At 36.7% G+C, this 103060-nt stretch overlaps 6 protein-coding genes and 1 long non-coding RNA gene across 8 annotated transcripts in view; 2 read left to right on the top strand and 5 right to left on the bottom strand.

Annotated features, from left to right (window-relative positions):
• Positions 1-5208: 5208 nt before the first annotated feature.
• LOC135155080 (uncharacterized) lies at positions 5209-10323 on the bottom strand. The gene has a single exon (XM_064103679.1). The coding sequence runs from the start codon at positions 9884-9886 to the stop codon at positions 8540-8542; it is 1347 nt and encodes a 448-aa protein (XP_063959749.1). The 5' UTR covers positions 9887-10323; the 3' UTR covers positions 5209-8539.
• A 17828-nt stretch (positions 10324-28151) lies between these two features.
• Positions 28152-50834, bottom strand: LOC129267094 (probable RING finger protein 207 homolog). Its single transcript, XM_064103678.1, has 3 exons — positions 50523-50834; positions 45529-47149; positions 28152-36666 (listed from the first exon to the last, which is right to left on the bottom strand). Exon 3 carries the CDS (start codon positions 33661-33663, stop codon positions 31762-31764), a length of 1902 nt encoding a protein of 633 aa, XP_063959748.1. The 5' UTR covers positions 33664-36666; positions 45529-47149; positions 50523-50834; the 3' UTR covers positions 28152-31761.
• LOC135155233 (uncharacterized) lies at positions 38339-42727 on the top strand. The gene has a single exon (XM_064104139.1). The coding sequence runs from the start codon at positions 38339-38341 to the stop codon at positions 42725-42727; it is 4389 nt and encodes a 1462-aa protein (XP_063960209.1).
• LOC135155079 (uncharacterized) lies at positions 43293-45224 on the top strand. The gene is made up of 2 exons (XR_010294431.1): positions 43293-43468; positions 45179-45224. It is a non-coding gene; the product is annotated as an uncharacterized LOC135155079 (long non-coding RNA).
• Positions 50835-63445: 12611 nt separating the features above from the next.
• LOC135154880 (RING finger protein 207-like) lies at positions 63446-77618 on the bottom strand. Of its 2 annotated transcripts, none has more exons than XM_064103103.1 (4): positions 77274-77618; positions 67286-67413; positions 66729-66800; positions 63446-65772 (listed from the first exon to the last, which is right to left on the bottom strand). In XM_064103103.1, the coding sequence occupies exon 4, from the start codon at positions 65528-65530 to the stop codon at positions 63659-63661; it is 1872 nt and encodes a 623-aa protein (XP_063959173.1). In that variant the 5' UTR covers positions 65531-65772; positions 66729-66800; positions 67286-67413; positions 77274-77618; the 3' UTR covers positions 63446-63658. The 2 variants fall into 2 exon arrangements, with proteins under 2 accessions (XP_063959173.1, XP_063959172.1); XM_064103102.1 differs by having other exon boundaries at positions 66729-67081; positions 77274-77590.
• Positions 77619-87321: 9703 nt separating this feature from the next.
• LOC135154879 (uncharacterized) lies at positions 87322-91540 on the bottom strand. The gene has a single exon (XM_064103101.1). It carries the CDS (start codon positions 90574-90576, stop codon positions 89014-89016), a length of 1563 nt encoding a protein of 520 aa, XP_063959171.1. The 5' UTR covers positions 90577-91540; the 3' UTR covers positions 87322-89013.
• Positions 91541-92277: 737 nt separating this feature from the next.
• The window catches only part of LOC135155232 (protein wech-like), a 16868-nt gene continuing 6085 nt past the window's right edge, over positions 92278-103060 (bottom strand). The window contains exon 2 of the mRNA XM_064104138.1: positions 92278-94242. Within this exon, the coding sequence (XP_063960208.1) occupies positions 92541-94242 (1702 nt within the window). The 3' untranslated portion in view covers positions 92278-92540. The remainder of the gene's footprint in view (positions 94243-103060) is intronic.

Below are 103060 nucleotides of genomic sequence, written 5' to 3'. Positions count from 1 at the left end.
ACTGTGAACTGTACAACTACTTTATTTTTGGTGAAATTCCTTCTCTCTATATATTTTTTCCTTAGCGTTTAGATAAACGTTTTGTGCTAACTTATACAAATAATGTAAATTATTATTAATTAATGGCGTGCGTTTCCCGATCTCCGTATCGAAATCAATATTAATGAGAGAGCGCAATTTCATTGTTCTCGCTCTAATGGGGGAGGGGGGGGGGGGGTCAGTGTTCTATCAAGCAGAAGACGTAGGCCTATATGTGCATAAGTTCATGTCATTGGTGTAATGATAAAGAATCTAATGAATTCTGTTTGTCGACGTTATAATAAAATTAATACAATCAATATAATTCAGGCGTACACCGCTTTAATTGCATGGTATCATGCATCCAGAAATCGAAATAGCCGATGTATTCAAAACGTACGTAGCCGGGATGGCATGCAGTTCGGATGTTACAGTACTCTAACATTATAATAATCTCGTATTACAAATGCCAATTTTGCGAAAATGCACACAAATTCATAACTTGATAGACTCTGGGGAATGATGTCGATATAAAAATCGCATCGACCTCGATATGCAATCATGTTTGATACTGCGTTGGACTTGAGAACCCGCAAAATCTTTTCCAAAATTAGATGAAGGCCATCCATTCTCTCTATTTTTAATTTAAATATAATCTATGTATTTCAGGATCATGATGTGAAAACTCTTTTAAAACAAACATGATAAAGAAAAAACGCGTCTCAAGGTATACATGGTTCATTGCCGCAAAATATACCAATCATCTTTATTTGTTATCATTTAATCATCAACATTATCATATCACTGATATTATTATTCGTATTATCATGACTGTTAATATCACTTCAAAGTTATAATTATCATTATCATCATCACTGTTATCATCATCACCATCATCATTCATTCATTATCTATTTACAATCGTTCTCCAATATCAATTTTATATTTTATATAATTAAGAATATATGAAAGATAATAGTAATGATTATGGTGATGCTGGTAATCATGAACATTAGATCCGTTTTGTGAGATAATTTATGCGATTTTACGTGCTAATCGCTACTCGATGATGGTGAAAGAAAGAAGTCGGGACGGTCGTTACTGACGCGCTTTAATACACTATAGTACAAAAGATTCCCCATCGGACGGGCCAACGGTCTTTTGAAGTAGGTTCGTCTATTGAAATTATGACCATAATCTCGACAGCGGATATGGGGAACTATTCTCTGAGCGCCTCTCCCATTCATTGTGGTCTTATAGCGAACCCGCTGAGCATGCCATTGTCAATTAATGATTCTCTACACGGGTGAGTGATCTTGCTCTTTCATGACCATAGGCCTGGGCAAAGACTAAGAACAGTTCGATGAGTATTAATGCCAGCTAATCCTGAAAGGTCAATAATGTTCAATTCTCTTGCTGGAGAAGACTATACAGTGCGTCCCAGAAAAAACGAAACCGAGATTTAGCGATGATTTATCATTACTTAATCATAAATACAATAGACAAATGACCTACCAATGTAAAGCTTAGAATCTCTTCTTTCATCTGATATTACTTAGATTATTCCTCATTCACGCATGAGTGAGCAAAAACAATTTGAAGAGAGGATACCAAAAACTCATTTGGCGGGGGGGGGGGGGAGTATCTGAATTTTAAAAAGAAAATCACATGCCTAAAAAGTTCAATATCTGCTCTTTAATTTGATACCTTAATCACAAAAAATGGTCAAGAAGTAAAAAAGTTACGTTCTCTCGAAACAATGCTTGTATTTCCATAATTTCATTAAATAAACGTGTTTTCACCGGTTTCCCACAGAAGCTATCGCATGGTTAACAAAAGACCTCATGCATGGCTGAGCGTCAACAAAACGGAGTGTCGAGTGAGTTTGAACGCTAGCCTGTAAAACCTCTTCATTTTATGAAATTATTGAAATTCAAGCCTTATTTCAAATAACCAGAACTTTCTTATTTCTTGACCATTTTCTGTAATTGATGTATCAAATTAAAGAACAGATATTGAACTTTTTAGAAATGTGGTTTTCTTTTTGAAACTCAGAAACAGCCCGCCAAATGACTTTTTGGTATCCCCTCTTCAAATTGTTTTTGCCCACTCATGCGTGAATGAGAAATAATCTAAGTAATTTCAAATGAAAGAGGAGATTCTAAGCTTTACAATGGTAGGTCATTTGTCTATTGTATTTGTGATTAAGTTATGATAAATCATCGATAAATCTCGGTTTCGTTTTTTGTGGGACGCACTGTATCATGGCCCCATTTGCTTTTGCTGTAGGCCAGTTGTGTACAACCTGATATAGATGATAAATAATTATCTTTCATCTATTTTAGAGTAATGATCTAATGTTAATATCATTCTACATAATTACCCTGAAGCTTACGGCCCCATATCTTCACCCGTGAAGTATTGAAATTTGAAGTTTAAATTATTGACCATCATGGCATCCTAGTATTGTACTGATTTTTACCATCACTGCAATATAGATAAAAACATAGAGTTAATTCTACTCACATTGATTTTACTTTAGAACAAATTCATCCCCTTCCCTTCCCGCTACAACCTTTTTTTTCAGTCCCTTTCATTATTTCCTTACCAAAATGATCCTAATTTCAATAACTATGATAATGACATAGATGATTTGCTGCTGACGATAATGATGCTGCTGATGATAGTGATGATAATCAACACTGATGATGATGATGGTGGTGGTGGCGGTGATGGTGAATGTGGTAGTGGTAGCCTTGGTGATTATGACAAATGAAAAATACTGAACGTTACGAAAGTCACACATTCAATGAATAATACCAAGAAACATACTTTTTGATGAAATAAAAATCACACACAATTTATGCAACTTGTAAGCCTCCCATTTAGTTTATTCTTATTTTTTTAACTGAATTTTGTCCGCTTACATTCCTTCTTGATGATGATTTAAAGCTTTTAAGTTTATAATTATATTGGTAAATCCCGGTCAGAAAAGTTCATGTCACCATTCCATTCTTGAGTACTATATTATATCAAGGAGATGATATCTCCTTGGTTATATGAGCATGGCCCTAAAATGATTGTGATGTGATAGGTATGAAATCAAATTTTATTGGAAAATTTAGCCCTTTTCACACATCCAGCCTCCGCCACTGCAAGTCTTCCCCTCTGTTCCCCTTTCCCCCTTTTTTTTCTCTCCCCCCCCCCCATCGTCCACCAGCTCTCTCTCCTTCTTTCCCCTTATTTTCTGTCTCTATCCATTTCCATATTCCAATTTGTCCCCCCCCTCTCCCGTTGATTGTCGATCCTAAATTTCTTCCCCTCTCAAATTTCCTAGTTTTTTTTCTCGTTCAACTGTTTTTCCTCCATATTTTTTTCACCCTTCCTCTTCCTCCACCCCAATATTATTTTCTTATTATCTCTCTGTTTCCCCTTCCTTTTCTCTCCCTATCCTTCTTAGTTTTCTTCTTCCTCTTTGCATCTTCTCTTTTGGTCCCGCTTCTTTAAAACAAGGAGATAAGGAAATTTAAGACTGAGACAATATGTTATCCTGGGGAAATGGTTGCCCGTCCAAAAATTGAACAAACTATTTCTTACAGTTTCTAATAAATCGTTGATCTATCTATGCCTAATAGTGCCAAGCTGTTCCGGTCATAGTCATTTCATCTTTCCATTTCTACGAATGGCTTGGGCCTACGAAACGAAAATGTGTGGAATCTTATTTTCCCACCTAAAACATCCTGAATTGACTCTCTTCCAATTGCAAAAAAAAGAGGTTTTCATGGTTATTGCAGCAAATTCGAAAGATCAGTAACGATTTATGACACGTGCGTGATTTTTTATTGAGCTACCGTGGCTTTATGAATGCACCCGAACTTCCATTATAGATGCGAACCACAGTGACCCGAACTCTCCGATCCGACAGTAAATATGAAGGCACGCCTTTGTTTTGGTCGTAGAGGGAGCTATTTAGAATAGATTCTTCGGTCTTTCGACAGAAATTAAGACTTGCAGGAAAGACGAACAAAAGAACGGTGGCATCGATGGGCCTTTCATGGCGGCCGTTCCTTTGAAGACAAGGGAACGTTGGGCGGGAAAGCCGAAGCGAAAACCCGGATGCGGTAAAGACGATCAAGAACGGTGCATGGACTTTTGACAAGCTCCCTTAAAGGTCGGTCACAGACGTAAATAATCATATCTGATTGATACACGTCTGACAAAACTCAAATACACACACACACACACACACGGAGATAACATATGTTTTTTTTTTTTTTCATATGAAAACGTCTCTACACAATTTGTACCGTGTTTACACTTAATCGGCAATTGGTTCTGAACCAAATGCCGATGCAGAATCGGCATTTGGATTGCGTTTACACGTTGTTACAGCTCGCGGTTCAGAACCGCGAGCCGATGCAAAAACCTGAAATGATACGCATACCTACAATATACGTCATAATAAAGACAACGCTGGATCAGTGCGCTTACGATTACGTCACAATGGTAAAGTAGTTGAAATGCGCACAAATAAGATAAGATAAGATAAGATTTATTTTATTTATACACGGTTAAAAAGCCCAAACAGTTCACAGACTGATTTCCATTGGGGCCGTGTGGAACATACAATTGACAAAGTAAACATTTTAAAATCAGTGTATAACGAACAATATATATGGAAAAGGAGCATCAATGAAATATAACAAGACAATCATTGAAACGTGAAGAGGAGGGGAGGAGAAGAAAAAAAAAAGGAAGAAGAAGAAGGGAAAAGTGAGAGGGAGACGAAAAAGAGAAAAGACAACAGAGAAGATAACAGAAGAAGAAAAGAAGAAGAAGAAAAAGAATAATAATGATAGTAAGAAAAAGACGAAGAAATTATATACCGTTTTCAAAAACATCAATAATTTACAACATGAAATATCTATCGGTAAATTTGAACAAAGCGGTGCATACATGGTAATATTAAATGTGTACATGGTAAAGTAAAATGTCAAAGTAAATACATGTTTCTATAATGGACAAACAAGTACAAGAAAATGAATACAAGTCATGATTTATCAATGATAAAAACTAAACATACAAAAATGTCTGGAAAATTTATAACTAAACATAACTAAACATGCACTGAAATTAATTATAAAACTTATATAGTTAATACTCATGCCATATAAAAGCAAAACATATGAAATGGTTGGAAAATAATACATGTACTGGGGACAGAAAATTAAACAGAAAAATAGTCATTGTGATCCATATCACACAGATAATCTCTTTAGACCTGTTTTGAAATTGTGTTTCGTTTGTGCCGCTTGAATATTGAGTAATGAGTTCCACATACTGGCGCCTCTGTACATAAACATGCGCTTTGCAGATTCAGACTTTATTTGCATTATTTCCAAATTGAGATTCCCACTTCTTGTGTTATGTGATCTTTCTTTAAGGGAAAATCTATTGATTAGATATGAAGGGGCTAAGTTATTGAGTATGTTAAACATCATTATTGCAACACTTTCATTCCTTTTCTTTTCAAGTGTATCCCAATTTAGTTCATTTAGATTTTCGTTTCCGGATGAATCCCAGGCGGTATTATTGATAACGCGAGCTGCCCGATTTTGAATCTTTTGGAGGTTATCTTTTAAACATTTGCCGCAATTTCCCCATACTATATCACAATATGACAAATGAGATGAAATCAGGGCGTTATAGACTAGAATCATTGTATCCTTGTCAACCATACTTCGTATCGATTTTAGCATAAACAAACCGCTACTACATTTCTTCTGCACATTTTGAATGTGTTTTCCCCATGACAGATTTTCATCTAAAATTACTCCTAAATGTTTACACTGGGTAACTCTTGTTAGGGGGGTTCCATCAATGTGAATATTTAGCGATTCATCTTTGAATAGTTTCAGTCGATTTCTAGTTCCTAGGACAATATATTCAGTTTTTTTGATATTCAAACTAAGCTTATTGTGATCAAGCCATCGTTTCACATTTTGCAAATCTTCATTGATTTTGTTTTCTAGATCAGAGTAGTTGTTACTTGCATAATATAAAATAGTGTCATCTGCATACATACTTATTTTGCAATTTCTAAGAACTAAAGGTAGATCATTAATATGTAAAATGAAAAGAAGCGGCCCTAAAATGGACCCTTGAGGGATTCCAGATTTAATGGGTAATAAATCAGATGATATACCATGCACTGTCGTTTTCTGGCATCTTCCATATAAGTAACTTGTAAACCATTCAATTGAGTGATCCCCAATTCCATATTGCTTTAATTTTTGGATAAGCAATTCGAAATCAACCGTGTCGAATGCTTTTTTTAAGTCTAGCATGACAGAGCATACTAATTTGCCTTCATCAAAGCTTTTTAGCCATTCATCTGTTGTATTGAGTAATGCCGTTGCTGTAGAATGTAATGGCCGAAAGCCAGATTGGTAGTCATTAATCAAATTGTTCCTGTTCAAGTATTCATACAATTGATCAAACACTATACGTTCTAGTAGCTTAGATAAAATAGGTAATATCGAAATTGGCCTGAAATTAGAAGGTTCATTTGCACCGCCTTTATGTAAGGCACTAACTCTTGCCTTTTTCCACTCCGTAGGTACACATGCAGTAGTAATAGACACATTTATAATATGTGCCAAGGGTTCAGTAATACATGGTATCGCTATCTTTATAAGTTTCATTGGTATCATATCACATCCCATCGCTTTGCCACTAGACATTTTCAATAATTGTTTCTTTATTTCGCTTACAGTTACTGGGACAAGTTGAAAGATATGAACGAGTGCGGGTGAAATTGCATTGCATTATTATTTTCATTTGCAGACCCTGTACTGTCGATTGTATTGGCAAGTCTAGGGCCTACCTTTACGAAAAAATCATTCAATGTCTGTGAAATTTTTTTAGTCTCATGAATTTCTTTCTCATCATCTATCAAGCATTGAATTTTTGTATTTTTATTCTTACGTGGTATCAATATGTTAAGGTTTTTCCACGTGTTCTTCACATTTCCTTTTAAATCTTTAATTTTCTTTTGGAATGTTTTACGTTTGTTTTGCTTTATTTTGTAAGTGACATAATTTTTACTCTTTCTATAAGCTTTCCAATTTGCGCGCGTACGCTTTCGAGTCGCTTTATCTTTCAATTTGTCTCGTTTACGAATTAGATCAATAATTTCAGTATTTATCCAAGGTTTTCGGTGTTTCTTAATACGGCTTTTCCTAATAGGGGCATGAAAATTACACAATGAAGAAAATATTGTTTGGAATTGAAGAAGAGAATGATTAACATCACTACATGTATATACACTTTGCCAATCGATGGCTTGTAGATCAGAAAAGAAAAGATTTTCATCGAAATTCTTATAAGTTCTATAAGTTCTATACACATGCTTTGAAGATGGTTTCCGGATTTTACCCCATTCAATATAAGCAAGGGAGTGGTCGCTCATCCCTATGTGAAGGACGCCACTTTCGACAACTTTCATACAGTTAGAGGTATAAATTAAATCAATGAGCGTGGATGAATGAAGAGTTACCCTTGTTGGTTCGTCTATCACTTGAGTAAGAGAATAATTCTGGCAAATATCAAGTAATCGTTTTGTATAACAAGACAATGGGTTTCCATTGATATCACAATTGAAATCTCCTAAAAATACGACATCCTTTTGTTCTTCATCAGTTTTTGATAGAACGTTCTCAATAACATTAAACAATTCAATGCTTGATCCAGGTGGTCTATACCATGCCAAAACAATTATAGACGATGAAGTTTGTTGTTTTACTTCTATAGCTATAAGTTCAATATCCTTGTTCATAAGATCGGGTCTTAATTTGTGGCTAAGCTTAATTTCATTGACGTATACTGCCCCTCCTCCACCTTTGTTATTCCGATCTTTCCTATAAATACAAAAGTCTTGAATGCGTAACTGCTCATCATTTATATCACTGCTTAATCTAGTTTCATTCAATGCAATCAGGTCTAATTTAAGATCTTCAACCATAAGTTGTAGATTGTCGATGTTTGATAATAAAGTTCTTATATTTAATTGTGCTATTCTAAAGCCATGTTTCGTTTCCTTTATATGACATGATCTCATTTCTGTCTGACATTTGTTCAGAGAGATTCCACCTTCAGGTTCGTAGGGTGGAAATTATTCATTATCCATATGTTCCACCGGATCATTTTCAACGGAATTAATTTTCTGAGTGGGTTGTTGATCTAAGATTGAAGTGGATTCATTTGTTGGGTTATCTATTGGTGTCTGGAGTTCAAGAGCTTCCTTGCCGTGGACAGACAATCTACCCAGTCTCTCGGAAATTCTCTGTTTGCTGCTTTGCGTCGAGACCTCGGATAATACTCATTCCACGGAAAAGGGGGAGGCTGGTTCATCTGATTTCCTCGTTCAGGATCGATTGAAAAGTAACTTCTGGGATAGGGAGCGAATTCTGGATCAGCTTTTGAGTGTGGTAATTCGCTATGATTTAAAGGTGGGAATGCATCAAGGTGGGAATGCATCATCATAGTTTTGTGACAAGTTACGCAGGAATCGAATGATGTTTTTCGCGAATGCAATTATTCCCCACCGATTGAGGTGTACGCCATCTGCGTTCAGATGGAGGACATGGTCGATATTACTGTTGTCGATTACCGACCAACTACGCTGATTGGCTGAACGTTTAATTGCGTCATTCACCTCCTCAACTTTAGCATGTTGACGATTCGTCTCATTTAACCTATGTATGATTGTTGATACAGCGATTGATTTTACACCAGGGACTTGATGGACTTGATCAAGAAGTGAGAATGTCTTTGCAATTATTTCATCAGACTCGTCACTTTTCAAGTTGTTCGTCCCGAGATGTACGATTACTTCGCTGACTTCGCATTGATGTGCAAGATTACATGCATCACTGCAGGCGTCTTCTATTTTGGCTCCATTCAGAGTTTTACAGATTACCTTTTTCCTTCGTGAGAGTTTAGATGGTCTGATCTGTTTTGTCATTGAATCTCCGATGATTAGCACGTCTGCTTTCATTGGAGTCTTTGTTAGGGTAGACTTATCATGGTGTTCATTTATGGTCATTGGGCTTTCAATGTTAGACGTTTCGTAATTCTTCATCACGGTGTCTATTCCAGTGTCAATGTTAGTATTAGGAGAAGCATTGTCATCTGCTTCGATTCGACTGTTTTTCGTCAGAGCGTGAAGTTTCTTTTGTTTGATTTTATACTCATCGAGTTGATCTTGTAGGGGAACGTTGACAGTTTGGGGTACTTTGAAGACTAGGTCTTCATCATATTCACGATCGTTACGTTCTTTATCCCTTTTGTTTGTATTCTCGTCTTTGGCGGGAGTATCGATTGACTTCGAGTTCACATCTATTGATTCATGATAATGCTGGTCGTCCAATCTAGATGTAATGTCAATGATTGCGGATTCCAGTGATTGCATTTTATTTGGCAGATTCATGCAATTTTCACAAACTACATTGTTACTGATTGTCACCTCCTTTTTACATATCAAGCAACTTCCAAAGTCAATGCTTTTCATAGAATTTACGTCCCATTTCGTGGCATAGTTGATTTCATGTGTTACCTCTTCATGCTCACTATGAACCAAACTAAAATGGCGGCAGATTGTACGATTCAAGTTAGGGTAAACTTTCACCAGGTTATTTTCAACAATTTCATTGTCTATGTCTGAATCACTGCCGGGCAATCCTGAGTCATAAATAAGCTTTATAGCAAAACCAATGCTCGAAATTGTTATTCCTTTAGGAAGTTTGAATGAGAATGAGTTTGTACCTGGGTTGCCTTTGCATTTGTTTGTGGTAACACTAGGTGCCATAATCCTTCCGGAACATAAGGCTGTATAATATCACACAATATTGATTATTCCAAGGAACTAAACAAATTCCAGGTTGATGATTCCAACAAACATACGGAGTAAAATACCATCCACATAAAATAAACAGGATACAAACGAGTTTATCCTGTGTTATGATTGAAGAAGTTTATTGCGACGATCAAAGAAGACCAGCACCGTATTGTACAAACGGGACTATGGAGCAGTATAGTTCCCACAGAGTACACACAAAATAATTAGGTCTCACTCAAACAAATTCCATAACTTCGTCATATTCACAAGTTTGCTAATCCTGATTGCACAAGAAGTAGAAATATGATATATTCTACACAGATTTAATCGTATGTGTGGCACAGTCTATCAATTTTAGTCATTCGATGTAGTTTGCTCTGGTGCACCTTGCCCTTGTGACGGGCTAATCGGCTGCTGAATCGGCTTTCTGTTTACACGTAGTAAAAAAGCCGATTCTGCATCGGCTCACGGTTCAGAACCTACTACTTTGGTGGTGCAAATTGCCGGTTCTGAACCGCGAGCCGATTCAAGTTGCTCGCGTTTACACGCTATGAAAAAGCCGATGCTGAATCGGCTCGCGGTTCAGAACCGCGAGCCGATTCAAATGCCGATTAAGTGTAAACACGGTATTGTAGACACACCTGTCTGCAGAGCCTCTTCGAATGCTACTGACGCGACTCGGGACACGACGCGCGGTCTGACACGTCACAGAAAAAAAAAGGCTCGGACTGATCCATTCGGATATGAGGGGTATAAAAGTACGCAGTCCGGAGAGAAAATTACTGCGCGCCTCAATTACGTTCGCTGCACGGAAATGCATGTTATTTTACATTGTAAATAATGTACAGTGTATGTATATAGATAGTAACAATGCTCTGAACCGCCATCTCGTTTATTTATTATGACTGGAGAAGTGTGTTTATGTAAACATGTGTTGGGATGCATATCCATACCCACCGCTCTGCTTCGGTACCCGGCCCGGGGCCCCAGCCCGGCTGGACGTGAACGTGCATACACACCCAGTCATATAGGGCCTACGCCGGTTTATAAGACAACTTACTATCTACCGTAGACAAAATGGAACGATCCTAGTACTAACACACAACGTCTTCGTGTAGAATTTGACACAGGGAGCGATTAGGCATGCCTTCAAAATTTTCAATAAAACTTAATTTCTTTTTGGAATTATTCAAAAGGATTCCCTGTGTGATTCGTAAAGTATACTACTGTTAAGATGGTAAAATATTTGATTTAGTTCCTCTGAAAAAAAAAACAATGCAACTCACCAATAAAATTCGACAAAGCTCCCCAAAGCTCGGGCTGCAGCATAAGGTTCGATCACCGAGCTGCAACACGCATATTATGCATGGGTTGTCCTTGGCAACCACGGGTTTACTCTGACCGCGCAAAATGTCAACATTTTGAAACGAACAAAGAGATTGGATTAAAAAATGACGGTACTTTTTTTTTAACTAATCAAAATGGATGTTATATCATTGTAATCATAGTGATCTGAACTTTCAGATGATGTTTCACTTTCTTACTTGGCTTGATTTGGCGCGAAGTTATCAGAGCAAAAGATATGTGAAGTCCTTGATTTGTAGCCCTCTCTCACACAAAATTGGGGGAAACTTGAAAAATGTAAGTCTAAAATGACGGTATCTTAAATTCTACATATTTGATATGATTAAAATGATAATAAAGCTGAAAATCTAAATTTTCTAGATCTGCTTCACTTTTTGATATTGACTCAATATTAAAAAAACGACAACGAGTTGAAGTGCGAAAACAACGGATCTTTGCGCGTTTTTTTGTTGCAAAATCTGAGTAGAAATCAGAGTGATGGCTTAAGTGTACATCACGTTTTCACATGGTGCACACCTAGTTACCAATAATGCATATAGCATTTCCATTTATTTGAAAGCAGGATCAAAGAGCATTGTAGATTAAATGCCTTGCTCACGGCCATAGGTGCCGCGGCCGGGGATCGAACCCCGGACTTTCCGTGTATAGCCAGGCGCCTTATACCACTCGGCCACGGCACCTCCACCTCCATATGTGGGACTAAAGTAGCGATCGTTTGCAATCGATCAACACTCGATATCAATGTTGCAATAAATTTTCGGGGCGAGTATAGTACAGAGTAATTTAAAATTGTTGTAGTGCAGTGCATGAGTCCGGTCCAGGTCCAGGTCCAGTCCCAGTTTAATTCAACAATACTTCAAAAGGGAGCCTAGATCTGTGCTGTGGATACGGATTACTCGGAGCAAGAGTTATGCGAGTGCATTCGGTCATTCTACGCAGAGGAGTGGCGGGGAACTGGTCAATGGTACGCAAAGAGTTCCATGGTCACAATACGCCATGGTCTCTAGAGGCACTTTCTTTAAAAAAAAAAGGCAATGGACATTATGAACAGTGTTGAATTTAGACGTGCAAACGACATGTTTGCTGCAGTCCTCCATAAACTGAAAGCTGAAGGAAAGGGTTCAATTACACACAAGGATCCTATTAGTAAGGAAGACCTTAAAAAAATAATGACCTCGTGAGACTTGGACCGTTCTACTCCGAGAGGTCTCAATAATGCTGTGTTTGTGAATCATGTTACACCTGTGTAACAGAGGCAGGGGGAATCTCAAGGATCTAAGGACAGACGACTTTGCTATTGCTACAGATTTTAGCCATAGGAGATATGTTTATCTTGCGAAGGATAAACTGACTAAAAATCACAGAGGAGACAAACATGATGACTCAAGGAGCCAATGTGGTCGGATGTATGAGACGAAGGATGACCATTGTCCCGTCAAGTCGTTCTGTGAATATGTTTTGCATCTGAATCGTGACTTTCCGTTTTTTTTGGCAACGCCCCAAATCAAGTGCGTCTCAAAAAAATGTCAAACATGAAAGCGGTCCAGTCCCAGGGACAGTAGAACAATATATTGTTCTACTGTCCCTGGGACTGGACCGCTGTCATGTTTGACATTTTTATCACACCATGGCACATTTTGTTGGTATACCAACAAAATGTGCCATGGTGTGATCATCAGGTTGTTGGTAAGAATGTATTGGGGAACACAAGGAAAAGCATAAGCAGTAAAGCTAAAACGTCAAGTCTTAAACATTAATCTCGAGTTGACGAAGGACATAAACCACCAATGAGCTTATGCTCGTCATAGAATTGTCAGTTGAAGGTTACGCTTTCTAGTCCTAGTAGTACAAGGTCTAAAGCTAGTGCCAGATTTGGTCCTGGTCCTGGATCTGGTTAAGCAAAAGAAAGATCAGGACCACCAAGTACAGTCACCAGGCCACCACCTAGTCCTGTTTCATCTCATCCACCACCAGATTCTGCACCTGACGTTATTAGTCAGCCTCAGGATCTACAGAGATCCACATTGGGTCCTGGACCAAGTCCTGGTTCGACAACAGAGAGATCAGCCTCAGGAAAACCTTGATCAATCAGTAGGCTGCCATCTGGTCCTGTTATATCTCATTCCCAAATTTGTGCATCTGATGTCACAGCTCATAATCAACATGGATCTCATTTAGCCCTGTGTCCTGGACCTGGACCGGACTCACAGTCCTCATCTCAAATGAACTTTGTATCAAACAATTAGGATGTGGACCAGAAAAGGGTAGTACAGTAACACTTTCATCAGTGTACTGTAAACATAATAAACAAGTAGACAATACTGCATCGTACCCTATGTAATTATGTTGCGTTCGTGTTTGTTGTTATTACGTTGAACAGTCGGAACGGTTGGAATTTCATTGGGATGTAGACTACCGCTATGACTGTTTTCCTTATCGATGCTTTTGGCTTTATCTCTGTTGGAATTGGAATTTTTGCAGGGAATGGATCTGGTAAGTACATTCTATATTTTGTTAGTTGATCTAGATCTAGTGGATCTAGATCTAGTTTCATCTAGGCCTAGGTCTAGTTTCTCTACAAATTAGAGTCTATATACAGAATCTCCATCACTTCAGGCTATCTAATATAAAAGATATTGAATGGTTGGGTATGTAAAATAGACATTCTTTGGACCGCCTAAAGGATTTATATTTTCCCTCGTGTTCATATTTTCTCTCAGCGCTGCGCACTTCAGGGAAAAAATAACCCCTCGGGAAAATATGAATCCGGCGGTCCAAAGAATGTTTATATTACACACCCCATCAGTCAATATCTGAATAACCTTGATACATTGTCCCGCCTTTGAAATTATAAAATACATACTAAGGAATTTTCAAATTAGGTTGATTATGACTACAAATAGACAAATGATTTTTTTTCCACAGTTGAAAATACAATTATTTAGAAAATAGGGCCTATGCCAGGGTGTAATTACCCGAAATTAAAAAAATCTTTGATTAAAAACATATAGTACAACAAATATTGCTTTTGTGAGAGAATTAAACCTGCAAGATGAGTATTCGTTTAACTGCACTTTTGAAGGAATAAACTAATAATAAATTCCTACTACACGTGGATAGGGAATTCCAAACATCGGGACCATATAGCTTTGTGAGCCAACAACGTGCGAGGGTTGTAAAAGTCCATATTAAATGCTTCACTTATATGTTGGATATGGATAGCATTCTTGTGGAAACATAGTGAAAATGCGGGCAGGTAACATTTCGGCACTGAATCGATAGATTAAAAGGGAAGTTTGAAGGAAATGGATATCATCAACAGCCAGACATTGACAATGTGGTAAGGGTAACCAAACAAACTAGCATAGAATAGAAAATTGCTTTGTCTACAACAGAAGAACTTCATATGTGACTTTCCTTCATATTGTCCAAAGAGAACTGCAACATGACACAGCAGGTAGAATAAGACTATTGTGAAAAATGCATATTATTTTGTCAGGTTCAATGTATTCAATATAGTGTAGTTTATATTTCGAGAAAATGATTTACTGATGTGTTTCAAGTGATAATTCCATCAAAGTTGACCTTTAACGAACATCCCTATGATCCTAGTAGACACCTTTGTTTAAAAAAAGTATTGTCAAGTTTTATTCTTAAATCACAGTTACCATTAGCCTTCCTCCCTTTGAAATGTTTATCATATGTTTCCATTAGAAGATATAGTAGTCTGTTTGGACAACTTCGGGTAGAGGGGATTAACATAGTTAATTATTAATGAATTATTAATAATTAGTTAATTATTAATTGATTATTAGTTAATTATTAATTAATTATCAATTAGGTGTTTGTTGATATCGGTGAGGTCAAAAGCGAAGAGTCGTTATGGGGATGAACATAATTAATTTTAAAATTTATGTTAGACAAAGCGGTCAAGTTGGACATGGATATTTTTTGGTAATGTGTGGAGAGTATGGATTGATGATGGGACAATAGAATTAGGGGTGTGTGTTGGTCAAGTTCACTCTTGGTGGTTTTGGATGCAGGTAGATGTTTGCCAAGCAGCTCATCTGTGCGTGTGGAGGGTATGGATTGATGATGGGACAATAGAATTAGGGATGTGTTGGTCAAGTTCACTCTTGGTGGTTTTGGATGCAGGTAGATGTTTGCCAAGCAGCTCATCTTTGGATAAAGCTAAAGCCAAGTAGTCTTCAAGACATCTGCAGGAAGCCATATTGTAGTTGCATAATTATGAAATAACGGTGACCTCGTGAAACACTTGGTTAAGGTGACCATAGGGATACATCATTGATTAGTGGCCCTCGATATGGTCATGAAGTTAGAGTGGTATAGGATTATTGGTTACACAGTGAATATAATTTCAGGGAGGGGGGTCGCTTACAATTTAACATTACTTTTTCCATGGTTTCAGGCAGGAAATAGCTGTCACCCAATCGGTACGTCTCATTCCGCCAGTTTGCCACCATCTTGGCGTTGTAGCGTCTACGGCGAAACATCAGCATCGTCATGATCATGGGGTTGTTCCTTGTGGGGGTAATAAGAGAATTTAGCTGGAATCCACTTCATTCCCTCATATTATTCCATCAGTGCGGCGTTGCGGCGTCTAACGGCGTCATGGGTTGCGGTATAGAAGGATCACAATTTACCATTTGGCAATGAGTTCGATCGATGAACTTTGGTGATTGAAGATATGATGTTAAATGTCGGTCCCAATTATAAACCATCATTTCTCATAGATACATGTCTGTAAAAACTGAAGTACAAACACTCACACACTCTAACAGAAACACACACTCTCTATTTATCCGATAGTGGGGGTTAACACTTCTTTCAATTATTTGTACCATGACCCTGCATGCCCCTCCGTTTATTTAAAAAATCTTCAACCTCGAAAAAAACCAATATTCAGATTGAGTGTCAATTCAAAGAGCATGAATGTATCAATGTTGACGATAAAGGGCACTTTATCATTTGGAATAATTTTTTATTCAATTTTGTATTTCCCGAGACCGAAGTTCAGGATATCTCATTTTTTATGGGAAATATATTTGCAGAGGGCACTAAATCGGATCAAATCGTCAAATTTTATGTTTGCAAGGATTTGATTTAATAAAACAAAAAAATAACTTTCACTCTTTTGAGATTGTTATGTTTTAGGAATGTTATTATTATTATTATTATTACTATTGTTCTTATTATTATTATTACTATTATTATTATTATTATTACTATTGTTATTATCATTACTATTGTTATTATAATTACTATTATAAACACAAAACCTCAGTGCGACGCGATTTTTCAAGTGTCAATGTTTGCTGTGCCCCTGCATGCATTTATGCCCCTTTTCCGTTTATTTTCAAAATCCTTGAGGAAACATTTCATGTAGTTCCAATAACAGCAAGATTATCACAATGTTGACAGAGGGTATGAATGAACTATGACACTTCATGAAGAAGATGTTCAGAAAATCTATCTCATTGAAAGAATTGTATTGCCAACAGATGGTTCGTGATGAACTATTACATTTATTATTTGGATAATGTGGCCAATAGATGGCGTTGCTATATCATTTTAGAATAAATTTATTTGGAAACTGTACTTTCAGAGAAGTTTAGAATATCTCCTTTACAGTAAAGTAACATTGCAGATAGAATTAAGGCGCTCAATCGCATCGTCAAATCTGTAAATTTAATATAGGCCTACGATGTGACATGATTGAAAGCACTTCATTGCGGCGTACATTGCTCTGTTTTGATGGCGTTACGGCAATGTTACGGCGGCGTAAGGTGGCGTTACGGCGCATCTAACGGCAAAGTCATGAATTCAATTTTTATTTTTGTTGATAGAAGGCGTTTAATCGTATCAATTCGTCTAACAACAAAGCACAAGAGAAGAAAAACAAACACATGCAAAAAAATATTTCACATCAGCAAATTTTGTAATTTTAATTCAAGTATGAAACAAGATATTAACAAGCAATGCAGATTTCAAATCTGTATAGTATCAGAAAGTACATTCATTTTAATATATTTGGTCACTTTCTTGGAAGTTATCAGCATGGAAAATATATCATTTCATCATGATCATAATACAAGTACAGCTTTCTACAATCTACAAAGTTTGTTCTGTATAATTATGTGAACTAGTTGTCGGTTTCTTCAGTCCCTTCCATCTCTTCTTCATCCTTCTCTTCTTCCTGGTATTGAAATAGGACATCAAACTTTGTTCTGTGTCTGGCCAACACGCGTTGAATTGCTTTCCGAATATCCATTCCATTCTCTACTCTTTCTTTGATATCAGATAGAATGTCAAGATTGGTGTCATCTTCTTCAAGATACAAGCTATGTCGCAAGAAGTAAGAGTAGTGGTCGAAGAAGATTCGTTTGACTGCCCATAAAACTGTTGTGTGAGCATTCTCTTGAGCTTCTACCTCACTCATACCCCTTGAGATATATTTTTCGTACTTTTCATTTCTCATCTCATCGGTTGCTGCTAGAGCTAGTTTGAACCATTCTTGATAAACCAGGTTGTCTTCAGGATCTCCATTGTCTTCTTCTTTGCTTTCTGATTTTATCATTTTAGAATCTTCCTCTATGATATTTTCATTATCACTGGAGTCTTCATTCTCAGATTCAGTTTCATTCGGTTCCTCATCCGTTTCCATTTCTCGATGCGCAGTTTGTTCGTGCCTCTTCACGTCAAACCTGCGACTATACGTCTTATCGCATAAGGAACAAGCAAATCGGTTTGAGAGAGTATTCATGTTGATCTGAAGATGTTAAGCTTGCAAATGACAGTGCAACACTTGCATCACCACTTTATATTGCTTTGACCATGCTGAGTATTGTCAAACTATGACGCCATGAGGCGCAGTGTTCATGACTTTGCCGTTAGATGCGCCTTAGCGCCACTAGCGCCAACTTACGCCGCCGTAACATTGCCGTAACGCCGTCAAAACAGAGCAATGTACGCCGCAATGAAGTGCTTTCAATCATGTCACATCGTAGGCCTATATTAAATTTACAGATTTGACGATGCGATTGAGCGCCTTAATTCTATCTGCAATGTTACTTTACTGTAAAGGAGATATTCTAAACTTCTCTGAAAGTACAGTTTCCAAATAAATTTATTCTAAAATGATATAGCAACGCCATCTATTGGCCACATTATCCAAATAATAAATGTAATAGTTCATCACGAACCATCTGTTGGCAATACAATTCTTTCAATGAGATAGATTTTCTGAACATCTTCTTCATGAAGTGTCATAGTTCATTCATACCCTCTGTCAACATTGTGATAATCTTGCTGTTATTGGAACTACATGAAATGTTTCCTCAAGGATTTTGAAAATAAACGGAAAAGGGGCATGAATGCATGCAGGGGCACAGCAAACATTGACACTTGAAAAATCGCGTCGCACTGAGGTTTTGTGTTTATAATAGTAATTATAATAACAATAGTAATGATAATAACAATAGTAATAATAATAATAATAGCAATAGTAATAATAATAATAATAACAATAGTAATAACAATAATAATAATAACATTCCTAAAACATAACAATCTCAAAAGAGTGAAAGTTATTTTTTTGTTTTATTAATTCAAATCCTTGCAAACATAAAATTTGACGATTTGATCCGATTTAGTGCCCTCTGCAAATATATTTCCCATAAAAAATGAGATATCCTGAACTTCGATCTCGGGAAATACAAAATTGAATTAAAAATTATTCCAAATGATAAAGTGCCCTTTATCGTCAACATTGATACATTCATGCTCTTTGAATTGACACTCGATCTGAATATTGGTTTTTTTCGAGGTTGAAGATTTTTTAAATAAACGGAGGGGCATGCAGGGTCATGGTACAAATAATTGAAAGAAGTGTTAACCCCCACTATCGGATAAATAGAGAGTGTGTGTTTCTGTTAGAGTGTGTGAGTGTTTGTACTTCAGTTTTTACAGACATGTATCTATGAGAAATGATGGTTTATAATTGGGACCGACATTTAACATCATATCTTCAATCACCAAAGTTCATCGATCGAACTCATTGCCAAATGGTAAATTGTGATCCTTCTATACCGCAACCCATGGCGCCGTTAGACGCCGCAACGCCGCACTGCTGGAATAATATGAGGGAATGAAGTGGATTCCAGCTAAATTCTCTTATTACCCCCACAAGGCACAACCCCATGATCATGACGATGCTGATGTTTCGCCGTAGACGCTACAACGCCAAGATGGTGGCAAACTGGCGGAATGAGACGTACCGATTGAATGACAGCTATTTCCTACCTGAAACCATGGAAAAAGTAATGTTAAATTGTAAGCGACCCCCCTCCCTGAAATTATATTCACTGTGTAACTAATAATCCTATACCACTCTAACTTCATGACCATATCGAGGGCCACTAATCAATGATGTATCCCTATGGTCACCTTAACCAAGTGTTTCACGAGGTCACCGTTATTTCATAATTATGCAACTACAATATTGCTTCCTACAGATGTCTTGAAGACTACTTGGCTTTAGCTTTATCCAAAGATGAGCTGCTTGGCAAACATCTACCTGCATCCAAAACCACCAAGAGTGAACTTGACCAACACATCCCTAATTCTATTGTCCCATCATCAATCCATACCCTCCACACGCACAGATGAGCTGCTTGGCAAACATCTACCTGCATCCAAAACCACCAAGAGTGAACTTGACCAACACACACCCCTAATTCTATTGTCCCATCATCAATCCATACTCTCCACACATTACCAAAAAATATCCATGTCCAACTTGACCGCTTTGTCTAACATAAATTTTAAAATTAATTATGTTCATCCCCATAACGACTCTTCGCTTTTGACCTCACCGATATCAACAAACACCTAATTGATAATTAATTAATAATTAACTAATAATCAATTAATAATTAACTAATTATTAATAATTCATTAATAATTAACTATGTTAATCCCCTCTACCGGAAGTTGTCCAAACAGACTACTATATCTTCTTCCATTCGGTGATAGCATATTACCTCGAAACCCACTAGATAGTTTTGAAAGTGTAGGAGTCCTTCCTAGGATATCAATATCACGATGGGATAGACAAATACTTGTGTCATCCGCAAAAAATATGTAATTTAATGTGTTTAGCACCATGTACATGCCGTTGATATAAATCAGAAATAAAAATGGACCAAAAATAGAACCCTGTGGTACTTCCCATAAAAAATAGTATACCACATTTAGAAAAGTTAAGGGATGTGTGCTGTCTTCTATTTGAATGATAACTTTTAAACCAATTTAGCGCACTTTTGCCCCTATCTCTATCCTAATCCAACCATTTGTCTACCCCCCGGGCTTTGCCCAAACGGAAGCGTTGGAACCCTTTTTCACCGAGTTTTGAATGTATGTTAAACCTTTTCAACAGCAGAATCAAAGAGTCATTAGTCTAAATCGGCTCATAACCACTTGGCCTACAGTCAGTTGGCAAAATGGTCTAACATCGTTTGGTTTAATATCTCAAATGACAAAATGAAGAACAAGACTACCAACTGTGGTAAAAAAAAAAAAAAAAAAAAAACAATGGACCAAAGTTAATGATTTGTGCATCGTATTTGTATTAGACAAATTTAATTTTATTTTAGACCATTTGATGATTAGTAAGAATGGGAATTAGACCAACTAAGGATGGGGTTCCAGTCAACAATTAAGAGGCAAACAGACGCTCCTAACGCACCATTTCGTCAAAACCTGGAGGGTCTTTGGACGAAGCGGTAGTAGTATTAGTAGTAGTAGTAGTAGTAGTAGTAGTATTAGTAGTATTATATTAGTAGAAGTAATAGTAGTATTAGAAGCAATGGTAATATAATTTGATGTTAATGCTTTTTTTTTTGCTGAAGTAGTATTAATACTATTAATAGTAGAAGTAGTAGCAGTTGTAGCATAAATATCAATATTATTATTATTATCATTAGTAGTAGTAGTAGTAGTAGTAGTAGTAGTAGTGATTCCAAAATAGTCCTAAAGAGTAGTACAATTTAATTTGAAATATTTAGTATCTTGATACATGTATATTCACGATGAATGATTTATGTTTGGGAATCCCCACCTTATAACGGATGTTGCAACATTTTGTAGCAAGAGGTTCCGTTGGTTATCATTATAATTAGGGATGGGTTGATTTATTCTTTGTTTAGTGTTTTCATGTCATAATTAGTCAATTCTTATTGAACATCATTTGAAGTTGTAATATATTTATCATACAACGCAATGAATTGTGTAATGAAGTTCTTGTACTTTTCTTTTGTCCTACCAGCTACCTGTATACGGTAAACGAGTAAATTTTAACATCATTTGTGTCGTGTAGAAAGTGCTTATATTGTGCAAACGACTGTTCAGTTTGTGTATACTGATTGACGGATACATGATCTAAAAACAAACAAACACACGAACAAATACAAACAATTGGGTGGAGAGAAAAGCTAAGAAAGGCAACTAAAAATCGAGATGGTAAATTCATGAATTCATTTCAGACTACAGGTCCAGATTATAGTCCAAAAGTAGAAAAACAAGAATTAAGTTCATGAAAAAACAGTGTAAAATTTCATTTAGACTTCGAACCGAATATGTCTCTTTGACTGCCTATAAATTATATAAAAAGTATATGTACACAATTTCGAAAAACATTTCTAAAGGGTCTAAAGAAAAATGTAAGTCATAAAAGCTATAATGTATTTCGTTATTATGTCTACATAACTGGATTTAACACTCATCCGAGCTCCATCCACTGCTTTACATGATGTATGATGAATATTTTTGGTAATTTGGTATTCAAAATTTTCAGCATCATTGAAATACTATGATGCATCAGACTATTAAGCCTATTCTATGAAGTTCGAATGAATATTATTTTTTTAAGTTAAGTAGTTCAGTCTACCGTCAAGTGTATTTATACAACCGTTAAAATGTATACAGGGAAGTTTCTGATCGCGCACTCTGTTGGTCAAAATATTGGCGATAGAATCTTTGCATTATAGTTTTCATGAATGTCATTATGGTCATTACAGGGTGTCAAAAGTGATTCCAACAACTGCTCAAAACGTCCGATTTTCAGCTAAAAACTAAGGAAATATAAGAACACAAAAATAAGCTTGCGCTTTCATTATTCATTTGGGCCTTATGGAATACCTTATGTTGTTTGTAAGAATAAAGCCAAGATTTACCTAAGATTTTAGTTAGGAATAACCTTCACCCCCCCCCCCAGAAAAGAATAATAATATTTAATATATAATATTAAAGAAAATAAAACAAGTAAAACATAAAACAATATGAAAAATAATCGTTTTTAGAATCCGATCGGAAAGAATTCGGATGAGAAAATTGTTTTGTATATATTTGCTGGAAAGCCCGGTGGAGGTGTTGTGTCGCCCTAAAGCTCTAGTTCACAGTGATGTATATGCGACCCTCTGATAACAAAGTTAGTGTCTGAAACTTAGTGCTGTGGTATCAACATCATTAATGACATTCTTTTCTCATTTAAATTCTTTAAATGAAATCACGTTTTACTTCCTTGGCTGTACTACCAGGTTCAACTCTTTCTTCGTCAGATATTCATGGATTTTTATTTTGGAACTACTCCCATTTTACCAATTACACAATAATGTTATGTTATCCCCAGGCTTGGTAGACTTCATTTCTAGTGTGATAGTTTGCGAACTTACCAATTATTTTCTTTGTGTCCTCCTGCACGAGCCGGAGGACATTGTCCAGTCGTCTCACCACTGCAACATTTAGAGGTTAGCCTTCGTATAATGTAATAGATGTTAGAAACAGCGCCAATTCGAATATATGACTCTTTCGTCGTTCGTTTTTCGTTCGGGATCTCACAGCCGCAGAAGAAAAGCCAGGTTCGGCGTTGTTATTGACAAGCGACCTCAATATCTGCATAGAATTCTTTATTTAAACTTCCGAAGTTGGGATCTTATCTTGGGTTTGTCTGCGTCAAACTGACTAGATTCAACATCTCCCTGCGAATTGTTTCATATATACAAATGGGCTACATGTTCTGCTGCCAGTGCTGACTATATACCTAGATGTAATGCTTCTTGAATCAGCGCTGTGTAGCCGCAATCAGAGCCTACTTCCTCATGCACTTTCTTTTTATTCGGATTTGTTTACTAGCAGCGCATCGCAAGTCATGTAGTATTTTTTGGTAAGTTCTTTTTCGTTTAACCGTGGAGGAAGAAAAAAAATGGTCTTGGATGTATTCCAGTGTCCCCCTCTGCAGACCAGCAACAACATGATCACCCTGATTGGTGATGCTGATTAGGGCTATCCTCCTGTTATCATTTCAATTTCAATTGTATTAGTTTATATGTATTGTTAATTGTTTTTATCGGAGATAAATTCAATTCATTTCAAAATTCTATGGCCTGATAGTTGATTTGGAAGTAAGCCTACCGGTAGTTAAAGGGCTAAAGTAGGGAGTTTCGATTCTACGACGCACGACGAATTCAAGAACATACATAATGTATTGTGAAACACCATTCATGACAATTAAGTCTCGGTCGAAATTATTAGCAATTTTTCCAATTTTAAATTTTCAATCTCTTCTTCTCCTCTTCCTTCTTCTTCTTCTTCTTTCCTTCTTCTCCTTCTTCTTCATCTTCACTACTTCTTCTATTTTTTTTTCTTCTTCTTCTCTTTTTCTTCCCCTCCTCCTTCTTCTTCGTCGTATTCTTCTTCTTGTTATTCTTCTTTTTCTTCCTCCAAAGGGGGGCGGAGATCAACAGCAGTCAGCTGTACAAAGACATTCCAACCATCTGATTGAAATTTTCATAGATTTCACTGTGTTCTTAAATCCGTCCCTATTGCAGTTGCGAAAGCTTCTTAGTATTCTTGTATGTACGACGACAAGTCTATCCTGTTAGATTTGGTCCTTGTTCTCGACATCATCAGTTACAACAAAAATAATTATTTCAAGGTGAATATTTCGACTCGGTGTCAACAAATATCTGCAATGCACTTCACTGCTTAGACCAAAGAGTTACTGGTAACTCCTTGCTTATAGTTCAAAGAGGTAGAATTTCGTTGGCAAACTAGTTAAAAGTTCCTTGATTTAACCTTTTCTAGGGATTACTTTTCTTTGAAGAAACTAGAAAGAGAGATGTGATTAAGAGATAATGATTTTTGTCAATTTTCGACAGTAAGATTGGAGGATTTGAAATTATGAAATGTGAAATGCGTCTCACACGGCATAGACACACCAGCTAAACATGTTTGTTTGATTATGCTTTCTCTTAAATCATTCAGAAATTTGCATAGCTATTGAATGATGCATGTGCAATGCCAATATTGATTTCAGAGAATTTTGTTGTCCTGCCCCGAACAAGTTTTGTATTGTATTAACATCCGTCCTGTATTTTAGAAATTGACGATACATGCACAATGTCATGCTGAGGGTATACACATATTTTACTGGCGTTTTCACTGCATTTTCAAAGAAAATTGATATGTGGTTATTAATCAGAAGAGAGAGCGAATTCTTAAATGTCACAAACAACAATGAAATAATACTGACTTTTAATTAAAAATGGTCATTTAAACATCTCCAAGAAAAGTGGTTATTTTAAAGCTCGTTTTCTTCACCTTCCTTCGAAAACAGCGGTGGAAGAGAAAGGGTGTGGGATTTGTATGTACTTACGTATTAATTTTAAGACAAATCATTGATAAAGTTCATATCCTCTTCCGCTCTTCCCAAAACGAATTGACGCCAAATTTGAAGGGGTATGAAAGGCTGAAAATCAAGGATTACACAAGCAAAACATTTAAATTGTCATTAACTTTCCGGTAAAGGCAAACAAACTTACACGTAAATTTTAATGTACACTTCCAGATTTTCCGTAAAACAATTTTACGCGTGATTTCATGGATAAGCAACTGGGCTGATGATCTCACATCCGAACTTACCCTTTTATGTCATTAAATTAAATTAAATCGTAATTATTTCATTTCAAATACATAAATGTAAAATATGTTTCTATTGGAACAAAGTCTAATCAATGATGACGTTAACGTTTATTTCAGCAGTCTATCTCGTTTTTGTATTCTTGAATGAGAAAATGCGAATAATCGTAATTTCATATTGATTAATTCTAAACGTCGGGACAAAACATAATTTGGTAAGTCATGCACAGAAATATTTCACCAGATTAATGTAATTTTGTTAATGCCATTATTATCTTCGTCTTTCGTTACCTGATTTTAATACTTGTTAGAGTTTTTGCTCTTTTTTCGAATTAATCTGGCTATTCAAATTACCTTACTCTCAGCTGGATAACCCTTCAACATTGACTTATACAAATATGTAACTACTCAGAACGGTAGAAAGAAAATCCATGATTTGTAACTGTCATTGAGGGGAAACTATTTTGGTTGGCTTACTTCCGGCTTCCGCTTACCAGAACGGAAGCTATGTTTAATGTACACAACACTTTTAACATAACAGTAGGCCATCTGACCTGGCCTCCTGCCAAAACGAGAAGAAAAAAAATGTTCCAGCTCCTTGTACAGCTGAATAAAATTGACATCCCATGCATAATTGTGAACGTCCCATCACTGTCCCCTACCCCCCCCCCCCCCTCATCCCGTTTCCCATCCCTTGCCGGACACATTATGCCAGGCATATACACCACCTAACATCGGCTCGCACTATTTCAGCTCCCCCCCCCCCCACAGAACGGGAAAAATTACCAGTAATATTTTCAATATCACCATATTTTCGATCAGCCCCATCACAATGATACCATCATCTTTTCTCTCATCTCCATCACCAACATTACTATCACCAACATCACCACCATCTTCACTATCATTTACAATTATATCACCATTACCATCAACATCACCAACATATATCAGCTTGTTCCCCATCATCACCTCAATCACCATCATTGCTATCGTCATCTTCACGACCATCGACACTACTACTTATATCTTTATACTTATTATCATTACTACACTGCAAAAACAGCTATGTTGATTAAATACCAGCCCGGTATCTATATCGGACCACAGTAGAGAAGCGTTGAAACAACGTCACCAGTTTAGAATCAAACACTAATTGGTGTTGCTTAAATGCTTAATTGTTGTTAACCTAACGCCGAAACGGTGTTAGCCTAACGCCGAAACGGTGTTATTTCAACACCTCTCTGGTGTGGACCGAAATAGATACCAGGAAGGTGTCACATTAACACCAGCGTTTTAGCAGTGTTCAACTCTTACCATCAAGTTCTTCAGCATGGTCGCCATGATAAACACCGTCTCCAATTATCACAACCATTTTCATGTCCACCATCCACATACATGACATACATGCATAACTCTGAACATCACGCACGTTCAGCATGTTCACCTAACATCACCACGACAAAATAGAAAATCAATCCTCGTCTTTCGTTGCAGCTACACTTTGTAAATGAATGCGAATGCGAGGTTTCTCAGAAGGAAGAAACGATTTATTATCTAAAAAAGTGGATTATAAACCTATGTACGCAGTTATAAATATCACGTGTAAGAACTGGGAAATACAAACTGTGGAATCCCTCAGGGTGCCATTCTTTCCCCACTGTTTTGTATTCTGTATATCAGCGACTTGCATAGATCATCGAATTTATCTTCATTTAATATGCACGAAGATGAAAGTAATTTTTTTTCACGAATCACCTTTCTTTGTCAGTTACCAAATTCTGAGTAGGGTTCAGTCTTTAAAAGAGATGAGACTGGTACATTATTTCCAAAAAAATATATATATATATATATATATGACCTATACATCGTAGAATTTTGATAGATTACATGGACTTACACCAGGTAGCTAGATTATAATTTTTTGCAAGTGTATATATTACAAGGCGTCATTAATGATATATAGATATACTGAAATAATTATTTATACTCTATATTATTTATAGCCTGTTTGAATTAACCTTGTTCTAGCGTTTGAAAATAGCGCGGCATATCAGATAGCTGCTATTCTTAAAACAAAGGCTATTTGTATTATGATTCATGTAAAAAACGACACGGATCAATTTTTTTACAACATTTTTAAAATGCACACATTTGTAAGTTGAATCCTTTATATATCACTTTAACAATCAATACTTACCCATCGTCGTTAGCAATATATTTAGAGTAAATAGTGAATTCCTCCATTACCACGTTTGCCGCCTCGAGTTACCTCAAATTCAAACATAATGCTTTTCTATTTACAGCTCATAAACTTGGTCATTCCATTCCTTTCAATTTTGACTCATTTCACTTTAACGGCAAAATTATGTAATAATATTTTATACACTGATAAAATAATTCATTTTCTTTATTGGTAATATTCAAAAAGAAATCTATACATATATATATATATGACAATAGTATATTACGCGTGTTTGATTCAGATGGAGAGAAAACAGAGACAAAAAATACATCTTTGCGTGGTATGCATTAAGTTTCAACACAAAGTTTTTTTTTCGAAGTATTACCCACATTTTCGACGCAAACCTCGCGTCTTCATCAGGGATACGAAACTCACAGAGACAAGATATTGAAATAATAGATGCATTTACGATTGATTATGGTAGTCATGGAAACGCGTAGGTTAAAAAGCATAATAATACATAAAAATAGCCGTACTAAAGGCCCAGGCTGTAAATATTAAGTAAGTAAGAAAATTGATATGTCATAATTACTTGATACTGGCGCAATCACAATCATGAATAGGCATGAAAAGAATAAGATAATCGATAAAGACTTATTGTGAAACTATTTCAGGATAAAATGAGGTGACAATGACCTCCAATATCACTTTAAAAAAAAAATTAAAAAAAAATTATAATTACTGTTAAATATAACATGTCAATATGTTTGGATGAGAGTTAAATGATTGCAGGGCAAGAAAGAATAATAGTACCTAAACTTGAAACGAAGTATTGTGAAAGCGTGATAAGTTGACTATTGAGGACTGACTTATGAAATATTCCTGAAATTCTTTTCACAAATTGTATTTGTCCAGCCAAGAAAGATCTCTATTAGGCCATACTGAGCACTTTTGGCAACAATCTTGTATCTTTTTTTTTCCTTTAATTTAATCCCACTTTTGTCATTCTTTCTTCCTTTTTCTTTTTTCGTTTCTCTTATTCATAGCTCTGGAAGCCCCATTACTTTCCTGATACATGTTTTATTATCTATAAATTTGTTATGACCATGCATCCCCTTGAATCCATTTATTTTTCTTTCGTCGGTCTCCCTGTTAATAATATTAATTACTTTTTATAAATGCTATATTAAATGACAAAAAACAAATACAACAGTTGGTTAAAATTTTATGCAAAAGTGCACGTAATGGACACCACTTGTAATATATATATAAATGTATAATGTATAAAAATTGGACTTTAGCATGTGTTTGAACATATAGATGGAAGGGCACTGTTTGAATTTTCCATCTACAAGTCTGTTTGAAACGTTTGATTGGTCTTAATGAATTCAAATAACTAGTTTTATGATTGAATGAATGAATGAGAACAAATAATATACAATGCAAATAAAATTATTTTTTTATTTTTTATTTGTTTGGTGAAATGACTGCGGAAATAGAAAGGGTTTAGTGGTATGTATAACTTTTTTCAGCTGTTTTACAATATGAACACACTTAGTCCTTTACATGTGATCAAATATAAAACAATGCACTTTAAGAAAAAAACTCAGTATAATTGTATTACGATGAACATTTTCCCCTTCGATTGAGCCATCTGAAATAAAACGAAGTTACAACCTAATACAATTAATAAGCGCAATAAACGTTATAAAAAAATAAACGAAATATGTATATACATTTATAGGCCTATATACCTCCTTTCATTCGTTAGCTGTGAACATAATGACTGTACATTTCTGTTTACATTTTGATGAAGGTTATTCCCAACTTGCGATGCCATGAATGGAATGGTGGTTCTTATGATTTCCATTTGTATTGACATCGAATTCGACATGTATTTTTGTTGTCATCGCTCATTGATTTATGGTTATGTTAGTGATAATATCGAAAACAAAAAAGGAATATGTAATGGAAATTATTATTAACAAACTGATAAATTTATCGAAATCGTGAACATACCATAGCATCCAAGTAGAGTATATTTAAATATGGCCGCGTCAGACCAAAAGACGTTAAAAGATGGGAGTTGCTGCTACCCTGTTTGGCGTTCAACGATTAAAGGGATAGAGCCTCGTCGATCTGGCGCTGCACAGCGGCTGCCGGGCCCACGATCAATTGGGCAAAAGCACATTTTCGGAGCATTTCATTTCATGTCTATTTCGAACAATAAATTATGGATTTATCATTTATTATTTTATCATATAACACCAAGAGAAGTAATCTACAAATAATACACACCATCTTTCTATTCGGCTAATGTAAATCTGTATCATATGCATGCATTTCGTATATTATTTATAATAATCTCACCAGTATTACCATACGACCCAAATCATATTTAAATGATAAAGACTGAATGAAAAGAAAATGCTACTCTCTAGTTTGTAATCCACCGTTATCACGTCACGTGTATCATGTCTATCAACTCACTTCTCTCAATATTGGGTCTATGAAAAGCCAAGTGTAGGGGCAACTTTCGCCTGGATTTTTCAACATCAGAATTTTTTGCCGTATTGATCTGATATTGGTCGATTGATTATTTTTAATTGTATTGAAGTGTTATTGCGATTAATCATTGCTTTTTTAATTTTTTTTTCTTTATTTCTATTCCCTGAATATTCCCGGCCCATCCCCAAGATCTTGCATGCACTTACTTGCAATCTTGCATGCGCCTACATAATATCAATTGAGACTAGTATTTATTAATCCCCATTCTCAACAAAAAAATAATACATTTTAAAAGTCTTTCATCTTTACTAAAGGGTACTGGTACCAGACTCATTACTGGTCGCGTTGTCAACATCAGTCGTTTATCTCATAGAATATTCATTACTTCAGCAAGCAAGTAAATTTGGTTATGAAATAATTGTATGTTTTAATCTTTTTGGAATAATCAACGTAATCAGTTGTGTTTCACTTTTCAATATTGATTTGGTGTCATATACATGTATTTATGTTGGAACATATTTCTTTCTAAATAAGAATATCTAAAATTATTATAATTACAAAGAAAGAAAGAGCAACATTAAACAGTCACTTTGTTCAAATAGTTTCTACTACAAATGGAGATTTCAGTAAAGCGCTCAAACTGCTTTATTTTAGGAATGGTAAATAAAGGAACAGTAAAATCATTATAACCCCTAATATGAAATGCCGGAAAATGGGCTAAACATGATACAGTTGGGGTATAACTTGGGACAGAGCTTCTACAATTTAAGTTATATTTTTAACTTTAGCAGAGTATCAAATTTCATTACATTAATTTCGTATGTATTTTAAACCAATGAATGTATTTAACCCTAAAATGGCCGGGGGGGGGGGGGTTGATTCAACCCCCTCAACATTTTCTGCGATCATTCCGCCGCACGAATTTTTTTGACCACGCCACTCGCAGAGTTTATAGTTTTACGTCTCGCGCATCTTTTGAGACCAAATTTACGACGCCTGGGTACGCGGTTCCGAAATTACGCAATATTTTGTAAGTGCATGTCAGACCAAAAATTGTTCCAAAACGTGATTTTGTGTACAAAGTCAATGAAAATTGAGTTTACTCATCTTATTCATAAAGATATGATTATTTTTACTTTAAACAGCTGAAAGCAATTGATTTTAGCATAATTATGCTTCAAAAAGGTTGTGCAATAAATCTGGTGAAAAAAACAAAGAAAAACAAAAGGTTGAAAAACAAAGAAATACATAAGAAATTCATAAAACAATAAAATACATAAGAAATTGATTTCCAAACCGAAGTTTTTTTCAATTGCCATTGTTAAGAATGCTACAAAGAATATTTTTACCAAAAATTAGCATTCTAGGAGCTTTATTTAGTGAATTAGAGCAAAAAGTATGATTTATGCATAAATTAGCATAATTAATTCATATAAAATAAAATCTCATTATTTTGGAAAATTTTATCATACAGCCTTGTAGATTACATCGCACACTACCAGCGTGCAAATTTTTTACGGCGCTCGCACGATCGGCGGGCGAGATCTCAGGGGGGGGGTTGAATCAACCCCCCCTCCCCCCCAGGCCACAGAATAGCCAAAAAAGCCCGGCCTAGTTAGGGTTAATGGTTGTATATCATATACATTTAAGTTGAACTATACTATGGTATGCGTAATTTTTTCTTTGTTTAGGGGAGATCGATTGGAATGAATACAATTTCTTGATTCTTGACATTAATGGGAAATTCCTACCAAGATTGATATTGACACAGATAAATTGAAGAATATGTTAATTATTTAGAGATTTGGCTGCAAAACACAATATTCACACGAGATAATTCACTAGTTACTAGATTGAATATGTAGAGCCTACCCGGTGTACAGAAAGCTATCTCTCCTGATTGAAACTGTTTTAGGTAATACCATTGCCTCTCCGTTTTCTCAATCTTGTAATCAGATATAAGAGTCTTGATGTGTTTCAGTTCACCGGTGTACTCATCGATATTGAGCAGGCCGTCCTCGTGTCTTACAGAGGCGACTAGGATTGTGTTGTCTTTACTCACATCAGCAAAGAGGTTATTTTCCACTGGTTTCGTTAATTTATGCATTACACCACCCTTTTCATCAATACGTATTATTGCATTCATAAACTGCTTAACGATCAACGAATCACCATAACTTTTGATTTGCGAAGGTTCATACCCATCGCATGGTATCTCCCTGATAGCCTTCCCACCTGATGGTGAGAATACCTGGATCTTATTAGCTTTCCTGTAGCTAACATAGATCAGATCATTGCTGTCTACAGTGAGACCACCTGTCCCACCTTCACCATCACTTAGAGTATCGAATGTCACATCCTGTCTCTCTTCGTCTGATGTGTACAGTGATATATTATTATTATAACTGCGCACAACATAACGATCATCAGAGAGGAATTCTATCGTTTTTATCCTTACATCTTTAAAGACTGTCCTTACTAGCTGACCATCAGCAGAGAAGATATCGATCCCTCCTGTACTATAACCAGCAGCCATCATACCATTATTTGTAGCAGCTATGCCATTCATATGTCCTCTCTCTGAGAGTAGTACATTGCATTTCGGCTTACATTTCACAAACCTCAGTTCCCCCAATGATAATGCATCAGGATCGCAGCTTGGTGTAAACGTCAGTTCCTCTGCATGATCACCTACATCAATAGCAACCTTTACCTTTGGATCATCTCTATCTAATACATTCTTCAATTCACCAGACAATGAATCACGAATTGCTACAACATCTCCTTCTAGTGGGGCTTTCAAAGTATTACTCAGCAAATCACTCGCACTCTCAATGCTCTTAACCATCCTCTTATCATCAATTTTCATATCATTTAAACTCTTGCATAATTCTTCTCTCTGATCTTCTAGTTGCTTTTTCAAGGTAGCATTCCTCTCTTTTATTTTCTTGATAGCTTCTTCACAAATCTTGTCAAGCTTCGCATTTTCCGCATCAATGTGATCATTGACACGTTTAATTTGATTATCAATACACTTCATATGATTCTTGACTGTTGTAGCTTTTGTCTTTCCTTGACCCTGAAGTAATTCAGAACTCTCTGTGAAAGACGAATTGTACTCTCTTAAGTCTTGCACATCGTGGCCTGTTTTCTCGTGGTAGAGCATGCGACATCTCATACAAATGAGCTTCTTACATGTCGTGCATACATCAGAGCATTCGTACTCTTCTGATTGGTGTACTTCTTCTTGACAGTAAACCTTTTTCTTTAATACTACCCTACCCTCTCTGATGTCTTCAACGCTCACTACTTCATGTTTAAGATGTGGTTTCCATGTGTTATGAGCTTGCAGACATGCGTTACACATGTTCTTACCACAATCGCAACAGAAGTGTGCGGCTTCTGATTGCTCGTCACACATGTCACATAGTTGTTTGCTTTTCCTGACGTCATCAACAAGTGACTTAACAGGTACATTAGTTTTAAGATTGGCAACATTTCCATCCGCGACATTTGTTTTGATTCTACATAATGGACAAGTTACAGTACTATTCTGTAAAGAGCACGCTAGAATATCTCGGATACATTTTTGACAAAACGTATGTGTACATGATAGTTGCTTGGGATCATTTAGCAAACTCAAACAAACTGGACACTGTAAACCCCGCGAAACGGTATGCTCAAGTGTCGCCATAATTATTGTTTCTTTTTTCCTCAGCAGAAAATTAAAATTATCTAGCGAATATGTAAGACTTGCATATATATTAGTATATGATCAACAGAATGATAAACTTATTTCGAAAGAAAATGTGTTACTCAATTTGTCTTTAAACTTTAGTAATAGGCTACATGTGAAGACAGCTCTGAGTAACAGCAAAAAGACCCGGATATGCTTTCGTAGTCGACCTTCCGACTAGACCATAGCTATCTGTATTATGATGTCCCCTGTGGTAAAAAAAAGAGACAAATAAATAAGAAATAATAGAACAAATATCTACATATTGAAGTGATTATATAGAGAGGTGTCAAGATAACACGAAATCTGAAATAATAATAAAAAAAGGAAAAAAAAAATTCTCCATGATGCAGAGTACCCCATCAATGAAACAATTCACGTTAGCATCATCAGCCTTTGAAAAATCCGCCCTCACCACCCCCCCCAAAAAAAAATATATATTCATGGAGAAACGCTAAGTTATGGTTGTGCTATTTCGCTTTAATATGCTATGAGACCACTTAGCCGGCTCCAGTTCGCGCCAATACAAAGCTGTTGTGGCGCCTCGTGTGGCCAAGGTGCCAGTGGCGAGCATTGACTCAAACTACTTCCCAATTGGCGCGTAGTGGCGCCTAACCGCGCCAAAAATTGAATTTTGCGTGACGAATACCATGTTTACATGTGATCGGCTTTTGCATCGGCTCGCGGATCTGAATCGCGAGCCGATGCAGCATCGGCTTTTTCATAGCGTGTAAACGCGATTAACTTGCATCGGCTCTCTGTTCAGAATCGGCAATTTTGCACCACCAAAGTAGTAGTTTCAGAACCGCGAGCCGATGCAGAATCGGCTTTTTTACTACGTGTAAACAGAAAGCCGATTCTGCATCGGCAATTGGTGTGCATTTCATTTACTTTACCATTGTGACGTAATTGTAAGCGCACGGACCCAGCGTTGTCTTTTTTATGAGGTATAGTGTTGGTGTGCGTATCATTTCAAGTTTTTGACACGCGAGCCGATTCTGCACCGCGAGCTGTAACAGCGTGTAAACGCGGTGCAAGATAAACCAAAAGCCGATTCTGCATCGGCTATTGGTTCTGAACCAAAAACCGATCACATGTAAACACAGTAGAGAAAAAGTTTGTAGCGTAATATTCAATATTTTGGAGCGGCTGCGCGCCACCATGTGCCAGTACCCAGACAGCAAACGATCTGGGTCGCTTACGTTTTTTTTTATCTGGGTCCCATATGGGCCCATATTCCCCAAATAAATCCCATTTCGAAAACACATGGATATTGCTACACGGGGCCCAGGTGTGCAAAGCATACGGTACCCATGTTGGTTTTATCTGTGCCAAAATATCCGAGTTGGGTTACAGATCGGTAATTCTAAATAGGGTAAAGATGGTAATATGAATATGGGACCCACGTGGGTTGTAAGTGTGCCAATCTATCCTAGTTGGGTTACAGATGGGTATTTCTAAATGGGCTCAAGATGGTAATACGCATATGGGACCCATATGTTTTATCTGTGCCCATATATTCTTGTCAGGTTTTAGGTGGGTACATGAGATCAAGATGGAAGGGATTTGAACCCTTGGTTTGGGAATGATCGGGAATCATAGTACAATAGGGAATCATAATTATGCAATAGTGATTAAGTTTTATAGGTATTGAAGAACAAGTGTATGTTTTTTAATGCCCTATGCTGCCGATGTTGATGAGCAGTTTACTGTCAACTGACAAACTTATTTTGACTGCATTTTTTCGGCACAAGTTTGTGTTACAAAAAGTCATTTTGAGGCATTGCACATAATTATACTAAAATATGTTACAACAAACTGTGTTCAACCCAGTTGACTTTTCATAAGGTAAGGCCACACATGGGCATAATGACTTAAAAATTATTTTCAGAAGGTGAATTTACTTCTGTTTGCAATTTTCGACCAATTTCTATTTTACCGACTACAGCAAGATCTTTGAAAAATTGTCCATCAGCAGTTATATGATTATTTGGTTTCGAATAATACTCTTGGCATAGCACGGATTCGATTTCGACCTGGCCATTCTACATCATCATCCCACGGTTTTTCAACTGATGATTGGTTAAATGCTATAGACAAAAGTCAAATTACAGGAGCACTCTTCATTGATTTAAAACCTGCTTTTGATACTGTAAATGCGTCTATGTTGTTAAATAAATTAAAGATTATTGATTTAAGTGATTTGTCTTAATTTAGCATGGTTTGATTGGCATCTAAATAACATAAAACAATTTGTTGCGATAAAAAATGCTAAATCAAATGATCGATGTATTTCCCGTGGAGTTCCACAAGGATCTATATTAGGTCCCTTACTTTTTTTTTATTTATATTGATGATATGTTAAACGTTTTGAATCATGGAAAGTTAGTAACGTACGCTGATGATACTACCCTATATGTAAGTACTACGTCTATTTATGAGATACAAGAAAAATTTCAGAATGATTTTGATGCAATCGCTAGGTGGATCAAGTTAAAAAAAGCTATGTTTAAATGTTGATAAAAGCAAATATATGATCATTTGAATTTAAAAAGACTAAAGGTATTAAAATATGCGTATTAAGTATGAAAGTATTGAAATTGAAAAGTGTAATAGTTTTAAATGTCTTGGTGTTATTATTAATGCTAATTTGTCATGGTGCAATCATGTTGACCATGTTGAATATGTATGTAGAAAAGTATTTGCAGGACTTGCCATGCTCAGAAGAGTCAAACCATATGCTGATGAAGCTTCAATGAAATTATTATATGTATGCCTCATTCAAACACAAATGGATTACTGTTGCGAAATTTGGGGGAATAGTTATTTAGCTCAAATTGATAAGTTGACTAAATTGCAAAAGAAGGCATCAAGACTTATTTTAAACTGTATATGTAAACCCCCTCTAATGAAATGTTTAGACGTTTAATATAGATGCCTTTAAAGAAAATAGTAGAATACCTCAGGTGTATATTTATTTACAAATGCCTTCATAACTTATCAGCAGATTGTTTTAAAAATGTTTTCAAAGAAATATCTAAAGTTCATAATGCAAATTGGTTTGCTGAACAAACCTTAAAATTATGAATTTGTCTTTTTCTTTCACATTTTTATTATATGTATTTTCAAGGTTTAATTTGTCACTTTGGTGCTACCCTGAAGCTTTCGTAAGTAATGTAATTCTGCTCATGAATATGCATTTCGCAGATGCCACGTTGTTAGTTTGCAGAGAACAGGGAGAAGGGACGCTTGAAAATGAAATTATCTTGTTTTACTTGATGTTGACTGGGAAATGCCGCCCAAGAAGTAAGTTTGATGACAGAAATGTTATATTTTTTGGAGGTGCTAAAAGCTAGAGATATTTTTCAGTGAATGAGCAGAAAAAGTGCATTAAAAATCGTATGCAGATACTTGAACTGTAATGAACACGCAGTATGTGTAATGAACGCCATATATATGTGTAATGTACAATCAGTGGATGTGAAATGAACGCGATTAGCTATGCACACTTAATTAGGAGGTTAGTTGTACTTTATGAGAAGAGTGAAGTTGTGAAACTAAATAAAAGCTTTTAATAGATTATTTCAAGAAAAGTAAAGTAGTATGAGTTAAAGGAAAATTAAGCTTATGAAATGAACAAAGGTGAATTTTAGGAGCTTGATGGGCACGAATCGTGCGTGTATGGGCGTGGTCTTTAAATTGCGTGATTTGTTTGCATTTAATTATATTCAGTCAGATATATTTGAGTAAACATTTATAAAGCACTTTAAGAATTTGTGCGTTTGTAACCAAAATAATTTTGACTTGTTAAGACAATTTTTGGTCAGAAGTTTTTCATACGAACGAGGCTTAATTATGTGCAAGGTCATGTCAGGGTCACTCGTTCCGTTTTTCGCACATTCAATTTTAGTGTGCAACCGCTATAGCTAAAGAAAGCTTTCGGTCTATATTTTAGATTTTTCTGATAATGTCAAAATTGGGATAAATAATAATGAAACACCTTGGTAATTTATTTCTTACCGGACTTATTTGGATATAAGCTGAAGTTAGCAGACAAGTTTGCTGTCTGTTTACCTTTTAAGGTAATTTTGTTCAGAATATAGAAATTACTAAGTGGGAACGCAAAGTTGATTTAAAGGTATATATTTAAGCAGTTCACTTTGATTTATTGCAAATATGTATGCATGTATTTAAGTTAGTCTTTTTCAAGACGTTAAAGAAAATGGACAAATTTTAAACTGGTTTTTCTATCGAGGAAAACTCGGATATTTGTTTATATATATTCGTTCTATACACCTGATATGAATGATAATTAGATTTATATTCCTTATTGTTTAAAAGAGATGACAATTTTGGGAATATTATGAAAACATTTATTTTTGTCAAAGCATTGGACATATATTTATGATCCACTTCGTTTTCTTATGTTTATACAGATTGAATAATACACGGTAGTGAGCCTGCCTAACTATCCATTTTAAAGCGGCTTTCCTAGCCTCTGTTATTTCGTAGTCTTCGACGATCCAACAATTCAATTTCTTTCATCTGGGAAGAGGGCTGATGGTCACCACAAGTAGTCTGCTGTCTGGATCTGACGACTCTTTACATCAGGGATCAGAAGTCTTTAAGAAATATGTCAGCCGAGAAGGTTAAGAATCTGCGCCTGCAGCGGAGAGGGGCAAAAGCCAAGTTGTCCAGGTTTGGAAAGGCCCTTCACAGCTTGATCGATGGAGAGCGACCTGTTCCAGAAGTTCAGGAATCGTTTGCACAGTATGCTGGTGCTTTTGAGGATTTACAAAATAAGCATGACAGTTATTCGGAAGTGCTAGAGGATGACGAGGAATTTGAAAGAGAAGAGTTGTGGATGGAAGAGTGCCACAATTCATTTTTGAAGCTGCAGATCCTTGAAAGAGACTATTGCAAAGATAATGAGAGCCACAGAGAAGCACAGCAGCTCCAAGAGCATCATCTTAGAGCATCGACAAGCCATCAGAGTATGGAAACAACTTTATCAGCAGATGAACAGCAAGATCAGTCACCAAGACAGACAAATCAGCCTCCTGAAGCAGGAAGGAGAATGACAGGATCTGTTTATAGGATGGAAAGGCCTAAACTTCCCACCTTTGATGGCAACATCCGTGATTACTGCATTTTCAAGGCAGATTTTTTACATGCTGTTGGCAGACAGTATGAGGATAGAGATGCCCTAATGATTCTGAGGTCATGTTTACAGAGCAAACCCTTGCAGTTGATTAAAGGAATTGGGCATAACTACCAAGCAGCATGGGAACAGTTGGACATGATATATGGAGATGAGCGCTTTGTTGCCGACGCTATAATCAATGACATCTCAAAAGTCAAACCACTCAAAAGCGGAGAAGATGAAAGATTTTGTGAGTTTGTGCATCTCGTTCGGAGGAGTTACAATACCCTCATGGAAATCAACCAGCCAGGAAATTTGAACAATAGGCATATGCTTGCCATAATGGAAAAGAAGCTAAGCCCGGAAGACCGACTGGTGTGGTTTAGGCATCAAGAGGCAAGTGGCAAGGCAAGCTTTGAAATGTTTCTGACATGGCTTACAGTTGAACTGAAGTCAAGGATGAGAGCTTCGGCCCCAGTCCGAAGTGATTCGAAGTCAAGTGGTGTACATCTAGTCGGGAAGACAGTAGCCAGCCAGGAAAACAAAGTCCAGAGGTTATTTCACAAATGCTGTCTCTGTGAAACATCATCACATTGGCTTGATCAGTGTCGTAAGTTTTTAGCCATGTCACAATCCGAGAGACTGAAGCTACTCAAGGATCATCATGCCTGTTTTAGCTGTCTAAAGAAGGCTGGTAAGGATCACAGAATGTCAAACTGTAAACGGAAACGTCGATGTAGTGAAACTACTGCCGGAGAACCATGCAAGTACTTCCACCACCCCCTCCTTCATGCTTCAACAGAGGTCCGAGGTGGAAATGTAGATGTCGCCTTTGCGGGCAAATCTGAGGCACTGTTACCCGTAGTTACAGCGGAGATCCTGGGGCAACAAGGAGCAGTCTGTAAGGGAAATGTGCTCTTAGACTCTGGAGCTCAAGTAAGCCTCATCAAGATGTCTGTTGCTAAGGAGATGAATCTGAAGGGAAGCAACATAAATATCACAATCACTAAGGTTGGTGGAGAGCAAGAGCAGATGAAAACCAAACAGTATCAGATAAAAGTGAGGTCCCTCTCTACCAATGCCATTCATTCTTTAGCAGCAGTGGCATTACCCTGTATCAGTGAAAATATTGCACAAGTGAAGATGAATGAAATTTCCAAGCAGTTTAATCTGAAGTCTGAGGATCTACGCAGAGGAAGTGGGTCAGTTCATCTTCTCATAGGTATTGACTACCCAAAGATGCATCTTGGTGAAACGAGAGAGAAGGGACAGTTAGCAGCCCGAAAATCCCCACTGGGCTGGGTCATCTTTGGTGCTCCCAAAAGAAGGAATGATAGGATGAATGTGCTGCATGTGAAGTTGACATCCCCAATTGACTTGACCGATTTCTGGAGCTCAGAATCTATGGGGGTGCAGTCTAGTTCCTGCCATTGTGAGCCAAGCCCTTTGAGCAAACAGGAGAAGGTTGAGGAGCAGATTATCAGAGAGTCTAGTAGAAAGGTTGGAAACAAGTGGGAGATTGCTTATCCATGGAGAAAGGATCCCAACCTACTTCCTAACAATCGAGCACAAGCAGAGAAGGTACTGTGTTCGACTGAGAAAAGACTAGCTCGAAACCCAGACCATGCAGATGCATATAGAAAACAAATGAGGGAACTGATAGAGAATGGATTTGCACGAAAGTTAACAGAGAATGAAGTAGATCAGTACGAGGGTCCTGTTCACTACATTTCCCACCACGCTGTTCTCCGGCCTGAGAAGAGAAGTACCCCTGTACGCATCGTCTTCAATTCGTCTTCATCATATCAGGGCCATTGCTTAAATGACTATTGGCTAAAGGGTCCAGATCTTCTCAATGATCTGCTTGGAGTGTTGCTGAGATTCCGGATGAATGAAGTAGGATTTTGTGGTGACATTTCTAAGATGTATCACAGGGTCTCAATTCCTGAGAGAGATATGAATGTACATCGGTACCTGTGGCGAGATATGGAGACTGATAAAAAGCCAGATGTTTACATTATGAAAGTTGTTACATTTGGCGACAAGCCAGCACCAGCTATGGCCCAGTTGGCACTCAGGATGACAGCAGAAGCAGCAGAGGCTAGATATCCGAAAGCAGCACAGGTACTGAAGGAGAGTGTCTACATGGACGACATATGTGACTCGGTGAGAGATGTAGGCGAAGCAGAGCAGCTGACAAGTGAAATTGATCAAGTACTTTTGGAAGGTGGCTTTAAAGTTAAAGGCTGGACCAGCAACGAAGCTTTGAGAGGAGAAAGTAAGAAGGAAGGTAAAACAAAAATCATCGAAGCCGCCTTGGAAGACAAAGTGCTGGGAATAGCATGGGACAACCAGCAAGATATGTTCTTCTACAAACTGAAGGACACAGTCAGCAGTTTTCCTAATGATGGAAAAGAAGAATCGAGTGTACTTACCAAAAGGAAGATTCTGAGTAGAATTGCACGAATATTTGATCCGATAGGATTTGCTGCCCCCTTTCTAGTTCGTGCAAAGATTGGAATGCAGCAGTTGTGGCAAAGAGGATATGATTGGGATGAACTTCTGCCTCCCGATCTACAGGAGTGGTGGGTGACATTCATGAAAGAGATGCAGGACTTGAATGATATCAAATATGAGAGATGCCTGACTCCACCAATGGCTGTTGGTCACCCTTCACTGTGCATATTTGCTGATGCATCTGAGGTAGCATTTGGAGTCTGTGTGTATTTGCAGTGGAAGCTGGAAAATGGTAAATATGCTGTTAGATTTGTAGTTGCCAAATCTCGAGTTGCTCCCCTGAAAAAGATGACTGTGCCTAGACTTGAACTTCAGGCGGCAGTAATGGCTTCAAGAGTCTACACAACAGTGATAAAAGAACTGAGTCTGAAGCCTGAAAAGATCATCTTCATGACTGATAGCATGATTGCCCTCTCCTGGATTCGAAGTGAGGGTAGGAGATTTAAGCCATTCGTCGCAGCAAGGATTGGAGAAATCCAAAGTTATACCAACCCTGCACAATGGAAGTATGTTCCCGGAGAGCTGAACCCAGCAGATGACGTCTCCAGGGGCCTGCCAGTAAGGAAGCTCTCAGAAAGATGGAAACAAGGACCTGCGTTCTTGTACAGATCTTACGAGGAATGGCCGTCAGAAAAGGCTATTCCAGAAGCAGAGACTGAGATTGAAGCAGAACGACGAAGGGTTAATCATATCTCAGTCAAGAACAATGATGTGATCGATGTCAAGAGATTCTCCAGCTGGAAAAAACTGATCCGAGTAACGGCTTATGTTTTAAAGTTCATCGACAAGCTCAAAGCTGTACTTCGGGCAAAGTCTAATGTCAATCTTGGAGATGGAAACTTATCGACAACTCAGTTGCAGAAAGCTGAACACTTTCTAATTAAGGAAGCCCAGAGTTCCTTGTATCAACGTGTACAGAGTGGAGAATTCAAGACTCTCAGCCCTTTTATAGACAACGAGGGAATTATCAGAGTTGGAGGGCGACTAGACAAGGCTCTGATTTCTTATGAGCACAAACACCCTGCTCTGCTGCCACATGGAGCTTGGGTATCAGTGCTGATAACGAGACATATGCATCAGCTAGGACACGGAGGCGTGGCAGCTACTGCAGCGAAGGTTCGACGTCAATACTGGATCCTGAAAATTCATAAACTGGCTAAGACTGTAAAGTATAGGTGTGTGATTTGCCGACGCATGGAGCATCAGGTTGAGTCACAAGTCATGTCTGATCTACCAGATGAGAGAGTTGCCCCATATACACCACCGTTTCACTTCTCATCTGTCGACTATTTGGACCGATATCAGTCAAAGTTGGAAGGAACAAGACCGCCAAGCACTATGGGGTCCTCTTCACCTGCCTGAATACAAGAGCGGTACATCTTGAAGTGGCCGTTGATTGCTCATCCATGGAGTTCATGCAGGTACTACGAAGATTCTTTGCTGTGCGGGGTCAGCCTGCATTACTGCTAAGTGACAACGGTACACAATTCGTAGGGGCAGAAAGAGAGTTACGGGAGATGGTGAGAGGTTGGAGCTATGAGGAGTTAAAGGACTTCTGCGCCGAGAGAGGAACGACATGGAAGTTCACCACTCCATCTGCACCGCATCACAATGGATGTGCTGAAGCGTTAGTTAAAAGTTGCAAGATCGCCTTGAAGAAAGCAGTCGGGGATCAACTGGTCACACCCTTTGAGTTGCATACATGTCTCCAAGAGGTCGCAAATCTCGTCAACCAGCGCCCTATCGGAAGAACTCCGAATGATCCCGATGATGGAGCATATCTGTGTCCAAACGATCTTTTGCTTGGAAGATCTTCGAGCGCAGTCCCTCAAGGACCCTTCAGAGAGACGAAGAACCCGAGACATCGCTTTGAGTTTGTCCAGCGAATCGTCGACGCGTACTGGAAGAGTTGGATGCGGGACGTCTTTCCACTACTGGTGCCACGACGAAAATGGAACAGTGACAGAAGGAACGTCCGAATCGATGACGTGGTTATACTCTCTGACCCTAATGCAGTTCGAGGAAAGTGGACATTGGGTAAAGTTATCCAAGTGTATCCTGGGACTGATGGGAAAGTTCGAACAGTTAAAGTACAATCTAAAGGTACTGATTATAAGCGGCCGATTTCGAAGATTGTTGTAATATATCCGGCAGAAGGGTATGAGGAGTAGACAATATGGAGTTCATAAATTGTGTTTTGGTTTTTCAATGCCATTGAGGAAAGAAAGTTGCTTGTGATACTCCTGAATTTTTGTCGGTGCAAAATTTGAATTTTTTGAAAGAAAGTTGCTTTTGATACTCCTGAATTTTATGTCGGTGCAAAACTTGAATATTTTTCATCTGGTCTGTAAACAAAAATAAAATAAAATAATAATTACAGAATTCATTCAGTCAGGAGAATTTTAGCTCTTTTCCGCTACTGTTGGCGGGGGGAGGATGGTTTGCTGAACAAACCTTAAAATTATGAATTTGTCTTTTTCTTTCACATTTTTATTATATGTATTTTCAAGGTTTAATTTGTCACTTTGGTGCTACCCTGAAGCTTTCGTAAGTAATGTAATTCTGCTCATGAATATGCATTTCGCAGATGCCACGTTGTTAGTTTGCAGAGAACAGGGAGAAGGGACGCTTGAAAATGAAATTATCTTGTTTTACTTGATGTTGACTGGGAAATGCCGCCCAAGAAGTAAGTTTGATGACAGAAATGTTATATTTTTTGGAGGTGCTAAAAGCTAGAGATATTTTTCAGTGAATGAGCAGAAAAAGTGCATTAAAAATCGTATGCAGATACTTGAACTGTAATGAACACGCAGTATGTGTAATGAACGCCATAGATATGTGTAATGTACAATCAGTGGATGTGAAATGAACGCGATTAGCTATGCACACTTAATTAGGAGGTTAGTTGTACTTTATGAGAAGAGTGAAGTTGTGAAACTAAATAAAAGCTTTTAATAGATTATTTCAAGAAAAGTAAAGTAGTATGAGTTAAAGGAAAATTAAGCTTATGAAATGAACAAAGGTGAATTTTAGGAGCTTGATGGCACGAATCGTGCGTGTATGGGCGTGGTCTTTAAATTGCGTGATTTGTTTGCATTTAATTATATTCAGTCAGATATATTTGAGTAAACATTTATAAAGCACTTTAAGAATTTGTGCGTTTGTAACCAAAATAATTTTGACTTGTTAAGACAATTTTTGGTCAGAAGTTTTTCATACGAACGAGGCTTAATTATGTGCAAGGTCATGTCAGGGTCACTCGTTCCGTTTTTCGCACATTCAATTTTAGTGTGCAACCGCTAGCTAAAGAAAGCTTTCGGTCTATATTTTAGATTTTTCTGATAATGTCAAAATTGGGATAAATAATAATTAAACACCTTGGTAATTTATTTCTTACCGGACTTATTTGGATATAAGCTGAAGTTAGCAGACAAGTTTGCTGTCTGTTTACCTTTTAAGGTAATTTTGTTCAGAATATAGAAATTACTAAGTGGGAACGCAAAGTTGATTTAAAGGTATATATTTAAGCAGTTCACTTTGATTTATTGCAAATATGTATGCATGTATTTAAGTTAGTCTTTTTCAAGACGTTAAAGAAAATGGACAAATTTTAAACTGGTTTTTCTATCGAGGAAAACTCGGATATTTGTTTATATATATTCGTTCTATACACCTGATATGAATGATAATTAGATTTATATTCCTTATTGTTTAAAAGAGATGACAATTTTGGGAATATTATGAAAACATTTATTTTTGTCAAAGCATTGGACATATATTTATGATCCACTTCGTTTTCTTATGTTTATACAGATTGAATAATACACGGTAGTGAGCCTGCCTAACTATCCAATTTAAAGCGGCTTTCCTAGCCTCTGTTATTTCGTAGTCTTCGACGATCCATTTGCAGGACTTGCCATGCTCAGAAGAGTCAAACCATATGCTGATGACGCTTCAATGAAATTATTATATGTATGCCTCATTCAAACACAAATGGATTACTGTTGCGAAATTTGGGGGAATAGTTATTTAGCTCAAATTGATAAGTTGACTAAATTGCAAAATAAGGCATCAAGACTTATTTTAAACTGTATATGTAAACCCCCTCTAATGAAATGTTTAGACGTTTAATATAGATGCCTTTAAAGAAAATAGTAGAATACCTCAGGTGTATATTTATTTACAAATGCCTTCATAACTTATCAGCAGATTGTTTTAAAAATGTTTTCAAAGAAATATCTAAAGTTCATAATGCAAATACTCGACAAAGTGCTCATCATGGCCGTACCGATTATTGTGAAACTGCTTTATGTTATGATGCAAGCGTTCTATGGAATAGACTCCCCCAAAGTGTTAAAAATGTTAAAACCCCAAATAATGTCAAACTTTCTGTTAAAAGACATTTCCTCAATCTTGCCTAGGCCGATCAACTGGGATGCAATACCAATTCCCCTTTCAGGACTGATGTTTTTAACTATCATCTCTTTTTATGTATTACTTTATATAATGCTGTTGTAACTTTATACGTCTGTATTTTAACAATATCATATGAACTGATGACTGGATATACATTATCACCATTGATTGATTTTAATTGTATATAGTTGTATCGTTTGTTATCCAGGGCGTCATGGAATATCAACTTTTGTTGAATGAGCAAGATAAATAAATAAATAAAATGAATGACTGCCCATGGAAAGCCCCCCCCCCCCCTCTTTGGTAAAAGGTACATCCGCCTCTGCATCATGTATAATTAATGTGTTTATGTAATGAATTCCACAAGAAAATGTTCAGAAATATATGTAGTTTATTAATCATATTATTCATAATCATGACATTTAATTTTAGAAGAATGTTTTAGGGTTAAATAATTATGGATTTTATTTTAATTATGGAAAATTGTTACGTTAACCATAATTTTATCAAGTATAGAAAACCTGCTCAAAATATAGAAGTCATTGTCAGGACCCGGTGGATAGGTGTAGAATGGGATTAGGATTGTTCAATAAAAGGTAATGACATTTTAAATTTTTGCTTATTTGTCCCATAAAATTATATGCACAACCCAGGGATATGGAAATGAGAGAGTTAATGATTTTACTAACTCATTATTTATTTTATCTTTTATTGGTTGAAGTAAACCATATTTCAATTTTTACAGATTCGACAACGTATTGACCAACCTGACTGAACCACAAAGTTCCATAGTGGTTCGAGTTATTCAGGAGAAATAAATCTTTAGAGTTGGTTGATCAGTTGTCTGGCGAAGCGGTTGAAACTCTAAGAGAGTTCACGACGCGACGTTTCGTTGGCTGCTGCTCAACTTTGTCAAGTGATGGAGACTTCGGTGCGAGGGCGAAGGTTATAGCGAGTATGCGGACGTCCGAGGGATCCGACAGATTTATTTTCCTCTTTGTTTCACAATGAGGAAAATAAGACATTTCCTTTTTCATATAATGAATCACGAAAGAAATTGTGAGTGGGTGACGTAATCAGTCCCATAATTTTCATACCGACCTGGATGTTCATTTAACTGTTTTGTGAAATTAAGCCCAAAATTAAAAATGCACATAGCTTTCTTATTCACCCCCAATTTTGATGACATTTTCCGTGCTGAGTTCGCTGGATTTTTATGTTGGGGTAAACTTTATTTTCTATATAGATTTTAAAGTACTCACTCAATCTTCCTGGTGATCTGCCTCTAGCATATCAAGAAGTTTGGTAACATCTGCATTCGGTTTTGGGTGGTAGACCTTAGGCAGTCGTCGTCTTCTCTCGAATTCTCTCATATGAGATCGAAACAAGGAACCAAATACTCGTGAACTCATTGATACATCTAATACAAAAATATAATGAAAAAATAAGGGGGCTGTTTGCTCTTTCAAAGGTCAAAATGTACTCACAAATAATTTTTAACAAGTAATTATAAGTTGATATTTTTTTCACGAATAAGCTGTTGCTAAAAAGCGTATTCATAGAGCGTAAATTTTGCTTGTTCTTTTAAACATTTGCTTTTTTTAAAGCTTCGTCATAGCAGCTTGAGCGTTTGCTTGACCAGGACGTTTGTGTCTTATAATCCTGTTTATGTACCTAAAGCCTCAGTCACACAGTGCTCGGCGTCCACCGTTGCGTCCCAAAAAAGTACATTTTTCTGCGGATCTCCGCGGATCCCTTCCCATCGCCAATTTGTTTTATTACATGTATATACCTACGGGAAAAGATGCGGACGATAGGTATATAAACGTTTAGATGCGGATTCTTGTGTCCACTTTTTTACCCAAAATATATGCATATTTTTTTTTTCTTGGAAAATGGTGTATTGGAAAGGTAAGGTATGGTTTGTCAAAGTGTATTTTTAATGCCAAAACGTGCGTAAGAGTACTCACTGAAGTACATTTCTTATATCTTGCCAATAAATTATTGATAAATCTTGAAAACAAAAAGTAATTATATCATTTAAGAAAATAACAATAATGGGGATATAGGTTTCCTATCAATAACAAAAACAATAAACAAGGAAACGTCTTTCAATTTTTTTTTGTGTTAGGATTTGCATGTACTGCTGCTTTAATGAGTACGAGTAGACTTGAAATTCATCTCGTCACCATAATTAGCACTATAAGACAATGATCTTGCCTTGTCTAATATATCTTATTTATAGCAAAAATATTTTTTTACACCGGGGGGGGGGGGCACTCAAATTACTTTTTGATGGGGTGTGCCTCACGAAACTCTGAAATTGGGGTCTAAGGAACTGACCACATGGGTAAAATAAGGGGTCTTGGGAACTAAATATATACTGGGGTCTGGGGTAAACATGGGGTCTACCGTACGGAACGGGATCACGGTACTTAATCATGTTAATGGGCTTGTATAGTAACTGCACTTTGAGTGCTGATTTAGTCAATCAAATTTGAACTTGAAAATCAGCGCTCGAAGAGCAGTCACGTATACAAGCCCATTAAAGGTCAAGTCCACCCCAGATAAATGTTGCTTTTAATAAATAGAGAAAAATCGAACTAGCATAGCGCTGAAGATTTCATCAAAATCGGATGTAAAATAAGAATGTTACAGTTTAAAGTTTCACATATTTTACAAAACAATTATATACACAACTCAGTGACATGCAAATGAGACAGTCGATGATGTCCTTCACTCACTATTTCTTTTGTTTTTTATTGTTTAAATTATCTAATATTTCATTTTTTACAGATTTGACAATAAGGACCAACTTGACTGAACCATATAGTATTAAACAATGCTAATTCAAACTGTTCATGGAGGAATTTATCATTTTTTTCACTTGGCAACAAGGAAAAAAATTGGAAAAGTGGATGACGCCACCAGTCTCTTTATTTGCCTACTGACCAGGATGTGCATATAACTGTTTTGGGAAATTAAGCAAAACTTTAAAATGTAATTAATTTTCTTATTTTACATCCGACTTTGATGAAATTTTCAGTGTTATGCCTGTTGGATTTTGCTCTTTTTATTCAGATCAACTTTTTGTTGGGGTGGACTTTTCCTTTTAAGTGCTAGATTAGCATTTCCTTTTTAGAGTGTACATACGGTACGGTGTACGGCAGCGCTGTGCATGCCTTGTATACAATGTATGTGGGCGCTATAGCGGTGCATGGAGGTTACACGGGCCTAATTACAATTAACTGGCAAAAAAAAATAATCACTAATTAAACATATATTTCACATACTGATCCATTGTCTCGGAAGCTTACATTTTTTAATTATTTATGATTTACATTGCTATTTTCTTACTTGTTTCTTGATTTCTTAATCCAAATGAACCCTATATGAATACTTTTAACATTTAACCTCTTAATAGTATTACAAATATGTATTCAATAAGAAATATCAACGAATTTTATCTCCGAAATATATGTATATATTTTTTTTTATAGAAATGTTATTAGATGTTATTACGAAGGACGAGTCATCTGGAACTATTTGGACAACAGAAATTGAAACGTGTCCCTCTCTATCATGAAGATAGTTAGGGACTAATAAGTCGGCCTGCCAGTTTATTATTATATGATTTCAAAATGTTCATAATCAACAATGTGAAGGTATTTTCACACTCTGGACACCTCGACAGCCTCACTGTTCACATCCAGCTCACATAGTCGACTATGTGATTAACACTGCTAAATGCTCAAATGTAATAGTGTGAATGGGTATCTTCACATTCAGTTCGGTACTGTTACCACAATATGGGACACTGTGCTCTACCATTAGGGATATATCAATCACTTGGATTTTAAGCAAGGATTGCAGACGTATCATAATTAAATAGCACATCGCCGTTCTATCAATATTTTTTATTCATCTTGGGGCTTTCATCAAAGCCTCAGATGATTAAAAATGATTGCCTATTTCTACAAATCGACTAACATAATGGTTGATCCTCACTGCGCCCATTTTATTTATTATTATTATTATTATATTTTTTTTTTTTTTTGGGGGGGAATCCCCGTCGATGTCATCGATCATTGCAATATCACGTGTTCATGAACCCCTGTGTACTACGTAGGTCGCATTGTGCAAAGTGCACTGTTGCTTCGCAAACAAATTATACGCCGTGCCAGATGAAATTGTGATCATTCCTTTTTCCTATTATCTTATTATCCAAATTCAGCGGACCGATTCCTAAGCTTTTGATTGCAAATTGAAGAATATGGTTAAGGTTTAAAATGCTTTTAGGGGGCGAGATATGGCGTATCGGGCAAAATCTTAAAAAAAAGTTACAAGCGAGCAATAATTTCGACATTTTTATTATAAAGGTCCAATTTTGTGATAGACTTTGACGTTATATTTAGAAAATAATATCATATTTCAACTTTTCTGTCTCATTTTCTCGTTTTCCATGGTCGTCGGATTTTTTTTATTATTAAGCGGATGGGGGGGGGGGGGGAGTGCCCCCTAGGTCCCCATCTGTTCGCGACTGACGGTCACCATGGATATTTTTTACAATTATCTTAGCTTTATCTTTTCTGACTGTCCCAACAATCTCAACCTCTTTTTGGGGGGGTAATATTTCCATTTATTTCTATTTTGGAATTACTCTCTTTCTCAGAAATTATAAATCATATGCATCCCCTTGCATGAAAAATTTCATTTCTGATGTGATAGATTGCGAACTTACCAATTTTGCAATTTTGCTATTTTCTGCGCGAGTTGGAAGCCGAGCACCGTCCAGTAGTCAGTTCAAAAGAGAGAAACGTGTAGGTAGTCGATGTAAGAAACGGCGCCAAATCAATTCCAGGACCCCTTCCTCGTTCATGATCTCAACGCCGCAGAGGAAAAGGCATGTTTGGCCTGAGTATTGCCGAGTGTCGTCAATATCTTCATAAGATTCTCGATCTAATCTTCCGTAGTCGGTGTCTTACATTGGAAGTTGCCTACGTCAAAACAGTCGGGACTCAGCCACCCCTTTGAAATGTTGCCTTCACGCTCTAATATCAATTTTGACTTACTTCCTCATGCATTTTTTCCCCGGTTTTTTTTTATTCGCAGTGGAGGTTGTTTAGCGTTTTCATTCGTTGTGCGCTTAACCATGGACGAAGATAATGGTGTGCCGTGGGTGTCCCATAATTCCCTTTTGTTAAGGCACATTATGTTGGTAAATTATGAAATGTGCAGTTGCCAAAATATCCCGTAACCAAAACACGACACATCTTGATAAATTTACTAAAATGCGTCTAACTTGACGCCACATTTTGGTAACTTCTAAGATCATTCTCTCAATCTAATCCATTGCAGTCAACTGCCTGCACAAAATATACTGTAACTACACTGCAAAAATATATGGTGTTGATTCAACACCAGACCGGAATCTATATATGTCCACACCAAATAAGTATTGTATCAAACAACACCAGTTTCGTTTTGGTCTAACACCGGGTAGGTGTTTAAACAACATCAATTATAATTAAAACAGCATCGGTTTGCTGGTGTTGTTTCAATACTTCTCAGGTGTGGACATTTATAGATTCCGGGCTGGTGTTAAATTAACACATTTTAACCAAACGGTACAAAGCCCAAACTTGAACAATACTAGTTTAAGGTCAATTCCACCTCAGAAATTTTTTTATTTTATTAAATAAAGAAAAATCAAACTAGCATAATGCTGAAAATTTCATCAAAATCGGATGTAAAATAAGGAAGTTATGACATTTATAAATTTCGCATATATTTCAAAAAACAGTTATATGCACAACTCAATGACATGCAAATGAGAGAGTCGATGATGTCCCTCACTCACTATTTCTTTAGTTTTTTATTGTTTGAAATATATAATATTTCAATTTTTACAGATTTTATAACAAGGACCAACTTGATTGAACCATAAAATGTTAAGACGATGGTAATTCCACATAATCAGGATCAGGGAGGAATGTTTCAAGGACAATGAGGAGAAAATGGGAATAAATCATATTTTATATAATTAAATCCAAAAGAAATAGTGAGTGAGTGATGTCATCAGTCCCCTTATTTGTATACCGACCATGATGTGCATAGAACTGTGTCGTGAAATTAAGCGAAACTTTGAAATGTCATAACTTTCTTATTTTACATCCGATTTCAAAGAAAATTTCAGTGTTATGCTTGTTGGATTTTTCTCTTTTTATTCAAATCAACTTTTTGCTGGGGTGGACTTGTTCTTTAAATAATATTGTTCGAGTATGTACAATATGAATTTTCTAGTGCCACCAACACTACACCATTCTCACCACCATTTCTTTGTTTATCACATGATGACTGCCATTGCAATCACAACCATTACTATAGTGAACATCACCATAATGTTCTCTATATTCTCCGTTAACATCATTACCATCATCAACATCACCATCATCTTTACTACCATATCCATCCCCATCATTACTAACATAAACATTAGTCATTTCACTATCATCACCATTACCATAATCATCGTCTTCACTATCATCTCCATCATCCATTACCATCATAATGATCGTCAACATCACAAAAGTCTTAAATATCATCTTAATCACCATCATTACTTTAATTAACATGAACACCATCTTCCATATCATCTCCATCGCCATCATTATTCTTATCCCGATCACAATCATTACTATCACGAACATGAACATCATCTTCATTATTATCTCCATCATTCTCATTCCTATCATCATCAGTTCATCACAACCATCGTAATATCATCTCCATCACCATCATTATTATAATCATCACCACTACCATCAACAGCATCACTAGCATCTCCATAGTCATTATCCATGTTATCATTACTACCATTATTGCAACTCTTGCCATCAAGTCAAAGACCTTCTGCATGGTCGCCATCATAACCACCGTCTCCAAGCTCACAATTATCACAACCATTTCCATGTCCACCATCCACATCCATATACATACATAACTCTGAACATCACGCACGTTCATCATCTTGGCATAACATCACTTCGACCAAATGAATAATCAATCCTCATCTTTCGTTCCAGATTCACTTTGTAAAATGAATGAAGATGTAAACTTTGTAAGAAGGAACAAATCGTTTTTATCTAACAAAAGTGGTTTACAAACCTACGTATTTATTAAAGATCACATTTCAGAACAAGGAAATATCAATTCTAGACTTCCACAGGGCTCCATTCTTTTCCCTCTATAAGATTGGTATAAATGTGAAGATGTGTTGCAAAAGGTTTTTTTTTTTTCACTTACTGCAATATTCTTATGAGAAACTAAGTTGTCATTAAGTACTACGATATAAACATAAAATTGGGTGTATCAAAATCAACCTGTCTCCAATTTTTATACATATATTTTTTCCCAAAAAAATTATATTTGTGGTTGTGGACCTAACAAGTAAACTGCAAGTAATGTGAAATAAATCAAATTTCCTTTGAATAAAAAAGTGATTTCTTTGCTACTTTTATTCACGTTTTAATGTGAATTTCAAATTTTCTTTGGTATCATCAGAGCATGAATAGGTCCATAATCAGAGCGACTAAAAATCAATGGGTTTTGAAAATTGTTGAAACAGAAAATAAAATTTATGAACAATTGATCTAACCCATTTTGACAAATGAGCTTTTCAGAAGAGTTTGCAAAAGGGGTTAGGTCCACTCCAAGAAAATCATTTTTGTTATTCTCCCATATATATGTAAGGTTATATCTAGAAACCCTTAAAAGGAAATTTTAGCCTACATGTATAGAAAGGTTTGTTGTAAAATAAAATAGCAGAACGGAAAAAAGGGGGGAAGTTTAAGGAAAATCCATTCAATATTAAAAAAGTTATTAGAATTTGGATTTATGACGTCAAAAACGAGCAGCCGCCCCATATGTTGGTTCGTGATGACTTATTTTTAATTTCCTTTTTAGGAGGACGTGTGAAATTATTTGTGTATTGACATACTGAAGGTACAATAAAAACATTTATAATTTTCTTAGAAAACGACAATTCTTTCAGTTTTACCATACTATATGAAGGAAACCTGCTCGCATATGACGTCACAAATCAAATAATTTGATAACCTTTTTACTTTGATGGAATTCCCTCAAACCATCGTTAATATTTTTTGGTCATTTTTTCTGCTATTTTTACATCAACTTTTTGTCAGGGCGAATTTCCCTTTAAGTCATTACTATGTAACCTATTTTTTTCTTCCCGAGTTGAACCGAAATTCTATCATTAGACGGGTCAATATACGACCAAAAATAGCCTTACCCGGAACAAATTGCAACAAATGATTTTTCAACGGTATTTTGTACTATTTGACCTCAGGAATAACATACTAAAAATCTACCAAAATCTGCATCCGGGAAAGTGGTTATTTTCAAGATTGCGTCCAAGATGGCTGCCATTCACTGAAAATGGATACAAGTGACACATTATCCACCCTAGAATCCTATTTCGGTCCATATTCCATGGTCTGGGGTACAAAAATTTATTCAGGCTAGAAAGAATTATAAGCCCTTCGGTGTACCAGGCAAATCCAAGATGGCGCCCAAAATGGATGCCGTGGGCTGAAAATCCATAATTCATCTAAATTTGTTTTTTATTCAATGGTTTTAAGGGTGAAATAGTACATTGAAACAAGTTAAAAGGACATCCAGTGGTCTGGTGTGTCCGAAAATCCAAGATGGCTTCCAAAATTGGAGTTTAAAATGGCTGTTGATAATTAAAATGGACATAGTTCATTTCATATCCGCCTGGGACATAATGATTTTGGCGTCTAGACCATGATTTCAATGGTCAAAATAAGACATTGGGACAAGTTACAAGGACAGTCAGTCGTCCAGTATGTTCAAAAATCCAAGATGGCATCCAGAAATGGAGTCGAAAATTGCTGTTGCTACTTTAAAAACCCGACATAGTTTGCTCAATGTCCAGAAATATTATTTTTTTGTCTATATCATGGTTAAATAGGTCAAATAATACATTGGAACAAGTTACAACGAAAGTCAGTGGGCTGGTATGTGCAAAAATCCTCGATGGATTCTAAAAATTGATTCTTAAATGGCTGCTTATACTTAAAGCGGACATAGCTCATTTCATTTTGGACTGGGATATGTGATTTTGACGTCTAAACCACTGGTTTCAAGGGTCAAATAATATATTAGGATAAGTTACAAAGACAGTCAATGGTCTGGTATGTCCAAAAATCGAAGATGGTGTCCAAAAATTGGTCTTAAAAATATGCTGCTGATACTTAAAGCGGACAAAGCTCATTTCATATCGGCCCGGAAAGGTGATTTTGGTGTCTAAACCACTGGTTTCAAGGATCAATTAATTCATTAGGGCAAGTTACAAGGACAGTCAGTGGCCTGGTCGGTCAAAAAACCTAAGTGGGCTTCCAAAAATTGAATCTAAATTGACTGCTGCTACTTAAAACGGACATAGCTTATTTCATATCGACATGGGAGATGCGATTTTGGTGTCTTAATAACTCGTTTAAGGGCCAAAATAATACATTAGGACAGGTTTTAAGGCCAGTCAGTGGTCTGGTATGACCAAAAATCCAATATGGCTTCCAAAACTTGATTCTGAAATGGCTGTTGATACTTAAAAGTGGCATAGCTTGTTTTAAATCCGCCTGTGAGATATGATTTCGGTGTCTAAACTATGGTTTCAAGGGTCAAATTATATATTAGGACAAGACAATGGCAGTCAGTGGCTTAGTATGTCCAAAATTACAAGATGGCTTCCAAAAATGGAGTAAAAAATGTTTGATGTCACTTACATAAGGACATAGTTTGTTTAATATATGTCTGGGGAATATGAGTTTGGTGTTAAAAGCATGGTTTAAAAGGGTCAAGTAATACACAAGGGTAAGTTACAAGACCAGTCAGTTGTCTGTATGTTAAAAAATCCAAGATTACTTAAAAATATGGGGTGTAAAATGACTGTTGCTGTTTAAAAGTATGCATAGTTTATTATAAATACACCTTGGAGGTATGATTTTGCTGTCTATACTAGAGTTTACAGGGTCAAGCAATACATTGGGTTAAGTTGAAACGACAGTCAGGTGTCAGGTATGTCCAAAAATCAAAGATGGCTTTAAAAATGGGGGTCTTAAATGACTGCTGTTACTTAAAAGTGGATGTAGAACATTATAAATACACCTTGGGGTATTATTTTGTTGTCTACAATAGGGTTTTAAGGGCCAAACAATACTTTGGGACTGGTTACCATTATATGCAGCAATCCATTTTGCCTTAAGATCCAAGTTGGCTTTAAAAAATGGGTTCTAAAGTGACTACTGTTACATAAAATATCTACCTGTTAGAAATAATCTTGGTGCCTACACTTAAATGCATGGGGACAAGTGATCATATTGTTTCATGAGTTGGTAACAGCACCCATTTTGATAAAATTTTATAATCCATCATGGATTCTTGGACAAAATGGGGTACTAACCATCCTTGTTACTTGTCCGAATGTATTATTTGACCCTTCATACCACAATTTGGACACCAACATTATTTCTTGCAGATGAATATTGTAGAACTCTGACCACTATTGAATTATATGAGTCGTTTTAGATGCTCTTTTTAACAACCCTCTTGTGTTTTAGGCAAACTGGACAACTGCATATCAATTTAACCAGTCCAAACGTATTATTTTAATCATGAAACCATAGTGTGGACACCGAAATCATATCTCCTAGGTGGATTTTAAATGAACTATGTCCATTTTTAAAGTAACAGCAGTCATTTTAGACTCCGATTTTTTTAAGCTTTCTTAGATTTTCGACATACTGGACCACTGACTGTCCTTGTAACTAATTTTCTGCCTTTTGAAACCATGATATAGGCAACAAGGTCATATGCCCATGACGAATAAAACATAACTTTGTCCATTTTTAAATACCATCGCGGCTAATTGATACTATTTTTTAAGCAACCGTGGACTTTTGGACATACTTGACCACCAAACGTCCTTGTAACCTATCCCAATTTATTATTTGACCCATTTAACCATGGTATAGGCACAAAAATAATATTTCCGGATATTGAACAAACTATGTTGGGTTTTTTTTTAAGTAGCAACAACACCTTTACTCCATTTTTGGAAGCCATCTTGGATTTTTTATCATACTGGACCACTGACTGTCCTTGTAACTTGTCCCAATGTATTATTTGACCATTGAAACTGAGGTCTTGACACCAAAATCATATCTCTCAAGTGGATGTGATATGAGCTATGTCAATTGTCAAGGATTAACAGCCATTTTAAACTCAATTTTTGGAAGCCATCTTGTATTTTTCGACACACCAGACCACTGGCTGTCCTTGTAACTTGTCCAGACGTACTACATCATCATTAAAACAATCGAATGGAAACCAAATTAAAGCCACTTAAGTAAGTAATAGACGAATTGTGGATTATTTTTTTACTACGGCAGCCATTTTGGGCGCCATCTTGAATTTTCCTGGTACCCTGGAGTGCTAATATTCTCTCTAACTTGTATAAATAATTTTTTTACCCATTGGATCATGGAATATGAATCCAAATAGGATTCTAGGGTGGATAATGAGTGAGTTATATCCATTTTTAGTGAATGACGGCCATCTTGGACGCCATCTTAAAAATAACCACTTTCCCGGATGCGGATTTTGGTAGATTTTTAGTATGTTATTCCTGAGGTCAAATAGTACAAAATACCGTTGAAAAATCATTTGTTGCAATTTGTTCCGGGTCAAACCATATATTGACCCGTCTACATTGTGAAACACCACGGCATATCGTGTATAACTATAGAACGCTGTTATTTTGAAAACAGACGACATGCGAATTGAAACTCATGTATATCATCAGTACCAGAAGGTTTGTTCTTTCTCACACTTAAAAAAATTATTACATTTATAAGTTGAATCAGTATCAGTTGAATAACTACCCAACAATTTAAGCAATATATTTCGAGTAAATAATGAACTCCACCATTACCACGATTGCCACCTTGAGTTACCCCATAATCTCAAGCATAATACTTTTACATTTACAGTTCAAAGAATGGGTCATTCCGCCAATTATGAAAGAGAGCTTGAACTTTAAGCATATTACACTTAAACATCAAAACTACGTAATAGCATTTTAAACACATAACAAATAAATGATAACCTCATTTTGGTAAGATGTAATATGTGACCATACACCTGTAAAGTACTTTATACAATAGATTGGTAACAATCTTGTAACCCTTTTTTCTTTTTCCCCTCCTTTCATCCATCTGTCTTTGATTCCTCATATTTTTTGTTTGTTTCTCCTGTTCTTTGCTTTGTGAAGCCTCATTACCTTTCCGATGCATGCTTTACCTATCTAACTATGACCATACATGCATCTCGAGCCTTACAATCCATTTTATTTTCCTATTTCCACGTCTGCTCATCGTTCGCTCGCTCAGTATATTTTTTTCATGAAAATCGTTTGGATTGAAATTAATTGCTTTATGATTGTCTAAGTTTCATTAAAAGCCTTGTTTTTCGTCGGTCAATAATGCTAATAATGATAATAATTACGTCATATAAAGCTCTACACAAAAACAACAATTGGTCAAAAATAAAAACACACGATATTAACACCACTTGTAATAAAAAACACATAGATGGAAGGGCACTGTTTAAGTTTATCAGGTAATGTATTCCATTATTATCCATACATTAGTTTAAATGAAACGTTTTACAAATGGTAATGAATTCGAGAAATTAGTTTCATGATTGAATGATAAATGAGATCAAACAAGATCATGAAGATACAATGCAACTAGCATTGCTGATTTATTCTACTTTTGCTTGGCGAAATGACTCCGGAAATAGCAAGGGTAAGTGAAATGCATCACGGTAGCCTACCTTCAGTCAACCTCGTGTTTTACTTGTGATCAAGAATGAACAATACACTTAAAAAAAACACCTTATTTTTACATGATAAACGATGTTCTCTTTCGATTGGGCAAATGAACCGAATATATGTGATGAAATCAATTATACAGCGTATAACAGTAAAGAAATTCAATAAATGTTATTAACAATAAGACGAAATATGTATATATAATTGTAGGCCTATGTATCACTATTGGTCCTTTCATTTTACAGCTCTAAACAAAATGATTGGACATTTCCTTTTTACATTTTGATGAAGGTTATTCCCAATTCGCGATGACATGAATTGAACTGAGGTTCTTATGATTTCTATTTGTATTGATATCGAATTTTCAAAAGTCTTTTACATGTATCTGTACTATACACACTAAGAAATAAAGGTTCAAAATTGGACCCCGAAAGGTTGATGCAAAATCAGCACCCTATGGGTTCAAAAATTGAACCCTGCGGTTGGGGTTCATTTTTGCACCCTGCGGGTTCAAAACTGCATCCCTAGGGGTTCAATTTAAAATTTAGGGGTGCAGTTTTGAACCCGCAGGGTGCAAAAATGAACCCCAACCGCAGGGTTCAATTTTTGAACCCCAAATCAGGGGTTCAATTTTTGAACCCATAGGGTGCTGATTTTGCATCAACCTTTCGGGGTTCAATTTTGAACCTTTATTTCTTAGTGTGTAGGGTACCAGACTCATTACTGGTTTCGTTGTCAACAACAGTCGTTTATGTCATAGAATATTCATTTATACTTCATCCAAAAAGTAAACTTTGGTTATGAAATGTAGGTTTGAATCTTTTCCGAATAATCAATGTAATCTACTGTGTTCACTTGTAAATATTTATTTGGTGTCAGATACATGTGCTTATGTTTGAACATATTTCTTTCTATTAAAATATGATGATATTTTGGAGGAAAAAAAAGCTACATTAAACAGTCTCTTTGTTCAAATAATTTCTACTGAAAATGGAGATTCTAGTATAAAGCCATCAATCTTTTTTATTCTAAGAATGGTAGATATCGCATACATTCGTAATTCCGAAGCTTCGTAATTCCGAAGGTTCGGTTATTCCGAAGGTTCGTATTTCCGAAGGTTCGTAATTCCGAAGGTTCGTAATTCCGAAGGTTCGTTAATCCGAAAACGAAATAAGGTTCGTAATTCCGAAGGTTCGTCAATCCGAAAACGAAATAAGGTTCGTAATTCCGAAGGTTCATCAATCCGAAAACGAAATAAGGTTCGTAATTCCGAAGGTTCGTTAATCCGAAAACGAAATAAGGTTTGTAATTCCGAAGGTTCGTTAATCCGAAAACGAAATAAGGTTCGTTAATCCGAAAATTAAATAAGGTTGGTATTTCCGAAAATGAAAATTATTCATTTTGGTACCAAACACGGTGTTGTCATTACAAGATAACACGATATTATTCAATGATAGTAATAACGATCGATGATACATGCGTGTGTTGTGGCCAAAAGCATGTATTTCATTAAGAATAGGCGCCCGGATCAAGCATAGGCTAATTTCGAGTTTATCTGAGCAATTGCTGCCTTTAGCAAATGGTTTAAGGATGCAGCCATGCAGGGGATTAAGTTTGTTGGTCGCGTGCGAGTAACCTCCAGATAATAGGATTTGTATTGGAGGGGATGTCATTTTTAATAATGATATGTAAATGTGATATTCCAACCTGAAAACTGGACATTTTATACATTTTTTTTAAAACCAGGAATAGAATGAGTTCCTCAATAAACAATACTTGATGCGAGCGAGAAACGTGAGCCAAATTTTTCCGATTTTCTAACCTGAAAACTGGACATTCTAAGCATTCTTGTAAAAAAAAATAATTGATGCAAGTGCTAATAAGCGCGAGCCCAAAAGGGTATTCCATTTTGAAAAATGTCACTTTTTTCCGACGGGATTTTTTGGGGGCCATCATGAAATTTCAAAAAAAAAAAAAAAAAAGAAGCTCGCTCCTCATCAGTTTTTTATTTGGTATAAGGTATTCGTCCAGTTCTTGGTAACAACACATGCATAGAATGTCCACTTTAAAGGTTGGAATATCACACATTTTTGGTTCGCGTTTTGCGCTCGCACTAATTATTGCTCATTAAGGTAGTCATTCTGATCCTGGTGAAATAAAATTCCTAGAATGTCCAGTTTCATGGTTAGAATATCACAAATTTTCAGCTTGAGCTTCGCGCTTGCATTAATCGATTGGTGAGATATGTAGGCCTAGCACATATCCCATTCATGAGTCACCAAATGCAGAAGGTTCCTCTCCTGGTCAGTATATGAAAAATTTCAGCTCGCGCTTCGCGCTCGCATTTGATTCTTTAGTTAAATTCACATCCTTTTTTCATGTTTACGAAATAAAATCGGAACGTTTACTTTTTATGCGGGGCGTTTTGGCCCAGTGGATAAGTCTTCTGACTTTAAGGCAGAGGGTCGTAGGTTCGAATCCAAGTCATGGCATTATTTCTTTCAGCAAGAAATTATTCACACTGTGCTGCACTCAACCCAGGTGAGGTGAATGGGTACCCGGTAGAAATTCGTTAATGCCTTCCTTTGGGCGCCTAGGCAGCCCAGCTAAAGTCGGGATAATAATAGCTGGGAGAACAGTTTTCAGAACTGAAGTGGCTTCCCTGGATAGCCATATCATTATTATCATTATTATCATTTTAGGCCTACATGAAATTTCCAAAAGTTTGAGCACGTGATCCGCTCGCAACATCTCACAAGGATGCCTTTTTAACAGTAATTGACCAAAAAGGTGAATTTTCCATCTTCAGATTTGATTTTTTCCCCAAACCGCTTGCTCGCTACGCTCGCAGATATAATTTATCAATCAGAGATCACTTAAAAATTTTTGCTCAACTTAATTACTACAAAACACACAACCTCTTTACACAGATGATAATCTTATGGCGAAAATATTCGTTTGCACCAAAATGCCTCTATTGGCCCCTTTTTTGGCTATGCCCCCCCCCCCAAAAAAAAAGGGAAAATACGTTCCGCCGCCATTGGTTTAAAAACACGCATCGTCTTCATGGCTAACTGCAAAAAGTTCTTAAAATGTCCCCTTTAGATCAGGTCAGAGCTTATATTTTAAATTTCTGTTCTCGCTTCTTGCTAGTAGTTATTATCTAATAGGCATCTCGTTTTGAAGATCACAAATATATTGTCCATCATATTAAAAAAAATATAGCTCGCGCTCGCATTATTTAAAAAGGGTTTATTATGTTATTACATATTTACTTTGTTTTATAAGTATAAAGCTAATTATTGACTATTAGGACTACCCTTTCAAAGAAACAAACAAAAATCAACTTTAAGCTGCCGATCGAGGAAAATATGGCTGAAAAAAAAATTTGCCCGCCCCTATTTGACAAAAGTTGGATCCGCTGGGAGGGAGGCAGGGGGCACTTGCACCCCAAAAATGAAATCAAAAACAGGGAAATGCTTATTTTTCCAAAATGGGAAAGTTCCTTTTTCAAAAATAAATATGCTGTTTGTTTTTCGAAATAAAATACTCTTTTTAAAGTATACAAGTTAAATTTTCAGGCTGGAATATTGCAAATTTTCAGCTTGCGCTTCGCACTCTCAATTATTCGATTGCAGAAATATGTATCCTAAAGAGGTCACTAAACGCTTTCTTTAACAGGTTCCTTTTCTGGTCAGTATGTTTAAGCTCGCGTTTTGCGCTCGTGTTAATTCTTTAGTTAGATGCACATCTTTTTAATGACAGCAGAAATCTGCTCGGATTTTTAAAAACTTATTTTCATTTTTTATTGAAATACCCTTAAGTTTTAGCTTGTGATTTACGCTCGCAACACCTCGTAATAATGGCATTTTAAGAATAATTGACCCCTAAACGAGTTTTACAACTTCACCTTTAATTTGTTTTTTACCAAGCCGCTCGCTCATTATACTCTTTCCCGAAAAATAAAGCTTAAATATACATTTTGCCATAATAAGAAGTCACTTCAAAAAAGTTTTTCTCTACTTAATCACTATCAAACACACAATGACTTCAAGCAGATGATAGGCTTAAGGTGATTATATCACCAAAGTGCCCATTTTGACCTATGAGTTTCATTTTTTGGCTTTACCCCCCGAACGAAAATTCGTTCGGCCGCCCTTGCCTTCCCATCCTCATAACAATTGAACGGCAACAGTGTCCCCCGCCCCCCCCCCCCCCCATTTGCCTCTGCCTCTGCTTTCCCGGTTTTCATTTTTCGGATTAACGAACCTTATTTTGTTTTCGGATTAACGAACCTTCGGAACAACGAACCTTATTTCATTTTCGGATTAACGAACCTTCGGAAAAAACGAACCTTATTTCGTTTTCGGATTAACGAGCCTTCGGAACAACGAACCTTATTTCGTTTTCGGATTTTCGAACCTTCGGAATAACGAACCGTCGGAATAACGCCACAAATGTTCGGATTAACGAACCCTTTTTCGTTTTCGGATTAACGAACATCGAGGTGTAGGCAATTTACGTGTTTCGGAATTATGAACCTTCGGAATAAAGAACCTTCGGAATTACGAAGCTTCGGAATTACGAAGTGTAACCGGTAAATATTGGAGCAGTATATAGAATCTAAGTATACCCTAACATGACATGCCTGAAACTATGCTATATAGATGCGATACATTTTGGGCACAGGATGGGAGAGATCTTCATCAGTTGAAGTTATTTTATTTTTTGGTTTAACTTTTGCAGCGTCTCAAATCTAATTGTATTACTTTCCTTTGTATGTAATACCGATGACTTTTTTTTCGTTGTATATCATGTAATTTTGTCTTTTAATATTCTATTGTATACGTGATTTTTTTTGTCGAATGGAATGAATAAAATTTCTTGATTCTTGACAGTAATGGACTACCAAGATTAATTTGTTAAGTAAAAAGAGATTTGACTTACGAGGTAACTTTATTAGTCACTTGGTTGAATATATAGAGCCTATCTGGTGTACAGAAAGCTATCTCTCCTGATTGAAACTGTCTAAGGTAATACCACTGCCTCTCCGGTTTCTCAATCTTATAATCATATATAAGACTTCTGATGTGTTTCAGTTTACCGGTATACTCATCAATATTGAGCAGACCGTCCTCCTGTCTTACAGAGGCAATCAGGGTTGTATTGTCTTTACTCACATCAACAAGTAGGGTGTGTTCTTCCGATTTCCATAATTTATGCATTATATCACCTTTTTTATCAATACGTGCTATCTGGTTGTCATACTGCTTAACGATCAATGAATCACCATAGCTTGTGATTTGTGCAGGTTCATACCCATCGCATGGTATCTCCCTGATAGCCTTCCCACCTGATGGTGAGAATACCTGGATCTTCTTAGCTTTCCTGTAGCTAACATAGATCAGATCATTGCTGTCTACGGCGAGACCACCAAGCCCACCTTCACTATCGTATATAGTATCGAATGTTACATCCTGCTTCTCTTCATCTGATGTGTACAGTGATATCTTATTGCATGTATCAAGTACAACATAACGACCATCAGAGAGGAATCCTACCTCACTTGTTTCGACATATTTGATAACTGTCTTCTGCAGCTGACCATCAGCAGAGTAGATTTCGATTCCTCCAAATCTTGATCCAACAGCAACTATGCCATTCTTTGAAGTCACCATGCCATTCATACTATCTTTCTTTGAGAGTAATACATTGCATTTCGCGGGCTCGCAATTCACAATCCTCAGTTCCCCCATTGATAATGCATCAGGATTGCAGCTCGGTGTAAAAGTCAGTTCCTCTGCATGATCACCTATATCAGTAGCAACCTTCTTCTTTGGATTTTCCCTAAGTAATACATTTTTCAATTCTCCATACAATGAATCACGTATTGCTACAACATCCCCTTCTAGTGGGGCCTCCAAACTAGTACTCACCAGTTCACTCGCACTCTCAATACTCTTAACCAATCTCTCATCATCAATTTTCATATCATTTAAACTCTTGTAGACTTCTTCTTTCTGATCGTCTAGTTGTTTTTTCAAGGTAGCATTCCTCTCTTGTATTTTCTTGATAGCTTCTTCACAAAGCATGTCAAGCTTCACATTTTCCGCATCAATGTGATCATGGACACGTTTGATTTGATTATCAATACACGTCATATGATTCTTGACTGCTGTAGCTTTTGTCTTTCCTTGACCCTGAAGTAATTCAGAGCTCTTTTTGAAAGACGAATTGTACTCTCTTAAATCTTCCACATCGTGGCCTTTTTTCTCGTGGTAGAGCATGCGACATCTCATACAAATGAGCTTCTTACATGTCGTGCAGACATCAGAGCATTCACATTCATCTGATGTGTGTACTTCTTCTTTACAGTAAACCTTCTTCTTTAAGACTACCCTACCCTTCCTGATTTCTTCAACGCTCACTACTTTATGCTTGAGATGTGGTTTCCAGTTGTTATGATCTTGCAGACACGCGTTACACATGTTCTTACCACATTCGCAACAGAATTGTGTGGCTCTTAATTGCTCTTCACACACGTCACAGAGCTGTTTACTATTCCTGACGTCATCAACAAGTGACTTAACAGGTATATTAGTCTTAAGATTTGCAACATCGCCATCTGTGACATTTGTTGTGTTTCTACATATTGGACATGATAAAGTATTCCTCTGTACAGAGCATACTAGAATACCTTGAATACATTTTTGACAAAATGTGTGTGAACATGAAAGTTGTTTTGGATCGTTCAGCAAACCAAAACAAACGGGACACTTTAAACTTTGCAAAACAGTATGCTCAAGTGTCGCCATGATTTGTGCTACTACAATGTATGTAAGAGAAACCTACAATTATTTACAAAATCTGTAGAATTTTTAAATATTTTCAACCCCAGTTTGCAGGTCAACCGTGTAATAAATAATACTGCAAAAGAATGTATAAAACACAAATGTCTTTTACCCACGAAGACAGCTCTGAATCACAGCAAAGGACCTTACATGACCAACGTGATTTATCTAGCTCTCTCCACTGACGCCATCTGTCACAATGCACCCTGACATAAAGGAAGAAGAAGAAGAAAAACTGCTTGATTTGACTTGAATATTGAAAAAGTATTGGGATATGACTGAGGTAAATGCAAACATAATGTTCTAGAATTGACTAGCTAAGTTTGAATATTTTTGTGTGGCGCTTTAAGACATTATAGACAACCCATCCACCAAACATTCAACGTTAGTCTTTCAAAACTATTCTCGAGCAAAGAGGTCTATAAAGATAGATATAACAAGCATAACGCTGAAATTTCATCAAAACTCAAAGTAGAATAAGAGTTTTAAATCATTTTCACTTTTTTAGCATGCATCATTACCGACCAGCAAAATGGATGGTCCTAACTTGACATCTTCCACCATCTATTTACTTTGTATTTTATTACGTGAAAAGCAATGTTTCATCCCTCTTTGATTACATGCAATTTTTCTAACAAATGTTATTTAATGTAAAGTTTCTTTATTGCAAGGTTTCCAAAATCTTAAATATTGTATAATCTTTATAACGAAAGACTAATAACAATTAAATGTGTTACATCATTAAATCTCTAATCTTCATATAACCTAAAATGTGCGTATAACACTTATAAGAAAATGAAAAAAAAATTCTCGTACCCCCATTTGATGATTTTTTTAATGATCAATCTCATTAATTAAAACACAAATGTTGTCTGGATGACGTCATTATGACATGATGACCTTGGAAAGTTTGTCGCGACATGTTCGTGGCAGTCTTGATAGATGTAATAAAAAATTAAATTAGATTTTTATGGTCGATATCACTGCGATAAATTTGAGAATAAAAAAATAAATGAATGATAAGGGTTAAACAACAGGCCACCAAATAAATCAAGTAAAAAGAGTGAAAGATGATGTATGAAATGACAGACAGTATTAAATCAATTATAGCGATAGATTATAGAACTTGAAATATACGATATTTTTCAAGAAGTTATCATACCAGTAGTGAAGATATACAGGTAGAATGTCAGTGATCACTCCGTCAAGAACCATGCGATGTGGATGAGGAGATCTATAGTAAGTGGACACAGTTAATTATTGAGTCATATCGCTGATAAAATGATAACATTAAAACATTGATTTCTTGTTCATTATTGATCAAACAAATCATCTGCCATAGTTACTTCAACTACAATTTATTAGCGATTTAATACATTTTGTGATGCAACTGTCCACATATTATCTGCTACTATCGATATCCCTCCATGTGGGATCGCCCAAATGTCTGGAAATATATGTACAGGATTCACATTCTATCCAAATGTGAACCAACAAAATGTGATTTAGATATAGCTAATGTAAAATATTAATCATGGAAAACCTAAGTTATTAAAGCAAACATATTTAACATTCACTTTCAGTTGATAGACCACCTGAAACATAAACAAAATAATTCTCACAAAACAACCTGAATTTTCAAATAGTAGGCAAAATTTCAACGATATCAACAAAATGAAGCACGTAGCAAATACTGGATTTGATTAAAAGTAGTCATACCGGTAGTGACACGTTGGAATGTTTTTGGTCGCTCCTGGAGGATGTGGATAAGCCAGGTCTTAATTTGTCTATGCATCATCACTGGAAAGGAAATGCCAAGAATGCAGTTTACATTGCTGAGAGATGTTCTGCTGTTGGTAGTAACAAAAATGGAAGGTTTTCTACGCTTATAATCTAGTCATGTATAGGCAACAGAAAATCTGTAATACTAATAAACGTGTGTGATTGTCTGATCTGTCTACTGCGAAAAGCTACTAACGGTGGCTGTAGAGAAGACTCACAGATCGTTTATGATCGTTCATGGTGAGTGAAGACCAGAGCCACTCGCAGCATCAGACTCATATCAGCTAGCAAGATAACTGATGAATATATTTTTATACGTGTCTTGCGCCCTCTCTTGGATTAGATGTTACCAATTAAACTGGGCGTTGTGGCGTGCGCCTGGAATCCAAGCTGTGGGGAAGTTACAAATTGATGCAGAGGTTCGAGGTTCGAGCCCTGGTCACGTCTTTCGGATGGTGACGTTAAAGGTCGGTCACAGACGTAAATAATCATATCTGATTGATACACGTCTGACAAAACTCAAATACACACACACACACACACACGGAGATAACATATGTTTTTTTTTTTTTTCATATGAAAACGTCTCTACACAATTTGTACCGTGTTTACACTTAATCGGCAATTGGTTCTGAACCAAATGCCGATGCAGAATCGGCATTTGGATTGCGTTTACACGTTGTTACAGCTCGCGGTTCAGAACCGCGAGCCGATGCAAAAACCTGAAATGATACGCATACCTACAATATACGTCATAATAAAGACAACGCTGGATCAGTGCGCTTACAATTACGTCACAATGGTAAAGTAATTGAAATGCGCACAAATTGCCGGTGCAGAATCAGCTTTCTGTTTACACGTAGTAAAAAAGCCGATTCTGCATCGGCTCACGGTTTAGAACCTACTACTTTGGTGGTGCAAATTGCCGGTTCTGAACCGCGAGCCGATTCAAGTTGCTCGCGTTTACACGCTATGAAAAAGCCGATGCTGAATCGGCTCGCGGTTCAGAACCGCGAGCCGATTCAAATGCCGATTAAGTGTAAACACGGTATTGTAGACACACCTGTCTGCAGAGCCTCTTCGAATGCTACTGACGCGACTCGGGACACGACGCGCGGTCTGACACGTCACAGAAAAAAAAAGGCTCGGACTGATCCATTCGGATATGAGGGGTATAAAAGTACGCAGTCCGGAGAGAAAATTACTGCGCGCCTCAATTACGTTCGCTGCACGGAAATGCATGTTATTTTACATTGTAAATAATGTACAGTGTATGTATATAGATAGTAACAATGCTCTGAACCGCCATCTCGTTTATTTATTATGACTGGAGAAGTGTGTTTATGTAAACATGTGTTGGGATGTATATCCATACCCACCGCTCTGCTTCGGTACCCGGCCCGGGGCCCCAGCCCGGCTGGACGTGAACGTGCATACACACCCAGTCATATAGGGCCTACGCCGGTTTATAAGACAACTTACTATCTACCGTAGACAAAATGGAACGATCCTAGTACTAACACACAACGTCTTCGTGTAGAATTTGACACAGGGAGCGATTAGGCATGCCTTCAAAATTTTCAATAAAACTTAATTTCTTTTTTGAATTATTCAAAATGATTCCCTGTGTGATTCGTAAGGTATACTACTGTTAAGATGGTAAAATATTTAATTCAGTTCCTCAGAAAAAAAACAATGCAACTCACCAATAAAATTCGACAAAGCTCCCCAAAGCTCGGGCTGCAGCATAAGGTTCGATCACCGAGCTGCAACACGCGTATTATGCATGGGTTGTCCTTGGCAACCACGGGTACGGGTTTACTCTGACCGGGCAAAATGTCAACATTTTGAAACGAACAAAGAGATTGGATTAAAAAATGACGGTACTTTTTTTGAACTAATCAAAATGGATGTTATATCCAGTGGCGGATCCAGGGGGTGGCGCAGGGGGCGCGCCCCCCCCCCCCTAATATTTGAGCGGCGCCGAAGGCGCCGCTCAAAAAAAATAAAAGAAAAGTAAAAGAAAGAAAAGGCGTTGCTTGAAAAAATTATACACTGATATAATATTAGCAACAGTAAGGAAAGACTATCCCCCAGCAAAGCACAATCATATCATCTTCCTTATCTTTTCTTTTAACTACCCTTTTCCCAACAACTTCGCCGGTTAAAAATAATCAGCAGTGCGCTGCCTGCATATAACTGGCGCCAATCAAGAATAATCAGCGCCACCTTAATCTAAATCGGCGCCGGACAATAATAATCAGCGCCATTTGGTTATAAATCGGCGCCGGTACAGAAAAATCGACGCTGCCTGAGTTCTTAACCGGCGCCGATCAAGGATAATCAGCGCCACCTAAATCTAAATCGGCGCCGGACAAGAATAATCAGCGCCATCTGGTTATAAATCGGCGCTGCCAGAGTCTTAACCGGCGCCAATCAAGAATAATCAGCTCCACCTAAATCTAAATCGGCGCCGGGCAAGAATAAACGGCGCCATCTCGTTATAAATCGGCGCCGGTAAAGAAAAATCGGCGCTGCCTGGGTTCGTAACCGGCGCCGATCAAGGATAATCAGCGCCACCTATATCTAAATCGGGGCTGGTCAAGAATAATCAGCGCCATCTGGTTATAAATCGGCGCTGCCTGAGTCTTAACCGGCGCCGCGATCAAGAATAATCAGATCCACCTAAATCTAAATCGGCGCCGGACAAGAATAATCAGCACCACCTGGTTAAAAATCGGCGCCAGTCAAGAATGATCGGCGCCTCCTGGTTCTAAATTGGCGCCAGTCAATAATATGAATTGCCGCTGCCTGAATCTTACGTGACGTCGGTAAAAATAATCAGCACTACTTGTTCTAAATCGGCGCCGGTCAAAAATAATCAGCGTCCCCTGGTTCCAATAAATAGGCGCCGGTAGAATAATGAAGAAGGGCCTATTGCCAACCAAATCTAGATCGGCGCCGGTCAAGAATGATCAGTGGCACCTGGTTATACATTTTATTGTTGAATGGTCATAACAAAGCTTATCGCATGCCCTTACAGAGTGGACTGGGGCGGGGCAGTTGCCCACAGAATGACAGATGTCATGAAATCTTTAATTTATTTCAAAAATCCCAGAATCATACAAAAGCGTAGAGCAAATCCTTTAATTTTGATCTTATTTTCCAATGCTTTAATAAAAAGAAGGTCGGTCACTTTTCTTCTTTACACATTCCACATTGTGCTACCTCTATGGCCTTTAGTTTAAGACAGCTACTATAGTGTTGTGTAAGATGATTCGATATTTTAGCCCAAAACTTTGCTAAAACCCGTTACTAGTACCAGGAGTGTATAATTACGCAACCAGTCGTATATTGAGATTGAGCTACACAACTCGTTCTTTATTTAAAATCGTGCTTAAATTATCCGCTTCTCAGATTGGAATATAAAAATTTTCAGCTCGCGCTTCGCGCTCGCATCATTTCTGTAGCAAAACCCCATACTTTTCATGATTAAATAGGTGAATAGAATGTCCCTTTTTCAGGACTAAATGTCAAAAGAACTCCCGCTTCGATTTGCAATAATCTTTTGCTGGATATAATCTTGTTCTTTATTACAAACCTCCATTAAACTGTCATTTTTTTTCAAATCGAAATATCAAAATTTTAAGTTCGCGCTTCGGGCTCGCATCTATTGTTTTTTTAGATACCCATCTTAATCATTGGTACCAAAAATGCATAGAATATCAAGCTTTCTGGTCAGAATATAAAGAAATTTCAGCTCGCCCTCGGCACTCGCATTATCTGTGTAGTGAGATATGTATCCTCCTCATGAGTTACTACAAACAGTCCTAAACAGGCACCTTTTTCCTGTTTTCAGGTCAGTATACTAAAAATTTCAGCTCGCGCTTCGCGCTCGCATTAATTTGTTGGTGAGATATGTGTTTCTATCTCATGAGTCATATAAATATATATATATATGTGTGTGTTTGTGTGAGTTTGTTTGTTTTGTGTGATATCGAGCGCCTTTGGAAAGTTGATTCATGATTTGCCCCCCAAATCTTAAAGAAAGGATCGACGCCCCTGTGTATATATATATATACATATAGTAAAAAAAACTTGTATCTCTATTAATATACAACAGTATTGGCCTCATCGCAATAAAAGGGTTATTACACGAGATTTTGAAATCGCACATAACATGCATAATTTGTGTTACTTTTTGCTTGTTTCTTTCTTTAGTAAGTTTTTCAATCTCTCTCTATACATGTTTTTAGAAAGATTATATGTTTAAATTGATGTATATTTCTGTTATAATGAGATATGTTTAAGTGGACTTCAGGGAATGGTCGTACGCAGCAAGGGGGAAGGAGGGGGGGGGGGCACATTCGCGATCTGCTGTTGTGAAAAACAATTTTTTTTCCCTTAACATTTCATGAAGACTATGAAAAATGTGCAAATGTGAGATGTGCACCAAATTTTCGAGTCTTGCCCCCCCCCCGGAAATATTATCTGCGTGTGATCATGCAAAATGGCATGACTGAAAATCCTACATTTTAAAAAGAGCATTTGACAGGGTCAGACTTTACCCCTTTTTCAACATTTTCTTTTATGGCGCCGGTGAAGTGCAAAAATATGTGCGCCGCTCGGCAGTGCGCCCCCCCCCCCTTTCGCCAAAAGCTGGATCCGCCTATGATATCATTGTAATCATAGTGATCTGAACTTTCAGATGATGTTTCACTTTCTTACTTGGCTTGATTTGGCGCGAAGTTACCAGAGCAAAAGATGTCCTTGATTTGTAGCCCTCTCTCACACAAAATTGGGGGAAACTTGAAAAATGTAAGTCTAAAATTACGGTATCTTAAATTCTACATATTTGATATGATTAATATGATAATAAAGCTGAAAATCTAAATTTTCTAGATCTGCTTCACTCTTTGATATTGACTCAATATTAAAAAAACGACAACGAGTTGAAGTGCGAAAACAACGGATTTTTGCACGTTTTTTTGTTGCAAAATCTGAGTGGAAATCAGAGTGATGGCAAGTGCGTCTCAAGAAAATGTCAAACATGAAAGCGGTCCAGTCCCAGGGACAGTAGAACAATACCAACAAAATGTGCCATGGTGTGATCATCAGGTTGTTGGTAAGAATGTATTGGGGAACACAAGGAAAAGCATTAGCAGTAAAGCTAAAACATCAAGTCCCTACACGAACCATTGCATTAGAGTCACAACTATCACTATCTTAGATGAGCAAGCAAGAGGCCAGGCATATCGTGACGGTTTCAGGACATAAAAGTGAGAGCAGTCTTAAACATTAATATCGAGTTTACGAAGGACATAAACCACCAATGAGCTTATGCTTGTCATAGAATTGTCAGTTGAAGGTTAGGCTTTCTAGTCCTAGTAGTACAAGGTCTAAAGTTAGTGCCAGATTTGGTCCTGGTCCTGGATCTGGTTAAGCAAAAGAAAGATCAGGACCACCAAGTACAGTCACCAGGCCACCACCTAGTCCTGTTTCATCTCATCCACCACCAGATTCTGCACCTGACGTTATTAGTCAGCCTCAGGATCTACAGAGATCCACATTGGGTCCTGGACCAAGTCCTGGTTCGACAACAGAGAGCTCAGCCTCAGGAAAACCTTGATCAATCAGTAGGCTGCCATCTGGTCCTGTTATATCTCATTCCTAAATTTGTGCATCTGATGTTACAGCTCAGAATCAACATGGATCTCAGTCAGCCCTGTGTCCTGGACCTGGACCGGACTCACAATCCTAACCTCAAATGAACTTTGTATCAAACAATTAGGATGTGGACCAGAAAAGGGTAGAACAGTAACACTTTAAACATATAACAAGTAGGCAATACTGCATCGTACCCTATGTAATTATGTTGCGTTCGTGTTTGTTGTTATTACGTTGAACAGTCGGAACGGTTGGAATTTCATTGGGATGTAGACTACCGCTATGACTGTTTTCCTTATCGATGCTTTTGGCTTTATCTCTGTTGGAATTGGAATTTTTGCAAGGAATTGATCTGGTAAGTACATTCTATATTTTGTTAGTGGATCTAGATCTAGTGGATCTAGATCTAGTTTCATCTAGGCCTAGGTCTAGTTTCTCAACAAATTAGAGTCTAGATAAAGAATCTCCATCACTTCAGGCTATCTAATATTAAATATATTGAATGGTTGGGTATGTAAAATAGACATTCTTTGGACCGCCTAAAGGATTTATATTTTCCCTCGTGTTCATATTTTCTCTCAGCGCTGCGCGCTTCAGGGAAAAAATAACCCCTCGGGAAAATATGAATCCGGCGGTCCAAAGAATGTTTATATTACACACCCCATCAGTCAATATCTGAATAACTTTGATACATTGTCCCGCCTTTGAAATTATAAAATACATACTAAGGAATTTTCAAATTAGGTTGATTATGACTACAAATAGACAAATGATTTTTTTTCCACAGTTGAAAATACAATTATTTAGAAAATAGGGCCTATGCCAGGGTGTAATTACCCGAAATTAAAAAAATCTTTGATTAAAAACATATGGTACAACAAATATTGCTTTTGTGAGAGAATTAAACCTGCAAGATGAGTATTCGTTTAACTGCACTTTTGAAGGAATAAACTAATAATAAATTCCTACTACACGTGGATAGGGAATTCTTAACATCTGGACCATATAGCTTTGTGAGCCACCAGCGTGCGAGGGTTGTAAAAGTCCATATTAAATGCTTGACTTATGTGTTGGATATGGATACCATTATGTTGTGGAAACATAGTGAAAATGTGGGCAAGTAACATTCCGGCACGAGATAAAAAGGGAAGTTTGAAGGAAATGGATATCATCAACAACCAGACATTGCAGTTCAATATGGTTAGGGTAACCAAAGCAACTAGCAAAAATAGAAAATTGCCTTTTTTACAACAGAAGAACTTAATATGTGACATTCCTTGATATTGTCCAAAGAAAATTGCAACACGACACATCAGGTAGGAAAAGACTATTGTGCAAAATGCACATTATTTTGTCAGGTTCAATGTATTCATTATAGTGTAGTTTATATTTCGAGAAAATGATTTCCTGATGTGTTTCAAGTTGACTTTTAACGAACATCCCTATGATCCTAGTAGACACCTTTGTTTAAAAAAAGTATTGTCAAGTTTTATTCTTAAATCACAGTTACCATTATCCTTCCTCACTTTGAAATGTTTATCATATGTTTCCATTCAGTGATAGCATATTACCTCGAAACCCACTAGATCGTTTTGAAAGTGTAGGAGTCCTTCCTAGGATATCAATATCACGATGGGATAGACAAATACTTGTGTCATCCGCAAAAAATATGTAATTTAATGTGTTTAGCACCATGTACATGCCGTTGATATTAATCAGAAATAAAAATGGACCAAAAATAGAACCCTGTGGTACTTCCCATAAAAAAATAGTATACCACATTTAGAAAAGTTAAGGGATGTGTGCTGTCTTCTATTTGAATGATAACTTTTAAACCAATTTAGCGCAATTTTGCCCCTATCTCTATCCTAATCCAACCATTTGTCTACCCCCCCGGGCTTTGCCCAAACGGAAGCGTTGGAACCCCTTTTCACCGAGTTTTGAATGTATGTTTAACCTTTTCAACAGCAGAATCAAAGAGTCATTAGTCTAAATCGGCTTATAACCACTTGGCCTACAGTCAGTTGGCAATATGGTCTAACATCGTTTGGTTTAATATCTCAAATGACAAAATGACGAACAAGACTACCAACTGTGGTAAAAAAAAACCAAAAAAAAAACAATGGACCAAAGTTAATGATTTGTGCATCGTATTTGTATTAGACAAATTTGATTTTATTTTAGACCATTTGATGATTAGTAAGAATCGGAATTAGACCAACTAAGGATGGGGTTCCAGTCAACAATTAAGAGACAAACAGACGCTCCTAACGCACCATTTCGTCAAAACCTGGAGGGTCTTTGGACGAAACGGTAGTAGTAGTAGTAGTAGTAGTAGTAGTAGTAGTAGTAGAAGTAGTAGTAGTAGTAGTAGTAGTATTAGTAGAAGTAATAGTAGTATTAGAAGCAATGGTAATATCATTTGATGTTAATGTTAGTTTTTTGCTGAAGTAGTATTAATACTATTAATAGTAGAAGTAGTAGCAGTTGTAGCATTAATATCATTATTATTATTATTATCATTAGTAGTAGTAGTAGTAGTAGTAGTAGTAGTGATTCCAAAATAGTCCTAAAGAGTAGTACAATTTAATTTGAAATATTTAGTATCTTGATACATGTATATTCACGATGAATGATTTATGTTTGGGAATCCCCACCTTATAACGGATGTTGCAACATTTTGTAGCAAGAGGTTCCGTTGGTTATCATTATAATTAGGGATGGGTCGATTTATTCTTTTTTAGTGTTTTCATGTCATAATGAGTCAATTCTTATTGAACATCATTTGAAGTTGTAATATATTTATCATACAACGCAATGAATTGTGTAATGAAATTCTTGTACTTTTCTTTTGTCCTACCAGCTACCTGTATACGGTAAACGAGTAAATTTTAACATCATTTGTGTCGTGTAGAAAGTGCTTATATTGTGCAAACGACTGTTCAGTTTGTGTATACTGATTGACGGATACATGATCTAAAAACAAACAAACACACGAACAATACAAACAATTGGGTGGAGAGAAAAGCTAAGAAAGGCAACTAAAAATCGAGATGGTAAATTCATGAATTCATTTCAGACTACAGGTCCAGATTATAGTCCAAAAGTAGAAAAACAAGAATTAAGTTCATGAAAAAACAGTGTAAAATTTCATTTAGACTTCGTACCGAATATGTCTCTTTGACTGCCTATAAATTATATAAAAAGTATATGTACACAATTTCGAAAAACATTTCTAAAGGGTCTAAAGAAAAATTTAAGTCATAAAAACTATAATATCTTTCGTTATTATGTCTACTTAACTGGATTTTTAACACATCCAAGCTCCACCCACTTCTTTACATGATTTATGAATAGTTTGGTAATGTATTCAAAACTTTCAGCATCATTGAAATACTATGATGCATCAGACTATTAAGCCTATTCTATGAAGTTCGAATGAATATTATTTTTTTAAGTTAAGTAGTTCAGTCTACCATCAAGTGTATTTATACAACCGTTAAAATGTATACAGGGAAGTTTCTGATCGCGCACTCTGTTGGTCAAAATATTGGCGATAGAATCTTTGCATTATAGTTTTCATGAATGTAATTATGGTCATTACAGGGTGTCAAAAGTGATTCCAACAACTGCTCAAAACGTCCGATTTTCAGCTAAAAATTAAGGAAATATAAGAATACAAAAATAAGCTTGCGCTTGCATTATTCATGTGGGCCTTATGGAATACCTTATGTTGTTTGTAAGAATAAAACCAAGATTTACCTAAGATTTTAGTTAGGAATAACCTTCACCCCCTCCCCCAGAAAAGAATAATAATATTTAATATATAATATAAAAGAAAATAAAACAAGTAAAACATAAAACAATATGATTTTTTTTTTAGAATCCGATCGGAAAGAATTCGGATGAGAAATTGTTTTGTTTATATTTGCTGGGAAGCCCGGTGGAGGTGTTGTGTCGCCCTAAAGCTCAAGTTCGCAGTGATGTATATGCGACCCTCTGATAACAAAGTTAGTGTCTGAACCTTAGTGCTGTGGTATCAACATCATTAATGACATCCTTTTCTCATTTAAATTCTTTAAATGAAATCACGTTTTACTTCCTTGGCTGTACTAACAGGTTTAATTCTTTCATCGCCAGATTTTCATAAATTTTTGTTTTGGAACTAGTACTCTCTTTTTTTACCAATTAAAAATAATGTTATGATATCCCCAGGCTTGGTAGACTTCATTTCTAGTGTGATAGTTTGCGAACTTACCAATTATTTTCTTTGTGTCCTCCTGCGCGAGCCGGAGGACATTGTCCAGTCGTCTCACCACTGCACCAATTAGAGGTTAGCCTACGCTTAATGTAATAGATGTTAGAAACAGCGCCAATTCGAATCTATTACTCTTTTGTCGTTAGTTTTTCGTTCGGGATCTCACAGCCGCCGAAGAAATAGTAGGTTTGGCTTGAGTATTGACCAGCGTCATCAATAGTCTCTATTTAAACTTACGACGTTGGGATCTCATCTCGGGTTCGTCTGCGTCCAACTGACTAGATTCAACCTCTCCCTACGAAATGTTTCCTATAAATAAGTGGGCTACATTTTCTGCTATCAGTGGGAGCAGTGCTGACTTTCTAGATTTAATGCTTCCTTAATCAGCACTGTGTAGCCGCAATCACAGCCTAATTCCTCACGCACTTTCTTTTTATTCGGATTCGTTAACTAGCAGCGCAACGCAAGTCATGTAGTCTTTTTTGTAAGTTCTTTTTCGGTAACCGTGAAGGAAGACAAAGAAGAGTCTTTGGTGTATTGCAGAGTCCCCCTCTGGAGACCAGCAACAACATGATTGGTGCTGCTGAGAAGGGCTATCATCCTTTTTTCATTTATCAATTTTAAGTTTATATGTAATGTTAATCGGAAAAAAATTGAATTAAATTCAAAATTATATGGCCTGATAGATGATTTGGAAGTAGGCCTACCGGTAGTTGAAGGGCTAAAGTAGGGAGTTTCGATTTTACGACGCACGACGAATTCAAGAACATAAATGTATTGTGAAACACCATTCATGACAATGAAGTCTCTGTCGAAATTGTTGAATGAAACAAAAAAGTTTCGTCCTGGATTCTGGACAAACGACATAACTATTTTTTTTTTCAAATTTCAATATCTTCTTCTTCTCCTTCTTTCGCTTCTTCTTCTTTTGCTTCTTCTTCTTCTTCCTCTGATGGCTGGTGGAGATCAACAACAGTCAGCTGTACAAAGACCTTCCAACCATTTGATGGAAATTTTCATAGACTTCACAGTGTTCTTAAATCCGTCCCCATTCCAGTTGCGAAAGATTCTAAGTGTTCTTGTATGTACGATGACAAGTCTATCCTGTCAGCTTTGGTCCTTGTTCTTGACATCATCAGTAATTACAAACATGCAAATAATGAGGTGAATATCTCGACTCGGTGTCAAAAATATACCTGCAATGCTTTTCACTGCTTAGACCAAGGAGTTACTGGTAACTCCTTGCTTATAGTTCTAAAAGGTACATTTTCGTTGGAATTTGTTTTGCAAAGTTCCTTGATTTAATCCATAACAAAACCTTTTTTTAGTGGTTAGTTTTCGGCGAAGAAACTAGAAAGAGTGATGGTGATTAGCAGAGAACTTTCTTTAAATTTTCGACAGTGAGATTGGAGGATTTGACATTATAAAATGTGAAACGCATGGCATAGACACGCCAGCACAACGTGTTTCTTTGATTTTAAATCATTCAGAAATCTGCCTCGCTGTTGAATGATGCATGTGCAATGCCGATATTGATTTCAAAGCATTTTGTTGTCCTGCCCCCAACAAGTTTTGTAATGTATTAATATCTGTCCGGTATTTCAGAAAATAACGATACATGTGCAGTGTCATGCTGAGGATATACGAATATTATATTAGCGTTTTCACTGTATTTCATGAAAGCTGATATGATAATTTGTTCGGAGCGAGAGTGAAATATAAATTGTCACAAATGATAATCAGATGATATTGAAGTATCACTTGAAATGATAATTTAAATAACTCAAAAATAAATCGTCATTTTAAACTTCGTATTCTTTACCTTCCTTCGAAATTGGCGGTAGGTGAGGAAGGGGTAGGGTGTTTGTATATACTTTCGTATCAATCTCAAGAAAAAATCATTAAGAATGTGAACTATCTCCTCCCGCCCATTCGTAATCGGATCGGTGCCAAATTTGAAGGGGGTATGAAAGGCTGAAAATGACAAATGCCCTTAATATTAACGGAGAAGGATTAGACAAGTAAAACACTTAAAATTTCATTAAAATCCGGTAAAAGTAAACAATCCTACATAACTTTATTGTACACTTCTGAAATTTCCGTAAAAACAAATTTATGCGTGATTTCCTAGATATGCAACAGTTACTTACCATTTAAATAATCATTTTAAATCGCAAATTATTTAATTTTACATACAATTCTCTGAAATAATTATCTTTTGGAAGAGAGTCTGGCAAATGATGACGTTAACATTAATGGGTCAATCTCATTTTTATATTATTGAACGAGACCATGTGAATAATCGTAATTTCACTTAATAAATTCTAAACGAACAAGTCGGGACAGAACATCATTTGGTAGCTAATTGCATATTCATTAAGACATGAGCAGAACTCTTTCACCAGAACAATGTAATATTGCTAATGTCATAATTATCTTCGTCATTCGTCGTCTAATTCTCATACTTGTTAGAGTTGTTGTTTTTTGTTTACATTAATCTGCCTATTTAAATTATATTACTCTCGGCCTGGATAACCGTTCAACATTGTCTTATGCAAAAATTTAACTACTCAGAACGTTTTAAAAAATCCATGATTTGTAACTGTCATTGAGAGGAAACTATTATGGTTGACTTCCTTCCTGCTTTCGCTTACCAGAACGGAAGTTATGTTTAATGTTCACAACACTTTTAACATAACAGTAGGCCACCTGACCTGGCCTCCTGCCAAACGTGAAAAAAAGAAGTTCCAGCTCCTTGTATAGCTGAATAAAATTGACATCCCATCTCTGTCCCCTACCCCCCCCCCCCCTCATCCCGTTCCTCATTCCTTGCGGAAACATTATGCCAGGCCTATACACTACCCAACATCGGCTCGCACTATATCAGCTCCCCCCCCCCCCCCACAGAACAAGAAAAATTACAAGTAATATTTTCAATATCACAGTTACTGCCATAAACGTGAAAACCATCACCTATCATCTTCTTCATCTGCCACTGCCAACACCATCGCAACCATACTATAAGTAACATTATCACCATATCCTCGATCAGCTCCATCGCAATGATACCATCATCAATATCACCATGATTTTAATTATCATCTCCACCATCACCACCATCGTCACTGTCATCTTCATCATCATCATTACCATCATCAACATTGCAACAATCTTTTTTGTCATCTCCATCACCATCATTACCATCAGCAACATCTTCACTATCACTTTAATCACCATCATCAACATTGCCACCATCTTTGCTATCATCTCTATCACCATCATCAACATCAGAACCATTTCACTATCATCTCCATCATCACCTCAATCACCACCATTGCTATCGTCATCATCACCACCACCTCGACACTACCACTAATATATTTATATTTATAATCATAACCACCATTACTACAATGCAAAAAAAAAAACCGGTGTTGATTTAGCTTCAGCCCGGTATCTATATCGGTCCTCGATCGGTCCACAGCAGAGAAGCGTTCGGAAACAACGTACACCAGTTAAGAATCAATCCGATATTGGTTTAATATTAATTGGTGTTGCTTTAATGCCAAATTGGTGTTAGCCTAACGCCAAACCGGTTTTGTTTCAACACCTCTCTGGTGTGGACCGGTATAGATACAAGGAAGGTGTTAAATTAATACCGGCGTTGTAGCAATGTTCAACTCTTGCCAACTCCTTCAGCATGGTCGCCATCATAAAAAGCGTTTCCAATATCACAATTATCACAACCATCCTCATGTCTACCATCCGGATACATGACATACATAATTATACATAACTCTGAACATCACGCACGTTCAGCATCTTGACCTAACATCACTACGACAAAATCGATAATCAATCCTCATCTTTCGTTGCAGCTACACTTTGTAAATGAATGCGAATGCGGAGTTTGTCAGAAGGAAGAAATTATTTATTATCTAAGAAAAAAAAATGGATTAGAAACCTAAGTATGCAATTATACAAATCACGTGTAAGAACTTGGAAATACAAACTGTGGAATCCCGCAGGGCTCCATTCTTTCCCCTCTGTGTTGTATTTTGTATATCAGCGACTTGCATTGATCGTCGAATTAATCTTCATTGAATATGCACGAAGATGAAAGTAATCTTCTATCATACATCACCTTTCTTTGTCAGTTAGTTAATTCTGATTATTGTTCAATTGCTAAGAGATGGGACTGGTACATTATTTACAAATATATAATATATATATATATATATATATATACAGTGCGTCCCACAAAAAACGAAACCGAGATTTATCGATGATTTATCATAACTTAATCGCAAATACAATAGACAAATGACCTACCATTTTAAAGCTTAGAATCTCCTCTTTCATCTGAAATTACTTAGATTATTTCTCATTCACGCATGAGTGAGCAAAAACAATTTGAAAAGGGGATACCAAAAAGTCCCTTGGCGGGCCGTATCTGGGTTTTAAAAAGAAAACCACATGACTAAAAAGTTCAATATCTGCTCTTTAATTTGATACCTCAATTACAGGAAATGGTCAAGAAATAACAAAGTTCTGGTTATTTGAAATAAGGCTTGAATTTCAATAATTTCATAAAATGAAGAGGTTTTACAGGCAAGCGTTCAAACTCACTCGACACTCCGTTTTGTTGACGATCAGCCATGCATTAAGTCTTTTGTTACCGTGCGATAGCTTCAGTGGGAAACCGGTGAAAACACGTTTATTTAATGAAATTATGGAAATACAAGCATTGTTTCGAGGGATCATAACTTTTTTACTACTTGACCATTTTCTGTGATTTAGGTATCAAAGAAAAGAGAAGATATTGAACTTTTTAGTCATGTGATTTTCTTTTTGAAATTCAGATACCCCCCACCAAATTAATTTTTGGCATCCTTTCTTCGAATTGTTTTTGCTCAATCATGCGTGAATGAGGAATAATCTAAGTAATACCAGATGAAAGAGGAGATTCTAAGCTTTACATTGGTAGATCATTTGTCTATTTTATTTATGATTAAGTTATGATAAATCATCGCTAAATCTCGGTTTCGTTTTTTCTGGGACGCACTGTATATATATATAAATATATATATATATATATATATATATATATATATATATATATATATATATATATATATATATATATATAGAAATTTTCCTCACCTCTGGTCTACCAATGGTTTTGCGCCTCGATCACAGGCGGCTCATCAGGACACTGAAGCTAGTTGGATTTGGTGGGGGCCCTCGGTTGGGGCAATGGATGCATTTCACGGTCCGGCGGTTCTTTGTTCCTTCTTTTGTGACGGCATGTACTGATTAGTTCGGACCTTCGGTTGAGTGAGTTTTTCTTGTGAGTTGCGATAATGAGTTTTTCGTCTAAGCATAGGTTGCAGATTCCACTTCCCCGCATTGCCAAGTTGGATTTTTTTCATTATTGCCCATTTTAAATTGTATCGTTCCCCTTTCTTTTGTATATCCCATATGTATTTAGATAGTTCTGTTTCGTTTTGGTATTTCTCGTTTCGGAAAGATTTTGTGTGGTTTCTGAATCTTTCTTTAAAAGTTCCCCCTGTTAGGCCAAAATACACTTTGGTGATTGTATCTCTTTGGCCGTGCGTGACAGATGCTTTGTATATTATCGACTTGGCCAGGCAGTTTCCCCGTAGAGGGCAGTCTTCCTTCACTCGGCAGTTGCATGTTTTTTTCCGGAGGGTTCTCTTCTTCTTTTGATTTTCTGATGACTTTTTCGTTGTGTGATTTGATGATCGCATTTACGTTTTTCATGCAGCTGTAGCTAATTTTTACAGTATTTTTGTTAAAAATCTTGTGCAGTTTGTGTCCCTTGGGGAAATGCTTTTCGACTAGGTTGATAAATTTTCCTCCGATGTTGGTTTTGACATTACTGCTGTAGGGTGGGTTGAACCACGTGACGTTTCTTTGGCGTTTTTTCCTGGTTTTGTTGGGCTTTTGGTTTTTGGCGAATTCGATGTCACCATGGTAACCGCTGTTGTTCAGGGCTTCCTTGTATACCGGTGCTGCGGTCTTAAATTTTTCTTCATTTGAAGATAGGGATGAGATTCTTGTTTGTACTGATGTGGGAATTTGCTTCGTGATGGTAGGGGGGTGGTTGGAGTTGGCGTTCACATACATCGGGGTGTCGTTGGGTTTTCTGAAGGGTTGGTAGGAGTTATCCTCGAGATCTAAGGTTACATCTAGGTATTCTACCCGTTTCAGGTTGGTTTGCACTGTTATTCTCAGCCCGAGCTCTTGGAAGACTTTGATGAGTGTTTTTCTAGCTCTGTCAGCTCTGCTGCCTGAGGTGCGTCTCAAGGTGGCCAGTCCATCGTCCCTGTATAGACCGATACTGTGTGTATTTATTTTGGTTTCCAACTGCGATAGGGCATATAGGCCTACCAGTTCGCAGATTTCGGCCCCGTCGTAGGCCCCCATTGAGACATTGAATTGGCGTTGTGCCTCCCTTTTTATCCATGGTTTGCTGCTGTTGTCAAAGAGGAGGGTTCTCCTAGTATGCATGATGGTGTTCTCTTTCGATATTACTAAGAGAGGTGTACCTTTCTAATCAGTACATGCCACTGGCGTAAATCCGTGTTGATGGGTGGGGGGGATGACTGAAATATTTTGGCATTTTTATTTGCAATCATGTTTTAGATATGCAAGGAATTGTCATTGATTATGTCCACAGTGGCGTACCGTGGGTCACGGAATGGGGGGGGGGGGCAGCAGCAAAATGTTTGAATCACTGAGTGAGCGCGCTCAGTTGCCAGTTATTCTGACCTAATAGAGACATGGACAATGTCATTAAAGGGATATGTATCTCACTGATCAAATAATGCGAGTGCGAAGCGCGAGCTGAAATTTTTTTATATTCACACCTAAAAAGGGACATTGTAATCAAATTTGTGTAATCATGATAGGTACCTGTCTCACTAAACAATGCGAGCGCGAAGTGCGAGCTGAAGTTTTCGTATATTTTGACCCCAAACAGCGATATTTTAAGGAATATATTTTAGGAATCCATTAAGAGCATGCATATCTCACCATAGTCATCTAATGCGAGTGCCAAGCGCTTGCTGATTTTATCAGAATTACATCTGAACACATGAAACACTTTTTGTAGTCATTGCAATCATGATTATCATACGCATCTCACTAATCAAATATTGCGAGCGCGAAGCGCGAGCTGAAAATTTAGATAGTTCAGACCTGAAGTGGACATTCTAAGTTTTCTTTGTAGGAATTAACTAGGACCATACGTATTTCATTAACCAAATGATGCGAGCGCGAAGCGCGAGCCGAAAATTTTTTTATATTCAGATCAGAAGAAGGGACTGATTTTAGGAATTCATGAAGAGCAGACATATCTCACCAATCCACTAATGCGAACGTAATCACGGACAGGAAATGTTTCATATATTTTGACATGCGATCTTGATCCCTTCCCAAAGATCCCAACATTGATGAATTGGAAGAAACGGGGGTTTCTCTTCAATGTTATGATAAGGAAATAAGTATTTCGTTTGGAAATGGTGAACTGGCTCTTTATTTGCATTTTATGATTCAATAAAATTGTTTTATTTGTTAAGCAGTATTTCAGGAAGAATTTTCACCAATAAAACAATTATCTCTTGTGATTTTTTTTCATTTCTTTCGTAAAAAGTGGGGGGGGGGGATGTTTGTACAGGCCATCCCCCCTCCTCGAAAAGTGGGGGGGGATATATCCCCCCATCCCCCCCCCCCCGGGATTTACGCCAGTGGTACATGCCGTCACAAAAGAAGGAACAAAGAACCGCCGGACCGTGAAATGCATCCATTGCCCCAACCGAGGGCCCCCACCAAATCCAACTAGCTTCAGTATCCTGATGAGCCGCCCGTGATCGAGGCGTGAAACCATTGGTAGACCAGAGGTGAGGAAAATTTCTACAACGCTCTGCTTCAGTTGAAACATCGAGCACTTTCCCTGAACTTGATACATCCCAATTTAATTTGTTTATATATATATATATATATATTCAACGACCTATACCTCGTCGGATTTTGGTAGAGTACATTGAGTTACACCAGGTAGCTAGAATTTTTTTTTCTTTTTTTTTGGACAAGCTTAAATATAATTTTGATGATATAGTGAACGTAAAATATAATGAAACTCTTAAATCATTATTATATACCCTACATTATCTCAAGCCCGCTTGAATTGCCGTTATTCTAGAATTGAAAAAAGCCCGTCATATCAGATAGAAACGGAGTCTATGCGAATTATAATCAAAACATCAAAACTGCATTCTTTATTCTCTTTTTTAATAATAAAATTACATAACATTTGTAAGTTCAATCATTTACGTATCACTTTAACAACGAATAATTAGCTCGAGCTAAAGCCGGGGTAATAATAGCAGCGCTTTGTATCAGGCAAAAGGCGCTTTATAAATCCAGGTATTATTATTATTATTATTATAATTACCCATCGTCCTATAGTATTATATTTCGAGTAAATAATGAATTCCTCCATTACAACGTTTGCCGCCTCGAGTTACCTCAAATTCAAACAAAATTATTTTTTTTACACCTCATAACAAATCATTCTATTCCTTTGAATTTAGACACATTTCACTTAAACACCAATATTATGTAATAATTTGTTTATACACTGACAAAGAATTCATATCCTTAATTGGTAATTTTCAAATTGTGTATTTATATATATATATATATATATATATATATATATATATATATATATATATATATATATATATTGTATATATATATATATATATATATATGTGCATATAATATACACATACACACATAATTATACACAATATATACATATATACCGATTGTATATTGGGCTTGTTGGATTCAGGTGAAAAGAAAACAAACACAAAAAGCACATCTTTAAGTGGTATGCATTCAGTTATAACACAACGCCTAGGTTAAAAAGCAAAATAATACATAAGAATAGCCGTACTAAAGGCTCAGGCTGTAAATATTGAGCGTAAGTAAGGAAATTGGTATGTCAAATCCACTTGATACTGACGCAACCACGATTATGATTATGCATGAAAAGATTAAGATAATCGATAAAGACTTGTTATGAAACTAATTCAGGATAAAATGAGGAAAGAAGAAGAAGAAGAAGAAGAGGTGACAATGACCTCCAATATCACTCTTTAAATTTAGGATAAATAATCACTCTTAAAAATGAAATGTCAATATGTTTGGATAAGAGTTAAATGATTGCACGACAAGAAAGAATAATAGTACCTAAACTAGAAACAAAGTATTGTGATAGCGTGATAAGATGACTATTAAAGGAATAACTCGTGAAATATTCCTAATTTTTTTTTCAAAATCTGTATTTGTCCAGCCAAGAAAGATCTCTATAAAGGCCATACTGAGCACTTTTGGCAACAATCTTATAACTTATTTTCTTTCCCCCTTTATTTCATCCCACTTTTGTCCTTCTTTCTTTTTTCTTTTCATTTTTATTTCTCTTATTCATTGCTTTGGAAGCCCCATTACCTTCCTGATACATGTTTTATTATCTTTAAATTTTTTTATGACCATGCACCCCCTTGAATCCATTTATTTTTACCATTTCCATGTTTGTTCTACGTTTGCTCTCACTATTATTTCCCTTTTAAATCGTTTGTATTGAAATCAACTGCTTTTAAGATCGTCTAATTTCATTGGTATAGCGTTTTTACAAGCTTTTCTTTCGTCGGTCTCCTGTTAATAATAATACTTTTTATAAATGCTATATAAAATGACAAAAAAAAACAAATACAACAGTTGGTTAAAATTTTATACAAAACTGCACGAAATGGACACCACTTGTAATATATATATATATATATATATATATATATAGGCTATATAGGCTATATATATATATATAGGATATATATATATAATGGGACTTTAGCATGTTCTTGAACACATAAATGGAAGGGCACTGTTTACATTTTCCATCTAGTTTTATGACTGAATGAATGAATGAGACCAAATAATATACAATGCAAATAATTTTTTTTTCTTTCTATTTTCTGTTTGGTGAAATGACTGCGGAAATAGAAAGGTTTTAGTGGTATGTATAACTTCTGTTCAACTTTTTTCTTACAATATGAACACACTTAGTGTTTTACATGTGATCAAGTATAAAACACAAAAACAAAAAACAAGAATTGAATTGTGGTTCTTATGATTTCTATTTGTATTGACATCGAATTCGATATGTATGTTTGTTGTCATCGCTCATTGATGTCTATTTATGCTAGTGATAATATTGAAAAAAAAAAGGAATATGTAATGAAAATTATTATGAACAAACTGGTATATGCGTCCAAATCATGAACATACCATAGCATCCAAGTAGGGTATATAACACCAACAGAAGTAATCTACAAATAATATACACCATCATTCTATTCGGTTTAACTTTCGCCAGGATTTTCCAACATCTGATTTTTTGCCGCATTGATCTAATATTGGTCGATTGATTGTTTTTAATTGTATTAAATTGTTATTGCGATTAATCATTGCTTTAGATTTTTTTATTTTGTGAGTCTTAAATTTTACCTCATTCCATTTCCCTGAAGATTCCTGACCCACCCCCAAGATACGCACACACATACAATTACAATTACATAAAACTATTAGGACTTGTATTTATTAATCCCCATTCTCAACAAAGATTTTTTTCTTCCGTAGGCCTACTATAGGGCACCAGACTCATTACTGGTCACGTTGTCAACATCAGTCGTTTATGTCATAGAATATTCTTCATTAAGGAAGTAAACATTGGATATGAAATATAGGTTTTAGTCATTTCTGAATAATCAATGTAATCTGCTGTTTCACTTTTCAATTTTGCTTGGTGTCATTTACATGTATTTATGCTTGTACATATTTTTTTAAATAAGGGTATGCAAAATGATATTTTAATGGAAAGAAAATGCAACATCAAACAGTCACTTTGTTAAATTAATTTCTACTTAAATGGAGTTTCAAGGAAAGCCCTCAAATTGTATTCTTTTAAGAATGGTAAAGATAGACGTGGTGAAATCTACGTACACATGCATGAAACTATGTTAAACAAGATACAGATGGGGTGCAGCTTTGGACAGAGCTTCCTAATCAAGGTATCGTTAGATATATTGCTTTTGATTAAAAAATGAAAGATGTAAAAACGAGAAAACAGAAAAAACGGTTCATTCTTCCGTTTGACTTTTTTTTACATATTATAATTTTTATTTTTTCCTTTTGAAAACACAAAATTGAATTGAAAGTTTCGTTTCCTCTTTTTGTTTCGCGTTCACGAAACATAACATTGAATTGAAATCTCTTTTTCCCTTTTTCTGTTTCACCTTCACGAAACAGAAAATTGAGCGCGCCTCCTCGTTTCCCTTTTCCTTTCGAAATCAGAAACACGAATAATCTAACAGTACCTTGATTCTTCTTCAACTGAAGTTTAATTCTTTTTCAACCTTTGCAGAGTCTCATATTTCAATTACTCTCCTCTGTATGTAATAACAATTGTATATTATGTACTTTTGCCTTTTACTATTCTATTGTTTACATTATTTTTTATCGAATGGAATTAATTAAGTTTCTTGACATGAATGAAACATAAATACCAAGATTAGCATTGAAACTGGTGAATTTAAGAATTTGTAAAGTAGGAAATTGATTGGCTCTTGAAGGTCGAAACATAATATTCTTACGAGGTAACTTTACTAGTAACTAGGTTGAATACATAGAGCCTATTAGGTGTACAGAAAGCTATCTCTCCTGATTGAAACTGTTGAAGGTAATACCAATGCCTATCAGGTTTTTCAATCTTGTAATCAGATATAAGACTCCTAATGTGTTTGAGCTCACCGGTATACTCATCGATATTGAGCAGACCTTCCTCGAATCTTACAGAGGAAATCAGGATTGTATTGTCCTTACTCACAGCGGCAAAGAGGCGTATTTCCAGAGGTTTACGTAATAATTGATACATTATAACACCCTTTTTATTAATACGTGCTATCTGAGTGTCATCCTGCTTAACGATCAATGAATCACCATAACATGTGATTTGCTTTGGTTCATACCCATCGCATGGTATCACCCTCATAGCCTTGCCACCTGATGGTGAGAATACCTGGATCTTCTTAGCTTTCCTGTAGCTAACATAGATCAGATCATTGCTGTCAACGGCGAGACCACCTGTTCCACCTTCACTCTTACCTAGAGTATCGAATGTCACATCCTGTCTCTCTTTATATGATGTGTACAGTGACATATTATTATATCTATCGCGTACAGCATAACAACCATCAGAGAGGTATCCTACGTCCACGATCCATACGTCTTTGATCACTGCCTCCTGAAGCTGACAATTAGGAGAGAAGATATAGATTCCCCCTTCGCTATAACCAACTGCTACCATACCATTATTGGTAGCAGCTATGCCATTCATAGCGTCCTTCTTTGAGAGTGCTGCATTGCATTTCGGCTTACATTTCACAAACCTCAGTTCCCCCATTGATAATGTATCAGGATCGCAGCTTGGTGTAAACGTCAGTTCCTCTGCATGATCGCCGACATCAATAGCAACCATCTTCTTTGGATTATCCCTATCTAATACATTATTCAATTCAAAAGACAATGAATCACAAATTGCTGCAGCATCTCCTTCTATTCGGCCTTTCAAACTATTACTCAACAAATCACTCGCACTCTCAATACTCTTAACTAACCTTTGATTATCAATTTTCATATTATATAAACTCCTAACTATTTTTTCTTTCTGATCATCGAGTTGCTTGTTCAAGGTAGCATTCCTCTCTGTTATTTTATTGATAGCTTCTTCGCAAATCCTGTTGTTTTTTGCCTTTTCCCCATCAATGTGACAGTTGACGCGTTTGATTTGATGATCAATACAAGTCATGTGATTCTTGACTGTTTTAGTTTCAGTTTTACCACGTGACTGTAGGGTCTCACCTCTATTTTTGATGGAGGCGGTGTACTCCCCGGCATCTTTAACACAATGGCCTTTCTCCGGAGTGTGGTAGAGCATGCGACATCTCATACAAATTAGCTTCTTACAAGTCGTGCATACATCAGTGCATTCATACTTCTCAGTTTTATGTATCTTTTCTCGACAATATAACTTCTTCTCTAAGACTACGTTACCCTCCCTGATGTCCTCAACACTCACTACTTTGTGTTTAAGATTAGGGTTCCAGTTGTTATGATCTTGCAGACATGCGTTACACATATTCTTTATGACCATACATCTCGAGCCTTACAATCCATTTTATTTTCCTATTTCCACGTCTGCTCATCGTTCGCTCTCTCAGTATATTTTTTTCATGAAAATCGTTTGGATTGAAATTAATTGCTTTATGATTGTCTAAGTTTCAATAAAAGCCTTGTTTTTCGTCGGTCAATAATGCTAATAATGATAATAATAACGTCATTTAAAGCTCTACACAAAAACAACAATTGGTCAAAAATAAAACCACACGATATTAACACCAATTGTAATAAAAAACACATAGAGGGAAGGGCACTGTTTAAGTTTATCAGGTAATGTATTCCATTATTATCCATACATTAGTCTAAATGAAACGTTTTACAAATCGTAATGAATTCGAGAAATTAGTTTTATGATTGAATGATAAATGAGATCAAACAAGATCATGAAGATACAATGCAACTAGCATTGCTGATTTATTCTACTTTTGCTTGGCGAAATGACTCCGGAAATAGCAAGGGTAAGTGAAATGCATCACGGTAGCCTACCTTCAGTCAACCTCGTGTTTTACTTGTGATCAAGAATGAACAATACACTTTCAAAAAAAACAAACTTATTTTTACATGATAAACAATGTTCTCATTCGATTGGGCAAATGAACCGAATATATGTGATGAAATCAATTATACAGCGTATAACAGTAAAGAAATTCAATAAATGTTATTAACAATAAGACGAAATATGTATATATAATTGTAGGCCTATGTATCACTATTGGTCCTTTCATTCTACAGCTCTAAACAAAATGATTGGACATTTCCTTTTTTACATTTTGATGAAGGTTATTCCCAATTCGCGATGACATGAATTGAACTGAGGTTCTTATGATTTCTATTTGTATTGATATCGAATTTTCAAAAGTCTTTTACATGTATCTGTACTATACACACTAAGAAATAAAGGTTCAAAATTGGACCCCGAAAGGTTGATGCAAAATCAGCACCCTATGGGTTTAAAAATTGAACCCTGCGGTTGGGGTTCATTTTTGCACCCTGCGGGTTCAAAACTGCATCCCTAGGGGTTCAATTTAAAATTTAGGGGTGCAGTTTTGAACCCGCAGGGTGCAAAAGTGAACCCCAACCGCAGGGTTCAATTTTTGAACCCCAAATCAGGGGTTCAATTTTTGAACCCATAGGATGCTGATTTTGCATCAACCTTTCGGGGTTCAATTTTGAACCTTTATTTCTTAGTGTGTAGGGTACCAGACTCATTACTGGTTTCGTTGTCAACAACAGTCGTTTATGTCATAGAATATTCATTTATACTTCATCCAAAAAGTAAACTTTGGTTTAATATGAAATGTAGGTTTGAATCTTTTCCGAATAATCAATGTAATCTACTGTGTTTACTTGTGAATATTTATTTGGTGTCATATACATGTGCTTATGTTTGAACATATTTCTTTCTATTAAAATATGATGATATTTTGGAGGAAAAAAGGCAACATTAAACAGTCTCTTTGTTCAAATAATTTCTACTGAAAATGGAGATTCTAGTATAAAGCCATCGATCTTTTTTATTCTAAGAATGGTAAATATTGGAGCAGTATATAGAATCTAAGTATACCCTAACATGACGTGCCTGAAACTATGTTAGAAGTGATACAGTTTGGGCACAGGTTAGGATAGAGCTTGTTCAGTTGAAGTTTTTTTTTTTTTTTTTTTTTTTTTTGGGGGGGGGGTTTAACTTTTGCAGCGTCTCAAATGTAATTGTATTACTTTCCTCTGTATGTAATACCAAATATTTTTTTTTATCATTGTATATCATGTAATTCTGTATTTTACTATTCTATTACGTGATTTTTTGGCGAATGGAATGAATAAAATTTCTTGATTCTTGACAGTAATGGACTACCAATATTAATGTTGAAACTAGTGAATTAAATAATTTGTTATTAGTAAAAAGAGATTTGACTTTTAAACACTTCGGACATCATATTCTTACGAGGTAACTTTATTAGTCATTAGATTGAATATATAGAGCCTATCCGAAGTACAGAAAGCTATCTCTCCTGACTGGAACTGTCTAAGGTAATACCATTGCCTTTCCGGTTTCTCAATCTTGTAATCAGATATAAGACTCCTGATGTGTTTAAGTTCACCGGTGTACTCATCGATATTGAGCAGGCCGTCCTCGTGTCTTACATAGGCAATCAGGATTGTATTGTCTTTACTCACATCAGCAAAGAGGCTATTTTCCACTGGTTTCGTTAATTTATGCATTGCACCACCCTTTTTATCAATACGTATTATTGCATTCTTAAACTGCTTGACGATCAATGAATCACCATAACTTGTGATTTGCATAGGTTTATACCCATCGCATGGTATCTCCTTGATAGCCTTCCCACCTGATGGTGAGAATACCTGGATCTTCTTAGCTTTCCTGTAGCTAACATAGATCAGATCATTGCTGTCTACAGTGAGACCACCTGTCCCACCTTCACTATCATCTAGAGTATCGAATGATGCATCCTGCTTCTCTTCGTCTGATGTGTACAGGGATATCTTATTGCATGTATCACGTACAACATATCGATTATCAGAGAGGAATCCTACCTCACTTGTTTTGACATATTTGATGACTGTTTTCTGCAGCTGACCATCAGCAGAGAATATATCAATCCCTCCAATGCTATAACCAACAGCCATCATACCATTCTTTGAAGCCGTCATGCCATTCATACTATCTTTCTTTGTGAGTAATACATTGCATTTCGCGGGCTCGCAATTCACAAACCTCAGTTCCCCCAATGATAATGCATCAGGATCGCAGCTTGGTGTAAACGTCAGTTCCTCTGCATGATCACCTACATCAATAGCAACCTTTACCTTTGGATCATCTCTATCTAATACATTCTTCAATTCACCAGACAATGAATCACGAATTGCTACAACATCTCCTTCTAGTGGGGCTTTCAAAGTATTACTCAGCAAATCACTCGCACTCTCAATACTCTTAACCAACCTCTCATCATCAATGTTCATATTATTTAAACTCTTGCATAATTCTTCTCTCTGATCATCTAGTTGTCTTTTCAAGGTAGCATTCCTCTCTTTTATTTTCTTGATAGCATCTTCACAAAGCTTGTCAAGCTTCACATTTTCAGCATTAATGTGATCATGAACACGTTTGATTTGGTTATCAATACACGTCATATGATTCTTGACTGCTGTAGCTTTTGTCTTTCCTTGACCCTGAAGTAATTCAGAGCTCTTTTTGAAAGACGAATTGTACTCTCTTAAATCTTCCACATCGTGGCCTTTTTTCTCGTGGTAGAGCATGCGACATCTCATACAAATGAGCTTCTTACATGTCGTGCAGACATCAGAGCATTCACATTCATCTGATGTGTGCACTTCTTCTTTACAGTAAACCTTCTTCTTTAAGACTACCCTACCCTTCCTGATTTCTTCAACGCTCACTACTTTATGCTTGAGATGTGGTTTCCAGTTGTTATGATCTTGCAGACATGCGTTACACATATTTTTACCACATTCGCAACAGAATTGTGTGGCTCTTGATTGCTCTTCACACACGTCACAGAGCTGTTTACTATTCCTGACGTCATCAACAATTGACTTAACAGGTATATTAGTTTTAAGATTTGCAACATCACCATCTGTGACATTTGTTGTGTTTCTACATATTGGACATAATAAAGTATTCCTCTGTACAGAGAATGCTAGAATACCTTGAATACATTTTTGACAAAATGTGTGTGAACATGAAAGTTGTTTTGGATCGTTCAGCAAACCAAAACAAACGGGACACTTTAAACTTTGCAAAACAGTATGCTCAAGTGTCGCCATGATTTGTGCTACTACAATGTACGTAAGAGAAACCTACACTTATTTACAAAATCTGTATAATTTTTAGATATTTTCAACTCCAGTTTGCAGGTCAACCGTGTAATAAATAATACTGCAAAATGTGTATAAACCACAAATGTATTTTACCCACAATGGCAGCTCTGAATCACAGCAAAGGCCCTGACATGCCCAACGTGATTTATCTAGATCTCTCCCTTGACGCCATCTGTCACAATGCACCCTGACATAAAAGGAAGAAGAAGAAGAAAACTGCTTGATTTGACTTGAATATTGAAAAAGTATTGGGATATGACTGAGGTAAATGCAAACATAATGTTCTAGAATTGACTAGCTAAGTTGGAATATTTTTGTGTGGCGCTTTGAGACATTATAGACAACCCATCCACCAAACATTCAACGTTAGTCTTTCAAAACTATTCTCGAGCAAAGAGGTCTATAAAGATAGATATAACAAGCATAACGCTGAAATTTCATCAAAACTCAAAGTAGAATAAGAGTTTAAAATCATTTTCACTTTTTGCTTAAATTCACATAAGTAATTGGCATGTATCATTACCGACCAGCAAAATGGATGGTCTTAACTTGACATCACCCACCATCTATTTACTTTGTATTTTATTGCATGAAAAAAATGTTTAAGCCCTTCTTGATTACATGCATTTTTGGTAACATATTGTGATTCAATGAAGAGTTTCCTTATTGCAAGATTTCCAAAATATGAAGTATTCTATAATCCATATAACGAAACACCAATATTAAACAAATGTGTTACATCATCAGCTCTCTCATCTTCATATCACCTAAAATGTGCGTATAAGATTTTGGAGAACATTAAATAGATTTTAAAATGTTTTTTTTATCGTTCCCGAATTTGGTGAATTTGTAATGATCAATATCATGAATAAAAATACAAATGGCGCGTGGATGACGTCATTATGATTTAATGACCTCGGAGAGTTTGTCGCGATATGTTCATGGCAGTCTTCATAGATGTAGTAGAAAATTAAACTAGATTTTTATGGTCGATAGCATTGTGACAATTTTTTAGGAAAAAAAAAATGAATGATAAGGGTTAAATAACAGACCATTAAATAAATCAAGAAAAAAAGAGATAGTATACATGAAATGACATACGGTATTATATCAACAGCAATATAATATAGAGCTTGAAATATACAATATTTATTTAGAAGTAATCATACCAGTAGTGAAAGAATACAGGTAGAATGTCAGTGATCATTCCCTCAAGAACCACGCGATGTGGATGACGATGAGATCTATAGTATGTGGATAAAGTTCATTCTTGAGTTTTATCGCTGATAAAATGATATCATTAAAACGTTGATTTCTTGTTCATTATTGATTAAACATATCATCTGCCATATTTACTTCGAGAACAATATAGGCGATTTAATACATTTTGTGATGCAACTGTTGATTTATTATCTGCTACTATTGATATCCCTCCATGTGGGATCGCCCAAATATCTGCAAATATATGTATAAGATTCACATTCTATCCAAATGTGAACCAACAAAATGTGATTTAGATATAGCTAATGTAAAATATTAATCATGGAAAACCTAAGTTATTAAAGCAAACATATTTAACATTCACTTTCAGTTGATAGACCACCTGAAACATAAACAAAATAATTCTCACAAAACAACCTGAATTTTCAAATAGTAGGCAAAATTTCAACGATATCAACAAAATGAAGCACTTAGCAAATACTGGATTTGATTAAAAGTAGTCATACCGGTAGTGACACGTTGGAATGTTTTTGGTCGCTCCTGGAGGATGTGGATAAGCCAGGTCTTAATTTGTCTATGCATCATCACTGGAAAGGAAATGCCAAGAATGCAGTTTACATTGCTGAGAGATGTTCTGCTGTTGGTAGTAACAAAAATGGAAGGTTTTCTTAGCTTATAATCTAGTCATGTATAGGCAACAGAAAATCTGTAATACTAATAAACGTGTGTGATTGTCTGATCTGTCTACTGCGAAAAGCTACTAACGGTGGCTGTAGAGAAGACTCACAGATCGTTTATGATCGTTCATGGTGAGTGAAGACCAGAGCCACTCGCAGCATCAGACTCATATCAGCTAGCAAGATAACTGATGAATATATTTTTATACGTGTCTTGCGCCCTCTCTTGGATTAGATGTTACCAATTAAACTGGGCGTTGTGGCGTGCGCCTGGAATCCAAGCTGTGGGGAAGTTACAAATTGATGCAGAGGTTCGAGGTTCGAGCCCTGGTCACGTCTTTCGGATGGTGACGTTAAAGGTCGGTCAAAGACGTAAATAATCATATCTGATTGATACACGTCTGACAAAACTCAAATACACACACACACACACACACGGAGATAACATATGTTTTTTTTTTTTTTTCATATGAAAACGTCTCTACACAATTTGTACCGTGTTTACACTTAATCGGCAACTGGTTCTGAACCAAATGCCGATGCAGAATCGGCATTTGGATTGCGTTTACACGTTGTTACAGCTCGCGGTTCAGAACCGCGAGCCGATGCAAAAACCTGAAATGATACGCATACCTACAATATACGTCATAATAAAGACAACGCTGGATCAGTGCGCTTACAATTACGTCACAATGGTAAAGTAATTGAAATGCGCACAAATTGCCGGTGCAGAATCGGCTTTCTGTTTACACGTAGTAAAAAAGCCGATTCTGCATCGGCTCACGGTTCAGAACCTACTACTTTGGTGGTGCAAATTGCCGGTTCTGAACCGCGAGCCGATTCAAGTTGCTCGCGTTTACACGCTATGAAAAAGCCGATGCTGAATCGGCTCGCGGTTCAGAACCGCGAGCCGATTCAAATGCCGATTAAGTGTAAACACGGTATTGTAGACACACCTGTCTGCAGAGCCTCTTCGAATGCTACTGACGCGACTCGGGACACGACGCGCGGTCTGACACGTCACAGAAAAAAAAAGGCTCGGACTGATCCATTCGGATATGAGGGGTATAAAAGTACGCAGTCCGGAGAGAAAATTACTGCGCGCCTCAATTACGTTCGCTGCACGGAAATGCATGTTATTTTACATTGTAAATAATGTACAGTGTATGTATATAGATAGTAACAATGCTCTGAACCGCCATCTCGTTTATTTATTATGACTGGAGAAGTGTGTTTATGTAAACATGTGTTGGGATGCATATCCATACCCACCGCTCTGCTTCGGTACCCGGCCCGGGGCCCCAGCCCGGCTGGACGTGAACGTGCATATACACCCAGTCATATAGGGCCTACGCCGGTTTATAAGACAACTTACTATCTACCGTAGACAAAATGGAACGATCCTAGTACTAACACACAACGTCTTCGTGTAGAATTTGACACAGGGAGCGATTAGGCATGCCTTCAAAATTTTCAATAAAACTTAATTTCTTTTTGGAATTATTCAAAATGATTCCCTGTGTGATTCGTAAGGTATATTTAATTCAGTTCCTCAGAAAAAAAACAATGCAACTCACCAATAAAATTCGACAAAGCTCCCCAAAGCTCGGGCTGCAGCATAAGGTTCGATCACCGAGCTGCAACACGCGTATTATGCATGGGTTGTCCTTGGCAACCACGGGTACGGGTTTACTCTGACCGGGCAAAATGTCAACATTTTGAAACGAACAAAGAGATTGGATTAAAAAATGACGGTACTTTTTTTGAACTAATCAAAATGGATGTTATATCCAGTGGCGGATCCAGGGGGTGGCGCAGGGGGCGCGCCCCGCCCCCCCCCCCCTAATATTTGAGCGGCGCCGAATATAGGAAAGAAAAGAAAAGGCGCCGCTTAAAAAAATTATACACTGATATAATATTAGCAACAGTAAGGAAAGACTATCCCCCAGCAAAAAACTACCCTTTTCCCAACAACTTCGCCGGTTAAAAATAATCAGCAGTGCGCTGCCTGCATATAACTGGCGCCAATCAAGAATAATCAGCGCCACCTTAATCTAAATCGGCGCCGGACAATAATAATCAGCGCCATTTGGTTATAAATCGGCGCCGGTACAGAAAAATCGACGCTGCCTGAGTTCTTAACCGGCGCCGATCAAGGATAATCAGCGCCACCTAAATCTAAATCGGCGCCGGACAAGAATAATCAGCGCCATCTGGTTATAAATCGGCGCTGCCAGAGTCTTAACCGGCGCCAATCAAGAATAATCAGCTCCACCTAAATCTAAATCGGCGCCGGGCAAGAATAAACGGCGCCATCTCGTTATAAATCGGCGCCGGTAAAGAAAAATCGGCGCTGCCTGGGTTCGTAACCGGCGCCGATCAAGGATAATCAGCGCCACCTATATCTAAATCGGGGCTGGTCAAGAATAATCAGCGCCATCTGGTTATAAATCGGCGCTGCCTGAGTCTTAACCGGCGCCGCGATCAAGAATAATCAGATCCACCTAAATCTAAATCGGCGCCGGACAAGAATAATCAGCACCACCTGGTTAAAAATCGGCGCCAGTCAAGAATGATCGGCGCCTCCTGGTTCTAAATCGGCGCCAGTCAATAATATGAATTGCGGCTGCCTGAATCTTACGTGACGTCGGTAAAAATAATCAGCACTACTTGTTCTAAATCGGCGCCGGTCAAAAATAATCAGCGTCCCCTGGTTCCAATAAATAGGCGCCGGTAGAATAATGAAGAAGGGCCTATTGCCAACCAAATCTAGATCGGCGCCGGTCAAGAATGATCAGTGGCACCTGGTTATACATTTTATTGTTGAATGGTCATAACAAAGCTTATCGCATGCCCTTACAGAGTGGACTGGGGCGGGGCAGTTGCCCACAGAATGACAGATGTCATGAAATCTTTAATTTATTTCAAAAATCCCAGAATCATACAAAAGCGTAGAGCAAATCCTTTAATTTTGATCTTATTTTCCAATGCTTTAATAAAAAGAAGGTCGGTCACTTTTCTTCTTTACACATTCCACATTGTGCTACCTCTATGGCCTTTAGTTTAAGACAGCTACTATAGTGTTGTGTAAGATGATTCGATATTTTAGCCCAAAACTTTGCTAAAACCCGTTACTAGTACCAGGAGTGTATAATTACGCAACCAGTCGTATATTGAGATTGAGCTACACAACTCGTTCTTTATTTAAAATCGTGCTTAAATTATCCGCTTCTCAGATTGGAATATAAAAATTTTCAGCTCGCGCTTCGCGCTCGCATCATTTCTGTAGCAAAACCCCATACTTTCCATGATTAAATAGGTGAATAGAATGTCCCTTTTTCAGGACTAAATGTCAAAAGAACTCCCGCTTCGATTTGCAATAATCTTTTGCTGGATATAATCTTGTTCTTTATTACAAACCTCCATTAAACTGTCATTTTTTTCAAATCGAAATATCAAAATTTTAAGTTCGCGCTTCGGGCTCGCATCTATTGTTTTTTTAGATACCCATCTTAATCATTGGTACCAAAAATGCATAGAATATCAAGCTTTCTGGTCAGAATATAAAGAAATTTCAGCTCGCCCTCGGCACTCGCATTATCTGTGTAGTGAGATATGTATCCTCCTCATGAGTTACTACAAACAGTCCTAAACAGGCACCTTTTTCCTGTTTTCAGGTCAGTATACTAAAAATTTCAGCTCGCGCTTCGCGCTCGCATTAATTTGTTGGTGAGATATGTGTTTCTATCTCATGAGTCATATAAATATATATATATGTGTGTGTGTTTGTGTGAGTTTGTTTGTTTTGTGTGATATCGAGCGCCTTTGGAAAGTTGATTCATGATTTGCCCCCCAAATCTTAAAGAAAGGATCGACGCCCCTGTGTATATATATATACATATAGTAAAAAAAACTTGTATCTCTATTAATATACAACAGTATTGGCCTCATCGCAATAAAAGGGTTATTACACGAGATTTTGAAATCGCACATAACATGCATAATTTGTGTTACTTTTTGCTTGTTTCTTTCTTTAATAAGTTTTTCAATCTCTCTCTATACATGTTTTTAGAAAGATTATATGTTTAAATTGATGTATATTTCTGTTATAATGAGATATGTTTAAGTGGACTTCAGGGAATGGTCGTACGCAGCAAGGGGGAAGGAGGGGGGGGGGCACATTCGCGATCTGCTGTTGTGAAAAACAATTTTTTTCCCCTTAACATTTCATGAAGACTATGAAAAATGTGCAAATGTGAGATGTGCACCAAATTTTCGAGTCTTGCCCCCCCCCCGGAAATATTATCTGCGTGTGATCATGCAAAAAGGCATGACTGAAAATCCTACATTTTAAAAAGAGCATTTGACAGGGTCAGACTTTACCCCTTTTTCAACATTTTCTTTTATGGCGCCGGTGAAGTGCAAAAATATGTGCGCCGCTCGGCAGTGCGCCCCCCCCCCCCTTTCGCCAAAAGCTGGATCCGCCTATGATATCATTGTAATCATAGTGATCTGAACTTTCAGATGATGTTTCACTTTCTTACTTGGCTTGATTTGGCGCGAAGTTACCAGAGCAAAAGATGTCCTTGATTTGTAGCCCTCTCTCACACAAAATTGGGGGAAACTTGAAAAATGTAAGTCTAAAATTACGGTATCTTAAATTCTACATATTTGATATGATTAATATGATAATAAAGCTGAAAATCTAAATTTTCTAGATCTGCTTCACTCTTTGATATTGACTCAATATTAAAAAAACGACAACGAGTTGAAGTGCGAAAACAACGGATTTTTGCACGTTTTTTGTTGCAAAATCTGAGTGGAAATCAGAGTGATGGCAAGTGCGTCTCAAGAAAATGTCAAACATGAAAGCGGTCCAGTCCCAGGGACAGTAGAACAATACCAACAAAATGTGCCATGGTGTGATCATCAGGTTGTTGGTAAGAATGTATTGGGGAACACAAGGAAAAGCATTAGCAGTAAAGCTAAAACGTCAAGTCCCTACACGAACCATTGCATTAGAGTCACAACTATCACTATCTTAGATGAGCAAGCAAGAGGCCAGGCATATCATGACGGTTTCAGGACATAAAAGTGAGAGCAGTCTTAAACATTAATATCGAGTTTACGAAGGACATAAACCACCAATGAGCTTATGCTTGTCATAGAATAGTCTGTTAAAGGTTAGGCTTTCTAGTCCTAGTAGTACAAGGTCTAAAGTTAGTGCCAGATTTGGTCCTGGTCCTGGATCTGGTTAAGCAAAAGAAAGATCAGGACCACCAAGTACAGTCACCAGGCCACCACCTAGTCCTGTTTCATCTCATCCACCACCAGATTCTGCACCTGACGTTATTAGTCAGCCTCAGGATCTACAGAGATCCACATTGGGTCCTGGACCAAGTCCTGGTTCGACAACAGAGAGCTCAGCCTCAGGAAAACCTTGATCAATCAGTAGGCTGCCATCTGGTCCTGTTATATCTCATTCCTAAATTTGTGCATCTGATGTTACGGCTCAGAATCAACATGGATCTCAGTCAGCCCTGTGTCCTGGACCTGGACCGGACTCACAGTCCTAACCTCAAATGAACTTTGTATCAAACAATTAGGATGTGGACCAGAAAAGGGTAGAACAGTAACACTTTAAACATATAACAAGTAGGCAATACTGCATCGTACCCTATGTAATTATGTTGCGTTCGTGTTTGTTGTTATTACGTTGAACAGTCGGAACGGTTGGAATTTCATTGGGATGTAGACTACCGCTATGACTGTTTTCCTTATCGATGCTTTTGGCTTTATCTCTGTTGGAATTGGAATTTTTGCAAGGAATTGATCTGGTAAGTACATTCTATATTTTGTTAGTGGATCTAGATCTAGTGGATCTAGATCTAGTTTCATCTAGGCCTAGGTCTAGTTTCTCTACAAATTAGAGTCTAGATAAAGAATCTCCATCACTTCAGGCTATCTAATATAAAATATATTGAATGGTTGGGTATGTAAAATAGACATTCTTTGGACCGCCTAAAGGATTTATATTTTCCCTCGTGTTCATATTTTCTCTCAGCGCTGCGCGCTTCAGGGAAAAAATAACCCCTCGGGAAAATATGAATCCGGCGGTCCAAAGAATGTTTATATTACACACCCCATCAGTCAATATCTGAATAACTTTGATACATTGTCCCGCCTTTGAAATTATAAAATACATACTAAGGAATTTTCAAATTAGGTTGATTATGACTACAAATAGACAAATGATTTTTTTTCCACAGTTGAAAATACAATTATTTAGAAAATAGGGCCTATGCCAGGGTGTAATTACCCGAAATTAAAAAAATCTTTGATTAAAAACATATAGTACAACAAATATTGCTTTTGTGAGAGAATTAAACCTGCAAGATGAGTATTCGTTTAACTGCACTTTTGAAGGAATAAACTAATAATAAATTCCTACTACACGTGGATAGGGAATTCTTAACATCTGGACCATATAGCTTTGTGAGCCACCAGCGTGCGAGGGTTGTAAAAGTCCATATTAAATGCTTGACTTATGTGTTGGATATGGATACCATTATGTTGTGGAAACATAGTGAAAATGTGGGCAAGTAACATTCCGGCACGAGATAAAAAGGGAAGTTTGAAGGAAATGGATATCATCAACAACCAGACATTGCAGTTCAATATGGTTAGGGTAACCAA

This window comes from Lytechinus pictus, chromosome 8 (assembly GCF_037042905.1).
Source record: "Lytechinus pictus isolate F3 Inbred chromosome 8, Lp3.0, whole genome shotgun sequence".
NCBI lineage: Eukaryota > Metazoa > Echinodermata > Echinoidea > Temnopleuroida > Toxopneustidae > Lytechinus > Lytechinus pictus.
This window is presented reverse-complemented; position numbering and strand designations above follow the sequence as displayed.

Bases quoted from the DNA above. Each gene is read 5' to 3' on its own strand.
- LOC135155080 (XM_064103679.1), bottom strand. From the start codon at position 9,886: ATGGCACCTAGTGTTACCACAAACAAATGCAAAGGCAACCCAGGTACA.
- LOC129267094 (XM_064103678.1), bottom strand. From the start codon at position 33,663: ATGGCGACACTTGAGCATACCGTTTCGCGGGGTTTACAGTGTCCAGTT.
- LOC135155233 (XM_064104139.1), top strand. From the start codon at position 38,339: ATGTCAGCCGAGAAGGTTAAGAATCTGCGCCTGCAGCGGAGAGGGGCA.
- LOC135154880 (XM_064103103.1), bottom strand. From the start codon at position 65,530: ATGGCGACACTTGAGCATACTGTTTTGCAAAGTTTAAAGTGTCCCGTT.
- LOC135154879 (XM_064103101.1), bottom strand. From the start codon at position 90,576: ATGGTCATAAAGAATATGTGTAACGCATGTCTGCAAGATCATAACAAC.